A 144,179-nucleotide genomic window follows, 5' to 3' on the forward strand; every position below is an offset into this window, starting at 1 on the left:
TCGACCTATCCATTGCTGTTTTGCAGACAGGCAGGCAAGTTGACCCTATGCCGCCGGCCAGGTAACAAATTTTCAATGTTAATTATATAAAAATGAAACCGATTTCAAAGAACGCGATAAAAATAGCAGATTAATATTTTCCTAAAGCTTCGACTTACACTACCATGTGCCTACTACTTATAGCGAACTTTCAAGTCAATGGAAATCAAAACTACCTAATTTATTTAATGGATGTAAAATTTCTACCAACTTCAAAAGTCAGCTTTATTTAGTAGGCATTAGGTACTATTAGTCAAAGCTTCTAAAACTATTACTTTGCACTACAAAAATATTACTTTTATCACATTTTTAGGTCGGGTTATTTTTTTTATTTTCTGCTTTCAGTTTTCCCGTGGGAGGAAGATTTTAAATTTAACCAAACAGCAAGTTGAAGAACAAGTCATGAAGCCGAGGGTACCAAACGAGACATATTCCAATATAGTTAACTGTTCAAAGAGTGAGATCATGAAAATTGGAGTCTTACTCACAGCAGTGGAAGGAGGCTGAAGAAAGGAAGGGAAACCCAAACAAGCATCAGAAGTGACTAGCAGTGGAAGATATCCTAAGCCCGGATGAGAACAAGACTGAAGAAGGGAAGGAAAGCCCAAACAAGCATCAGGAGAAAGTAGCAGTGGGATATACTAAAGTTGAATGAAAAGAAGGCTGAAGAAGGGAAGAAAAACCCAAACCAGCTTCAGACGAGAGCAGCAGTAGAAAATACCCTAAACCCGGATAAAAAGAAGGGAGAAAGAGAGAAGAAAAACAAACAAGCATTAGAATTGAGAAGGATTAGATGATCTAAACCCGGATGAGAAGAAGGCTGAAGAAGGGAAGAAAAACCCAAGCGAGAATCAGGAGACAGTAGCAGTGGAAGAGACTTTAAACCACAATCAGGGAGAGACTAAAGAAGGGAAGGAAAACCCAAACAAGCTTCAGGGGACAGTAGTAGTGGAAGAGACCCTTAACCAGGATGAGAAGACTGAAGAGGGAAAGAAAAACCCAAACAAGCTTCAGTAGACTGTAGCAGTGGAAAACACTTTAAACCACAATGATAAAAAGGCTGAAGAAGGGAAGGACAAAGCAAAGAAGCATCAGGAGACAGTAGCAGTGGAAGGGATCCTAAACGAAGATGGGGAGAAGACCGAAGAAAGGAGAAAAACCCAAACAAGCATCAGGAGACAGTAGTAGAGAAAGAGACCCTAAACCCGAATGAAGAGGGGACTTTAGAAAGGAATTTCCGAAAATTCAGCTGCAAAGTTGAATTATGGTGATGGTTACAATGAGAAAAGCAGTGCTAGGAAACGGATGAAGATTGTAAATAGAAAGATTACTTTTACACCAGAAAAGAACATCGTAGCGGAAAAGGGATTGAGAATTAAAAAGAAAACTCCTCAAAAAAAAAGAGAGAAAACGATTAAAGCAAAGTGGCCAAGCCTACAACAAAAACAGACAAGAAAGAGTCGAGAAGAAACAAATACAACCAAACAAAGGCAAATCTTGCCCAAATAAATGTTGATATTCCGTAAGAGAGGCGCCAATACTTATTTAGACACTTTTTGGTCTTTAAAACCGAATGATCAAAGGAACTGGATCTTAGGAGCAACCAGACAAGATCCAGTGAAAAGAAGGAGGATTCAGGGAGAGAGCCCACGGGCATAATCTTTTCAGTATATTGTTAACGAAGGTGAAGGCTATAGAAGAGTTTGTCTTCAATTCTTGCTCTCAACATTAGATATATCACAAAGGTTTGCGAATTACACTGTTACACAATCCACTGAAGGCTCAGCAAAACCTGGTGGTCGAGGACGCCACTCAGTTCGCCCCAATGCGGCATCCGAGCGAGATGTGAAGCTCGTTGTTGAATTCATTCAAAGACTTCCTGCAGTGCCTTACCACTACTGTAGAAATAAAACAACACGACTATATCTTCCCGAGGATCTCAAAAACGTCACTTATCTCTATACGATTTACTCACGTGCAATGAACGAAGAAGGAAATATTCTTGTGAGTGAAAGAGTTTTTCGCGGTATATTTAACTCAAAATTCAACCTTGGGTTTCATAGCCCCAGAAAGGACAAGTGCCAGAAATGTATCGCATTTACCAACAAGACAGACATAACCCAAGAAGATTAGGCTGATTACACCCGACATATTGAAGGTAAAGAAGCAACTAAGGCTCCTTTCAAAAAACAGCAGAGTTTGAGTGGTAGCCAGGAAGGAACACTTGTCGCAAGTTTCAGTTTGCAGAAAGTTTTGAGCGTACCTCATGGCGATTCCATGCTTTTATACTACACACGAAAGTATTCCGTATGCAATCTCTCGATATATGAATCAAAAAGCAGAAATGCATACAATCATGTATGGAGTGAGAGCGAAGGTAAACGAGGATCGAATGAAATCGCTTCCATTCTTTCGAGATATATAGATGTAGTGGACGAACGAGGTAATGTTTCAACTTTAATCCTGTATGGCAATAACTGTGCCGGTCAAAACAAAAATAGAAATAGTAAGGCCATGTTGAAATATGAACTTGAAAAATCCAAAAACTTGCAACGAATCCAGATCAATTATTTGGTACCGGGTCACACATATATGACTGTGGACAGTGTGCATAGTCAAATTGAGAAAGCATCTCAATCAAAAATTTGAACGTCCTTCCGAGTGAATTACCGTCATGAGAATGGCGAGAACAAAGCCACATTCATATAACGTTGAATTATTGAAGCATGATTCTTTTAGAAATTGGTCAACTTTGGCAGAGCAAATCTTCAGTGCTAAGAAACATGAGTCAGGGGAACCTTTCTTGCTGTCAAAATTAGAGTTGTCGCTTTTTCAAAAATGGTGAATTTGCCAAAGTTAAGTATTCAGTGACTAAGGACACAGTGTATCTTACACTGAAACTTCGCCCACCAAGACAAAATCAGCCAAGCAGACTTTATGCGGCAGCCATCCCTACCAGTAAGGCTAGGATCTTGTCAAATTGTGTAATCAGAATATTCTACCAAAGCATCTACACGGGTTCTACCAGCAGTTGCCACACACGGGAGAAGCACAAGATACCCTCCCTGAGACAGATGAAGAGGACACCGAAGAAGAAATTGAAGATTGAAACATGTTATCTGATAAAGTTACAGTTTTCTGAAGTTTCGACAATTTGCATTTATTTAGTAAATGTATGATGCAAATTTTCATTGATCAGTAAGCTTAACAAATCAGTAATAATTTGCAATATTCTAAGCTTTAAGAAATTAAAAAAATAACGCTAAAAATAAATGAGAAAACTAAATAATGGTGTCAGTTATTATTAACTTAACAATTCAGAAAATTAGATTAATTTTTACATATAAAGGAGAGGTAATCCAAAGCATTTTTCTTGGCTAATTGATTTTAAGCAGCATTATTTCAAGAAGCGTTCAGTATTTTACCGATCAGTATACATTCTTCAATTAACGAATCAGCAATTTATTACCATTTATTTCTTTCCCTAAATGTCGCTTAACGCAATCTCACCATGACACCGTGTGCCTTAATGCATTAATACATTTGAATGAATGTCGTTTGAAGCATTGATTTGTTAAAAAGTTTGTAAGCAAAAATGAATTAAGCGCCAAAATAAGTGAATATATTGAAGTTATTATATACGTCACTGTTCTATTTGACGGAGCTTGTTTAATTATATTAGCTGTATTTTTCTTACGAAAATAGTTCAGAAAACAAAAAAGTTATACAAGAAAAACCATCAAAATTTTAGTTTTTCGGCTCTCCTGTAAAATTTTCAAATTGTCGTTTACTGCATTAATGCCGGAAAGGGACGATATCTTTTATAATCGAGAGAGCTTAATGCGTATTTTTCTTCTAATAAATATACATTATGCTTATTCCTTCGAGTTGCATTTTGTGTAATTCCTTATTTTCTAAGACACAATCTTCATAATCCTTGAAAGATATTTTTGATTTAACAATACTTGATTTTAACTGTTTGCTTTTCTGTGGTAACAAATATATGTGCACCGCTCATCCAAACTCTTTCAAGTTAGTGCCGTGATAGAATGGAGTCATGGCCACAAGAGAAACTAAAATATAATCCTAGTTGTATTGATTAATATAGACGCCTTTAAATTACCTTAAGGGATCTTAAGTTTCCGCTTGATGGCAAGAAAGTGTTAAACGGGGCCAGAATCATTTTACTTAATGCTAATATCAAATATATATATTTTATAGAGATATCTTCCTCGTGCTGTTTGAATTTTCGTCATTTTTAACCCATTAGAAAAAAAATCTTTTGTTCAGAAATATTGGCAAAAACCGGAAAATATAATTAAAAACTATTTCTTCGCCTGATGCTAATCTCACTTGCTGTAACCTGTCTGCAGCATATATACAATGTATTTCGCTAACAGGAAAAGTACTTAAAGCAACAGGTTTTAATTTTAGTTTTTAGTTTTATGATTTCTGGTAGATGTTGCTCTATATTATTTGTATTTTTTCGAACAACTCAAAAAGGGATATAATCTTTCTCTCTCACACACACATACGGGAGGACGAGTAAGACTGTTCCCATAATTTCTTTAAGCGATATTCAAAATAATTATGAAGTTCAAAAATAATGCTGTGAAGGATCAGGGGTGCAGAGTTGTCTTCAACATTGGGAAGCGGGTTGATTTGAAGCTTATTCTGGGGATACATTAATTTCATCTCACTTTCCTTTGTGGCAATCTGACACAAATCATCAGATTTCACGCCAAGAGACATTTCAAATTCGATTATTGGCGACACAGGCCCCAGTTCCAAGAATGGAGGGGACGTGTCCCCTTCATCCAATCTATATTACAATATTGAATAACAGTATGATATGTTTTAGTGCACGAGTATTAGTGAATTTTACCTGCTGCTCTTTCAAGAAGTATAAAGGTAACCAAGAAAGTTCTGTCAATTTTTGTAGAGATCTGTGTTCAACTAGTCCTCATACCGTGAAGTGAAGCAAATAGGGATAAGGCGAAGGGCTGTTGCTGGTGTGGATATGTCCAATTTACTATCTGGTTGTGGCAGTTCAGTTACACCGTTCATTGGTTAACGTCCAATGTTCCGGTTCCAAAACAGCCGAAACCAGCACTGCACGAGAAGAAGTTCCCGCTGTGTGTTTGGTGGACTGCTCGCGGTACCGTGCATCGAGAACTGCTACCAGCTGGTCAGAGTATCAATACAACTGTGTACTGTCAGCAGTTGAGCCGTGTTCAAGAAAAACTCAAAACTCTGGAGCACTTCTGAATCGCAAAGAGGTCCTCCTGTTACAGCCAATTCTAAGCTTCATGTGGCTAAGATGACCCGGAACATTATTCTAGCCTTTGGATATGAAACACTATTACATTCGCCATACTCTGCGGACATTACACCTTCCGATTATCACCTGTTTCATTCCTTCGACAATCATCTTAGAGAACGCCAATAAAAATCCTTAGTAAAGGTGCAAAATGCTCTTGATACATTCTTTGCTTCACGGCCCATCAAGTTCTACCGCGATGGAATCCATGGCCTTTCAGAACGTTGGCAGATCATCGATGCTGATGGGGACTATTTTTTATCTTCCAGGTACGTCTTTGGACATATCTATGTTCAAAGATGGTGTGTGAAAAAGCTACAGCACGTTTTTGGTTACCTTTATAATTTGGTTAAAATTAACTTCACGAGATCAAAGACCATAGAAGTCAGTTTCATTCAAGAGCCCTATTTGTTGCAACTGTAAAGCTTCATGTTAGTAGACTTGTATGTGACTGTAAAAGTTTTGTAATTAATGCACATCCACGAATAAACTACTAAAAGAACACATAAAGGAAATTTAATTTTCAAGAATAATTGCAACAGTTTTGTTTCGATTTTTTTTTTTTTTTAATATTCGCAGCATTGAAATTTCTCAACTTAGGTTCTCAACTGAACCGCACGCGTTCAAAAAAGAAAAATGATTTCATTACTAGTAAAATTAACCTAATACAAAGATTTTTGTTCTTTTCCCAATTTTTCTGCAAGGAAACTGGAAACCCCCACTTTTTTTTTATCAAAAAGGTTCAAAATTCCCGGAAAGTTTACATTAATCCCACCACAAGGAATTTTCTGGGTCTATTTCTTTTCAACTTCATACTTTTCTTTGAAATTCCGGAATCGGTTTTAATTCTCCATTTTTAAAAGTTTTGAATATCCTAACTTTTTCTTTCCTGGCTACATACCTCATTCTGATCTACTTTTACCTCAGAGGCGTCATTTCAGACTTCGGGGGGGCCAAGAGAACCACCGACATAAGACTTTTACGTGTTGTAGGGTCTATTAGTTATTAGTAGACAATCGATCAAAGTAAATGTATTCCTCAAACTTTTGTTGAGGGGCAATTATTCCCTGCTGTCCCCGTAAATGACGCCCCTGCTTTACAAGCAAAGACAGATTTGAGAAAAAAAAATTTCGAAAGGATTCTTCTCGTTCTTTAAATTGGTTTGAAACGTGCCTTGTATCATTATGATGTTACTACTTAAGTCAAGACTTTCGGATTTACCTTCTACTGTCATGTTCGTTGAACCAGATATTCCCCATGATCAGCGAGTTCAGTGGGCGAAAGTCAAGTTTCATGTCTTCCAGAAATGGGAACATGAAATAAAAGCAAAGATAGGAAAGGGGAAAGAAACCTTTAGGAGAAAGAAAATACTATTTTATGGGACCTTGAATAAAGAGTTTAGAAAAAGACATAAAATGCTACGTGTAAAATGTTGTACTGTATGGGTCAGAAACATGGACATTACGCAAAAATGAAAAACGACTGCAAGCTTTCGAAATGTGGGTGTGGAGAAGAATGAAGAGAATTAGATGGATCAAGCGAAAAATGAAAGACAGAGTGTTAGAAATGGTGGGGGAAAAGAACAATTTTAAATATTATTAAGAAAAGAGAAACTGGTTGGGACATTGGCTCAGAAGGAACTGTATCATGAGGGACGTAGTAGAGGGTATGGTGGCAGGAAAAGACAAGGAAGGGGCGGAGCAGAAATGGACGATATCAAAACAAAAATCGTATGTGAAGACGAAGAGGATAGCTGAAGCCTGTGGAGCATGGAAACTATTCAGTTGCGGCAACCGTGCTGCCAATAATGGCCGATTGCCTATGATGATGATGATGATGATGATGATGATCTAGCTTTCTTTCCCTCAAACCATATTTTCCTACTATACTACTTCTCATCATTTCCCATATAGATCTATAGGGGTACGGTCGCTCATTTCTTGTGAAGGAGTTTTTGGTTCGATCCCAGGTCATTAGGGTTTGTGGTAGACAACATCGTATTTGTAGGTTTACTCGCGGTTAACCATTTTCTTCTTCATTCTCATTCCAGCACAATCTCAAAATCATTAATCATGTTTACATGCTGTACCTGTGGTATATTAAATTAAATATGCTATATTTTCAAAGATACACATGTCTACCTCTTCTAATTGTCTATAGTTTTTACCTTGTTCATTCCCCACATTTAAATACATTAGTAGATTCAAACGAAAGATCAAAGCAAAAAGCGCTTACATAAAACAATTATTTATGTATGAAGCTAATCAACGAATGTTACGTTATTTTTGAAGTTGTAATCTATGTTGAATTGTTAACATGAAAATTGTTGATGCAAATGAAAGGCAAGAACAAAAGAATTAATTCATCTCTCTAAGCAAGAAAGAAAATTGAATACAGTTGGAGATGACGGTGATAACGTAGTTTTGTTGTCTTTAAAACATCAAAAGCAACAGATATAAATGCATTACATCTGTTTCATATTTCTTTACTATGCCTATTTATCGTCAGCTTTGATGTATTTCATCTCCAACAGAAGATATTTAAAGACAAGATCTCTTTACCTGAGATGCCATGTTAATGATAATCAAGTCATTCTATTTAACCCACAAACACCCAAACATTGTTCAAGTAAGAATTTTTGAACAAAACTTTCATGGTTCACTAAATGATGGTCTTAGATAACAGAAATGTCCAAAAAAGTGGAAACCCATGTGAATGCATTGGAAATCCAATGTGACACTTGTGACTCAGCGAGGAACAGATGTAGTTTACAACTTTAATTTAGTACATGAACAACTACTATTTTACCAGAGTAATTATTGACTCTTTTAGATACAGGAAAAATAAATTATTAGAGAGTTAAATACTTAATTATCATAGGAATAAATAAAACATATCCGAAAGCTGAAAGGCACTCGAGAACTCCATGAGCAACATGCACCTACTAGCAAGAAAAGTTGAATAAAATTGCTAAAACCTGAAGAAAAGGAACGAAACAAAGCTTGCTACAAAGGTTTATGTGTGGCTTATAAAGTACAATGGGTATTTGTGTATAACGTTTGAAACTAACTTTATAAGGTCAACAGGAAATCAATGTGACACCTGTGATACACTGGGGATTAGTGGGTTAATATGGTGTCGGCTTCCTTTGCTAATTCTGAGTTGACCTACTGACAGTGCCTTGAAATGAAAATCAAACTTTTCAGTTCAATGTCCCACAATTACGTTCATTAGGTTAAGGAACACGGATGACTGAGGCAAGTGAATGATGATGGAAGAATTCGTGAAATAAGAGTGTGGGACGAAACGGGAGTAGCCCGAGAAAACCCACGGACACGATGTTGTCCACCACAAACTTACTTGATAGGGGATCGAACCAGAGATCCCACGCACCAGAGGTAAGTGCTCTACAGCTGAGCCACCGTGCTCCCCTCCCCCACTATTGCTTTGAAAATAATATGAAATCTTTCAGTTAAACACCCCGCCACCATGATTGTAGGATCCGTCCCACGATCAAAGACTGCAATTTTAAGAAGGACAAACATTTTAAAATATAAATAAAGTGGAAATATACGGAAAGAAAATTTATTTTCCATTTTACTGCAAATTTTATTTAATGTCGATAAATATAATTTTATTTTATCGTTTGTTATTGTTTATATTTTGAATTACATATGTACAGGATAGACCATTTATCTTGAACATCCTACAGAAAGCACACAAATTTCATAGACTTCATACAAAATGTCCCCTGCTTTTACGTAGGCTTTTGAGGTTTTCCCCTCCGATTTTATGTCTCTTAGTGGAGATTCTGCATTTTCTGTATGCTCTTGTTAAAATTTTATATACCTGTTTGTAGTTTTATGCGGATACAGCTTCCATTGTACTAGTTTCCATTGCATTCCGTAAAAGATATGCGTTTTCAATACAATGTAATTTATACTTAGAGTCTCCCAACAAATCTCACTGCATGAAGCTAAAATTAAACAATTTATCTTGTAATGAGAGCTAATTTACTGTCCCCATGATTATGAAAATTAAGTTCAACAACAAATTTCGAGTATTGCGCTATGACGTATTTTTTGGTTTTGAAACTTCTATTTGGGTGAGTGATTGAATTGAACCTTCCGAACTCCGATTTCTTAAATGTTTCACAACTTTCATAAAAAGATATTCTATTTATGTGCAATATATTGTACGTGTTCTACGAGGGTTTCTTACAATTCCTTGCTTGAAGCTGAAATTGACGAATGATGGACTGAAAATTAGCGTTGCATTTTAGTTTGCGGTTATTGGTATCGAAGTTAAAATTGATTTTTGCACGTCTTGCGTTGCGTTACGCTTCTTAAATTTTGCGAAGGCTAGCACGGAATGACATCCTAGTGGCCCCAATATATAAAAGTCTTGACAGAATTGCGGAACGTAATGCGACAAAAAAAATACATAAATCAATTATAACTGCTATGCCTAATATCGCAATCGGAAACACAAATTTTACATTGCATTTGAAGCTAGTCGTTAAGGAATGATTGCCCAGGTTACTTTCAAATGGAAACATGTCAAGCCAGAGGAAAGAGTTAGTACACTACAGATAAGCATTTCGCATGTTGTTTGTTCGATATTGGAGCCATCTATAATAACGCATGCGCGCAACTTTATTGTGTCCGAGGGATTTGGTTTGTTCGTTACATGGGTAAATGGATACATGGTGAACGATGTATTTTGTTTATAAAAGATTATTTGTGTAACCTATATAGGAAGGCGTTGTAGTTTTTATAGTACCTTCATTGGACAGTGGTATTACTGTATATGGACTGTGTTATATGACACAACGATGAATTTCAAGCCACTTTTAAAGTGACGCTTGGTACATTGGCATTTTTAACCCAGTATGAAGGAAATGGTAGGAGGCTGTTGTGTGTGTTCGGATGAAAGGGGATGGGCAGAAAACCCCTTGGTTTATTGTGATGGTCAAGGTTGCACTGTAGCTGTACATCAAGGTGAGTATATTTTATAGCGTGCAGGTAAAAAGTAAGCAAAAAAAATAGCATATGTGGCTAACAACGTATAAGCCTATCATGTCCGCGCAAATCTATTCAAATGAAAGCGCATTTGAAGTACGTATGCATAACACGCATCTATGTTTACCGCTTCATTCTAGTTATTTTAGGTAAGTGCCATAGCGGATTCATCTGAAAATATACAAGTACAGGTGTGAAGTTTGGTTAAAATGCTTAAGTTACACTATTTTATATATGAGACCTACTAACCTTATTGCGATTGTGCTCATTTTAACATTTAATCTTAGTAAATTCTGTTATGATAATGGTGAAAGCTACATGAAATTCAACTCATTTTAAGGTTTTTGATTTATGTTGATTAATAATAACTAGGGAACATTGTGTAAGTCTGAATATGTGCTACCAATAGCTGCATCTTACCACAACATGCATGTGCATATTTTGAAAGCCCCGTGCAGATTTAGAACATGGAGTCCATTATATTAAACTACATATGTACGTTTTCTTGCGAAACTTGGTACCTAATACCCTAAAAGTGTATTCTATCGCTTTACCCACTCACCAGTGTACACCTTGAAAGTGCGCGGGTATACATATGACTATAATTATAATGAATGCTCCGGCAAAGTACAACTACTGTTACAGCGCTTTCTGTAAAGTATGGCTCTTGATGCCGGAAAAGAGCATTTTAAGCAGAACATACATAGGAACTGATTCCTGATAACAGTTTAAGGATCAGTTCCGGAGAACGATTCCATCAGTCGAACCTAGTCAAAAAGCAAATTCTGGACGAGTTCGGGAGGCCACTTAATGAGCAATCGTAATCCAAGTTCATGCCAATATGTACCCACAAAATGTAAAATTAATAAACAGTGACAACTAAGTAACGATTGCTAACCAAAAGATCTCCCGACACTCACCCAGAATTTACTCTTCAATTGTTACGAATAAATTAAACGTCCTTGGGAACTGATACATGAACTATTCCGAGAAATCAATTCAGGTGAAACGGTGAATATTAATTTTCAGATTTAAATGGGGGGATTCCGCCTCCCAAACCCCCCTGCTGATGAAACAATAAAAAATAAACCAACAATAATAAAACAACGGTATTACTTGAGCAGACGGTTCTACCAAATTTTGACACATTGTATTTTCAGGTTAGTTAGGGCTTTGTATTTCTTTTAGCAGAGCATGCACTAAATGACGAACTTCATTACTACTTGCAGATTGTCTTCAGGAGGGCTCAGTATAAATATGGCATAAAAACTGTAGTGTATAAAACACGAACCAAGTTGTGCTAGGTAACCGCTAAAAATCACGTATATTATCTAACCGAGTCAGGACAGGAGCGCAGCAGGGAACCTGAGCGGTAGCGGGAGAGTGCGCCCGTTGGGAGCAGGCGCGTCAGCGACGGCGGTGTACGCAAAAACGAGGATAGTGGAAGAGCACATTTAATCACTCAAAATTCATTTTAATGTACTATGCACTGACAGTATTTACTTACACACACTCATTCCTTCACGAATAGTGTTTCACATAGTATTTTACCTATAAATTTTCTGTTTGGTAGAACCGTCTGCTCGTGTGAATCCGATACGACTGTAAATCTAACGGAAAAAAAAAAAACTACAACAACATAATATAACACTCGCCGCTATTAATGAACGCAGCATGGCGAATAAACATGAAATACATCTGACCAATAGAGCAACCAGCAGCAAAACACCTCTTTCACAAGTAATAACCGAAATGAAGCATTGAACTACCAGAGCGATGAGTCAAACTCGTGAAATGACCACACATTCTCGACAGACCACACATGTGCACCACTCTCCAGTTTTCGATGTCAATCAATCCACAAAATGATAGCAATGAATTTCGCTATCCCACACGCATATTAGGAACGAACCGATATTGAAACCGAACAGCACACGTGACCAATACAACACCAAAGCTACATCACCCATGTTCAACTTGTAACGTACAAACATAAAGCATAATAACCAACCAGCGACATCAACACAATATCAGAGCCACCTACCAATAAAACTACAAAACAACATTATTAACAGCAGAAGCAAAAACACAGATTCCGTACCTATCACATACAAATAAGTGATTCTATTCCTCCAATGCCACATTTTGTGACAAAATCACTTGTTCTGCTCAAAGTGCACTCTTACCCTTAAGGCCTTCCAATCTCGTATTGTTATCGTTCTTGCGTACTTTTCTACCATTTACAATACGTCGGCATACAAATCACGCTTATGAATATTGTATTTTTGCATATTTTAACCCTTAATGCGTTAAACACTCCTATTATACACCCTAATAGTAATTGTACACTTTTACTTAGCATGCTTGCCGAAATGGATTGCTTCGACTGCGAATGGATATAGGCGACTAGCACAGAAAATAATTAGGGCGATAATGGGGCTGGGGTGGGCGCAAATTGAAGTTCAATTGGGTTTGTTCCGTTGCAGGAAATAGTACCAGTTTATAACTTTTTCATGATATATATCAAAAACTAACCTGAATAATGTTCTTTTTTAATAAATTGTTGAGGTTAGTTGTATTTAATGAGCGTTGTTCAGGTTAGATTTTTATTTGTATTATAATTGTTTCACACGCTCAGTTATCAATTTTTCGCGATGGTTGGCATTGCTTTTGAGTTTTACATGCCAGCATGTCCTTCTTGTGAGTGGTTTACGGTATTATTATTCATCATTCGTGATTTAGATTGTGTTTTTTAATCTCCAGACACGTGGTTCGATTCATTGACGAACTAAATATAGAAAATGTGGAGTGAACCTTACAAAGCTCGCTCCAGCTGTAACCTAATGCTCTAGTTGTATTCTTGTGCCTTGGCACTACTTTTGAGTCAAAACACACTGCCATATTTAAAACAAAGGGAGTCCCAATAACACACTAAGAAATGAATAACCAAAACAGAAATTACACACTTGAAGAGAAGTAAGGAAAAGAAAATCTGTGAATAGGTACGAAGATCAACTGAAGCGCGTAATTTAAAGTGTATCCACGGGGATAAAGTTTAGAAAGCCTGCTCTAACTTAAACCTAATAATTGAGCGTATATTGTAATGTTTATTCCCGGGGATAAAGTTTATGGAGCCCGCTCCAGCTACAATCCGATGCCGTATATAATAACCCTCACACTATTTCCAAACAAAAGTAGCATCACCATATTTTAAACTTATTGTTTAACAAAGCATTATGTTACAGTGTGCTGCTCCACCATTAGATAAATGACCACAAGTGTGAGAAGGTGCTTCCTCGCACTGCTCCTCGAACTTGGTAAGTCTGTTTCTTCACTTTCCTGATGTTTTAGTATAATTTCCCTTGTTTTTAACCTCCATGACCAAGGCTCCAGGGGAAAGTCTAAAGCTAGAAAGTCCTAGGTGTTTTCAAGAATTGCAATTACCTGTAAGTAAAATAAAGCGAGGACTCCCCCAACACTACTTTCCTTTCAACTTCTTCCCTATTTGTATTCCATCGTAACAATATCGTCAGATACATCAGGGGATTAATTCCTCACATCTTGAGTCATAAAATCAACGACATTTTTGAAAAATTGAGCTTCAGGCTGAGCCCTCGTGTAATCCAATCCTAACGCATTTGGTGTGTTAATCTCCCAGGATCCAGCTTCTGTATACAAATTCTGGAGTACCCATACGTATTTCTCTGACACTCCTTTCTACCTTAGGTATCCCCACACTTCCAAACATGATACTCTGTTTTAGTCCCTTTCCATGTCAAAGACCATATGCAATTCTTTTTGTTTTCCTGATGCTTTTCCATAGTTCGTCTTAGTATAAAAATTGCGTTCCGTGTACTCGTTCACAGCAGAGATCCGAATTATTCTTGCTTCTATAATTTCCACAGTCCTCTACATCTCCCTTTTCCATAATAGTAGATACAATAACACTGTTTCTTCACTGATGTGTCATTTTTTCCCTTTTCATAGATTTTCTGCATCAAATCCCATATTATGTTTATACCTTCTGTCCTAAGTGATTCGTAAGAGTTGATCTAAGGTTTGCAGATCTTACCTTGGATTTTTTTTTTTTTTTCATTCGTTTTATTTAAAAGCTTGTCGATTTAATCGGCTCATCTCTCTTTGATCCTTCATCTGTAAGCACCAATCCATCGGCATCTTCTATTTGCCTAATATGTGTAAAATCCTTTTGTTTCCTTTCCTCTAGTTTTTGTTAACCTGTATAGCTTCACTCCACCTGGTGTTTTAGGTTCGTCATACATTTCATCCTAGGATTGCGCTTTTACTCTAACCATTACCCTCTTTGCTACCTTATTATCTGTCTTGAAGCTACACTTATCCTGTCCCAGAAGTGATCTGCTTCTTTTTTGCTTCTCTGTTCGCAGAGCTTTTCGACTAAAATCAAATTTAGAGTCACATGTTAAACCAGTCTTTTTCCCGCCTTTTTCTTCCTTTCAGAGTTTCGAAGATATAGACATTTTACTATAGTAAATCCCATCCTATTTCTCGCGTTCCCATCGAAATTCCAATAATTTTTTCTTCTCTGCAGCCAGTAAGTAGTATGATCCTATTACGCTTCACTATTTTTGCGCATCCTCTTCTTGCTTAGTTGCCCAGTTCTTTAATGAGAACTTCGTCTTCATGAGCGCTATCTTTAAACATCTACAGGGCATCCATTGTTGTTGACAGAAAATTTCTCAAATTACTAACAAGTTTCGAATAGGTTAATTTCTTACGTGGGTTCCTGTCACCACGGCATGGCGCGTCCTCAGGTTGCGGATCGAGAAGAAGGCCTCTAGATATAGAGGTTAGCTGCGAATATACTGAATAAGCAGTCACGGACAGCCGACTAGGAGTGGTCCTCCAGCTTGGGGGTTTGGGTAGAACTAACAACCTCATCCTATAAAAAAAAGCACTTGTTTAGATATATTCACAAAAGCCTCGGACAAGGACTGATAACTTGGCACGACCTCAGCAAAAGAAAATGGACATGAGATTTGGAACATGGAATATTAGGAGTCTTTATGGGGCAGGCGCATTAAAATCCGTAACGAGTGAGTTAGAGAAATACAGGATGGACCTAGTAGGAGTTCAGGAAGTTAGGTGGGGAGGAAATGGATCTGTGAATTCCGGAAATTTTACGTTCTTTTACGGGGAAGAAAATAAAAATCACCAGCTAGGAACAGAGTCTTTCGTTTACAAACGAATATTACCAGCAATTAAACAGGTTCACTCGTGATCTTTGCAACATCCAAAAACCTAATCGTGAAGAGTACAAAATTCCCACATCGCGACGTTCATAAATACACTTGTACATCACCAGACGGAGAAACATAATCAAATTGATCACGTTTTAGTAGATAGAAGAAGGCAATCTAGCATAATTGATGTCCGGTCGTTTAGAGGGGCTGATTGTGACACTGATCACTACCTGGTAGCAGCGATAATACGAGAGAGATTATCGTTGAATAAAGGTAATATTCATTGTCCGAAAACGGAGAGATTCAATTTAAAGAAATTAGAAGAGAGCCAGGTAAGAGAGGAATACCAGATTGAAATTTCGAATAGATTTTCGGCTTTAAAAGATTCGGAATGCACTAGTGTTGAGGATACCTGGATTGAAATTAGAGATAGCATTAAAATTTCAGCAAAAGAAAAATTGGGACACGCGGAAATATGTAGGAACAAACCATGGTTCGACCAGGAATGCATTAAACTAACAGAGAGGAGAAAACAGGCAAAATTACGCTGGCTACAAAATCCGAACGAAATAACTACACAAAATTTCGCAGATATCAGGCAGGAAACTTCCAAAACTTTTAGAACAAAGAAACGCGATGTTTTGAAAGCTAAAATTAAGGAATTTGAAGATAATAGTAAAAATAGAAACATCCGGGACATGTATAAGGGGATAAGCGAATTTAAGAATGGCTATCAACATTGTGCTTATATATTAAAGAAATCTGACGGTACAGTTCTCACTGACACGGATAGCATCTTAAATAGATGGAAAGATTTCTTTGACGATTTGCTTAACACGCAACCAAAAACTAGTGTGCGTGGAGAAAAGGAGATACACACCGCAGAACCCAACCGAATAGAAGTAGAAACCGCTATAAAGAAATTAAAGAAACACAAATCTCCGGGTGTAGATGAAATTCCGGCTGAGTTAATTTTAGCTAGGGGCGAAAAATTGTGGAACAAGATACACAAACTCATTCTCCTTATCTGGAACAATGAAGAATTGCCACAAGAGTGGAAAGAATCAATAATTGTTCCAATTCACAAGAAAGGCGACAAAACTCACTGTAATAGTTATCGAGGCATTTCTCCTCTGTCAACATCCTATAAAATCCTTTCAAATATTCTATTAGCAAGATTCACCCTATACGCAGATGAAATTATTGGAGATTATCAGTGCGGATTTAGACGAAATCAATCAACTATCGACCAAATATTTACCATTCGCCAAATACTCGGGGGAAAAGAAAAGTGGGAATACAATACCCCGGTACATCAACTATTTATTGATTTTAGAAAGGCGTACGACTCGGTTAGGAGAGAAACATTATACAACGTTCTTGCAGAACTTGGAATACAGAGAAAGCTAAGTAGATTAATTAAGATATGCTTAAATGAATCCCAAAGTAAAGTCCGGGTAGGAAAATTTTTGTCCACGAGGTTTCACGTCGAAAATGGCCTGAAACAAGGAGATGCGTTGTCGCCATTATTATTTAACTTCGTTCTGGAATACGCTATAAGGAAAATCAAAGATAGCAACCAGGGCCTAGCGTTGAACGGTATTCACCAGGTTATGGCATATGCTGATGATGTAAATTTAATAGGGGATGATAGGAGAACAATAGAAAGAAATGCAGAGATTTTATTAAACGCTTGCAGGGACATGGGTTTAGAAGTAATTGCAGAGAAAACTAAATACATGGAAGTGCGTCGGGACCGGAATACAGCAAATTATGGATGCGTTAAAATCTTAAATAATACTTTCGATAAAGCGCATAGTTTCAAATATCTAGGATCAGTATTAACAGAGGAAAATCATATTCACGAAGAAATTAAATGTCGACTAAAAGCAGGGAATTCGTGTTACTATTCGGTTCAAAATCTCTTGTTGTCGCGAATTCTGTCGAGGAATTCGAAGCTTAAAATATACAAAACAATAATCCTGCCTGTTGTTCTGTATGGTTGCGAAACATGGTCGCTTACTCTGAGGGAAGAACATAGACTGAAAGTATTTGAGAACAGGATCCTGAGACGAATATTCGGACCCAAGAGGAACGGGAATGGGGAATGGCGGAAACTTGATAACGAGGAACTACATAATTTATATGGTTTACCCAACATTGTTAGGGTCGTCAAGCCTAGGAGGCTTAGGTCGGCGGGCCATGTAGCTAGAATGGAAGAAAGTAGAAACGCTTAAAGTCTTGACTGGAAGACCAATCAGAAAGCGACCATTAGAAAGACCTAGGCGCAGATAGGAGGACAATATTAAGATTGATCTCGGAGAGATTGGAATACAAAATAGAAACTGAATGCAGTTAGGTAAGGATAGAAGTCAGTGGAGAACTTTTGTGAATGCGGCATTGAACCTCCGGGTTGCATAGGCCGTAGAGTTAGTTAGTTATTTCTTACGTTCAGGCGAAATTTAGTAATATATAAATTTTTAATGTTGAAGGAATGCATATTTTCGTAATTTCCAATTCGACGATGTGTTTACATGGTCGAAAGTAGTACCATTTTCCGTGAGTGTGTAAGAATATCAACTGGCAATTGTATCACAGGATAGGAACTACTAGGGTACGATATTGAAACACCAAACAAACTTCGTTGCTTTTACTTCTTCCGGAACGGAGCAGAACGTTTGGACGCAGATGTTTAGGCGCGAGATATTTGGGCGCAAAGCCATAAATCCGAATAGGTTAATCTACTTAAATGGGTTATAATGCATTTCATAACTAGAACCCGGATGTCTACGCACTAAAAGCCGTGGAAATAGGGACTAATATCACAAAGATAAACAAATAACTGCACAACTTAAAATTTTTAAAAAATCAGAAAGGTGAAATTTGATCCCGATTTTCTTAAAAAGCTATCTTCAAAAGCTCTTAAATTTTTGTTACGTTATGGTATGTCCTATGGTAAACAGTCACGGAAAGTCTCAGTTGCATTAAATGGTTGGTTTAGTTCTAGTAAATTTTTGTATAACGCAGAAAGAAAGAAAAAAATATACGGGTCTAATTATTTTGTTGGTAGAATGATATATCTTAATTTCAAGAAGATCGGAGACCATGACCCGCAGGTGCTTTTTATGAATCTTTATTGGACTTAAAATTTGCTGTAGGCATCCCCAAAATAAACTTCTGTGAAGTTACTTTTATATCATATCTTAACGTAACGGAATAGGCATTTTGGATATTCATAACTTCCATAGCTATTCATAACATTGTATTACTGTTTATACTATATTTACAGAAATAATTGGAAAGGAAATAACAGTGGAATATAATATAGATATTGAATAATTTATTTTTGTCTTGTGTTACATTTATCATGACATTATCATTCCATGACGGAATTATGGGCCAAACCCCGCAAGTATTCTACAGTGTCAACAGTTTAAAATTCTGTACCAATAGCGAATTCTTTCATCTGCCTGAAAATGTTTTCTTCTTTTCTTGGGTGACTCTTGCCTCGTACACTATGTCCCGCTTTTCTTGTGTCCTCCGAAGTGCATCAAAAAAGCTCCAAATCGATGGATGGATTTGGAGCTCCGATTGCAGTCCACGATAAGCTGCTTCGGCGTGATATTCGTTCTTGACTTTGGTCATTGAGAACTCTATCATACAGATTCCACGTCCTTATTGGGAATAATGCTGTTCTTCTTGTACCATGCGTTTAAATAATTTAACATAGAAAATGAAAATATGTACAGTATTGTACATATTTTAAGATAAATTCTGTCTGACTCAAAGAATCAAGTACAGAGTGCAGTATGAATATATAGTCACATCTTTAAAATAATTAAACATTAGCGAAAAAGTGCACTTTTTACACAAATTACATTTCTTTATTCCATATGTCTTATTTTATTAAAAAGAAATATTCTTTTAAAACTAAGCCACGGAGTACGGATATCGCGACCCGGCTAGTGGAGAGTCTGCTGCAGTTCCTTCCTATGTCTTTTCAACTGGTGGAGACAAGTTGTGCATGGAGCGCAGAAACATTGCTGTGTTTAAGATGTTTTTAATTGTGGAAGTGTTTCGAAATTTGCAGTGCCTAAACATCTGGGATCTAGTTATGAAATACACTATAACATACATGGGCAGGTAAACCTATTTGGATAAAAGGTTTTGCGCCCAAATGTCATGGACCCTTCTGGGAAGCTAGAGATGAAAATGAAATAATATTATCCATTCTCTAGCCTGGTGGGAACACTTAGTTCTTTTATAAAACACTGTACTGGAATTTTCATTTTTTACTTAACAATCTTTTAAAGTGCTTGCACGCTTAGTTCCACCTCTCACACTTATAATTTGTGATGAATCTTGTGCTATATTTCTTCGATTATTTTTATTTCGGATTTTAATTTCCAAAACTATGTAATTTATAAAATTAGTGTCTGTAAAATCAACTAGATTTTTTAATTTTGCTCAGTCTTGTTACTTCGAGATCCAGTTTGAACCTGAGGCCAGAATAATTATTTCTAAATCCTTCCAGATGGTGCATCGGAGTCCAGTAACTTTAGGCATACGATTTACAGCACTTACCAAAAAACTACATTAATTATTGATTTTACATCATTAATATTTCTTCGTATGGTTTACATATTGCACACGCATTGACTCAGGGATCATTCAAACGTAGCGATAAATTTTAATTACATTCATCCTAGCTTACAATTTATTGTTGAACTTGAAACGAATGATAAACTTAACCTATCATATTTAGAACTTATAGACGATATAGTAACATAAGCCCACTGCAGGTACACTGTATATTCATAGATATACACGTTCATCAGTTATTAAATCAGATGATATGGGATTTTTTCCGAACTATAAGCCTTTGTTGGAAAGAAAAGGATTCATTTGATTTATTGAAAATTAAGTCTGAATAGATATTCTGTATCTATCTTATTGTACCTAGGTATTGGTATGATAAGAGGAATTTAGAACTCCACAGAGTGAAGACGAGATTGTAGTTAAGAAGTTAGTTGGATTATGGTACGTTTATTTCCAGTAGACAAATGCACTGTGGTTTACACGTATCATTTTATCCTTCCTCTCCCCGCGTCCCGCCAAAAATATTACACACTTTAGGAGCTATTAACATAGGTTACAATAAAAAGCTAAGAGTCTACCAGATAAAATGAAGTTGCCAGAAAGGTGATGTAGCTATTACTAAATGAAAGCTAAAAATTTTCGCTCGATTTACTTTCGGGGTGATTACTTTAGTTATCTTGCTGTAAGTTCGCTGCTCCTGCTATAGTGCTAGTGAAATCCCAAAATATTCACATTTCTTTAGAAAATAGAAATAACCTGATGAATTCATGGATTCCTACTAGCATCTGAACAGGACTAACGCATGGGTATAGCAAGTTGACCGAAATTGTCTTTCCAAAAGTGAATCGAGTAAATATTTATTATAGAATGGGCTGTACAAACTTTAACTTACACAACAGGGCGCAAAATTTCAAAGTCAGACGCACTCGCCAATCCAAAGATGATAGTCGCCAGTATCTCTTACGTTCAAATTACGAGAGATCACCCTCTCCCCACGACCTTTTGGTTTGACAAATAAAGAGATTACATCAGGGCATAAAATTTCAAAATCAGACAATTAGATTCAGGATAATCAATTTGGAATTAGACAACTCGTATACATGTTAAAAAATCTTACCTTAAGACTTCACGTTTGTGTAACGCTCCCTCTGCACTGAAGTTCCAGTTGTCGATTGCAGTTTTCGGATCAATGTCCTTAAGTGAAGGACGATTGATGGAAATTCTGAGCAAATCGTCCAGTGTGTCAGTCTTCAGTCAATTCCTGCAGGGAGTCTTAACTATTGAGACTGCAGAAGCCTCTCTCACATGAAGCAGTACTCACAGGTAAAACTGCACAAAATGTGACAATTGAAAGCAAATTCGGGAATCTCGTAAATAAGTTTTCTCTGTAAATCTTTTTCAGTGTCTGATTCAGTGTCAATGAAGAAAACGAAAGTTTGTGTTCCGTCCACTCTCCTAAGACAAGATTTCACATTCCTTGTTTTCTCTCACTCAATGACAATTTTCATGCGAAACAGAACTGTGAGTTTAGGCAGAAGCCATTCCTACTGAACACTGGTCGCCAGCTCTAAATTTCTAGTGACCGGAAATTTTGCGCCCTGACTTAGTGTCTAAAGGAAGCTAAAAGTGCATGTCAAAGAACATCTTTAGTGATGCGAAACCAGAACTCCTGGTTTCAAAACATTAAAATAATAATAATTTTATAGATACAATTTTATTTTTCATTCATTAAAAATGAAACTGAAAGATTGTTTTGAAAAGTTGTTTATTCTAACAAACAAATCATCATAGGCATAGATTGATAAAACAATGAGTGGGAGACAGTCTTTAAATTATGTACTGAGTACTGACGGAATAAAAACACTAATTGAGTTGGCAACTTTCATTACTCCAAGAAATGAACACAGACTTTAATTTCCCTATTTAACAGTGAGTCACAATGCTAATTGACTAGTGAATTGCAGCACTATATAAGAAAAAGTATGTTTGCTTTGCTTTTTCCCGATGAGTCTGTTCTGTATTTTCTTGACGATTTTGTTTCTCTTCTATTTTGTTAACCGCCATGAATAAGACTCCAAGGAGGTGTCAAGAGCTTTGAATGTGCAGTAATTATTACCGTATTTACGAAAATCTAAGGCACCCTCAATTTTTGAAGGAAAAATTGAAAAAAAAAAAATCCTCCAATTAAGACGCACCCTTGGCGAAAATAATAATAATAAAAAAAAGAAACCTACCTGCAGCATCGATTTTAAAGAAAGAAAACAAAAGATTAATAAACATGGGGAAAACAAATAATGTTACAGGAAAATAAAGAAACATTGAACTTAACTGTTGGGATTTACGGTATATTCATGTGCATCTGCTGGTACTTTTTTTCCTAATGTAATTACGGTACAACACTTGTTTGCGTCAGTTTTATAGCAATCCATTATCGGTATCATATTATAGCAGTATGTACACACAAACACAAACAAATAATTATTCAGCAATTATTTACACTTTTTTTTTTCCTTCGGTTTTGCACTCTTACTCGCAAAAACAACACTGACATGTTACTACTTATCATCTGTTTCCTCATCGGCATCAATATCTTTTCCACTTTTTATGACCAAATACACATAAAATATACGCATTCTTTACAGAATCGTAACTAACAGGATTAGCAGTTTTGGATAGAACTCCCATCTAATCTGGCCTAAATTTACATAAGTTAAATCTAAGACGCACCTGGATTTTGGAGGTAGAAAATTCGACAAAAACGTTCGTCTTAGAGTCGCGTAAATACGGTATTTTAAGGGTTAAGAAATTGAAATGAAGCTATAAAGCCGAAAATTTTTGGACACGGATAAATTAATTATTTCTAGTAATTGAAATGGTTGTAGTTTAAGCGATACATCAACAGTAAGAGATACATAATAACTTTTTAAAGCTTTTCCTGGAGAACAAGGTGCGTTGATACTACTTTCTTTTGTTAAAGGGCTACTAGTCTAAGTTCGTAGTTCGTCAGTAAACCTTATTTCTGCTTGGACATCGTATTTAGAACTAAATTATTAGCGAGTAGCTGCCTCTTATCAGTCGCATGACTGAAACTTAGGAATTATTGTGGATGCTACCAACTATATAGAGTACAATATATAATATACCACCGTAGCACTTTGTAAAATAATTTAGTTGCTAGTGCTGGCTTACTGTTGGAATCAAAATCACAGTTACGAACAAATTTTGTTCTAAAGTTAGCGTAGAGCAAAACAAACATATAGTAATAATCAATTTGGATTATATTCCCAAGACAATTACTATGTAGTTAAAAAAAAAATAATCAGTTCTCAAATTAATTGTGTACTCGGAACATTTTATATGTTGTACATTGTCTTTATTCATTACTGTAGCATCTGAATTTCATGCAGTGTCGTCACAAATACAATCCCACCCTGTTTTTTCTTTAAAAGCACATATTTTTCTTATATCTGTAGGTTATTCTCCGTCCCCGCGAAATTTCAATAGGCATGTCATCTTAGTATACAAGTAATTAGTATTAATACAATACACAATAATCGCATCAGGTTTCCTGTTATTATTTAAAGATATTAAATACTAGTTTTACTCTGAAGCAGAGCTCCCTCGTGGCAAAGCGGCTAGCGTACGCGCCTTTGGCGTGGAAGACCCGGGTTCGATTCCCGGCCGGAGCTCATGTAGTTTGGATTCCACGTTAATCAGTACGTCCACGTCTCATATAGCCTTGCTGCTGAAAGGGACGCTAAACTAAAATCAACTCAACATTCTGAAGCAAATTCTTTAACGAGTAACATGTAATTCTTGTTTTAGTGTGAACATCCCTGATGAGATAAAGAGTTTTGTTGTTTAGTGTTTCATACCTTTTAATTTCAATACTAAGTAGCATTCGAAAGAATACAGTTTGGTGCTTTAAAAAGCTAAATATTATACCTTTCGGATAATCCCCCCCTCCCCCCTTACGTGACATGATTTGAATGGTGAAGGTGGACAAGGATCGTGCAATCTTATTTTGTAAAACTCCATGCATAAGGGAGAATATTTTGTGTGTATTTTTTTTTTCTTTTCTTCGAAAAATGGTTTTCACAATGTGGGATATTTTTGTCTTATATTATGTGTGTGTTACTATTTCAAAGAATTTGTTTGTTTTTCCAGCTTGTTACGGAATAGTGACTGTACCCACAGGTCCATGGTACTGTAGAAAGTGCGAGTCACAAGAGCGGACAGCGAGAGTGGTGAGTACGACTCCCCCTGGCGGCTGTTTTTCCTTGTCCCACAACAGCTGTCCGTTCAGCTAAATGCTGACTGGCAATATGAGTGTACTAAAGCTCTCAAGTGGTTTGTTATATTTTGCACTGAGTCGTCTATATTAGTCGCGTCACTTACTTTTATTATGCAGTGAAGTGAAAAACTTCTTATCAGTTTCGTGACTTGAATTGGAATGAGAACATACATTCCACACAAAATATAGAAATCATTTAATCAATTTCGTGATGTTTTCTATTTGACCCATCTCTTAAGACTGAACACTACAGAAAATACTTTTTTTTTTGTGATTTTTTTTAAAATAAAGAAATAATATATAATTTTGAAATCGAAAGGGAAATACGCTCTATTAGTTACTTTGTAACATTCCTTAAGATCGTCATTTTCTACAATACAAGACATAAGACCAAAAAAATTGATTGGTTAACTCCTAAACAATAGACTGGAAAAGACGTTCGAACTTTATTTTTAAGAAATATTTCGTTAAATCAGGCAAAAGTTAGAGAAGTGCTCAGTTGAATGTGAAGGCTATTTTACGAACAGTTTATATAGCAGTGGGGTTCTTTGGTTTTTGTGAGGAAACGTAGGACTACAAAAAGAAATATATTGATCAGAATTAAAGAATATACGATGCATGCGAAAGAAAGAAAAAAAATTTCTAAACTGTTATAATATGTACAATGTAATAGTTCACGTAACATTGATAGAAAACTTTTATTCAATCTAATAATAATATTGAGATATTAAGTGCGGAGTAATTTTATTTTATATTTATTTATTTAACAGCCCGAGATTAAATTGGGACAAGGGTCTACTGGAGTGTGCTATCCATTCCAAATCAGTGGCATGGCCATACGAGCTTTATAGAAAAACCAGTAAGACACTCTCCGAGTAGATTGACGTTTTAAAAGTATCTACACGTTTGATGGAATAATGGAGGTTTCCTCTTCCTCTTTTAACCCTTCGAAAACCCCTGCGGATGATACCCGTAAAAGTAAGTCGCACTCTTGATACGTACTTCAATATGTAAAGTTAGATATGGCTTAAAAATGCGACTTTATAGAAATTGGCTCTTACGAATTTTGTTGCATTGTATGCTGCGTAAAATAATAATTTCTCATTTTGAATTCTCACTCCTTACATATATCCCACTTTTCCTCATCACACGGGTCTTGCAGACTCCAGTTGATTAATTGAAAGTTAATTGAAAGTTTTAAAAGCAATACTGGTAGATAGTTTCTCTTTTGTTCATAAACAACTTACGAGACTGTGTTCCAAAATTCTAATCTTCCGACATTTATTCATATGTAAGTAAAGACAGATTAGAGCTGCACACGCAATACCGTTGCAATACCGTTCACAAACACCTGTTGGGGATCATCTAAAGTCGAGGTGGTAGACTTCTGGTTACAATCCGACGTTCAAGGACGTTCCAGATATGTTAATTCGAATTAAGGTCCGGGGAATGTTGTAGTCACTCCAAACGCGTGATATCCTCGTATTCCAGGTATTCATCCAGCACCTGCGCCGTATATAAAGGAAATTATCGTTCATTAGACGAAGCCTAAGGCCATATGAACTATGGAGGAGTCGCACATATTGTTGCAGAATAACATTCCTATAGATCGCACCCCATCACAGTATCATGCGGGAACACATACAGAAGTGTCTGTACTCTTAAAATGATGTTACCCACAGACCATAATCTCAGTACCACCATAATAATCCTGGGTGTGTATCGGTCACGAAAGTCATGAAAAAGTCACGAAATCAGAAAACGGTCATGAAAGTCAAGAAATTTAGCTTTTGGGTCACTTTTTTTTCTGTACAATATGAGTACAGACTGGAAAATATTGTTCTATAAAACGTCAAAATTCACCACCAAAAATTTCTGTGGTCAGCTTTAGACGCTACCAAATCGCAAGCAAAGCAAGCTTCTATTGCATGCATGAAAATCCGACCTAATTCGTACCCAAATTCGCTCGTCAGAATATTATAAAATTACGTGGTATGGTAAAGAAAAGGTCACGAAATTTAATATTGGGATTTCAGTAGACACCCTGTAATCTCGTTCCACAAAATTGGCAGGGTCATAACGTGTCCCCGTCAGATGTACAGACATCGAGGATCGCTCTCCAGACTGAACCGTGATGCTTTATTAAAGAGTATCCAATCCACTGTAGGTTACAAGCCTGGTAATGCGGTCCAGACGGTGTCATGATGTAAGTGGAACCCTTCTAGTAGGTTACTTTGCGTAGAAGGATATTTCGTGTAGCCATTGACATACGGTTTGGCGGGAGACAAGGGTTCCAGAGGCTGCTGCAAGGTTTGAAGCTAATGCAGATGAAGCGCTGATTGCACATCGTCGGACATTTAATGTTTCACGTTGGATTGTGATAGTGGGTTACTTGTCTCATATTGCCTACTTGTCTATATAAAGTTTTAGTTTATGTAAAACAAAACATGTCAGATGTTAAACGTAGACAGGATATTCATTCATACAAAACAACATATGCTAAACAAGTTGATGTACCATACAGCAGGCTAACAAAAATTAAAAATAGCTATGCAATACAGGGTACAAAATTTATGAATAGGGTACCAATAGACATCCAAAAGTTACCGCTCACTCATTTTAAAAGCAAACTGTATGATTGGTTAATTACTGAATCATATTATAATATTAAGGAATTTGAAGAAGATAAGAGTATATTGAAATAGGGATTAAAAAACATAGTTGTAAAACTGCATTTGACGTTGTCTATTGTCTGTATACAGACTTAACGACAATAAAAATATTCTATTCTACGAATGACCCCCTGTGGAATCTTATGTATAATCGGGAAATTACACTGCGAGCGACATTTAACTCTACACCCAAAGCTCGTTGACTCTGTCCCGTGACCCAGCCATGCATGTCATCCAGATGCTTTCGTTGTACCATCCTGTATGCTTTGTATGCATTTGATGTGTTCCCAACCAACGAAACACGCTGCACGTAACACTTCACTGTCAAGTTGGTCTTACATATGTGCCACCCGCTGATTATTAATCACGCTTGTAAAGGGCACCTGTGTAAATCATATGGTTACGCCTATGTCATTTGTGTGACCATGATGTGGTATTTTGTGGCATTCATAAAATCACATTTTGTGCTATCGTGTCAAGTTTTCGAAGAAAAGCCAAATCACTTAACGTCTGAACATGAGTGTATTTCTAAACTTTGTATCTTTTACGGACTATGAGCCATAGTTTTCTAAATATTCAGAAAAGTATCGAAAATAGCCAATAATAATAATAATAATAATAATAATAATAATAAAGTCACACATATATAAAATATTTTAAGTGAGCAACTTACATTGTAGTTTTTATTTCCTCGCTCCTCCTACATAAATTTTAAAAGTGTAGCTTATTTTCGGGCCAATACGATATTGTTTGCATAAAGAAAACATGAGTTCTATAATTGCTAAATTTAGATTGAATAAAAGTTTCGTTATGCTGTTGGGGTGTGGGAGAGAGGGGAAAAAATTAACTTATGTTAGAAGTCCTACGTCAAGATAAAGGGATTAGGGTGCATGGAAACTTTTCAGTTTACGGCAGATGGTTGACAGTGATAACACTGGTAGCAATTAAAACACGAGAGAAATTGAAGTTCCAAAGTGGTCTAGGTGTTGTACAGTCACCTGTAAAATTGTGTAGCTACTCCATACACTTCGAAAAAGCTTGGAGTGAATAGATAATTTCAGTACAATTTTCGATAACATCAAGAAAACTGTGCGGAAATCAATCAGTTTATTCCTATGCTGTGGAGCAGAGGTTCAGAATTACCATTTACCAGAGTCCTTTTTCTAGGCTGAATGATAAGTTCGTTCGTTTCTGAAATCATCTAAATGTATCTTATTTTTCCTGTCACGTGAAAGTCTCAAGTATAATCATGACTTAATTTGGCATGACGCACGTATGTCACCACATAAACATCGACTGTTCACAGGCAGACTGAGACGTTCAAACATGACACTCGGTGATGGGCTAGAGCTCCTTCGTGGCTAAGCGGTTAGCATACGCGCCTTTAGTGTGGGAGACCCGGGTTCGATTCCCAGTAGGCGTTCATGTGGTTCGGATTCCACGTTAATCAGTAGGTCCCGTCTCATATAACCTCGCTGCTGAACGGGACGTTAAACTCGAACTCAACACGGTTACGGGGCTTTTCGTTTATTGCTAAGACATTATTGGAAGAAATGGGTGAAAGGTATGGAAGCTGCTAATAAGTATGTGCTATTAAATTAGAAGATAACTTAATCTTTCGACATCTCAAAAATGGTTTATGCGTTTCAGATCAAGTAATAAGAGCGTTGTCGGGAAACCAGTTACAATGAACAAGGGGTCCTCTGAAATAGATTATAACAACGAATTCACGCACAAGTTAACGTCAGTTGGCAACAGAAAAGACATCCTAGTGCACCGTATGTCAGCGTCTTTGTCTGGCGATGACTTTACACTACAATAAGCCGAAAGACGACTCATTCTTTGTCAGCAATTGCTGCAGAATGCTCGTAATGAGAGGTTTTGGAGTTAGATCGTCACAGATGATGAATATAAATCATTTTACGATATCCTGCCGGTGTTCAGCGGTTATGATTAGACCAAGAGACACTGCTAATTTCTAAGTTGATGTTCATGTGGTGTAGTATCAATTTTATGTTCCGGGAACTCGTTCTAGACTGCTGTAGATAGAAAACTTTACCCTGATCAATTACAGCGAGTCCATGTTATGCGACAGAGCTTTGATCAACAGGAAAGAGTTGTCACAGGTCAGTAACACCTCGTACCGTCGATCACGAGTAGTTAGCCAGAGCCTAAAGAAATTGCAGAGATTTGATTTCGTACATCTTGCAATATAGTCCACTTTCATATCATCATCAGTTTTCGTTTCCTCGCGCGCTTCCTACGAAGGACAATTTGAAACAATTCATGATTTGGAAAATAAATGGCCTTCCAACTCGACCAAACTGTGGCTCTTGTAGAACGCTGCTAGAGGGCCATCCAGCACAATGGACTTACTTGCCGAATAAGGTAAGGCGTTACGTTATGGACACAGTAGCAGCTTCACACCGCAGATTAACGAACTTACCATTCACCCTAGTCAGGTTATAACTTGCCCTGGTTTTGCTTTCTCAATTGGATCATTTGTGCGTTTTATGATTAACAGTTTGTGATTATTTTTTTTTTAAACTAAATTTGCCGCTAAGCGTTTTAAAACTATAGTGAGTACAATTGTGTTTTCAATTAGGTATATGCAACTTCGACGTTAATGTATAGTTTTAAAGATTAAGTAATACATAGTAATATCTGCTAGATTGTTTTTAATTTAAAGTAGTGGATAGTAGCTCGAGAATGTAGGTGCTAGACTGTGATTTCGGCTGTAGGGTTTACATTGTGAGAAAATTTGAACTAATAATTATTATTGATTTTTTTCTTTAATTTTAAGCTCAAAGTTGTTTGTCTGAAAATACTGTTGGCCAGTTGTATTAAAGTTAACTTTCTGCACTGAGGATTCAAAAACAATAAAACGATTTTATCTCACGATGACTGTTGTGAGTAAATGTAATTTCCTCAATATTCCTGCTGGATCACGAAGACAGATTTAGTTGGGAGAGAAGGGTCAATGAAAACATTTGTAAAAATTATTAGAGAAAATAGTTTTTGCCTTGCATCCGGGCTTGAGAATTACAAGAGCATATTGTTTCAGACAACCTTTGGGCCTTTTTTCAATGCCTCTTATACTACTACACCGCATTCTGAAACATAGTTACAGGTGCTGTTCGTCCGTAGAAATCCATGCCTCAGTATAAAACCTTTGTAAAGAGAAAAAAGTTAGTAAATCCACACTTTATGAAGATTATTTTGGTAATGATGTAAACACTGGATCACCTGGAAAGTACTTTTATAAGCCAGAAATGTTTCACACCTGGAAGTAGATATTCCCTTCTGTAGCTGTGGTAATTATGAAATATCAAAAAGTAGTACGTATGGTCATTAACAGTGGCAGTGAGGACTGTTTTTCTATTTTTGAAACCATTCCTGAAATAAGTGGACAGGTTTCAGTGACGCTGAATTCTGCTTCCCGACATTTCAAAGTTACCGCAAAATTGTAACAAATTTCTGGCTTAAAACCACTTTCCAAGTAATCCATTGTTCACTAACGAAAATAATTTTCGTAAAGTGTGCATTTACAATTTTTTTCCTCTTTCCGAAGGTTTTTACTTGGAAGTATGTGCTTTTGAGCATGAATGGAACCTTACCCATGTTCTAGTGAGCGGTGTAGCAGAAGATACATTGAAAAATGGTTCAGAGATGGCCTCAGCATACTGCTATGATTCTCACGTCCGAGATTTAATATAGAAGCTTCCCCTTCCCCCCCTAATAATAAACTAGCTAAACCTGCGCTTTCTACACAACGCATCATTTACATATGAGCATGAATCTCCTCATTCCTCACAACATCTGTATATGTTCCTTTACAGACACAGGTGAAGGACATCTTAATAAAAATCGGCAAACGGGTTATCATGAAGCGGAGATTTTTTCAATTTATCGCATCGTTTGCAAGATTTGAGCCTACTTCCGATTGGAGTTTCTAATTCATGTATGATCAGTGTTTGCTTTCTTCTTGCATGCAGTACGTAATAAGCAATACATTACACACACAATTAATTATAATGTCAGTGATATATGGTGTTCATTGGGGGAAAACACTCCAAACAAGAAATATTCATCTTAGACGGGAGAAATGGTTATCATTCGTTTTTCATTATCATTTGGCCATGAAACAAACGCCTGAGAGATATAGTATACAATTGTATGGTGTTGGAATCTATAACTCGTAGGATATGATGCTTTTTTTAAAAATAAAATTCAGTACTTCCAGTGTACCCCTAAAAAATATAATAAAGAAGTAACGGCCATTAAAAAAACATTCAATTAGAAGTGGACACTCTACACAAAATTTGCAATCGATCAGTGAAAACGACATCTTTCTAGAGCCTATGGTTCCCGAGAACTCACTGTCGAAAGGATTGGCCACAAACATATAAACCTACCATTTTAATATATAGACTAGCCTTTGGCTAGGTTGGGGCTCCGCCCCCAGAACTCCGCGGTTGCTCGGCCCACGGCCTCGCACCTCCTAAACCCACAATTGTAATTAATTTCAAGTTTCTTTTCCTATTTCAGCTATCTAAAAGATAAGATTTTGTATCCCAAGGAAACGCCCATTTTAATAACATGGGAATTTCTTCATCCCCCCTTTAGATCCCTTAAAAACTAAAAATATTAACTTTTGGCAATTTCCTGTAGGTTAGTCCCGGAAGGCTACAATCATGCCAAATTTCATCATTCTAATCCTGCCGAAAGTGCCTAAACATTTTGGAGTATAGATGATGTTCCATATAAATAAAATGGGAAAGATTTTTTTCAGTTCCGCATAAAACCACTCTGCAGTTGGATTTTTTATTTTTAGCGATTTATTTAGTTAACTTTAACGAAAGCGTATAAGCATCTGAATTTCAAGTTTTTATTCCAATTCCATGTACCTGAAATGTGAAATGATAAGTGATCCCATTTAAATAACATGAGTATTTTTTTCATCCCCTCTTTACACCCACTAAAACTTAAAAATATTCGATTTTGGCAATTTTCCTGTGGGTTAATCCCGAAAAGCTACAATCATGTCAAATTTAATCATTGTAGCCCTACAGCAAGTGCCCAATAATTTTGGGATGTAAAAAGTTTTCCCATATAAATAACATGGAGAAGATTTTTCAATTAATCATAAAACCACACTAAAGTTGGAAATTTTTACTTTTATAAATTTACTTAGGTAACGCTAACGAAACTTAAAAGCATGCCGAATTTCAAGTTTTTATTCCAATTCGTAGTACCTAAAACATGAGATTATAGGTCCAAACAAAGGCCCATTTAAATAACGGGGAATTTCTTGCCTTCCTTAGACGCCCCCCCCCCTAAAAATTAAAAATATCCACTTTGGGGAATTTTCCGGTGGGTTTGTCCCAGAAAGCTACAATCATGCCAAATTTCAACTTTCCACGTCGACCGGAAGTACCCTTTTATTTTATGTCAGTTTATGTAGTTTTATACATATATAGTTAGGATACTATCTAGTAGCCCAGACCATAGAATAGCTTCCATAAGTAAATGCACTGTAAATGTTTCTGCATTTTCTAATTTCATTAGTTTTAAAATCTTCATGATCATTTTTTCAACAACTTCCCTACCTTCGTGATGATTGTTGACGATTATCAGCCGAAATATTGAGGAAATAACATTTACTTTCATAGGGAAAGTAAGTGAGGTACGTTCTTAATACATTTTTACTGTAAAAGGAATAAGTATTATTGCTTCTGAATTGGGTGTTGTTCAATTTATGTTATCAGTTAATGGTTATTGTAAGTTTTTATATCTTAGAGTAAGATTTATCTATCTTTTCATTATGGCTGATTATTTAAAACATTACACTAGAGAGCTTCACATTAAAAGAAAAGAAAGAGCAGGAAACGTTATTCTTACTGATGTAACTTTCTGAGTTTAATATTAGGTAAATTATTGATTTTTTAATTGGATATGTTTTGCTGGATTAGGAAAGTATATGTAAGAACTTCAATAAAGGATGGTGCTGATTGTCGCAGAAAACGCATATATTCTGCAGCACAAAAGGTTGTAGAATGCAGGAGCCTGTGGCATAGCTCTATACCTCGGCTTGCCTGGAGGCGTGAGAGTGTGTGTTGCGGAAATGACCTGTTGTGTACAAGGTAATATTGCGTGATTGTCGGTGCATTCGCCAACTGCACATGTTGAAATCTGCATACGTAGTGTATTTCTCTTGATTATATTTTCATAGTGCAATGAGCTAACAGGTGATTTAAGTGAATCTACAGCCTGTGATTTATTTTCTGCCGAAATGCGCAACAAACTGTAAGGCGTTAGAAAAGAGGGTTGTCAGGTTTGTGAAAAAAGATGGCAAGATAGTAAGTTTTTGGTGTATTGGTTATAGCTGGAGAATTTTTAGAAAGGTCCAACCTTTGCTGAAGAATTTTAAAAGTGACGAGAAGTGTAGTTTTAAGCAATTGGAAGGTAGTGAGTAATCCTGATAGATACGCTTTCTATGCAATTTTATCTAAATCATAATAATAAGTATGCTGCCGTTAGTAGCAGGGCACTGGCTACGAAAGCTTCCACGCACTACAGTCTTCAATTAATCCAACGTTTTGACGTAACATATATTTTTATTCCGTCTGTCAATTGTATTATCTCCATCTTCTACTTGTCTATGTCTTCTGTCACGTCTCCTACAATGCAGTTGTCGGGACACGGTGGCTCAGTGGTAGAGCATTCACCTGGTGCGTGAGTTCCCTGGTTCGATCCCAGCTCGCGCCAAGTAGGCTTTGTAGTGGACAAACACCTTGTGCTTGGGTTTTCTCGGGGTTCTTCCGTTTCCTCCCATTTTCTTCATTCTACTATTCCATTCATTTCTCATCCCAGTTTCCTTTAACCAAGCCGGCATAACCGTGGGATGTAAAACTCAAAAAATTTAATTTCATTTTTTTCTCCCCTACTAGCCTATTCGTACCACTTTCTTACTGTTTTTTCTTTGGACTCGCACAGTTCACCCTGATCTTCATCCCAGATCACTTGCAGCTCCTTCGTGGCTAAGCGGTTAGCGTACGCGCCTTCGGTGTGGGAGACCCGAATTCCATTCCTGGCGGGAGCTCATGTGATTCGGATTCACATTAATCAGTAGGTTCTGTCTGATATAGCCTCGCTGCTGAAAGGGACGCTAAACTAAAATTAATTCAACTCCATTACCCTTGCGTAGAGTACATTACTCCACACAAAACTCTCATAATGTTTTTTTTTCTTTGTAAACGCTTCCTTCAACATTCCTATCTTTGCTGTTCTCACTACGTCTCCACTAAAGTTCATTCAACGAACCTTCTGATCCTGATGTAAACATTGCAGAATTGATTGGCTATCGGTCAGTGCTTCTTTCGAGAAGCACGTGCTTGTATCCTGTCGATGTTTTACTTATTCCCCGCATGTGACCATATTGTTAACTGTGATTCGCGCTAAAGTTGGGTCAAAACCACTTTCAATGCATGCATATTCTCTTTTATTGCATTAATTCAATTTAGTTCTTAGATAAAGTGTTGTCTAATTCCAAGGAATTCTGGTAATGAGCCTTATAAGCAAGGACTATTTTCTTCTGCCGCATGGGTGTTCTAAGGCTCTCTAACCAATAAAATCAAACAATCACCACGTGTATTTGTTTACATGAGGTACTGAACATTCCTTGAATGAACTTTAGTAATATATGTGTTTGCTGTGTAACAGGTGTTAAGTCCGAAACGTTCTAAACGTTTGAACGTAATAATCTTTTTATAGTAATTTGCGGGGAACAATTTATGCAGAGATTTAAAACACTCAACACTTAATCAGCAGTGTAAAGCGCTTAATAAACTTTGTCTTTTACAGGGTGTCTATCGGTCACGAAATCAGAAAACGGTCATGAAAGTCACGAAAAAGTCACAAAATTTAGCTTTTGGTCACGGTTTTTTTAAACTGTACAAATGTAATAACAGATTGGAAAATTTCGTTTTATAAAACGTCAGAATTCACAATCAAAAATGTCAGTGGTCGGCTTTAGACGCTACCAAATCGCAAGCAAAGTACGTTTCTATCGCATGGATGAAAATTCGGCCTAATTCGCACCCAAATTTGCTCTTGAAAAAGTTAGGAAATTTTATGATTTGGTGAAGAAAAGGTCACGAAATTTCATTTTGAAATTTTAGTAGACACCCTGTTTTAAGACTTTGCACAAGCAGAAAAGTTTCAATCCCAATCTCTGTCGAATGACTACGATTTATGATTTTTGGACTTACCACCTATCACGCAGCAAACAAAGAATATTAGCTATGGTTCGGGTCTTCTGTACTTAATCTGCTCCTGCTTCTATCTTCAGTATAGACTACATCGTTTCAGTCAACATATTAATTTGCGGGGTTCTCATACCGTATCACCCACGAACCATATACATCTCAAAAATCTTTCTACTGTCGAAACACCGTTTAACCCTCTAGATTTCTTTTTAAACGTTTTTATTCTGTTTTTGAATTTAATTGAAAACAATAGAAACTTTTAATAGACGTGGTTAAGTGCTTGGAAAAAGCTACAGGGAAAAAATGACACTGTCACGAAAAGGAAATCGTGAATCACTAAATAAATTAATACCCTCTGTAGACTTTCTTGTACTGTCTCTTTCTGTTACGCATTAAACTTGATGATCAGTATTAATATTCTGCAGCACGGTCGAACTGCATTGCCTATTACAAATTCGTCTTTTCCAAGAGTCTTCGATCTTATTGCTACAGAATTCAATATTTGCTGGTTTTTCACATTCCCACTTCATTCAGTTTTACTCAGTTCATTTAGTCAAAAACAGTGCCCGATATAAATTAAGAAAACTTTCGTAATGTTTGTAACATGGGACGTCCATACGTAAGGAATCGCTTGAGATGATGTGAGTGTTTCTGTCCCGTAAAGTGCAATACTCCACATAGAATATTCTATACGTCTTATCTCTTTATTCAAAAACTCACTTTATTTTCTTCTAGATGCAAGTAATCTGTGAGAATACTGGCTTCCAATTGCCTTAATTTCTAAGAATACTACGTACAACCATTAGTAAAGCGTGGAATATATATATATATATATATATATATATATATATATATATATATATATATATATATATATATATATATAAGAATATGTACAGGGTGTTTCAAAACAACACCCGACAACGTTTCGGAGGTGATTTCTGACACCAAGATAAGACAAAACGTATAGACCAACCTGGGTGCACAAATGCTTCCTTTCGGAGTTACAGGCTGCCGAAAAAATGAATTTTATAGGTCCATGGCTCCAAAACCATGAGACCGACCGAACTCGGGTCAAGACTTCACTTAGGAACTAATATGTGCGCTATCCAAAAATACATGTTTCAGAATCCCAAGGTACTCACGCAACAATTTTTATAGAGGAAGTTTTGCTACGGGCATATAATTTGAAGTGCTCACTCACTACCTCTATAAAAATTGTTGCAGAAGTACCGCATGATTCTGAAACTTGAGTGTTTGGATGGGGCACATACTAGTTCCTAAGTGAAGTCTTGACCGGACTACGGTAGGTTCCATAGTTTTGGAGCAATCGATCTTTAAAGTTTATTTTTTCATGTTTTCGGCAGGCTATAACTCCAAAAGGAAGCATTTGTGTACCCTGGTTGGTCTATATTTTTTGTCTTATCTTGGTATCAGGAATCACCTCCCAAACGCTGTCGGTGTTGTTCTGAAACACCCTGTATATAAGTCCCATTAAGGGAACTCATCAAGCGTTGAACGAAGAATCAATATGTATTTAAAGAAAAGATTACGAATCTCTAAAATAGACAAACTCGAAAAAGGTCGAAGAAAAAGATGAATGTTTTTAACTACTTTGTTGGTATCAGGAAGGAAGAATTGTTTAAGGTAAATATGAATAAAAACACAACTAAACCAAACAAGGAAGAAAAGTACAAAGTACTTTGTTTACCTGCGCGACGGTCCTATCTTAAAAACGTAATGTATTTCCAGCCTTAGAACAAAGTAGACGTAAACAAAGCGAAATTATTACTCCGCGGCTCACACGTGCTTCGACAGCGAGAGACATGAACAACAAGATCGTCTGCTGGCTTACTGTCGTAGCATAATTCCCGAAGTGTAAGACTACGGTTGGTTGGTAAATAACTTAATTAATGCACTCACATTAACTACTGCTATGTGGGAAATATGTATTTTCTTAAATCGTTATATAAACGAGATTGCCTCTGTTCCTGTTCTTCTCTTTTGTGTTTTATAACACGAGACGAACGTAAATTGTTGTCACTCATCGTCGCCATGAAACTGCACTCTACGATTTCAAATGAGCGGCATTGGCGCGCGAACTGTACACATGCGCAGTAAATACTATATGTCCAAGTACTGGTAAGGTTGAAATTAAAACTACACCTGTTGTTAAATATTGTACAATTGCGTTTCTTATCAGAAAATGCAGGATAAATTCAGATATATTTATCTGAAATTACTGTTTTAGTAGGGATTATATTGCGCTAATGCAGTGAGACCAACAGCCAATCACTGTTCATTGACCCACTGGTAGTCAGGTGGGTTTGCTTACATCTACTTTTTTCTAAGGCTGGAAAGAGATTAATCCCATTAGATTAATTTCAAAATTAACTTTCGTTTTTAGAAAGGAACCCTCGAATAAGGTACAAAATTGTAAATTACTTTTAAGTTTTTCTTCCTCTGTTTAATGTAGTTCCTTTCCTATTTACCTAAAGCAATCATTTCACTTCCAACAATGCCAACAAAGTCGTTGATGAAATGTTCATAGTCTTTGTTTCGAGGATTGTTCGCCACCTGCATTATGTTTAAAATTGTTAGTGGGAAGTTCATACAGTGTATTGTATAATGAGTATCTTCACAGAGCAACAATTCTGATATTGTTTGTTCACTTAAAACTAATCACTGCTTCAGCAAAGTGAAGGATATTTCATGGGCATAAGAGGATTACATTCGCTGAACTACTCTGAATGTGGTTCCTAAAAAATTTAAGAATGACATCATTCATTTGGCTTACCGGTTTTTCTTAGCTATAATCAATACACTAATTTTTGTTCTTTTATTTATTTTCATATTTGTATGTCTTTAGAGGCACACGATTATGCAGTATCAATGAAGAAGATATGAGTCTTCGTCAAGAATAGAGCCCGGTACTAGCAGAGATAAGTTACAATGTTTACTTCTACATTATCTTGGAAAAGGTACGAAATAAATTAAGATAGAAGGTAACTTGGTTGAGCCTGTTCTTTTGAAATACAGTTTGTCAGTTCATTTCCTTAATCTGATTTTCTGAACTCGGTAAGCATGAATGTCTACAGTTTTCTGTTTGTTTTTCCTGTAGCGTTGTGAACTTTGCCCCACAAAGGACGGAGCTTTGAAAAGGACCGACAACAGTGGATGGGCGCATGTTGTGTGTGCTTTGTACATCCCTGAAGTTCGGTTTGGGAATGTGACTTCGATGGAGCCTATCATTCTTCAACTGGTGCCACCGGAACGTTTTAATAAGGTAAAAAAATGTTAGTTAAACTCCTAGGCGTAATCTACCGAGCATAGACCTGTTTAGTTTAATTTCGCACATTATACTGTAGGCTAGGAAAGATGATACAAAGGGATAATCAGAGAAGAATTGGCAGAGTGAAGAGAGTGGGAAAATTCATGAGTACAATATAATGTCCACTAAAATTTCACGAAGCTTGTAGTCAAACGGGGATTCTTAATACCACAGATGTGTGCTCTACCGTTGAGATGCCATGCGCCAGCTATGAAGTTAATTTTTTACATTTTAAATTCAAAATGTGTGTCTCCGTCAATAATTATGAAGACAAGTGTAAATATTACTTATGTAAATGCTGTGTAGGCGCTGTGGTGGACAGAATAATGGTGGGACAGATGACTGATCCATCCTACAAGAGGTGTGTGGGTTCTCCAGCAGATGGCAGTACTGTGACGTCGCACCGAGGCAAGAGCTGCAAGCGTATCCAGTGTGCAATCGTGGGTTGTATCAATGAGCAGTCGTGAGGCCGTGTGCGGCCGATGAACCTGCAACATGACGGAGCTCCGACCATTGTACCAGGCAAGTATCCCAGTGTCTGAATAACTCATTTCCTCAACAGTGGATTGGCCATGGCGGATCCATTAACTGGCCTCCCAGATCACCCTACCTAACCCCATTAGACTTTGGGGCTGGTTAAAGGAGGATGTGTATGTTACGAAGGTCGATATACGTGAAGAACTTGTCGCTCGCATCACCGACGCCGTTGCCCTCATTAAAGTCCGCCAAGATGATGTTCGATGTGCTACACAGCACACCCTCCAGCGCCTTGACAACTGCATTGAGATGGGTGGGGAACTTTCCGAACACCTCTTGTCGGATGGATCAGTCATCTGTCCACCACAGCGCCTACACAGCATTTCGGTGAGTAATATTCACACTTGTCTTCATAATCATTTATGGATATGAGAGTCTTCAACCCCTTCCAGTTCCGTAACGATCGAAAATCGGACACATATTTGCAACGACATCTTGTATTTTCAGTGTAATTTTAAATATCGGGCAATGTATGATTTTAAAATAAGCAATAAACAGTTTGAAGAAGAAGAAGAAAATACGAAAATATGAAAAGGAAAGAAAATCAAATTTAGATGATTTTTGATGAGTTTTGTCTTTACGTTGTCATAACAACGTTTTTGTAAATAATCGTTATAATTCAGGAACCATCATAAAAGGAGATGTATGCATAATCATGAGACGTGTATTTAATTTAATAAGTGTGTGCCACAATAAAAGCTAGCAAATCTAAACGCAACATAAACTGTTTTAAGTGATTTTTAGTAACGTAATCTAGATGTAATTGGACTGAGGACCTGTATATAACGAGTTAAGTTATATATTCATAGAACTTTTTCAGTTTATTTTCACATGTAGAATCACCTCACAAATTATGTGACATTTCTTCTGAATCACTCTGTATTTTTCGAGCATGTGAAAGAAAATGTAAATTATGTATTTCGTAGAGAAGTTTCGGAGCGGGTATTTGGAAAACAATATATTTCAGGAAATAGTAAAACACCTAACACACACACACACACACACCATCAAATATGTAAAATGTAGGCACGTGGCACTTCCATGAACACTTCATTGGATATAAGGTAGAAGTAGAATAGTAACTGTGAAGCTTGTCGTTGACCACGATATTCGAGAGTAGACTCACATGATGTTGTCAAGTTGGAAATAAGGAAAGTTAACTGGACTAGATAATTAAAAAATAAATAAATAAAATAAGATAAAATAATGGTATAGACTTTTCGCTAAAGAGTAAAGGATGAGAAAGGAATAAAAACAAAGCTCGTGTATATCACCCGCTGTCCAGCGTTAAAAGACAAAACTCCTAAGCCATCTCTAGATTCGCGTCAGCGATCACTGATACTCCTACAGCCAAACACAATCCGTAACAGCAAATAGATATGGACACGTAAATATATTCAGAAACCATACCCCTGTGCATTCTTTCCTTTATCGTCCTCAAAAGATTTAGGTCTTACTTACTTATGCTATACGTCAACACAATTATCAGGCTGTTGAAGATATTCTACAAGCAGCTGAAAAGAGTGATATTCTGAATCAAGTTCTTGAGTTGAAAGCTGATGATGATCAACTAACCTATTCGTTAAAGCGTAGTACTGGTTTACCTTTTTATTACGCCATATCCGAAAAAAATGCTATGCTATTAAAAATATCTTTGAAAAACTTCAGCGAAGTAGCATCAAGGAGTCGATGTTAAGTGGTACAGCAGAAGATCTTTATAACAATATTGAGTATGCCAAAACTGATGATAGTAAAGGGATATATCTTTTCGATAAGCATCGTGATATTGCTAGCTCAATTCTTAGAGCAAAGATGTTCTACACACTTCGTATAAATCATGGTTTTGTTGAAAATTTTTTATAAATGAGATTCTACCGTGTCCTTCAGAAAGACATTAAAAACATATTGCCATATAATGGGAATCGCTTTTGTGTTCTTAATCGTCTACAATACCATGCCTCACTTCATTCCCTTATGCCCTTCGTTATTTTTATGGTTAACTTTTTTTTATTTTAACTGTTTTTCATTATGCATTATATCCCATTATTTTTATTATTTCTAGTTAATTTCTTAAAATTTGTATATATACAGGGTGTTTCAAACGAACACCGACAATGTGTGAAGGGTGATTCCTGACACCAAGGTAAGGCTAAAGTATAGATCGACTTAGAAGCACAAATGCTTCGTTTCAGAGTTGTAGGCTGCCGAAAACATGAAAAAATGAACCTTAAAGGTTCATAGCTCCAAAACTATGGGACCTACCGTAGTCGGGTCAAGACTTTACTAGGAACTAGTATGTGCCCTATCCAAAAATCCATGTTTCAGAATCCTAATGTACTCACGCAACAATTTTCATAGAGGCCGTTTGTCTACGGGCGTATAATTTGATGTACTCACCAACTACTTTTATAAAAATTGTTGCGGAAGTACCACAGGTCTCTGAAATATGTATTTTTGAATAGGGCACGTACTAGTTCCTAAGTAAAGTCTTGACCCGACTACGGTAGGTCCCATAGTTTTGGAGCTATGGACCTTTAAGGTTCATTTTTTCTTGTTTTCAGCAGCCTATAACTCTGAAAGGAAGTATTTGTGCACCCAGGTTGGTCTATACTTTTCGTCTTATCTTGGTGACAGTAATCACTTCCCAAACGTTGTCGGTGTTGTTTTGAAACACCCTGTGTATATATACTATATAATAATTTTTTTGTGTATGTTATTCGTATATAAATATTTCTTCTCACTTATTACTGTATTTCTCTCCAACACTATGCCAACCTACCCATTTCATTTGTTTTATTTACTTCAGTAGACTCTCTCTACTCTTAGTTTGGCAATATTATTTCCTTTTCTTACCCACCTTATGAAGCGTTCAGCAAAGGTGCTTATATATATATATATATATATATATATATATATATATATATATATATATTTCTTCAAATATGTGTAATTGTTCGAATTATTTTCTTCTAAGTAATTCATTTTCTGTTCCCGCTTCGAAATTGCTTTGTTCCTGCCGTTGTATACATTTGACCACAGTATTGTAAAATCAAAATCACAGCATTAAAGAAATTTTATTTCCGTCATTTTAGCTAAAAATCCTTCATCAGATAAGGAAGGTAGAAATAGGGAAAAAAGAACAGTGAAATGTCTTTAGAGAGGCCGCGGTGGCTCAGTGGTAGGACACACTTTTTTTCTGGTGCATGGGCTTCCTGCTTCGATCCTAGCTTGTGCCAGTTGGGCTTTGTGGTGGACAAAGACAGTCTGCGTGAGTTTTCTCGAGGTTCGCACGTTTTACCCTTAGCCTTGGACCATTATCGTGAAACTTAAGGTTAAAAAAAGCCCAGGTAGGAGCCATGTTAGAATGTAGGGTAGGTCATAGTGTCCCGGACTGTAAGTAGATGGAGTTTAGGGAAGGGAGATAAAACTAACGAGGTGGGTAATTAGGAGTGGTGCAGAGCGAAAAAATATTAAATGAACAATGAAAAGAAAAAAAAAATACATGATACAAGGGAAAAGGTTGACAAGTGAAAATTAATGAAGAAATTAAGAACATGATCCTTAGTGTTTTTCACTATTGGTAGTAATTCACTTTTTAACAAAGAATTCGTTACTTACCAATAAATCCTCCCGTGGGGAAACTAGAATAACTGAAAGCCAATAGGTAGACTCAGCCACATAGCAATACTTAATACGCCCTCTACTTAAGTAATACATATCTTAAGTTCCACTAGATAGACAATACTAAGATTAGTTAAACTCCACAATCACTGCTTTTTTAAGCTCATAGCTACAACTACAACCACTTCATACTCAAATTAATTTGAGCCTCTTCGTTACGAATTAGCCTATTAATACACCGAAATTAACTTCTCTATAGTAATCTCAACAATACCTACATTTCTCATTTATCAAACAAGTGACAGTTATGTTCTTGGTCAGACCAGCGCAATTAATGTATCATGCATTTAAACATTACTGGCCCACGCCAAAATCACAGTATTGATTATATTACTGCAGTAAATACATTTAAAACCGTATTCCCGCTTAAAATATCACTTAAGCATTCATGTTGCATTACACGTGAAACGCACAAAGGGAATCCATAAAGCCAGATCCGCGTTTCGTGGGACAAACTTTGCACTATTTGGCACACAATTATATTTCGTAGAGTAACAAAGAAGTGGAAAATTCTATATAATATAATAGGAATAAAATCTCCTATTACACTCATGATTCAAACCTCTGGGTCAGCCGTTCTGACTGAAGATTCCTTTAGTTTCCCTTAACCCTTTACTGTTCACTATGACTTACAGTTGACCAAAAAATCTCAAACTTCTACAGGATGATATATAGGCACTCTATATCATCTCTACGGATTTTGAAAATTTTCCCGCCAAAACTCTTCGAGTTATGAATTGTTACCATATGGTTACATTGTACAATATGCCTGTATTCATAGTTGTAACCATATGGTAACATTGGTCAATATGGTGTGCTTGTTATGTAAAAACCATTTTTACTAGGGCAGCTTGATAGTAAATTGATATAAGAGTCCAGTTGCAAAATACTGAATATATTTTAAACCGTGTTCAATTACAAACAATACTTTTGTGTTACAGCTCCTAAATAGTCATGTTATCAAATATCTGGGGCATATAATTACAACTTACAGCCACTTGTCAAGAAATGATGGTGACTTTTTTGCGTGCAAGTTAGTATAAAAATGACAGTGTATTTATTTGGACTAAATAAATTACAAATAATGGTTATGGTATTGGATGTTTTCTTGCACTGTAATGTAGTGCTTATGGACATATTTCTTTACCATATAATAAAATTTTTAGAGCAGTATAGTTAGTTTCTACGAATGGAATACCAGAAAGCAGTTTTTGATTTTATTTCAGTAAAAGACAACCTTGCATCACATTTATGCACGTAATTCGACTAGTACCATATTTCTAAACCGGCACCTTCCTTTAGACGTATGGATAGGCCAGTGGGGTATATTATCTGTTGTAGTATCATCACTCGGGCGAAGTTTTCAGTGGTTGACCTGTCTTTCCTTGCGGTTCTATTGTCGATTCTACAGAGGACCATCCTCTCTTTGGTTTCCCACACGTAGCAAGTGCGTAGGTAATATCAGAACGATATACCTTCAACCGTATATGTAATTCTCTAACCATTTTACGGTCTCTCCTGCATATCAGTCAGCTGTTTACTACAGCCAAGTCTAGGATGTAGCCGAAGGTTTTGAAGTACCAATGTTTGGCTTTCATTGTACGATAAATTATAGTTAGCATATTTGATTTATCCACTGCCCCTATATGTTTGGTTTATCGTTTGATAATGGCTAGGCACTAAACATGCATTTTTTCTTTGAAACTTCAGAGTCAGCATCAGAATAGGTTATGTCATCCGGTAGAGATGTAAGACCTTTTGGAATGCTATTATTCTGAAAAAAGAAACAAAGGAAAAATTATTCTAAATCAGATATTTTTCGATGTTTTTTTTTTATGAAGTAAAACCTTCAAACATGAAATAGACTTTGGTGAATATCTGGATTCAAAGAACGTGATTTAAAATTGTATTATGTCACATAGAATTTACTGAAAATACCAGTAGCAAGTTATAGATATTACGCCAAAGGACGAGAATAGTGAAAATGTAGGAAACAAAAAGGTTAGGGTTTTTATCCACTTTCTTTCTACTAGTAGTTTTGAAATGTATATTCCATATCAAGCATATAATATGCTAGAATTTAGCAGCAACACAAAGAAAATTTGCAACAGCAGAATACTTCTACGAGATGCATAAACATATATAGGTGCTAAATGATTCAACATACCTCACCGTCAGGTACATAATCTTGATCTTGAGGAACTTAGGTCTTCATCGGATTCGGACGAATCAATGTCAGGCAACTGCGATGAATCGGATATGACAGCTGTTGCTCCTTAAGACTTTTTCGTAAAACACATTGACCGAGATACCATCCCCATCCATTTTGAGAAACGACGAACTGAACTCTGAAATGAACAAACTAAAAAATATAATAAGTCAGTAAGCTATAAATTTATTTCTCATAGATCAGCGTTCAGGATAGATCTGGGTAAAAGAAAAAGGGGTACACAAATTGTACCTAAAACACATTTACATTTAACAATATCCTATATCAAAGTATTATTAGAAATGGTGTAATACCAACAAAACCTTTACTGACAACGCCCCTGATCACAGTTCACTAGATTTACGAAAGCCGAAAATGAAAATGGACACGCCTTAATGAAACAAATTGATGAACCAAACTGTAATATGGAAAATTTCACAGAGTAAAGACACATAAAGCATTTCTTTCATGTATGAATATAAACAATTCAGTAAATACACTTGTACATAAAATCGCGAAGAATACAGTTCAATAAATAATATAATTTTATTTCCTCATTGAACAATGTAACCATATGGTTACGCGAGGTTTAACAACCCTAAACGTACTCATAAATTGATATAATTGATAAAATTAAATTTAAAATCTTTCAATTAGGCTTTATAAACAACTAGAAGTCAACAAAACAAAATTACTGTTACTTACCTAACAACCAGGAATATTTCCTCTTCACCCTCTGTGAATTCTGGCTTTTACTAACAAACACAATACATCTTTCGCACATAAAGTCACCCGAACCCACGACAAGGTGTCAGAACGAGTCAGCGTACGAAGCGGAAAGGTGCAGCCATATGGTAACAATGACCAACAACGGAATATTGAATTAGCGTTCACGTTAGACAAGTTCGATTATTTTGTAACCATATGGTAACAAAAAACAGTAAAGGGTTAAAACATACCATACAAATACTGTAATAGTACCTCAAGGTCAGGAACCATAGATAGAGGGGAAAAGACCGGGATTATTAAGTGGACGGTATTTTTAAAGTAAAAGATTTACACTTTTTGAAGAACTGAAATGTTGGAAACCATTTTTAAAAAAAATTAATTTCCAGTTGCTAATTTGCTTTCTTATAATAGATTTTAGGATTAAAGGATCTTTGTAACGTACGATTATCATACTGTACATCACACACACTCAATTAGATACACAAGTTGCTCCAGTTGCATTGTGGACAATACGAACTCATAAAATGAAAGTTTCCAAATTAGATTTTGTTACATCTTCATGTTTGTGGCTGTCATGTATCACATGGAACGGAACACTACACAACCTTTCAACCTGCAGACTGCCACTCTCTATTGCAAAATGATTTGATAGAATGCATAGTAAACACCAAACTGAACCTGTACTCACCAGCAAACACCCAGATTGCGAATTCACCGTAACTGTTTCAGCAAACAGTTCAAGGAATACGATATTGAATTGAAGGAGCAAAGTTTCAGCAGTAGCTTAAACTGAAATTTTAGTTCTTGAGGAAATTTCTTGTGATAGTGTAAATAATGTTTTTTTGTTTTTGAGCGTCTATATAACACATTTTTTCAGGAATGCATTAAACTAGCAGAGAAGAGAAAACAGGCAAAATTACGCTGGCTACAAAATCCTAATGAAATAACTACACAAAATTTCGCAGATATCAGGCGGGAAACTTCCAAAACTTTTAGAACAAAGAAACGCGATTTTCTGAAAGCTAAAATTAAAGAACTTGAAGATAATAGTAAAAATAAAAACATACGAGACATGTATAAGGGAATCAACGAATTTGGAAAAGGCTATCAACCTCGTGCTTATATATTAAAGAAATCTGACGGTACAGTTCTCACTAACACGGATAGCATCTTAAATAAATGGAAAGATTTCTTTGACGATTTGCTTAACATGCAACCAAAAACTAGTATGCGTGGAGAAAAGGAGATACACACCGCAGAACCGAATATTCCAGAACCCAACCGAATAGAAGTAGAAACCGCTATAAAGAAATTAAAGAAACACAAATCTCCGGGTGTAGATGAAATTCCGGCTGAGTTAATTTTAGCTGGAGGCGAGAAATTGTGGAACAAGATACACAAACTCATTCTCCTTATCTGGAACAAGGAATAATTGCCACAGGAGTGGAAAGAATCAATCATTGTTCCAATTCACAAGAAAGGCGACAAAACTGACTGTAATAACTATCGAGGCATTTCTCTTCTGTCAACATCCTATAAAATCCTTTCAAATATTCTGTTAGCAAGACTTACCCCATACGCAGATGAAATTATTGGAGATTATCAGTGCGGATTTAGACGAAATCGATCAACTATCGATCAAATATTTACCATTCGCCAAATACTCGAAAAAAAAGTGAGAATACAATACCCCAGTACATCAACTATTTATTGATTTTAGAAAGGCGTACGACTCGGTTAGGAGAGAAACATTATACAACGTTCTTACAGAACTTGGAATACCGAGAAAGCTAATTACATTAATTAAAATATGTTTAAATGAATCCCAAAGTAAAGTCCGGGTAGGAAAATTTTTGTCCACGAGGTTTCACGTCGAAAATGGCCTGAAACAAGGAGATGCGTTGTCGCCATTATTATTTAACTTCGTTCTGGAATACGCTATAAGGAAAATCAAAGATAGCAACCAGGGCCTAGCGTTGAACGGTATTCACCAGGTTATGGCATATGCTGATGATGTAAATTTAATAGGGGATGATAGGAGAACAATAGAAAGAAATGCAGAGATTTTATTAAACGCTTGCAGGGACATGGGTTTAGAAGTAATTGCAGAGAAAACTAAATACATGGAAGTGCGTCGGGACCGGAATACAGCAAATTATGGATGCGTTAAAATCTTAAATAATACTTTCGATAAAGCGCATAGTTTCAAATATCTAGGATCAGTATTAACAGAGGAAAATCATATTCACGAAGAAATTAAATGTCGACTAAAAGCAGGGAATTCGTGTTACTATTCGGTTCAAAATCTCTTGTCGTCGCGAATTCTGTCGAGGAATTTGAAGCTTAAAATATACAAAACGATAATTATGCCTGTTGTTCTGTATGGCTGCGAAACATAGTCACTTACTCTGAGGGAAGAACATAGACTGAAAGTATTTGAGAACAAGATCCTGAGACGAATATTCGGACCCAAGAGGAACGGGAATGGGGAATGGCGGGAACTTCATAATGAGGAACTACATAAGTTATATGGTTTACCCAACATTGTTAGGGTCGTCAAGTCTAGAAGGCTTAGATGGGCGGGTCATGTAGCTAGAATGGAAGAAAGTAGAAACGCTTTCAAAGTCTTGACTGGAAGACCAATCGGAAAACGACCATTAGGAAGACCTAGGCGTAGATGGGAGGACAATATTAAGATGGATCTCGCAGAGATTGGAATACAAAGTAGAAACTGGATCCAATTGGCTAAGGATAGAAGTCAGTGGAGAGCTTTTGTGAACGCGGCATTGAACCTCCGGGTTCCATAGGCCATAGAGTTAGTTTTTATACAACACATTTTCTCTTTATTTAATTAAGGTATAGAATTCAAACAATCGTTTCCAGCGGACTTAAAGTAATGGTAAATCCTGAGCTTTTATAGGCGCAGATTTGAAATGTGTCCTTTTCCTTAACATAAGTATGATTATCAGTGAAGTGAAAGTGGAACACAGATGAAAGTAGGGAGACTTAAAAGTCATTTTTTTATTATTTATTAATCATCTGATTTACAGAATATAAGTCCGTTCACAGGATGTCTGTTTTGTTACACAGAAAATTTTCTAAAAACACTATTTCTGAGAGTGCACAAGTTATTGTATAAGTAAGTAATGTAATTCGTCTAACAACGTTAATTTTGTGAAATGTTCCGTGCTATGGGTGACAAGAACTCTGCTAGAATAGTCACAATGCATTTGCAGTCTGGGTGTTTTTGATGAGTACAGTTTTAGTTTAGTGCTTCTCTCTATATCTATGCCAGCGAGCACCTTGGACGGCTTGAGTTACTTTGGTCACGTGGCATACACTCCACAGACAGACAGTATTGGAGAACTTACGACACATTTTATTTGTATACAGAGTCCGCCAGAAAAATGTATACTTGTTTAAGGGAAAAAAAAAAAAAAAAACTGGATATCATACAGGGTGTCTATCGGTCACGAAAGTCATGAAAAAGTCACGAAATCAGAAAACGGTCATGAAAGTCACGAACAAGTCACGAAATTTAGTTTGGGTCACGATTTTTTAAAATGTGGACAAATATAAGTACAGACTAGAAAATTTTGTTGTATAAAACGTCAAAATTCACCACCAAACATGTTGATGGTCGGCTTTAAACGCTACCAAATCACAAGCAAAAGCATGCTTCTATCGCATGCATGAAAATTCAGCCTAATTCGCACCCAAATTCGCTCTTGAGAATGTTACTAAATTTTATGGTTTGGTAAAGAAAAGATCACGAAAATTCATTTTGGAATTTTAGTAGACACCCTGTCATATTTCTTAATTACATTTAATTATTGTTCAAAACATGTTACAAAAGTTCAGGTAAGCATATGTTTATATTGGATGTTCAAAATGTTGGCTGTTGCTTCGGATGCTTGAAAACCTTCGCCAGAAGATTAGAGAGGCATGTGCATCGGTCTCCATTGATACATTGACTCCTGTAGCTCCAGTACCGCTCGTCGTTCCATGCGCCTCAAACTTGTCAACAATGCGTTTGATTGTTATGCGGGTTGGTGTTTCAGTACCAGACTCCCCTCTCCACTGACCCTGCACTTCGATGGCATTCCCAAACCTGATAAAACATTTCAAAACGTACTTACGTTGCTCGAACGTCAAGCGTACACCTGTCATTTTCTTATCTCATTAACCGTGCTGACAGTACCGACATCTGTTGAGCGAAAAACCGTACTACAACATACTTAAATTTCAGAACAACTGTCAATGCCAGTATCCTGACACAGGATGACAAACAGTATACATCTTTTTGGCGTATTTGTATGTGGAATGCGAACAAAGGAATTCCAAAGTAGGCATGACTAACGAATTACGTAACAGGAAATGGGACGTCATTTTATACAATAAGCCCTTTGTCTACACGCTTTATCAGATAGGAAGGAGAGAAGAGAAGAGAAACAGCTATACTGGGTTTGGTCTTCATTTATCTTTCCTTCCCATTACTTGTATGGTGAGACTTGTAGACAAACTGCTTATTATAGTATTGAGTAATAATATTTTCAGTACTTTTATTAAGTAATTCGTTGTATATAATATATAATGAATAAATATACTTTGTTTTTCTTTTTTCCAGGTTTGCTATATTTGTGAGGAGCAAGGCAAGGGAAGTCGCTCTACTATTGGAGCTTGTATGCAGTGTAATAAGTCTGGTTGCAAGCAACAGTTTCACGTAACTTGTGCACAGGCATTAGGATTACTTTGTGAAGAAGCAGGAAATTACTTGGATAACGTCAAGTACTGTGGCTATTGTCAGCATCATTATTCAAAACTGGTAAGTGGATTTTTACGCACCTTCCTCTTTCTTTGAAAATTCTGTAATGTAGGTATTGTTGTATTTATAGAAGTAGTGTTGCTTTTAGAGTGAATTACCAACAGCGCGTACCATGTGGTTGCAAAATTGTTAGTGCTACAGTATACAAGAATTATAATTTTAAATCAACATACCGTATTTACGCGATTCTAAGACTTTACTTTTTTCACTTTTTTTTCCCCCTTCAAAATCAAGGTGCGTCTTGGATTTGAGTTACGGAAATTTAGGCCAGATTAGATGGAGTTTTGCCAAAAATTGCTAATCCCGTTAGTCACGATTCTTAAATAAGTGTATTTTGTGTGTTCGAACAGGATGCAGAACTAAATCCGTCGCATTTTACGCGAAATAAAAACCCCTTAAAATTAGCCCGCAAATCAGTGGCAAATGAAAGAGATGAATCATTCTCGTGAATTTACGACAGCGGAAATGTTCCTTCCCCTCTCACATACCGTGGCTGGGGGAAAAGAAACAAGTTTGAATAATTGCTGAAAAATTATTTATTTGATTGTGTGTACATACTGGTATAATATATTGATACCGATAATGGATTGCTATAAAAGTGACGCGAGCAAGTGTTGTACCTTAATTACAGTAGGAAAAACAGTACCAGCAGATGCGCATGAATGTACCATAAATTCAAACGGTAAGTTTCCGCGTAGCGTAGTCGCTAACGCACTCGCCTTCTGTGTGAGCGGTCCTGGGTTCGATTCCCGGTGGGGATACTCGGTCGAAAAAGTAACAGCTTTTTCAGGCCAGCCGTTCTGAGTGAGTTTTTTTTTCTGGGTTTCCCTCACTTTTACCAGGCAAATGCGGCGATGGTACCTAACATATAGGTCTCAGGCCGCTTCCTTCTTTCCCTTTCATCGGCTAGTGTGATCTCCGAGGGACGTCATCCCTCATATGTAACGAACTAATATGACCATAGGTGCCGAAAGCCCAGAAATCTAATTCCTAATCCTAATCCCAACAGTAAGTTTAACGTTTCTTTATTTTCTCATAATATTATTTGTTTTCCCATGTTTATTAATATTTTTTTATTAAAATCAATGCAGAGCAGGTTTTTTCATTTTTACCAAGCGTGAGTCTTACATTCGAGGATTTTTTTTCTATTTTTTTCTTTAAAAAAATGGGGGTGCATTTTGCATTTGAGGGCGCCTTTATTCGCGTAAATACGGTAACTTTAAACAACCACAATTTGTGTGTAGGTGGTAAATGAATATGCAAACCACATAAACATTAAAAAGTTCTTACCCGTCTATATTCTGTTGGTCATTCCTTTAGACTAACCTTTCTCAAATTCTTTTTTTAGCGGGACTATTTCTAACAGAAGAATATAATACTGTATGATATATATATACAGGGCCGGATCCAGGATTTTCTGACGGGGGTGCATCAATAACTACCACTGCATTTGAATTAAATTTTAATTTTTTTAATGCCTGTAGGCATCTGTGGTGTGAATGAGGAATATTATTTCGCTTGGTGAATACTTTTCCTTTTTCCTTCAGAAAGTGGACTTAAACTATTGCTTTTGCAAAGCTCCGCTTTCTCCCAAACGGAAACATGATGGCAGAAAGTTTCAGAAAGTGTTGGCTAGTTTCTCATTTTAGATGTTGTATATTTACAACAAAGGGAGGGTGCAACCCCTAAATCCGACCATATATAATTCACAGGGTGGACCATCGTATTGATACGTCATTATAACTTTTAAACTAATAGATACGGAAAATGCTGAAATTTCGGAAGTGAGAGGGACATTGTTTGATATACTCTGCAATACAACCAAACTAACCGTGTTGTCAACTCAACTTGATGTATTTTTTTCAAATGACACTACGTCAGGTTATTACGTATTCAAGGTGTCCACATTTTAGAAAGTCAGGGAAGTAAAAATGTATCAGGGGAAGTCAGGTAAAAAATTGATTTAGGTCCATTGTTCAGTTAGTGAATTGAGTTATTTATGAAATAGTGAGTGTAATATCGGCCTAATGCGTATGTTTGTAAACTTACATTCTTTTGGATCAAAGAAAATTGTAAAAAGAAACAGAAATGGAGAGAGAACAAGGCCAGCTATGGGGAAGCTGGAGACTAGGGTTTCTTTCTTTTTTTCTTATTTTTAAATTATTCAGTGGTCAGGAAAATCTAGAACTTTGGTCATGGAAAGTCAGGGATTTTTTTTCTTCGCCAAATTGTGTGGACACTGGTATTTGAAGTCTACATGTAAAACTAAAACTTATAATACCATACTTATGGAATGTTGCAAACTGAAGACGCTACACTATCATAAAGATGGAAAAACAACCGAATCTGGGAGAGGTCGGTAATAGTAATTAACATGAACGTTGTAATGCACATCTAAAGTACTTGTGTCGAATACTACGGTCATGGTATGACGTATTTCGAACAAGTTGGAAGAAAGTGACAAGGAATTGAAAATTTGACTATATTGAAGGAACTTGATTTCGAACCACATCCAATTCCTTATATGGTTTTCATTAGACATAAAGGTCATAATGCCGTTTACAGCAATTTGGTGTATCTAACCATTCATTCCATATATATAACTGTTATTATTTCAAATGGTAGGAACTTTTTAAAAAAACATTTTCGATTACTTTGCTTCTATAACGTTACATCAATCCTTTTTGGTAAGTCTAATTACAACAGGTTCTCGGAATTACTTAATTTTAAGCAGTGTTACAAACTTGAATATCTGCCATATCTCCAGAACTGTTTGAAGTATCGAATTGGTGTAGGATCTTAACACCCATTAAGAACTACCTATGTAATTGGATGAGTACTTACGTAAGTAGTTTTTTTGAAATAAAAAAGTTTGAAAAAAGTCGAATTTGTAATCCCTTGCATCTTCATTTCTATTTACTCGAGTTGATTGAGTTGATTGAGTTGATTGAGTTGATTTTGAGTTTAACGTCCCGTTCAGCAGCGAGGCTATATAAGACGTGGACCTACTGATTAAAGTGGAATCCGAATCACATGAGCTCCTGCCGGAAATCGAACCCAGGTCTCCCACGCCAAAGGCGTGTACGCTTATCGCTTAGCCATGAGGGAACTCTCCAGTTTATTCGATACCTATGATATCACGAATATATAGAGAGTATTAGACACTAAAGGACTTTGGATATGCATTGCTCCGTCAGTCTCACTTGCATTACTAGAGCCCTTTTCACGTAATATCAACCCCTAAAATATATTTATAAATATATTTAAAAAAAAGTCTGAAATATGTAAGATTATTATAAATTCATAATGAAATATGTACTATAAATATGTATTTTTAACATTAATTCTTATTTTGTTTTAAATTTCCTCACAAAGAGATAGGTTTATTCTAAAAGGACGTACCAAAACTAAAATTACAATATTAAAATGCTTACATTAACAGGGTGTCTATCGGTCACGAATGTCACGAAATTTAGCTTTTGGGTCACGATTTTTTTTAACTGTGCAAATGTAAGTACAGATTGGAAAATTTTGTACTATAAAACGTCAAAATTCACCATCAAAAATGTCTATGGCCGGCTTTAGACGCTACCAAATCGCAAGAAAAGTGCGTTTCTATCGCATGGATGAAAATTCGACCTAATTCGCACCCAAATTCGCTCTTGAAAATGTTAGGAAATCTTATGATTTGGTAAAGAAAAAGTCACGAAATTTAATTTTGGAATTTTAGTAGACACCCTGAAAGTGTTCGTGACTTTCTGCAATGTACATTCAGGTATTAACCACAGTTTGAATATATGTAATTTACAATATGTCACCACCAGTACATTTGAAAATATTCAGAAGTAAATATTTATCGCCGATCAGACAATATGTTATTGTACGCAGAGAAACTTCTCTGTACGTTGTAAGAAGTAACCTGAACATTTGTCAGTGACCCCGCGTAGCGTAGTCGCTAACGCTCTCACCTTCGGTGCGAACGGGCCCGGATTCGGTTCCCGGTGGGTGCACTCGGTTGAAAAGTGTAAAAAGCATTTTAGGCCAACCATCCTGAATGAGGTTTTCCTGAAGTTCCCTCATTCACACCAGGCAGATGCCGGTGTGGTACCTAATTTACAGGTCCAGGCTGCTTCCTTCCTTCCCTTTCCCCGGATAGTGTGGTCGCCGAGGAACGTCATCCCTCAAACGTGACGGGCGAAATGGCCTTCGATGCCAAACGCCCAGAAATCTACATTCTAACCCTAAATCCTGAACATACATCAGGAGGTGAATGTGAATTGGAGAAACCTTGTTAGGAGGGTTATCTGTTTCACCATTGAGAATGCTGCGCACTGTCATGCTGTAGCCTGACTTCCTTTTAGTTACTGCGTCAAATTTTCTTTGAATTCTCTCTTCCACATCTCTGACAGCAGCCAGTTTTTTTTTTTCTGTATATATAATATGCACGTGGCTTTCAGGAAAGAAAGCCCAACAATTTCAGGTGTGTTGATGCGTGTAGCAGTCCAACGAAAATTGCTATTTGTGTGTGCCATATCGGAAGCAAACTTGGGGTCCTTGAAGAAATTGAGCATTGCATACCGACACAGCTGAGTCCACCAAAAATGAGTGAAGCCCAGATATGACTTCTTCAAAATGTTTATTGTAAAACTGACCTGCCTGTATCCAAGTGCCCCATCTAGTAATAATAGTTTCCGCAAGAAGTGCTACGCCTGCTTGTAAACTATTACACGTTGTGGTATCTTCAAAAACATCTTTTTTGTGGAAGAAATAAGTTGGTTCCCTTCAGAAACTTGATTCTCACTTCCTCAGGAACGCGTTGGAGAGCGTGTGCCATGCAAGTGAAGTAGATCTAGTTAGAATAAAACATTTTTAAGTGCCGTAGCAGCTTTTTAACATGTATGACGCAGTGTCTGTGTATATAAGAACTCTTGTACGCCATCTGGATACAACACTTACGACTTATTATTCACAATTCGTGCTATGGTGGAGTGATTTGTAAGCTCCAGAACTAACTATACAATGAGATGTGGTGTAGATGAAGAATCAATAGTTAGCTTTCCAACTATGAAATTAGCAGCATACTGTTCCAAAACATTAGTTGTTTCGTCGACGGAAATCAGTCCGCCCTAATTGATTCTAAAGCTTCTTTGTAGAAAACTGGAAGAATCCTTTCTGGAGGATTGAGTCGTCAGGAACTTCACGGCCACAGTATTTTTCAAGGAAATCCCGGAACTTCGGTACTTGAATTTTGTTCCAAGGGATGTTCTCTGCAATAATTGCTTCGCACATTTCCTTGTAAAACACACTGAATGAAGAATCCTGTTGCATCTGGTTCTGTAGAACTAGCTTCATTTCATTTCGTAATTGTTTTTCACACGAAGTGCGAATATTCTGTTCTAAGAGTTCATAGTGCACCTAGTTGGTTTTTGTTTGTTTGTTTGTTTATCGCACATCGACTGTTATCCAAGACCGCAGTTTCTGAGATAACGAGGAGGCAGGCGGAACCATTCCGGTTTTGTACACTGAAACACGGATTAAATACTGAGGCATGCTTTTCTTGAAACTCCAATGATCAAAATAAAAAGCTGACAAATTTTATATATATATATATATATATGCTTCAATCAGGATTTGTTGTTGCAGGCTGCGAGAAAATAAAAATTTCACAACAAAGTAGGGATGAAAGGTAAGTACCGCTCAGCTTTGTGTTTCTCACCTTACATTGTTGGTTCTCTTCGTTCGCTGTGTTGATTCTTGCTCCCTGTTGCGATCTGGAAACCAAAGCACTGTCGACTTTTGATGTAATTGTAACGATGCGGCAAATTGTATAAGGGGCGATCAACTGAAACCCGTTCAGTTGTCATAATTAATGAAATAAATTTTATTTCGAGCGGAAACTTGTACACTGTCTAGAGCCGTCTATGGTTGGCGTGCAGTAAAAATATTGTCCAGAAGAAGTCACCATGAGCGTTGAGACATTTGTTCCACTGTGTAACTAACAAATGCCGTCCATGTAAAATTTGGACGGCTATTAAACCAATCACGCACAGCGTCCTGAACCTCAGCGTCAGACTGAAATCTCTGACCTTTCAATGCCTTCTTTAGAGGGCCAAAGATGAGAAAGTCACAAGCTATGGATTGAATACTAATGCTTCTATCCGTAGTTATAGCCACATTCACCTTTCCACGCGTGTCTTCTGTGCCAACAACATGGACTTGACCAGGACGGGGATAATCAGTGGATTGTTCACGCCCCTTCCGAAACATTCTGGCCCAGTCCACCACTTTTGTTTTGGAGACGCATGCATCACCATACACGTCTTTCATACGCCGGAACACTTCAGCTGGATAGCCTTCGGTACTCAGAAACGGATGACGGCACGCTGGTCCTCTTTGGACGGATTGGGGATCTTGAACGCCTTCTTTCACTCGTTATAAATGCAAAACGGAAACACGTATCGACAATATTTCTACACCCAACACACAGGGACATTAGCCATTACACACTATTAAACAAACAATATCCTTCTACACAATATACCAATAATACATGGAACGAACGGGTTTCAGTTGATCGCTCCTTATACTTCCAAGTTAGTGTATTATCGGGAGCTAAAAATGGGGAGGGGGAGAAGAAACAGTTTAAATTTAATTATCTATCACACTAACATGTAAGCCAAAAGACCAGTGGATTTTCCTCTTAAGGACTGTTTAATGTAAAGAATATGTAACATTGAGTAAAATATGTAAAAATGTCATATAAAACTTACGTTATTAACATTTTTCAAGTCTACGCAAAGGTAAAAATAATTTAAAAATCCGGGCTCTAGTTATTACTTTTATAAAGGAGACCAAAATTTGGATGTTCGTGAAACGGTAGCGTCCTCAGTTTGCCACACTGAATAATAAATGTCATACTGTAAGTTTTCGTTTGATATGTGGATTTAAAATGTGTAATAACTGAACGTAATGCCATTAAAAAGAAAATAATAAACTCATGTTAGGTTGGAGCACTGTTAACAGGTGATATCGCAGAATATGTCAATATTCCCCTGTTGATATTTGCATGGTACAAAATTTCAGTCATTTTTGTCTATTAGTTTAAAAGTTTATACCGTCTATTAGTTTATCTCGTTTACCAAACATCGTTAGGGTCATCAAGTCTAGGAGGCTCAGGCGGGTACGTCATGTGGCCATTATGGAAGAAAGTAAGAACGCGTTGAAAGTTTTAACTGGAAATCCAGAGGACAATATTAAGATGGATCTCGCAGAAATGCAAATACAAAGTAGAAACTGGATCCAACTGGCTAAGGGCAAAAGTCAATGGAGAGCTTTTGTGAACGCGGCATTGAACCTCCGGGTTCCATAGGCCATAGAGTGAGTGAGTGAGTTAAAATTATAAGGGCAGGTCAAAATAAATGTCCCACCCTATATATATACAGGGGTAGACAAAAAAAAATCTAAAAACTCGTCATACAGGACACGTAAGTTTGACCCTTCACTGTACAAAACGTGTTGCGTTTGCCAATCGTTTTTTGATTTCAATGTGTTATGTGGACCTTTCTCTTCCGTCAGCAGTAACCAGTTCACCTGTGAGTGTCATGGTGTGAAAGTGGGGCGGTAGAATGGGCGACCTGACAGACTTCCAAAGAGGCATGATCGTTGGTGCCTGTCTGGTTGGAGCTTCAGTAGCAACAGTGGCAAACATTGTGGGGGTGTCGAAAGGCATTGTGTCCAATGTCACGAGGGCATACACAATTCACGGGCAAACGACGTCTGCAAAGCACAACAGTGGTCGAAAGACAATCCTGTCAGATAGGTACCGGAGGGCATTAAAACGAATTTTATTCTAAAAAGAAGACCACTGCAATGAAAATTACGATTGAACTCAATTCCGGCCTACAGAACCCTGTTTCATCGAAAACAGTGCGACGAGAACTTCATAAAATGAAAATTCATAACAGGGCGGCTATCGCCAAACCCCTGGTCTCAGTAGTAAATTTGAAGAGGCGTATCCAGTGGTGCAAGAACCACAAGACGTTGACTCATGAGCAATGAAAACACGTAATGTGGTCTGATGAATCGACCTTCATCTTGTTTCCAACAACCAGTCGTGTTTACGTATGGAGAACACTGTCACAGGCCTATGATACAGACTGTCTGCTCCCAAGTGTAAAGCATGGGGGTGGTTCTGTTACAGTATGGGCAGTGATATCGTGGTTTTCTGCAGATCCCATCATAGCCCTACATGGAATGATGAATGCTAAGGCGTATGAGGTCATTTTGGGGGACCAGGTTCTACCCATGGCCCAAATATTGTTCCCTGATGGTAATGGCATCTACCAAGATGATTTGGCACCCTGTCACGCTGCAAAAACGGTGAAATCATGGCTTGAGGAGCATGACCAGGAGCTATCACATCTCCCCTGAGTCCCACAATCACCAGATCTGAACATCATTGAGCCATTGTGGTCTGAGTTAGAAAGGCATGTTCGGTCTCATTACCCTCCATCAGCGTCCCTTAACGAACTGGAACATGTTTTGGAGGAACAATGCTACAAAATTCAACACACCACAATTCAGGAGCTGTATACGTCCATTTCACGTCTGATCCAAACTGAATATAATAATTGAACATCTGTATAAGAATTAAAAACAGTATGATTTTTACTTTATTTAATTGTATACTCTATACCTGTTCGAGATTCTCAATTATGTGATACTCAATCTACTTGAGATTTATTTTTTCTTTTTTTTTGTTCGTTTTTTCACACTAATTGCTCATCTAGAAGGACCTTGAGTACCACTTGTGGTCTACATACCATAGTTTGCAAAACTGCTCTAAACTGTTGCATTCGTTTTCGTGAAGAGCGCTTAATGGAATTTTGTTCCTTTTGTTCCAGAAAAAAGGAGGCAACGTAAAGACAATTCCACCGTACAAACCTATCCCAGCGGACAACGCATCATCTGATTCGAGTCCAGAGAAGGACAGTCCTCCTCATATAGCTGAAGCGGTGAAGGAGTCGAAGGCTCCTGTGATGCGAAAGAAAGGAAGCAAGTCGGGCGGGGGTTCTGTCACCGGCAGCAACAAAAGTGGTGGCAAGGGCGGCTCAAGTGGCAACCACAGCCCGAACGCAGGAACGGAAGCCGCGCCTGGATCCAACAACGACGGGGATTCCGTGAAAGGATCCAGTGGCAGTGGGACACCGTCATCAAGAGATTCCACCAACAGTAAGTTTACGACGTCTAACTTCACTGAGTCTGTGGTCACTCAGAGTGAAAGTGTGTTTGGAGGAACTGGAGGAGATCGTGAAAGGGGTCGCAAGCGGAAAGCGGGGAGTCGAACTCCAACAGGATCCATTCCTTCTGATTCTGAACCCGGGAACAACCCGAGTAACCATAACGGGGAGGGAGACCAAGAGGCGGAACACGAAAGGAAGTTAATTAAACTAGAGGTGGCTGCGACGGTGGAAGTATCGACAAGTAACCCAGTACAAACCTCTGGTACCACTGTTACTTCAAACGTCATGACAACGACCCAGCCCACGGTGGTAGTTTCTTCGATATCTGCAGTGTCTGGCGCTGCTGCTGCCATGTTGGCGGACGTCAAACTGAAAGAGGAGGAGCAGAATGGACTGACGATTGCAGAACCAGGGAAGCGATCCAGGTAACTTTTTCTCCTTTTTATTATCCGTATCACTTCGTTAACTTTATCAAATATGTAAAGGGTGTTCTGCGAGATATTTAACAAACGTCTCGCATTTGTTCTTCATTTGTAAGGCAAAATTTACTAAGACGCGTAGATGTGTGGGTAAACCGTAGTATCTAGGAAATATCTTAATTGTATATATGTTGGATTAGTTCTTGACAGAGATAAACTTTACTGAATGAAACTTAGGAAGGTATGAAAGATTGATATCCAGGAATCTGGAAATGTCTTACTTGAATTGGGACATAATCGGTAGCAGAAACGGGCGTATTTTCTTTGTGAATTAGAAAATCTCAATGTATACATGTTAGGGGAAGGAGGTTAAAAGAAGTTAAAAGAATGTATCGGAGTTAGCAATTGACTTCCTATTGGAATCCTAATGGAATGTTTATTTCGTATAAATTTTAAAATAATAGAAGAAGAAGGCAAAGGTCAATACAAGAAACGTCGGAATATCTCGGTCCGTCTTTATTTTTCTGTTGTGATAGACGTATTGTGCAATATCTGTGTATCCTTTGTATCACATTCAGGTAGCTAACAATTCAAAGTGATAGTTCATCACACCCATTCTAAGTATACTCGTTTTTTATTTATTTATTATTTAACAAATTTCGTGATAGAGCCTATGAGTCAGTTTTAGTGCTAGAGGCTTCTGTGTCTCAACTCTGGTTTGATTACATCTCATGCCAAGTGAGCTTCGTGGTTAACAAACAATATGCGCGTGGGTTTTACCGTTGCGTCCCATTTCCTTCATTCCACTGTTTCATTCATCTGAGCCTAGGCTTGGTGCATACAGAGGTTAATGCATTTATATTGAGCTGAAATTAATGTGCAGCTGTACCGCGCATACGCCAACCCATCGCCATGAGTTTGCCTCGAGGCAGTCAACATTATCTCGTTGGTCACGCAGTATAGTCAAGCGTAGTCTGATGCCTCCAAAACTGAACAGATTCTGGGTCATTTCGACGACGCTAAATTCACGGCATCGCGGTCCCGGATTCGATTGCCAGTGGGAACACTCGGTCGAAAAAGTGTAAAAGCTTTTTCAGGCGAGTTTTCCTGGACTTTCCTCATTCCCACAAGGCAAATGCCGGATGGTACCTAACACTGGTCCCAGTCCGCTTTCTTCCTTCCCTTTCCTCGGATAGTGTGATCGCCCAGGAACGTTATCCCTTAGATGCTGAAAGCCCAGAAATCTAAAATATCCTAAAATCGTTCATTGCATCGCGCATCGTACAAAAGTATCAAGTGCGTAATTTTTATGTATGCACTATGAATCATATTGTACGTAAATATGCGGCACAGAGTTCTGGGCTCCACTACACCGACCCGAAGAGCTAAAAACCTACCTCCGTGAAGATGATTCTGCCGCTATTTCGTATGATGCGGCGCATGGCGACCTCCGAAAATCCATGGCCAGCAAATGCCGCAGTCAACTTCACAATTTACAGGGATTACGCCTCATAGTCGTTCGCAAGAGCAGTGTGCACGCCCTGAAACCGTGTCAAGTGACTGAGTGAAAAAGAAACTGCAGAAGTTTGTTGTTACTCTTGAGACGTGAATTTACTTCACAGACTGTGGTAAATACCATTACACACAGATCTGTTGACACCAAGGACCGAAGCACGTTCTTCCACCGGTGCACAGAATTTCCCAAAAAGATTCATGATTGTGGCCGATTTCTCGTACAGGGGCAAACTGCGTGTCCGAAAAGCGGAGCAAAACGTGAAAAATCAATGCTGCGTACTACCAGACTCATGTTCTGACTCAAATGTATCAGTATGAAATCCCAGCATTGTACAAACAAAACGTGAACCAAGTTGAACTGCACCAAGACGACACAAGACCAAGTTGAACTGCACCAAGACATGGCAAAACATCGCTAGAATTCCAGCGCCGTGTGGAACAGAAAACTGGAATTGCGGCAATTCCCTTCTCTGACATCCCTGTCAAGAGTCCAGATGCCAACGCAATGGAGTATTGTGCTTTCGAAAGTCTTCAAGCGTCGCTTGCCCCATCGTCGAGTCCGCACAGTCTCGGGCCTGTAGGAAGCCGGTAAAGAGAAGTGGGATGTAATACCCATGGTCCACGTGCAACACATTCTCATGCAATGGAAATTTCGATGCCAACCAGTAGAGGTGCCCTGTGTAGATCGAACACACCCGGTGATGAAAACATGCCATTTTCTAGGTAAGTGGCATATTCAAGTTGGGCTCAATATAAATGAATCGACCTCTGTAAACGTGGGACGCTAAACTAAAAAGTTCTTTTCGTTTCTTTTTCAATTTTAGTGCAGTGTAATAGTCAACAACAAAACTCCATTTGGAATGACTAGCGCGGATTCAAACACTAGGCCTCCAAATTCTTAATGCAGAAATAGCCTTCGCCTATTTCATAAGCATACACACCAAATACAAGCCTAAAGTATTCAGATTTTAAAATTACAATAATATGATTACCTGCTTTAAAAAATAATTACTAGGTATACTAATATCACACGTAATCGAACAACATTAGAATTTGTGTAGGTATGTGTTATACATTATACATAATGAATACTGTGTTTAAGGATGAGAGATCTTGTAATTTTGGGAAATGACAAGTGGGAGAATAAAACCAACCTTCTTCCAAATAGATTTGCTGTGTCAAAACAGAGTAAATGAATTGAAAACGAGAATTCTCCACTGTACACTTGTAGGTATTTACGACACTAGTATCTAGAGTTGTTTGGAATTCTTAAGATCAGTAAGGAACAGAACGGATTGTAAAATGTGCAGACCATTTTTCGTTGATCAGGATGGCGTTCGGTTTCCGCATTGCACAGGTATCACTTGATACAAGTTGATTTGCAGGGAAAATTACGTGGAAAATCATGGAACTGGATTATGGAACTTTTCCGTTCATGACAGGTTTCCGCTTAAGGCTGGTACCGTTATGTACGAGTTTACTCTATTTGAGAATCATAGCAACTTAAAGCTAGTGCCATGAACGAAGTTGCATTACATTCACCACAAGGGAGAAGTGTTACATGGCTGTATTAGTTGCAAAGTACATATGAAGAAAATTGTTCTTTTGCTCATCAGTATTACAGGAACGTTATATTTATGATTTTTTAAGCCTCCCTATGGAAAAAAAAAATGTTTCAATGTTTATCGCCATAGAACGAAAACTGTAACATAGCGAGAAACTTTTCTGCAAACGATTCAGCGTTCCAAGTCATATGACAGTACACAACACACTACCGAAAAGTAAATTGGATCAGAATTACTATTGCTTCCGATTTCAATCTGATTTCCTTATAGCAAAAACTGTAAATATTACCAAGGTATTATTTTTCGTAATCGATTCAACGTCCCAAGGTTTCATCTGCTCCGTTAACCGTCCGTTCAGACCGAAAGTGGTTAAAATTAGCCATTTCCGCTTTCAACATTTGTTACCATAGAACAAAACCAGCAAGGGGTAGCGAGTAATGGCTCTCTTTTTATGTGAATTCAACGTCCCAGGAACAGGTTCTGTCTTGATCGTATTACTCTAGTGCAACAGTTCTTACAGATGCACTGCTTCAAGTTTGATTATCAGAGCATATCCATTCACGTAGTTTGGAAGACTTAGCTTCACGTTATGAAACAGTACGCACTTGTTTTTATTAATTGTGCAAAGTGTTAAAAAATTTTACACCTAAGTACTATAACTGACCAAGTTTTAGTGCTAAAAATAGAATACAGTAACTTACCGAGTCTCAATATGAGCCCTTTTTGTTATTCTGCGTGCATCAAATGAATAATCTATTTTCACGCAGACCCATTTCAGTATGTTTTCATCAACAATTTGCACAGCAGCAGTAATGTACTCTTGCATTTCACGGAATCTTGGAGTAGAGCTGGTTTGTATACATTGCCTTTGAGATGCCTCCACAGAAAAAAAAAATCGTAGGATGTTAAGTCCGGTGATCTTGATGGCCAACATAAAAGCTGTTGGGTATTGTGAATAGCTCGTTCAATCCAGTAGTGTGATAGTTTTGAATTGAGAGAATTCCTAACATTACAGTGTAAGTGGCTCCATTCAGTTGATAGATAAAGTTGGCACTGTCATATTTAAACTGTGGCATAAGCCACGTTATAAACATCGTCCAGTCATAGTTTCTTCTGGAAGGAAGTACGAATTTGTACATTTTGGAAGATGAAATGTCGCAAAAAATGTTTGTTTTTGGTTAATCACGCACAATTTCAGCGATTTTATGAAGCTTCTCTGTCCCCAAGGTACGAACATTTTGTTTGTTGACTCTTTTTGTCACATGGAACATAGCCTCATCACTAAAACACACTACTGTCTCTGCTCAGCTTTTGAAATTACAAAATTCTTTGTGAGATGTGATCATTAGATGTTTAATGTTGTAGAAACTACATTCGATAGGGATAATGTGTAAAACGCTTATACACTAAGTGCCATACAATTGTTCTCGACTAGCTCTTGCTGTAGATTTTTGAAGACTGCCTTGGGGGAAAAAAAAGCTCGAATATTCTCGACGTCTGCCTCAGACTTGGAAGGCTTCCAGACAATTTTTCCTTGCAAGTGCATCTTGTTATCTTGAATTATTAATGTCACTTGCGAGTGGAGATCTTTGATGGTCATTTTTTTACGAAATTCTTGAATGGAATTCAAGGAAAACACTTTAACAACAATCCGACTAACGTGAAATTACAGGACACATAATGGTTTATCTGCACCATAACCAGCATCTTGCATCTTCTCACTCTGCCACTTGTCGGGAGAATTTTGAACTACTACAACCGTTCCGTTCAAATCATTTTGAAGCACGCTGTGTACATATAACATTTGCTGTTATCCTCAGTCGTCTCAGCCCCGAATCTCATCTATGTTGAAAATATAATTGAGTTGTGTCAGGTGGTTCAAGAGTTAAGTTTTTTATATCTCCCCTCCCTGAAGTTCTACCGTCAAAGTGAATAGACAAAAATCATCCCAGGGCCGAACCTCATCGGTCAGGTAGTTCAGGAATGATTAAGTTACAAACATAGTCAGTCTCTGTTTTATAATATGGAAGTGTATTGTGTGGTAATTTAAATTGAGTCTCAGCTTTCCTGTAATTGTGTTCCTGGAGACACTTTTGATCCAATTATTTGTTTTGGTCGTGATGTTTGTAAACTTCTCAGTATAGTGTAAGATAATTTTCATTATTTTAAAATCTAATAATACGTTTGTTGAATACGCCGTAGGACACCTTTGTATGCTTGCATGTGAACTATTGTGAATATTGTAAACACTTTGCATCGAAATGGTCCTGTGCTTTGGGGACGGGTGTGTGATGTTAAATTTATTATTATGGCTGTACGAAAACTGGGAGAGGCAAGGGGGTGGCATGGCCTATCTCGCTTTCAACTAACAAAAATAGGTGCTTCGGTTTCAAAGAGCAATTTTGAAAGAACTTCCAGACAATATTTTATGATCACTAAAGTCAACGGAAAGTTAGTTTGTGTGATCAATTCAATAGCAAAAGCAATTATCTTTTGCTCGCAATCATATGTTTACTCTAAAATTCGTACTGAGTGTGAAGTTTTGTAAAATCGAATGTGAATCGTTTAGTCCATATGGTTCCTTCAGGGCTTCCTCTCATTTTGTGCGGGAAAACTCGGTTGCGATTCCTGATAGTAGTAGTTCGATGCCTTACCAGGAAGAATTAGAGAAATGGAATGAAACGTTGTAGGTGTCATGCGATAGAACTAGCTCTTCATAGCCTAATGAGAATTCAATTCTACCCCTGAGCTCCTTCATGGCTAAGCGATTAGCGTACGCGCCTTTGGCGTGGGAGACCCGGGTTCGATTCGATTCCCGGCGGGAGCTCATGTTCGGATTCCACGTTAATCAGTAGGTCCCGTCTCATGTAGCCTTGCTGCTGAAAGGGACGTTAAACTCAAAATCAGCTCAATTCTACGTCATTCAATCGCATTCCAAAGTTATATCGAATCTTGTAGTTTACCTTATTTCTCATATTGTACATAAATTAAGGCAAATTTAGCAACGTCATGTAGTGCACATAATGTCGCGAAGAATGCGCCAGCCATTGTTTGATGTGGAATGTAAATCAAAAGTGTTTCGAAAGAAATTGATATTTTGCACTTCAGATCAGTCCGTAAAGGTACACAGGTTATTACATTCAATAACGTTATTCACGAATGTTAAAATTGATGAGTTAATGATTTTTACTTTTGATATACTAATGATAAATTTAGTCAGTTGTGAAAATTGTATTAATCAACAAAAATCATTACAAAATTGGAACCCTAACCCATAGGAGGGGTTTTCTAAGACATGATATTTAATATCGTAGTACATCATTTGTGATTAAAGTTGGTTAACTTAAGCTACTGATATATTGCTAGAAATAATAATGTCTATGAGCAGCTAAATTCTAATTTATTTCGAAGTGCTTTGCATTCAGTGGCGTACGTGAGGAACGGGTTCAGGGTTTTAACTCTCCCCTTTTCTTCTTAAGCAAGATATGCAAAATTAAATATTTATCATATTAAGATATATTATCAAACCTTCGGTTGGCAAAAATCCATTTATTGATTTGGAAATCCGAAAAGCTAATCCTTTCAAAGTAGTCTCCTTGGTAATATACACACTTCTCCCAGCGCTGCCGCTATTGTTGGAAACACTTCTGGAACGAAGATTTTGGAATGGTGAGCAACCGTGTCGTCGCATTGTTTAATTTAGAATATTTGTCTATATATTATTGATTATGAAATTTAGATGCGTATAGTGGTTAGTATCTTATTACTCAAGTTAACAGCTAAATAATAATTTGGTAGTATATTAAAGAAAGGAATTCAATGTATATGTTTATTACAAAGGATATCTAAATCACTATTACAAATGTGCAGACGTAATCTTATCAAACATTAAGTAAAAAGGTCTGCAAGACATTACATTAGTATTCATTAATAAATGATAAATTCTTAGCTTTAGGAGCTGTTATACTTGAGGCCATGGCAGGAGACTGCCTGAAGAAATTACTTCTTCAAAGAGACATGAATTATTCAAAAGGTAAAGAACTTACTCTTAACGTTAGGAGGTCTCTCTCTCAGCTCGATGTTGACCATCATCGTCGAAGCTTCAAAGTCCAAATTGTAAGTCGCAAGATGACGGAGTAGCGAAGACAAAATATAATGAAGATTGAGAATAAAAGAGATAAATGGTTCTAAAATTTTAAGCTTTTATACTAGTCTGAGAGAGTGAGTATGTGACAAACAACTTGTACGTAAGCAGTCCTTGTAACTTATTTTCGTTGTGGGTTTTTCTTTAAAAGTTGTTTGTCTTATGACGTCTAACGTTATTTTTTTTTCGTATAACACTGATGAAATGTTCTTAATTGTACACTCATATACAAAAGTTTCGTTTTTAACATTTCAATAATTAATTAAACATAACATAGCCTCTTCTGCTAAAATTGTTCTCTTATTTGAATGCAGAGTCATCAAATTTTTAAAAGAGAGCAATAACATTTTTTAACATTTCAAGAAATAGTACGAAGTAGCGAGTGTTCACTGTATATAGTTATTGTAACTTGAAACAGAGACACTGATATTGGGTGGAGTTTGTATCACTTTCACTTTTGTGAATCACTACACAAGTGTTTGTAAACATAGTATCGTGGTGGTTTAATGTGTCATGAAACCAAGTTCATTGTCATAGAGAAAGTTAACCTTGACAGTGTAGATACAGCAAGTGGGTCAAAGGAGAAGGAACGTCTTCCTTGGATGATGAACTGCGATGAGCGATGACTTGAGAAGATGGAGCATCTGGTGAGACGAAAACCATGGGCAGGCGTGTACTGATTCTCATGGTCCGGACTCCATAGAATCACACTGATCTGGATCAGGCAGGGGCGACGTAACAGGGAGCATCCTTGTTGAGAGGCCAGCTCTTCGTGGGATGACTGCACTGAACATCATGTCGGATGACGGAAACCCTGGCTGCGAACTGATGTCGGAAGATGTCAACACTGCCGCTGGTCATCTGGAAGTCTGTGTTGGGCACTAGTAACCAAACAGTGATGCTGGAGAGCGAAGATGAATACAAGATGTAACACAAACGATAGTCAAAGACGATAGTTTGTGGCTTCTTGTAGTGAATGTAATGACTAAAACACATGGGGTGGGGTGGGAATTGTACTGGGGTCCATCAAGTGGGACTGGATCACTGGAGGTGACTGGTTCGTGTCCATGCTGAGTCCACTTCGATGAGGCATCTGCTGGAGAACCACTGGAAACACCTGTTGGAGGCTGGAACGTTGACTGCATGGGATGCTGCTGATGACAATTAAAGAATCAGGAATGCTGTGTTGACTGCTGTCTGCGGTTAAACTTGACTGAATGTCCATGTGATGAAGACATCTGTGATCTCTGGAGACGAGATCATCCAGGAGGCTGAAGTCAGCTGAATGCCGCTGGTGACGACATGATGGCGTGGTGCCGTGTAGGATGAGGAGAGATGAGAGAGAGATTAATATCTAATATCAAATTATATACTTAAATGGGAAGGAAATGGTATATAGGGTGGGAAGAAACGCGAATTTAATGGGATAATGGGTTTGTGTTTTTTATTACACATATACATATATTCAACATATCCCATAGTGGCTGGCTTGAAAATAATAAATTACATACACTTCTTAAAGAGATTTTGATATAAGTATGTAAAGAATGGGAAATGCTTTTTTTTTTTTTTTTAAGTCGAAATATAGAAGTAACAGAATTGAAGTGACTTATGACTGATTTGAAACTTTTTTTTTTTTTTTTATATAAAGAAAGAAAGGAAGAAGAAAATTATGGATAAATGAAATTCTGAAATTCTGAATTATGGGCTGTTGAAAATTTCAAAATTTAAGTGAATTTTGGGAATTCGTAGTGGATTTGGATTATGCCAAGAACATAATTGAACACGATTAGTAATGTGTTCCGAAGTGAGCACTGATATATTGTAAGAAAAGAAAGTAATACCTTTCAAAATTCCTTGTGTTTGTAAATCCTTGAGCGAAATTCGTTTTCAACTTAACACCCATAAACTTGTGAGTCAAACTCTGTTGCCTGAGTCGTAGCTAGTGAGAATCAGACGCAGAGGGAATGAGTACTATCTCTATATTCGGGTGGTATTTTTGACAGAATATATAGGGGAAGGAAAATATTGGTGGGTGGGTGACATATATTAACTTAATCCAAAGTAAATAATATTAAAATTTAGGCATATATATTATCTATATACAAATATAATACATATTCTAATAAGTATACTCTAAATATAAAAGAAATTATGCTAAATATGAAAGCAAATACTATATATTTATTTATTTATTTATTTTAATTCTCTCATCTCTACCTGAAGGAAATGTAAAACATTTCTAAGATAAAGAAAGCAATTACTTTGTATATATATATATAATAACTATTCGTAGTAAATGAGAAATATTTCTAATATATAGATATGATATTATTTTGGAGCATTGTTAGCCATATATTTACGATATTTGGCCTGAAAGGCAGGATCTGGTGATGTGTCTGGGATGTATATCTTTAAACGATCTATTGCTATGGGCTGTAATGTGCCATTGATGTCTATGATATATTCATTATTGTGATATGATTTGGCTTTAACTGTATGTGGGCCAGTGTATAACTCAGACATTGATGGCGATTCACCCTTTTTCGTGTATAGTTTCTTTACCATCACCTGACTACCTAACGGATAATCTCTGGGCTTAGTTTGCGCTTTAGATTTCAACTGTTGAAATACTCTATTCCTATGAAATTGGACCAAGGATCTAAGTTCATCTATTTGCAACAATCTATTATCTTGATCCATTTTCTGGGAAGGAATTTGTAAGATATTGTCTATTGGAAACCTAAATTGTTGTCCATAAAGTAACGTAAATGGAGCTGTACCTGATTGTGTCAGTGGCGTATTATTACAGACGCTTACTGCTTGTGTTACGTATTGGGACCAGGATGAATGATTTAATTTTGAAAGAAAGCGAATAGCCGATTGAATTTTTGAAATGGTTGCTTCAACAGAGCCTATTGAGCGATGTGACGCTGGTAATGCATATTTGGCTTGAATATTGAGGGATTTGAAAAATTCTTGTACTTTGATAGCAGTGTGGTTGGGAGCCTTATCCATATGTATAACTTTTGGTGTGCCATAACGCAAAATGATATTTTCATAAATAAATTGTAGGAATGTATCCGTGGTCATGTCTTTGACAGGTTGTGCTACCACAAAGGAGGTTACTGCTTCTGTTGCTACGTAAATATAATTATAACCATTAGAAGTTGGTAGCTTGCCTATGGCGTCTACAAACCAAGTATCAAAAAGTGCCGACGGGGGATGGGTTTGTATATGAATTTCATTTGAGCGATAATTACGTTTAAACTTATTGCATTCTATGCGTCCATTTATCTTTGTTCTTAGCCAATTTTGAAGGTTAGGAATATAATATCTATCTTTAATGAGAAATTTGATTTTATGAAAGCCAGGATGGGTGTCTGAGTGAAACTCTTGAAAGACTGTGTCCTTCAATGAATCGGGAATGCATAAGCGTAATTTGTTTCCTGCTGGTGTATAAATTATCCTATATAACTTATGATTTTGTATGACATATTGTTTGGACCAAAATGCATACTTAGGATGAGTAGTGTCTTGATTTTGTAACACCCTGTATATTTTAGAAAATTTGGGATCTAAACGTTGTAATTCCGCTATGTCGGTGTTGCTATCTAAAACCAAAAAAGCATACGGGTGTTCTTCCGGTTCTATCTTTTCATATTCTTCCGAAGATAATTCCAAAGAATGTCTAGAGAGATAATCACAAAGAGAATTTTGTTTTGATTTGATGTGCCTAATAGTAAAATCAAAGATTTGAATATAGCTTAACCATCGGACCATTTGTGCAGTAAGATTAGTGGTTTTCTTAACAGCTACTAATGCTAAATTGTCTGTTAAGATGGTGAAATGTCCTCCTATTAAGTATCTGTAGAATTTACGGAGCGCAAAGAAAACACCAAACAATTCTGCATAATATATAGGATATGCTTTGACTCTAGGTGGGAGAGTAGCACTAGCAAATTGAACTATAGACCAGTGTTTTTCATTCGGTAATTTTTGGAGGAGCGCAGCCGCACAGCCGACAGAACTAGCATCTGTGACTAACATGTGTTCAGCTGTAGGTCTCTTTGAAGAAGTAATTTCTTCAGGCAGTCTCCTGCCATGGCCTCAAGTATAACAGCTCCTAAAGCTAAGAATTTATCATTTATTAATGAATACTAATGTAATGTCTTGCAGACCTTTTTACTTAATGTTTGATAAGATTACGTCTGCACATTTGTAATAGTGATTTAGATATCCTTTGTAATAAACATATACATTGAATTCCTTTCTTTAATATACTACCAAATTATTATTTAGCTGTTAACTTGAGTAATAAGATACTAACCACTATACGCATCTAAATTTCATAATCAATAATATATAGACAAATATTCTAAATTAAACATGGCTCCCCGGCGGGGAATCGAACCCCGGTCTCCCGCGTGACAGGCGGGGATACTAACCACTTGTTTGTCTTATGACGTCTAACGTTATTTTTTTTTCGTATAACACTGATGAAATGTTCTTAATTGTACACTCATATACAAAAGTTTCGTTTTTAACATTTCAATAATTAATTAAACATAACATAGCCTCTTCTGCTAAAATTGTTCTCTTATTTGAATGCAGAGTCATCAAATTTTTAAAAGAGAGCAATAACATTTTTCAACATTTCAATAATTAATTAAACATAACAGCATTCCACATGTCTTCTTGACTCAAATCTGGTCCCTTCCAGTGGAACTTGCAGCTTGGGAAAAAACCAAAAGTCACACAGAGCCATGTTGGGTGAGTAGGGAGTCTGGTGATGCACAGGAATGTTGTGTTTGGCGATGAAAGCCTTAATCAATTTTCGCGGACATTCATTATGCCCAATTCATTATGCCCAAATTTTCGTTCAAAATTGAATGTACCGAATAGAATCGAACTTCTGAGTGGGCCATGAAGAGCTCCTCACCCTTTGGATGAGCCTAAAATGTTTCATTCCGTTGTAGTAATTCTCTCTTCCCCTTCTGGTTGGTATGTATAGTTTCGGTGCTTAGAAGAAATTTACTTCGAAGCAGGAAAACAAACGGGCTCATGAACCGAAATGACTGCATTGATGTTATATTGAGTACTGACTAAAGTGGTTTCGACTGTATGCATTTCACTCCATGGATTGTTGTTTCACCTGACCTTTTGATTCGATGGAGATTTTGTGTATATTTTCATCGTTTAGCCATTCAAGTTATTAGATCGTGTTACTTTTAATTTCTGATATGAGCGCATTCCATGCGCATTTCTTCTAGAAGTACATGTAATAGTCGTATCCTAATTGTAACTTAGTCTCATACAGCAAAGTTGTATTATGTATGTAAAATTAAATACATCATGATATATCGGAAAAAAATCTTTTCTTGCCCTCAGAAAAAAAAATAAAGAAAAAAGAAAAAGAAGTAACAAAATAACGTTTATAAATTAGGAAACACAGCAGTTGTTAAAATCTTGTGGAGATCATAAACTACGGGAGGATCTTATACTGGCTCCCGTGACGTGAAATGTTACAGTTTTCAAAGCCACTCTTATCATGTCAACGAAGACACTATAGTATGCTTTTGTGTTTATGAAGCCCGTTATACGAGGTTTGTTCAAAAAGTAACAAACCTTATTTTTTCCCGCGTAAACCAATGAAGCGCGGGAAACTTTCTTCAGTGTAGATGTTGAGGGAACACTCATGTGCAGTCGTGAATTTTTTCCTGCCTGGACAAAGCATCAATTGCTGGAGTTTTTTGTAAAATGAAAGCTAAATTTGACCAGCGATATTGCATCAAATTTTACCAAAAGCTTGGCGGTATCCAAGCGGAAACCATTCAGTCGGATTGGTACATTCAATTTTGAACGAGAATTTGGGCATGAGGAGTGTGTCCGCGAAATTTGATTCAGGCTTTCATCACCAAACACAATATTTCTGTGTGTTGTCAGGATCCCTATTCACCCGACATGTCTCCGTGTGACTTCTGATTATGTCCCAAGCTGAAAATGCCACTAGGAGGGACCCGATTTGAGTGAAGAGAAGACATCATGCGGAATGCGACGGCATGGTTGCTCACCATTCCATAAACTGCGTTCCAGAAGTGTTTCCAATAATGGCGGGAGTGCTGGGAGAAGTGTATGCATTACTAAAGAGACTACTTTGAAGGGAATTAGTGTTTCGAATTTCCAAATCAGTAAATGTATTTTTGCCAAACAGAAATTCGATACTTTTTGAAGATATCTCGTATATTCTTATCCTGAGGGTAGGCAAAGATGTTAATTCCGAAATATTCTGACCTTATTAATCCTATTTATCATGGGAAGCTGTTAGGAGGCGTACACTTAATTTCAGTTATAGATGTTCGGAATATTGATTGGTTAGGTATCAGCATTCTTTGGCTCACAGTAGTACTAAAACAATGCACTTTTAACCCATGCATAAACTATTAAACATTTTTTTAAGGGGAAAGCTGTATTTTTCTTTTAATCAAAAGCTGTTGAGACAAAATAGCAAAATTTTTATTGTAGAACTAAATCCTTGCCCACAGCCACAGGAGTCCTTATATTGCACAGAATTTTTAATAAATGTACTGTATTAGATTTGTTGTTTACACTTAGTATTTTTGCTTCCATAGAAAAAGTGCAGAAAAGATAGCTTGACACTTTGTGCGTAGTTACCGTTGAACTTATCCCATAGCTCAAGTTCTGGGTCTCTACCTAAAATATTCAGAAAAGAATAGATACGTAATGTCAAGCAAGAAAAATATTAGCAGTGTAACATTCTTACGTCAGTATGTCCTCTAGATGCAAATAAATCGACTGAAAATCGTCGGCCTTCAACACGAAGATAGGGTGAGATTGTTTTCAAGTTGATGTGGGAGAGAGTGGGTGGTGAAGATATGACGTTTACTCCCTAGGATGGTAATCCAAAGAGAGCAAACATCACATTAGATAGTCGTAAATAGAATGTTTTGCCCGAGCGTTGACGATGAAACAAGTTATTACTAGTAATAGCTCCTTTCACCGCCAACTACACATAGGCAAAGATTCCAAATACAACCTTTAAATATGCTTACACGCTAAAGATTCAGCATCATATTTTTCGAAAGATAATAAACACCACAAACAATAAGTAAAAATTATTTTCGGTACCACGCACATAAATTGATTACCACGAGGCATGAGGAGATAACATGTAAATCACAACCAATACGCACAAATGGACTTAAAATTTTAATAATTAACTATACTTACATCACTTGATATTAGATAATTAAGATTACAATAGCAATACGTATCGATGCTTTTTATCTAGTGGAATATAAACTGATAGACGAATGTTAAAATTATATGATGATGTGATTGAGTTCTGCAGCAATATACGTGAGCTGTTACATCTCCTTCGTTTCGGCGCCAAGTAGTCCTGCCTATCGTCAATTCTCTCTAGTTCTCGCTGTTCGCGTGAGTTTCTCGTGCTGGATGACGTAAGAGCGGACAGAGGTGTAATTGGCTAGAGAAGCACTGGCTAAGGTCAAGCCAGTTATCTGCATCCTCTGAGCGAGAAAACGCACACAGAGAAACATAGTCTGCTTGCAAGTGACAATCCTTTTAAAATAAAAGAGAATTAAACTGCTTGAGCTGCATACAGCCAAAATTATCTACAAATGAGTTTATTACAAAGATTTTGTAACTGCATGTAAAAATAATTGTAATTCAGCAAAAGTTGTTCAGTGAAGTTGGCGCATAGATTATGTAAATCTATCGGTATTGGTAGTAAAAATGTAGACTTTTTAAAGTTTATTTTTCAAGTTTACGGCATCCTATAGGCTACAGGCTACAGATCCATATGTTCTCTTTTTCTTATTTCGATGTAAGGAATCTATTACCAAAACATTGTGAGAAATTTTTGTAACACCCTGTACATACTATATGTTGCAGAACTATGCCGTGGCCAGTGAACGATGATTTCTGACAGCTGTGCACAAGGCCACGGCGAGCGAGCAGAAAACAGCAGGTCAACCAACCTAAGGCTCAGAACCTATTGTGTCTCCATGGTAACCACCGCACATTGCCAAACTTTCACTCACCCCGTTATACCCTCAAGGAAGAAGCAGACGGTTCTCCCCTTTCGCGAGAAGCGCATGGCAACACCGCACTCCTCAGTCGAACTCGCGAGCTGAGCTGTCAGAATCATCGTTCGCCGGCCAGAGTATACTTCGCACACTTCTGATGACAGGGACCGTTGGTGTAATAGTCGTGTAATATATTTTTTTTAAAGGGGGGGGGGGTTAGAATGTAATTTTGGTATTATAGCAGTTAAATATAGATTTAATTTCGTAGTTATTTTCGTGGCACTAATTTAGCATAGCATATTGAAGAAAGTAATTTCCTCACGTACAGACGATATATTAATGTAAGATTTTTTATTTTTGCGACCTCAGTGCGTGTAACGAAGGCATAGTAGAAAAATATTCTCAACTTTAGAGGCATTTGTTGAGCATAGTGTATTTTGAATTAATATAAGAACTCGCTAGGAAAAAAAACTGTAGGTAGATAATTTATATGAAGTCTTACCTCGTATCCTGAAGGAGTAGAACCACAATTATACACTTCCGGTGTTGGTAACACGTGGATTATTTCTGAATGCAGCTAAGCTGGAGTCATATGGGAAGGTTCCTGTGGAACCATTCTGAGAAAAACCTCACTTCATAAATACTGTAACGAACTCAGCTTCTCGGGAATAGTAAGATGTACACTTCATAAGTTTTTCACTGTTTAGTAAAACAGGGTGTCTATAGATCACGAAAATGTCACGAAATCAGAAAATGGTCGTGAATTATTTTTTTTTTTTTTTTTTTTTTTTTTTTTTTTTAATTGCAAAAGTAAGTACAGACACCACCAAAATTGTCTATGGTCGGCTTTAGACGCTACCAAATCGGAAGCAAAGTACGTTTCTATCGCATGAATGACGATTCGGCCTAATTCGCTCTTAAAAATGTTAGGAAATTTTATGATTTGGTAAAGAAAAAGTCACGAAATTTCATTGTGGAATTTTAGTAGACACCCTGTAAAACTTGAAATGAATTTTCTGATAACTATAAGTCACTTTTTTAGCTAGCTCTAAAAATCAAACACAAAAATCTGTGGAAGGTGCAAAGTTAAACATGAAGCAGATAGATGGCAGCTGAAAGTTTCAAGTTTTATGCTTACCTTTGCACACCGTAGATTTTTGTGTTTATTTTCTGCAACAAGCTGAAAAGTGAATTACAGCCAGCTGGAAATTCACCCTAATTGTTATTTACAGAAAGGAAAACAAACAACAATCATAAGCCTTACTTTTCTCAAGAACTCGAGTTTATTAATTTTTTAGAAGTGAGTTTTTATTGTTATTATTATTATTGTTATTATTAAAGAAAGATTTCACTGGAACTTTGACGTATGAGTCCAGTTTAGCAGTACTCAGAAGTCCTCGAGAAAGGTGTAAGCGCACACGGAAACTGTATGATTGTGATTTTACTACTTTGGAATAAAAGATAAGTGTGTTCGTATTTAGGTTATTCATTATGTATCATATAGAATCGATCACCAACTATACTGTAGCTAAATAATTTAGATTTTGACCGTTAGTAGGTGAACTTGGGGGCTTTAGGGAATGTTACAGTTTTTTTGCGGTCTTTTGTGAATGTTTTGTTCTATTTAAGAGGTGTTGGGAGCATGCTAAGGCTTATAGCTCACGCATATGCACATGGGTTGATAGGATTTCTTTTGTCGTTGTCCTCCCTTTAAAATAAACAAATAAAGAGAGACCGAATCGCTACTGTAGAATGTGTTGCTTCATTCTCTTGCTAGATTCGATCCCAGTTCAGGTGAGTTGTGCTAGCGAACATTGTTATCGTGTCCGTGGCTTTCCTTGGAGTTTTCCTCTTCTCTCGCCATCTTTTATTCATCCGCCGTCTTATGCTACACGGCATGACTTAAGATATAAGACAAACTTGCTTGAATTTTGACTTGATTGTATGGTAAACAAACTTAAAAGAATAATAAAAAACTGACGGGAAAAAAAGTGAATAGTTAGTTAAAAATTAGTGGTCACGGAATTAAATAGTATTGGTTCTTCAAACAGTTTCAGCATATTATTAAGAACAGTCATGCTTATATCCTATGCATTCTTCAGATTTTTAAATAAAAAATTGAAAAACAGATTACATTAAGTTTCATAAGCTGACATTGAAGTATGCGTAATTTTATAGAAAAAAGAAAAAAAACTAGTATCTTAAAGCAGCGTTTTTTCTCTTTGTGTGAGTTTAATAAAGGTACTAAAATGGCAGGTGACAAAATTTCATATTGAATGATGGTAACTTCCTCCTGAAGATGGATTATTTGATACGACAACCGACAACTCAGAAATTCTAGATTTGTTCTAAGTTAAATCGTATAAATCCGAAATCACTTGTACCATTGAATACAATGCCTGTCGTCGTTACTTCCAATACATTATTACCGTTTCGTTGCTTGCATCTAGCAGTCTGATAATACGGTACTAGGACAAGTATTCATATTCAGGTAACTTGCTAGAATCTTAGAGAAGAAACTCACCGATGATTAATTCTCATGAGATGCTTCTTCTCGTGTGTTTATAGAAAGGATATAGTTTCAGATATATTAGCAGATGTATCAAATAAGAATTAATAAATCTAAAATAAATTTTTAACCACTTTTTCAACGTTTATTTTGGCAATACTAGCAAAATTTTTTTCGGACCAGTGCCAAACGCTTTGATAAGTTCATGATTTTGGCCACTGGTTTAAAAGCTGAAATTTACTTTATTTATGATACCAAATACAAGAATTGTACGAAGACTTCTAGTTATTATAGTTGCGTTCCTATCGTATACAAGAGTAAAAATATGCGGCTGAGCCATTCACCGACTTGCCGTGCTCGTGGGTTAATCACTAAACTATCCAGTCCTTCTCCGTGGAACAACAGATGGTTAGTCAACCTAGATCACTTGGAACTGTACCCCGAATACTCCTATTGTGCTTGGATAACTCAGTCTGTGTTTATAGTAATGAATACTTGTAGCGATTGAAAAATATGTAGAGAAGTAGGGGGAAATTGATTTGTTTTAATACTTATATATCTATAGTAAAGGTAGAATGAAAGGGCATCTGCAGTGACTCGCTACTTTCTTGACTGGTAAGTACCAGGGTTGATATGGGTATGTAGAGAACCAGTAGTCTCTGTAAGTTACGAATACGTGGGTCTCGATGTCGCAAAGTGAGGTGTGTTCGAACAGGAGTCGGAAAACCGATCGACATTCTCTGCAGTGTTGTGGTCACTTCTCGCTCATCGTGCGCCACTGGAGCTTGGCTTGTGTGTGTGTGTCAGAGAAGAAATTGAAATGTACCTCCCCCATAACACACTCCTAGCTACGGGCCTGCTGGATATCACAGCCAAGCCCAAGAAGTGGTTCCAATTAGAACCAAACCAAGCTCAGCTCACTCATGAGTCGAAATAGCCGAGAGCGATCAGCAGTGGCTGGCCGTTTTGAGCTTTGACTCTGAAACAACTTCAAATGTGATGACATTCGGAAATTAGCATGTCTGTCCGTTCTCCCCATACCCACATTGCCCGATGGGCCCGTCGGTCACTGGAGATACGCACCCCCACAAGTAAACAATTCGTACTTCTGTGCCGGTTCTTGTGATGATACTGCTGGATCTCTGTGGTTTCATGGGTAGTGTGCGGCATAGAATTACGCAGCAGAGTCAGAAGATGACGATAGACCTAAAGATCTCCACCGGAAGTCTCTCCAATGGTATACGGTGACCCGAGAAGTGCCCACAACACTGTCGGGACCGTCGATCGGTATTTCGACGCCTGTTCAAATACACCTCACTTCGCGACATCGAAACCAACGTATTCGTGACCTACAGAGACTGCCGGTTTTCTACATACTCATATCAACCTTGGTACTCACCGGTCAAGAAAGTATGAGGTTAACAATGCATTGGGTGGAGATGCTCTTTAAGTTAGAAATTAGATAGAATGAAAAATTAGTTAACACATTGACATGGTAAACCAAAGTTCCATGTTCTATTCTCGGTCCAGTCGCACATTTTCACTCTTTGAATTTTATTGTATCTGCAGAATATGGATAATAAAATAAATCGATTGTCTCTCCTTTCTCACCTTATGCACTTCCTATAGACACAAGGACAAATCACTGTACGAACTCAATAATTTGATAAAACTCGGTGAGTTTCTTCACTAATTCATGCTTGGCAAGGTCAGTGCAATATTTCGTATTTTGCGTGCAGAACACTTTGAGAATTAAAAGAGCCTACCAATTACTTTTCCGCTGCAAACAAAAACCAATTTCCGAATACTTGTATTCGTTGTGCTCATTTTCTGGGGTTTTATTTTATTTATTTTATTATGAATCAGTCTGCCTACACACATACAAAGAAATAAACGCTTACCCATAAGTAACAATATTTAAGAGGTGTATTAAGTACGCATGAAAGACGTCTGCTGTTTTGTATTGTTGCCAGACCCAACTAAAGCTAATACACACACCGAAACCAGGGAAAGTGTCAAAATACTACATTTATATGTTTGTAGCCAGTTCCTTTTTATAGTGAGATCTCTGAAATCTCAAGCTCAAGAAATGTGCCGTTTTCGCTGATTAATTTCAAATTTTGTGCACGGCTACCGGCTCTCATTGATACTTAAAATAAATAAATAAATAAAAAGAGCCTATTAAAATTGTCAAGATGTTTCAAAAGTTCATACCCTTGTGTTAGACAACCGGTAAAACAACTACGTATCATGGGCTGGCAGACATTGCAGGCGCTTTGCTTTAATCCGAATGTCAAAACCTATTATATGCTGGCAGCTTGAAAGCCCTGTAGAGCCGCAATGAGACATACTCGGGATATAAATTTAAAAAAAAATAAAATAAAATAAAATAAATAATAAAAAAAAACTTTTGACTTCATCTATGACTAGTCCAAGTTTCCCACAAAGTCACCCCTCTATATATTAAAATGCTGCGATTTTATGTTTGTGGCAATTCACTCCCTTTGTGAGTGCTGCCATCCACCATCTATGTCTATAAAGGGACATGTAGAGATATAGAAAAAAAGTGGGAAAGAGATTCGGTGCTCATGTTAGAATGATGCGTTGTGTATATCACAGGCTCAGCTATTAATAATAATTAAAAAATCTTGATCTCCCTAGTGGCTATATGGATTGCGTACGCATCTTTGACGCGGGAGACCCAGGTTCGATTTCCGGCGGGAGCTCATGTGGATCAGATCCCATATTAAGCTGTAGGCCCACTTCTCATATAGCCCTACTACTGAAAGGAACTGTAAACTCAAATCAAACCAGATCCAAATCAGTTTAAAAAGTTCTTGCGCCTTGTATCATATTATGCTCTTCGCGCACTTACCAGAGCAGAAAACATAGCATCTTACAAATGAAAAAGTTCTGTGTACAAACTATGAACTTTCACTTATGTAAATCAGAATATTAAATCTTTGTACTTTGTAATATTTTTACAATATATAATGTGTCGAATAAATACGGTATATTCGGTGAGCTCTTTTATCCTTCTAAGTCAGTAATTCGAAATTTGAGAACGATTTTTTCTTTCAGTGTTCATATACGATAATAAGGACAAACAGTTATGAAGCAAAGATAGACGAGAGCATTGTTCTGACTGAAAAAAGAAACCATTGTTAACTTTTAAATTACCGACATAGAAGAATTGAAGACCTGACCGATTATACCGTATTTGTTCGATTGTAAGTGCCCTCCGAAATTCAAAGGAACAAATTTCCTTGTACGTAGGTAAATGCTACAAATTTTGCTAAATGCTAGTGGATTCTGCTAATTTAGTCTGCTTTTTACGTAAAGAAATGTATTTTTCTTGCTGTGAATACTTAAAATATCTGCTAAGTCCAAACATGACCAATATAATATTTGCATTTGTTTCGTGATTATAAGTCCACAGAAGAAAATTCGCTGACTCTACACGATGACAAAAACTTACTTGCAGTGATTTCTGGAGATATTTTTCGCAACTTGTTTCTATTGCATTGATGAATTGTCGTTTGCTTTAGTGGCCGTGTTACAGATTCTAAGTCAAGGGACAATTTTTGAACCAAGATAAAAGACAGAAAAGTCACCTTACTGTCTTGTAAACACAGTAATCGGAAATTGGTATTCTTTTATAGCGGAGAGATGAATGGTAGTCTTTTATTGGCGTATGTTACCTTAGCTCGAACTGCAAACTGATAGTTTATTAGCTATTAAGTGATCTGTCTGATTAAGTACCCTGTGGTGTTCTAGGTCCCAATCATCCGATAAACAAGACAAAGGCCGTAAACAAAAGCGAGCTACGTCTGGAGGAAAGCGTGGACGAAGCAATAATTCAAACAATCCAACACCACCGCCTGTTAACAACAATACTAACGGCAACAACAGTAACGTCAGTAATAGTAATAATAATACTAATGGCAACAATGGTGCCACCTCCAATAATAATAATAATAATAATAACAACGGAAACCCTGGCGTGACCAAAGAGTCTCCGCCGAGTAGCCCGGCCTCGGAAACAATGTCTGTCACTTCAGGGACCAACAAAAAGAACAGCAAAAAGAAAAAGGATGAGAAGGACATGAAACTGTAAGTATCGCCCGCCCAGATGGCGCTTTTGCTTCCCTTTCGATTGCACCATTCACTAGCAGCCTGTGCAGGTGTTTAATATCGTCCGTATTGTTGAGTATCGAAATCACTTTAAAAGGAATGAGTCCAAATTAGATGTGCATGCTTTTATTCCTAATGCCTATGATTAAAACTTGCATGTTAGTTTTATAGAAATATATGTATATATGTACCTTTTCTAATGCATGTGGATAACACTTGTTACTTGGTCTGTTACTTGTATCCTTTAAAGTGTTTTCTATATTCCAAAATGCGGAAGATATATGGCATGTTTAGAGTTTTTGATCCAGAGTAGATATTGGAAGATAATTATCTCACTGCGATTTTTTTCTTATTCCTGAATAATCTTCACACTTCCCAGGTTTTGTCTTTATATTAGAGCCTTATTCACAGAGGATAAAATAAGACATCAAGGAATAAAGACCTCCTGTCGTGGGTATTGCTGTGCGTTCTTTGTTTGGCAAATGCTGGTTGTCAACGCATAGTGTTTTTTTAATTATGCCACTATTTGATGTATTTTTTAATCACTGTCTCCCGTTTGTTATTTAAGCAACTTACCTAACAATAGCAGTCGTTATCAGTACAGTTGGAAAGGAATAAAGAAGACTCCAAAATTAATCGTTGAGTGCACTTCATTTTTGTGATGTGTCTAATTTCTTTTGGATTCTTTTCTTATCCTCCGTAAATAAGGCTCATGGGTAGAGCCGAAAGCTTAGAAGTACCAGTGCCGTTCGGAAAGTAAACTCCGATTGGTTAAGGAAGAAACATCAAAGTAAATAACAATTTATTATATACATCTAAAAACGACTACTTTGCTCAATTTTTTTAACATAGTTTTCATACACTTTTAAGCATTTATCATATCTCTGCACTAGCTTAGAAATTCCATCAGCATAAAAATCTCCCGCCTGTGTCTTGAGCCAGCCCGTGACCGCTTCTTTCAGCTCCTCACTGCGGAAATTCATTGGAAAGCTCCGAGATTGTAAAACGTCGATTTTAACGAACTTTTGCATCAATTTTCTGAAACGAGTTCATCAATGGCCACTAATGGCCTGCCTCCTCTCTTCGTCGTGATACGAACAACTCATCCACTCATCACACTTGGTCCATACACGGCTCAAAGTTTCCGGTGAATAGCTGCTGCCGTATATTGTTTTGCCGTAAGAAAACGTATAACAACTTGCACCTCGCACTTGGCGACGTTTTCTGTTGCAGCACACATTTTGAGACGCTACAAAAGAAACTAGTGGTCAGACAACCTTCACTCTACCACGGCTGGATGCAGACTGATCTACAGCGCACGTCTGTGCAAAGATGGTAGCGTTCCCCCACTACTTCACGCACTGCGACCAGTTGAAGGTTACTTTCCGAGTGCGCCTCGTACAAGGATTTTCCAGGAATTAAAATTTGAAGTATGTGAGGTGCTTAGTAATATTCGTGTACTCGTTCTGACATTTCCTGAAATTGCGAAGTAGTGGATTATCAGAAATTATGGCTATTAAACTGAATTCTGCTGTTTCAGTGCCTACATTAGTGATAGGGAATAAAATTTAGGGAGAACACTTTTCGACTGTAATCACAGACACTCTCCCAAGTGTCTAAATTTGTTAGTTGCAAATGCAAAATGTTTCTTTTATATATCAGCCAAACTTTTCTTCATTGTGGTGAGGCAAGATTATTATTGAAAATCGAGCTCTGATCTCTTCATATTGTTCAGTTAAAACCATACGATGATTCCTTTATTGTCACTGTTTCTTTCATCTTACGACACACACACACACACACGTATATATATATTATTTATTTACCAGAAATAAGACAGAATACTGACACAAACAAACAAATGAATCTATGAATAAAAGTTCAGGTAAATACTTTCCAGACAAGAAGAAGAATCTGGAACAAAGAAATGTTGATGTGTACTGTATTTGACAGCGTACTGAGCTGCCATGGTGGATAATTAGGTCGAAAGTGAATCTGGCAGCCTCTTTACATGACTGAATGCCATCATGGCGACACTCTGTGGCCGGTCCTAATATTTCATTTCCTATTTCCTGTGTAGTAAAATACAACAAAAACAACGAAAATTTGCGTACATTTTCTTGTTTGTTTGGTTGAAAGGTTATATATATATATATATAATATTACTTTGATTAAGGCGTTTGCTTTCACCACTCTATGGAATCAATGTCCAAAACCTTGTAAGAGATTTCATGAAATACAGTATAATTATACTTTGAGGTTCAAAATTCCTATTACAATGTTTGGAGAAGAATCTCACTCACAGAAGCAATCTAGAAACTTAGCATGCTACAGTCTTTTTTTTTTTTTTTTTTTTCAAACAGACAACAGTAGTTTTTGCAGTGGAGTCAACTGCTGTGACGCCATTTTAAATAACAGCAGGAGAAATAAGCTGATGTTTGCAACTTTCAATACCAGTTGTCAGACGTGTACTACCTCGCACTGTGAAGTAATTTTTAAGTTCAATTACTTTTGTGTTCCGATTATCTGGATATTTACTGGACATCCCTCGTAAATGCCATTCAAAACTTCGAAATGTTGTGCGTTTATTATTCAGTCTTCTGTGTTCTTTGATGTTCGTGGTTTTCACGCGTCTTTGTTCCGCTATTTTTTAAAGCGTCACGTACGTCTTGGTTTCTCTTTTCTTAAACCACGTATTCGTTACTGCCATATGAAGTTGCGTACAGATTTATTCTCCTGAGTCCAAATGGCCCCACCACCTAACTCATAGCTCCTTCTCCCACTACACTGCTGAAGTCTCTCATTACTGTGAGGTACCCCACCTCTTCCCTCTTGATGCAATATGTCACTAATTTCGTCATATATTACTCTACTTCATTGCCATCATGGTCGGTTGTTGGCATATACACTTGTGTTATCACAGTATCCACTGGCTTTATATTTAACTTTACAAACATCAAGCGGTCACTACAGCATCATTTTTGCTGTTTCCTTCCTCATTGCGGTCGGACCTTAACGCCGACCGAATAGGATATTGTGCAATTTCCCGATACTATTTCTTCTTTTTCTAACCGTCGCACTTCATTCAAATCCATTGTATTTATTTTTCATCATTTATCAATTTCCACTTTTAAATTTGCAAGTGTACCCGAACGTCGCGAAGTTCATACGTTCCAGGTTCCTATGCAGAAATGAAAATTATAATACTTCCTTCTTGATAATTCTTCCTTGAGTACTGAACGGAAGACTTTTACCTCAGGAAGAACCATCGTACCTCTTAGGAAAAAGATAATGTGGTAGTATTCCGATTTCCTTTCCACATTTCCATGCCGTTGGCCACCTTGTGGTTTATCGGTCTTTTAGAACAATTTTCTTCTCTAAGGCCAAGGAGGTGCCCTGACCTCGATCCACTCATTAGCCCTTCGAGGGGGGCGTTGGAACCTGGTAGAGGTTGACTCCTTATCCCGGGAGTGAGTCAGTCCTTACCTACGTTTTCCACTTGAGACGTTGCTGAGTTTCTCTCGTGAGAAGTTATAGATTGGGATTTCCCCTTCATTTAGGATGAGACCCGAAGGCATTCCTCAAATTCCTTTCAAAATATAAGTTGTGTTTCAGCAAAACATATATCAAAAGCGCTTCTTCTCAAGTATCAATAATATATTAATATATAAAATAACCACAAAACTAATACAAACTGTACCATATACATTCCTCAGAAAAAAAAAAACTAGCCTGTCAAATTTATAAAAAAAAAAAAACTATAGAACTTCTGACTACCCTTTCAGTTATTAGCACATTCAGTTCAGATGTTTCATGCCAATCCACGAAACCACTGTTTTATCATCCAACATCCACCTCCGGTCTTTCAAATCAGAGAACTTTCCCTCTTGGGATTCTCCTCGCCGACGGTCAGTCTCCCATTATAACTATCAACCAAATAGCTGTGATACAAAAACATTATCATCGTCATACCACAAGGGTAAATCACCCACCACGCAGCCATGATTACGGGATCTAACCCACCACATACCTGCTATACAGGAATATCTACCACACAACCGTAATACAGGAACTAATCTACCGCACAGCCATGATACAGGAACTTACCTCGAATCTTCCTCACTGATAGGACTTTCCTTCTAATACCTTCCTTTGGAACACTCCACATTGACTGGACATTCGCTAAATACTATTCCCATTCACTCCATGGCCTCATTTTTGAAGTGCACCGTGCATATTCATCCTTCCCAACTGTTGGAGCGTCGATCCTCAGCCATAACTGTACCATTCTTGAACAATTTAAAAGCCAGTCATTAACCAAATATATAAGTTATTTTATTAAACTTCCTTTGAAAATATGTTTGTTCTAGCAAAACATATATAAAAAACGCAGCGTCTCAACTGTCAACAAAATATATTGATATATAAAATAAGCACAAAACTAGCCTCTCAGACATCTTTAAAAACTACGAAACTTTTTTTTTTTTTTTTTTACTACTACTATTTTAATTATTGGCACATTCACCAAATTTGCGTTTTGCCATCCAACACCCACAAGTCTAAATTAGTATAGCCAGCCCAAGTAAATTTAATCTAAAATTATCTACAGCGCTTCCTCTGAGGATAGTAATAGTGCTTTGTGATCTCAAAAATGACTTCCTACCATTTGCAAGGCTCGTAATTCAGAAACAAATCGAATTTGTGCATGTCTTATCTTGGTTTTTACTGCTCTTTTTCGTCAATAGGTTCACCGTCTAAATACTGTAATAAATTTTGAACTGCCTTGAAAAAAATAAAAACACTAAAGTATAGAAGCTTCACAAAAATTACTTTAAAATAATAGTACCGTAATGGAATTGAATCATAATCCAAGTTTACAAACACAGTGTTCTTGTTCTTGTAATGTTCAGTAATTTCTTCACATCCTTCCTTGATGTTCTTAAATGTAATATACGTACAGGGTGTTTCAAAACAACACCGACAACGTTTGGGAGGTGATTCCTGACACCAAGATAAGACAAAAAGTATAGACCAACCTGGGTGCACAAATTCTTCCTTTCGGAGTTGTAGACTGCCGAAAACATGAAAAAATGAACTTAAAAGTCCATAGCTCCAAAACTAATGGAACTACCATAGTCGGGTCAAGACTTCACTTAGGAACTAAACTAATATGTGCCCTATTCAAGTATCCAAGTTTCAGAAACCTGCGGTACTTCAGCAACAATTTTTATAGCGATAGTTGGTGAGTACTTCAAATTATGTGTCCGTAGCTAAATTTCCTCTATAAAAACTGTTGCGTAAGTACCTTAGGATTCTGAGAAATGTATTTTTGGATAGCGCACATATTAGATCCTAAATGAAGTCCTAACCCGACCCACGGTAGGTCTCATAGTTTTGGAGCTATGGTTCATTTTTTCATGTTTTCGGCGGCATATAACTCCGAGAGAAAGCATTTGTACACCCAGATTGGTCTATACTTTTTGTCTATCTTGGTGTCAGGAATAATCTCCCAAACGTTGTCGGTGTTGTGTAGAAATATCATATATATATATAATTAGCTCATTTCCGTAACTTCAAACAGTTGGGTTTCGTAACACTTTCAAGAACGTTGCCAGTTATATTTGCTATTTAGACTTTGATTTTTGGCCGGTTTGACATTTTGATTTGTACTGTTCAGATTGATGTTAAATTTCAGATATGTTGTGGTTTCCATTGTTTAAGTTTGATCTTTAGTAGCTCATAATGTTGCTCAGGTTTTAGTGTGTTTTTCTTTCTAAGTAGGAACTTCTGAAACGAAATTGATACTAATAACGTGTTTATAAACATTAACGAGAAACAAAAACGAAGACAGTTTTTAATAGATGGAAAAATGTGGCATAAATTATAATAAATAGAAGAAAGAGAATAAATCGGAAATTAAATTTGCTAAACGAAATTCGAAAATCCTATTGTTTTCTTTTTTGTAATTCCTTAAAGATGCTGAAGATCTGAAGGCTCTAGCTTAAACTGTGTTTTTTAACTGATTATTAATATGATGATACATTTAATTAACTTTTTATGTTACATTTTTCAATAATTAGAATTTTGTTTTCTTGTTTTTATGGAAGCATGAAGCTCATAGTGAGTTAGAAACCAAATTGAAAAATAGTTCGATAGTTTAGTCCAGTAATAATAATAATTTCTTTGTTTTTTTGACGCCAGTTTCCAGAATGGCGTAAGCGCACCTCATATGCTGGGAAATCAGCTGAACCCTTCGTCCACCATGGCACAGAAGATGTCAGATACGTTATCGGAAGAGCTACAAGCCCACAGTGTGTTCACGGAAGCCAGTTCCACTCAGCAGCCATTGGTTGGCCCTCAGTTGCATAGCAGAGTCATTGCTTCCGTAAGTTGAATTACTTTTTAATTAATATTGTCTTCTATTGAGGTGTGGCTGTTTTATAAGATTGCAAAATCTAGGTTACTGTAACTTACAGTGTTTTTCTAAGGATATAAACATGTATCTTTAGCACTTTCCGAGTGCCAGCTGCAACCGCGTATCCAGCAAGACCTGAACAGAAACTTGACCGTTAATGGAAGTGTTACGTTCCAAACAAGGTGTTGTACTATGACTTAATACACTTAATATATACTTAATATATACCTATTGTTTATAATTTCCATTAATTAAGTCGTAATGATTTGTGTGAAACACCGTATACGCTCGCGTAACGTCCACACCATTTTATTAAAATTACGACGACAAAATACTAGTGCGAAGTTTACGCGATTCGTTCAAAACGCATCGATTCGTCACTGATTTTTGTTATAAATTACACGTGGAATCTCGTAGTACAGGTAATTAAGTGAATGAAAATCAAATAATTAGTATAAACTCGAGGTGATTTAAAATCAATAAACAATTTTTAATATATATGTATATATAATAAGACTATCAATGGCTTTGGATTGATTATAAACCGTTATTATAATTTAAAATAAAGTGTGTTTTAAGCTTTGGTCAGTGTTTCTTTTGTTAAAATAATATATATAGGTAAAATGACTCTTCATCATGACTAAAGAGAAATAAAAGTGATATTATGTCACAAGTATAAAAGTACAAATACCGAAACTTATATTTTCAAATAGGGGAAACCTGTGTGATCTAGGGTCCGGACATTATATTGTTAATTTTTTCAATGTTTTTTTTTTCCTCCAAAGTTCGGGTGCGGACATTACCCAAGCGTATACGATATTTAAATTAATTTTTATTCCAGATCTGTAGTGCAGTTTTTTTTTTTAAATATATATATATAACATGTGGATACGTTTATTTTGTAATATGTCTGGTGTCTCATTTACTAAAAGTTTGTAGGGAATACTCTGTCTGGATTTAGAATTAGGCTAGCAGGCACAAGAATGAGGCAAGAGTTGATCAGAATATTCATTATATTATTATTATTATTTAAAAATAAGACTTGTTTTGGGGTGGTTGTGTGCAGTCAAAACCCGTCGCTTGTGAAAGGATGGTTCTTCGCGCCCTAATGCATAGCTCCGGAATATTATTTCTATAAATATGGACCGACTTTCTGTAGTTGTCTAAGGAGACAATTTGGTCGACGGTGATGAAGGAAATTTGTGAAGAACCAACCATCGATTGTAGGTGAGTAGATCGACAAAAAGCACTCGTTTAAATTGATGACTGGAATACACAAGGAGCAAACAGAGAATTTTGGAGAAGGGACCATTTCTTTCCATTAGTGGTTCAAGTTAGTTGTATTTTTCAGAAGATACCTGGGGAATGTATCACTGATAGGTCACGTGACAGAAACTGAGATTGTGAGTGGCTTTTAAGACAAACTTTAGCGGCACTACCTGAATAAATTAGTTTAGATGTACTGCTTAACAAGAGACCTGTATTCAGAAATGGTTAATCGTATTTGTGATCTAGTATCAGTAGTCATGTTTCTCAAACGTTACTTACTGAGTCAACTGATATGTGAAGACTCTCTCGCTTTCAATCGCCCCTGTGGTAGCCAAAGATACGGTACTTTCCAGGTCATACAAGTTAGTTTGAAAATAATTTTTAATTTATTAAGCAGCTATTTTTTCTCTATTGTGTACCTGTATTATCGAAAAACAGTATGGCTTCTTGACGAATATGACAATCCCACAAATTTCTCGCTCACCTTTGTGCTGTTGATGTTCGTTTAAATGTGTATCATGTAAACAGTTTTGCGAGTATTTACGAAGAATAACATGAATATGTTGATTTGACAGGCTCGTTCAAGCATAGGATCTGGTGGTGGGGGAGGAGGAGGAGGAGCTAGTACCCCTGGGGCGACGGGGGTGAGTGGAACGACCGGGACACCAGCAGGAACAGCTCCAGGCAACAGTGTACCCCAGAACCTTGAACAGCTGCTGGAGAGACAGTGGGAGCAGGGAAGCCAGTTTCTAATGGAGCAGGCACAACATTTTGATAGTACGTATACTTATTACTAGTTTTACAAGATTTGTTAACATAGAAAGAGACTTTGGATACATTTTTCGATTTAAGTTACCCATATTAATTTGGTATAAATGAATGATATATTTGTATTATCTGATCTAAAGAAGTTCCATGTACCAAATCCCATATCTTTAACTCGTTATGGTTAATGATTAAAAAAAAAATATTGCCCTCTTTTGGGGTGGAATTTTTCTAAATTTAATACAATAAAATCAGCAGGAAGTGGTTGTGATAAGAAAGAAACAAAGAAAAAAAAACGCGATGCAAAAACTAGATCTTGCGCATTGATGTGACTTACAATATTGTGTTTTCCAAAAAAGTTCATTTTGTATAGTAGATATAATATTAGCATATAAAACGTAATACACATTTGGCCTTTTGATACCATATGGTCCTACAATCACCAGCAATTAGTGTAAAGCATTCAGTGACTTAATTTCGATTTCTTTTAGAAAAGCAGTGAAATGACTGGAAATAGAGAAACAGCATTAAGCAAAATCAAAAATCGAAATTAAGTCACTGAATACTTCACACTAACTCTTCTTTAACAGGGTGTCTATCGGTCACGAAAGTCATGAAAAAGTCACGAATTTAGCAAACGGTCATGAAAGTCAAGAAAAAGTTACGAAATGTAGCTTTTGGGTCACGATTTTTTTTATCTGTACAAATAAAAGTACAGACTTGAGAATTTTGTTGTATGAAACGTCAAAATTCACTACCAAAAATGTCTATGGTCGGCTTTAGATGTTATCAAATCGCAAGCAAAGCATGCCTCTATCGCATGCATGAAAATTCGGTCAAAATCGCACCCAAGTTTGCTCTTGAAAATGTTACTAAATTTTATGTTTTGGGAAAGAAAAGGTCAAGAAATTTCATTTTGGAATTTTAGTAGACACCCTGTTTAACGTTAAAGAAAACAAACTTAACAACAGGACATATAAAAGTAAGGATTCGGAGATAGAGTAATAAAAAATAGTGCTGATCATGTTCCCAGAGACAAAGGGAGTATTAAATCAAAGTAATAAACACAGAGGCCTAAGGTGCCCTTCTTGGCTTCAATCGTGTGTTAGCCGGTACACGTTTCAATGTCGCCAACTTCCCAAGACAATACAGGCAAACTGGCTTTGGAACAAAACACATAGTATTAGGGTTGGCTGGTTTAAACCAAGGTGGTTTAAATCTTGGTTTAAACCAAAAAACGAAAAATGTTCGTAAAATCTTGAACACACATTTGTGGGTTATCACGTTTCACTCCCGTATATTATTCGTATTGTATTCAAACCTAAATTTCACATTCATTACTCAGAGATAATACTACAAAAGCAACTTATATATATGAATGGTTCTTATTGGAACTTAGGTGGAACTTATATATATGAGTTTATGAATGGTTCTTTTATGCAATTGCAATCAAAGAAAAATTGTAAATATTGTTTCATTTTAATAACCTTTACTGTTGATAAAATACATCGAAATGCCATACTTTTTTTTGGGGGGGGGAGGGTGGTCATACAAACCCCACGAGAGGTATTTATTGAAATCAAAAGTATCTTTGGTTTCTATTTATGTATAAATGGGTCAGAGCTAAAGTGGACTCAAATAATTCGTACCTTGATTCACTTTTCTTACTGGTATGCAAATTAAGTCGTTGTATTTCTTTAACTTGGACTAATAAAAGTCGTAGTGAACTAACTTGAACTAAATTAGTTCTTCTGTAGTCTGCAGTATTTTGAAATTGTCCATGTGTAATTCTGTATAAAAGTTTCCTTGTGCAACTATTCATCTTTTTGTCCTTCTGAAATGACTCTTAACAGTTAATATTAACAAGTATGTAAAGATCAGTACAATTTATTTTTTTATCAGAAGTCCTTGTTGAGTGGGTCAGCAGACGTATCGCATTTGTGGCCAATTAATCCAGATTTTGAAATGAAATGTAAAAGTGAAAGATTTCATTTCGTCCCACGATTATGCCGGTTAGGCTAAAGGAGACGGTGATTATGAGAAATGAATGAAATGATGGAATGAAGAAAGTGGGAGGAAACGGGAGAACCCAGAGAAAACCCACGAGCACGGTGTTTGTCCACCACAAAGTCCACACGGCGCGAGCTGGGATCGAACTCAAGCATCGGAGGTGAACGCTCTACCACTGAGCCACCGCGCCCCCTAGTCCCGATTTTGAGTTCAAATGGAGGACAATTTCTCTCGGATGTAAGCCTAGAAGCAGTTTGGATTTCGCTTTAAGCTTATATGACCCCTTCCAGCATAACCCGTTTGTTGCATAATAACACCAAGGCGAAACAAACATTTGTGTCTATATGTCATATAAATACATAGAGCAAATTATTTAGACCAAAAAACCGGTTTAAAGGAAAAAAACAGTTTTTTTTTTTTTTTTTTTGTTTTTTCAATAAAAATCATGGTTTGCGATTGTTACGGGCGCTTGTAATCTTTTTTCCATTTTCTTATAAGGATAATAAGTAAAAAAATGTTGAGAGTTTCGCTTTAATCATTTTCTCTTTTCAGTCGCATCATTACTGTCATGTCTCCATCAGTTGCGTGCAGAGAATCTTCGTTTGGAAGAACATGTGAATAGCCTTATTCAACGCAGAGATCATCTCCTCGCTGTAAATGCTCGTCTTGGCATTCCATTAGCGCATAATTCACCCGCAGGAAACGTTACAAATCCACCAACACAAGGTAACTATTTTTTCAGTGTCTAGTCGGTTACCTGTATTATATTTTCCAAGTTTTGGATCTAATGAAAGAAATTATTTTATTTAAATCTTTTCTGTTGCTGTACATTAAAAAGACAACACGAGATTTTCAATATTTAACCTTTTTTAGGATTGCAACTTTTTGAGGTAAATTTTAGATTTTCAGTCAGCTACTGCTTCCTTACTATTTATCGTAGTATCATGGTTTGTACTTTTTTTTTTTTTTCGGATAGAGCATACTTTCCAACGGTACCACTCACTTGTCTGTATTATACACCAGAAACGGGAAAACCGGGAGATTTTTCGAAAAAAAAAAATCGAAATTTTTGCGCCCCTCTGACTCAGGCCTGAGTTGACGTAGGGATCTGAATTTAAAAAATAATACATTGTTATGTACATAATTCGTGTGCAAAATTTCATTCTTGTATCTTGAAAACAAAGTACGGAAAAAATTGTTGAAAGTGTGAATTTAGGCATGTATAGAATTTACTGCGTCATTACTATTTGGCCTAGAGCCATGGTTCAGACTCCATTTTCTTCAGTATAACGAGCCCTTTCCAACGGTACCACTCACATATCCGTATCATACACCTAAACCAGAAAAATTGGGAAAAACCGGATTTTTTTCTGAAAAAATCACTCCCTCGGAACAGTTGCGCCCTCAGGCTCGGCCCCGGGTTCACGTAGAGATATAAAAAAAATTGAGAAATACCCAAAGGTGCACACAATCCGTATGCAAAGTTTCAATCTGATGTCTTGAAAACTAAAAGCATGAAGAATTTTTTGAAATTTGCCTTAAGAAGAAAGAAAGAAAAAAAAATCACGCTCCTCCGCCCTCACTTAGCACCGTCAAGTTGACTATCCGGTTCCAAAATGCATCTCGGGTGTTTTTGGTCCATCCTTGACTTGACCAATAAAAAAATAATAAAATAAAAAACTGCGTAAATACCTGTTCTAGAACCTAAATAAGCGGTCAATGACGATACTACGTCATGGTAATAAAAGTTACCATAAATCCTAAAAGGCTTAATATTATTTAGAATATCTTAAACGAACAAATCTATTTATAACTTCTACTTTCTCAGTGTTCAGAAGCATTAATTTTTCTGATAGTAATTTACTTAAATACTGATTAGAAAAACGTAGTACTATACTTATTAGAAAAAAGTAGTACTAGTAGATAGGCCTTCATTTTATTCTAACAAAGATTTTTTTTTTCGTTTCATTTATAGTATTAGATAAATAGATTCAAGCCCTGCATACGTGCTATTGTAGAATTAAAGGGATTTAAAAGGTAGAAGATTAAATGGTTCTATCTTATATTGTGCTCTATCTTCGAAAGTTGTTACTCTGCGTACCAAATCAGCTATCTATAAGTCCATAGGGAACTTCTAAAATTATTATTAAACATTCACCATAAACTATATAATTATGTAACCTAAATTAAAGAGTCGGTTCTTTGTTTCATTATAGTGAATAACATGCATCCTGCCGCATCTGTAGTGTCGCCGCCACAGGAAAGAAGTCCTCGCATCAATAGTTACATGCCGATGGAGAATGGCCTTCCGGAACCAGCCGTTTATTCTCATAGAAGCCCTGGAGCTCAGGATCGGGTGGTTCCACCAAGCATCGTCGTTGGAGGTGCCCAGCCAAGTCCACAGACCATAACGCCATCTCCAACGATCAGGTATTCTTATTTCTTTTTATTTATTTAAGAAAAGTCCTTTCACTTTTTTTACCCTGAAAATATCAACAATGGAAGGTAAAAAGGAAGTCAAAGGGGGGACCTTTATTTAAAAAGTATCGCCCCCAGTATTCGCATGGTGAAACTGGAGAATAACTTGAAGTCAGAGAGGTTGGCAAGTCCGGAAATTCGAACACGAGACCTACGGTTGCGAAGCAGGAACACTATAGTTTTATCTACGCGCTTGTTTTCTGTTTCGTATAAGGTTACCAGCCATCCTTGATTTTCTTAAGAATTTTCTGTGTTCTGCCATGGCTTGTTTTTCCCCTGGACTTCTAACCGGGGATATTCTCATGAAATTTTCATGTGAAATGATGAATTTTAACAATGAATAAAAACCATCCAATTATTATTAGTATTATTACTAATTAGCATATATTCTTACTGACACACAATCATAATTATACGTCTTGCGAATAAAATCAAGTATTCAGTAGTACATGAGTGTACGTCTGATGAGGATCTTGGCTAGAAGATCAAAACGTCACGTGTAAATGTGTTTTTATATTAAATAAGTGCAGTCTTGTTCAGCAGTGTGTTTATTTTTAATATATTCGTAAAGTTAGTATTTTGGAGCTTTCATTGCTTTGTAAAACGAAGTTTTTCGTTAAATTAAGTACTAAAATTCAGGCTGAGAACAACGCTCAATTTCAGAAGGAATTCTTACTGGCAGAGAAATGATTCATTCTACAAAACATATTTTGGAAATTGGGAAATGTCGTCGTGAGAGAAGTTAACGCTCATCTAACACGACATTTGTGGATGGCGTCAACTGTATGTATTGTGGAAGACTGTATCGTGTCGCTAAGTGTTCATTACATTATTCTACTGTCCTGAATACTCAACCGTCAGAGAACGTAGGCTTTTCTTTCTATGTTTATCTGGTTTGACTTGATTATTATTATTATTATTATTATTATTATTATTATTATTATTATTATTATTATTATTATTAAAGTCTTTATTTTAATGACGGGAACAAATACCCTTGCTGCTGATGTTCCATTAAACTATAATCATCCATTCATTCATTTAAAGTTTTTAATAAATATCGAAATGTTTGTTCCGTATGATTGCGATGGCAAATTGTAATCCTCTTCTATATCTCAACTTGGTCACGAGGAATCTTTTCCTAGAATTTTCTGAAGTACTATTTCGTCTTTTGTTTCTATTTGGTTTGCGGGGAAAAATGAACTCTTGAAGGTGTAACACCCCCGTCCGCAGCTAAATAAATAAAAAAATAAAAATAAAATAAAATAAAAATAAAATAAATAAAAATCCAGACGCAGAAGGAGCTTTTTGAGGGAATAGCTGCCGGAAGAAGAAATCTCTCTTAAATAATTAATCATCCAGTCGCTGATATACAGTTGATATATAGCATATAATAATAATAGCAGTAATATCAATAATAAATAGTAAAACCAATTTTTCAACAAGAAGCATTATTACAAAAATTTACAAACAATATTTCTTCAGTTGAAACAGCAAATTCTCTGATAATATTATAGTTTAGTTGAGTTGAGTTGATTTTGAGTTTAACGTCGCTTTTCAGCAGTGAGACTATATGAGACGTGAACCTACAGATTAACGTGGATTCCGAACCACATGAGCTCCCGCCGGGAATGGAACCCGGGTGTCCCGCGCCAAAGGCGCGTACGTTAACCACTTAGCCACGGAGGAGCTTATATCATAGTTCAGTCAATCGATGCAGTTCTCTAATATTTAAGGACTTCCTTAACAAAATATTCATCAAATACTTGACAAAACTGAAGTTCGTTATTTACAAAGTTAAAAAAAAATAATGCTCGTCTGATCCAACTCTGTAAGCAAATACATACGATACAGCAAAAATTCCCTTCTGGATGGGAGAAACCATACAGAAGTATTAATTATTTATGTTGTCGCTCGCCTCCCTCCAAATCATAGGCACTGCAAAAGGCATTTAACATCTCTTCCCATTTATCCAGTTTCCTAGATTGCTGATACAAGTGTTGCAGACAATGTGGGGTGCGCAATCTTTATCTTGATCTCCAGTTTTACACATCAATATAAAAATGTGATAGGCTTTCATTGTTTGCACTGTTTACAGAATGATGCTGCATTTTTGTCTATTTAAACATCTTTCGAGGAACTTGAGGAACTGGTCACAAATATACATACAAACACGTGTATTTTTTGTGCAGCACTTCACAAAAACACATCGAGAACTCTGATAAATGCTGTAAAGTTGTTGTTTCGCATATTAGAAGAAACAACTAAAATGAGGAACGGAAGAAACTGAGTGTTGATATAGCTCTTCCAGTGTTCCCACATCAGTGTGACAACCAATCTCAAACGTGGCTAATATGTTCACTACTATAACGTTATTATTAGATACGGTGTAAAACAAAAACGAGAGCTACTTTCGATTTTGAAATTAGTTTTCAGCACTATAAAATCAATAGGAATTAGGTGATTTTGTTCAACGAATATTTTCATTGTTTAACAGTGATGGTCACTAGCTTTAAGAAATATGCATCATCATTACTGAGTTTAATAACTGATCACTTGACCTGATAGGGCTGTCATTTTGTACGGGTATTAACAGACCTGGCACAAGCATAGTCGTATCTGCTGTTCGAAAAACTGGGCTAGTTTATGTCCAAGACGCTGCTGCTGTCAGTTCCTTTCTTATATTTGTATAGGAACTTTACAGTAAAGCTTAGGTTTCGTGTAGAATTTTATCGTAAATCAGTCGCAATGACGACAGACCGGTTCTTTTCGCTAATAGTGGGAATTGAAGCCATTAATTTACTCTGTAGTTCGCTAACTTTTTTTGGGGGGGGGGAGGTGGCTCAGTGGTAGAGCGTTCACCTCTGGTGCATGGGGTCCCGGGTTCAAACCCTGCTCCCGCCAAGTGAACTTTGTAGTGGACAAACACCGTGTGCGTGGGTTTTCTCGGGGTTCTCCCGTTTCCTCCCACTTTCTTCATTCCACCATTTCATTCATTATTCATAATCACCGTCTCCTTTAGCCTAACCAGCATAACCGTGGGACGTAAAACTCAAAGATTTCATTTCATTTCATTTTAATTTTTTTGGTCAAATATACAAACTTTAGCTTTTGTATAAGAAGATAAAGAGCTATAGTGACATAACTATATTTTTGGAACCGTGTTGAACCAGTGTAACGTGAGTGTATTGATTACTTTGTTCACTTTACAGGCACAGCCCTGCAGGTAGCGGCTACTTGCCTAGTCAGTCTCCGCTGAATCTTCCAACGAGTCTTCCTGCCAGTACAACTATTGTTTCTCCTGCGGCGTCCACTCCAGGAGTCGTTCGAAGTACATCCGCTACTCCAGATGCCAGAAGGTAAGTTATTTTTTTAAAAGAAAACTGTTTGATGTTGATTAATAATCGTTTTGAAGTCTTAATTTTTCCTCTAGTAATTGTTATACCACGGTGTCTATCGGTCACGAAAGTCATGAAATCAGAAAACGGTCATGAAAGTCACGAAATTTAGCTTTTATTTCACGATTTTTTTTTTTTTTTTTTTTTTTTAACCTGGAGAAATATGGTATAGGCTGGAAAATTATTTTTCTATAAAACGTCAAAATTCACCACCAAAAATGTCTATTTTCGACTTTAGACTGTACCAAATCGCAAGCAAAGCATGTTTTTATCGCATGCATGAAAATTTGGCCCAATTCGCTTTTCAAAATGTTACTAAATTTTATGGTTTAGGAAAGAAAAAGTCACGAAATTTTATTTTGCAATTTGAGTAGACACTCTATATACGATATATGTTTCTTTAAATAACTGAGTAACGAAAGGAAAACTTGATATAATTTTGACATTTTAGTGGTGCAGCTTATAAATTGATTAAAAATCCATTAGAGCCTTTCTATTTCAAGTGTGTCCCTGCTGGTGGTGCTGCTGTCGATCGCAAGAGGAGGAACAAGTTGCTTTGCTATAGTCGAGATCCTTCCAATAGTTGAATGTAGACAGGTTTGCCACATTGACGGGCTTAGCTGTGCACTGTCTTGTTAGTCATTCTAAGTAGCCTGCGACTGAATGACAAATTGGCAACACAGCCAGGTCATTCACTTCTTTCCCCAGCACAAAGGGAAAGTTTCATCCGTAAGAGGTTAGCGGGGGGTGGGGACGAAGTATGTTTCACATATTTTCCGAGGGCACACTTGAAATAGGTCTCTAACATTCAGGTTTCCTGTAGTTATCATTTATAATTTGGATGATTTACTTTTCTTCCCTTTTTTTCTCTCATTTTCTCATTTGATAGATCATTCTGTGGGTAATAGCAAGCTTTCCAATGCTCCTATATTTCCTGTTTTTCCTATTTTTCTTATTTGCGCCTCTTCCTATAAACTCATATATTTCCTACATTTTAACGAAACCTCCTATATTTTTGTGCCATTGCTACTTCCACTTTTAAAAATAACATTAGGAAATACGGTGTGGGTGGTTGGAGGGCCCTTTGTCCCCACAGTAGGGTGGCTGAATGGAGAACCTTCTGTGTTTCGTCCTTTCCTGCTTATTGTTGAGCTGAGCGAAGCGAAGCTCTTATACTCGGGTTAGCCGTTTGGTTGTCCGCGAACTCCTCCTAGACCGTTTGGCCGATCTCAAGAAAACTTAGCACGCTGATAGAGTATGTCGTGCTGAGTGACAACATAGGTCGAAATCAAAAATCCGATGTACCATCGAGGAATAATCACCGAAAAACGCTTGCATAGACTTAACATGGGGAAAAAGTTTTCACGCGATTTTTTTGTCAATAATTAAAAATGGCATTTATTATTGCATAATGGCCAGGAATGATTACGTAGTTTAAGCTCGCTCAGCTCATTTCATTGCAATCGGGTACATCCATTGCATTCCTAGTCTAAAGATAATTACACCAAACAATATATACTTAGCGCAAAAAGTATTCATATACCTACAAAATGGAACAAAAAATAAACCACTTTTGTCATATTCATTAAAAAGTTCTATGGAGTCGTGATTGTAAAGACTTATAAATAATTTATTTAGGTGTATCAATTCTTTTTGCACTGACTGTAGGCAAATAATTGTAGAATATGTTACACATAGTCAAATCTTACCTACTAGTGAGCTACGTACGAAAACACTGAGAAACTCGTATAAAATTTTGCAACGAGATAATTATCCATTTAGTTAAATTTAGAATAGAAATGTATGTTCATATAACAATTAGTGTAATTTCCATGTGATTTTTTTTTTTTTTTTTTTTTTTTTAATTTCTACCTATTGGATAATTGAAATGTTCCTTCCAATAGGTAGAAATATTGTTATATGAGTTTGTTTGTTCCTTGTTCTTTAAAAATGTCCCAGGAAATAATTGAAATCTTCCTTTTTTACAGCTTCACGTAACCTCCTATATTTTTTCGTCGTGATTTCCTATATTTTATTTCATTAGCATTTGAGATCCTATAATAGTATATGTACGCTTGCTATGACGGAAGAATGGAGAACGCGAAAGAAAACTCTTGTAAAGTATACATAATATAAGAAAGTCTTAGGATCAATACAAGAATAAGTGTTTACAAACCTGAGTAATCTTAAAGTTAGCGCAAAAACTTAGCCTTTCAAATTTTCACTAAGCATTCGTCAGGTATCTTCAGCAATAGTAAATACTAAAGAAAGCTTCACAGGAGGAATGACTTAAAGAAATAAAGTTCTTGCAGTAATTGTGTTAAAGTATGTGTTCAATAGTCTTTGTTGATAACCTGTAGGTGGAGACATATTTGGTGTTGAACTTGTAAATTATCGTCAAAAATAATATAAAAGAATTCAATAATATAGGAATTAAAGTAAATTCAATTCCCGGTGGGGATAGTAAATCGGAAAGGCATAAAAACCCTTTTTAGGCCAGCCATACTGAGTGAGTTTTTTCCTGGATTTTCCTGGTTCTACCTAACATAAAGGTCCCAACCCGCTTCCTTCCTTCCCCACTTCCCCGGGGAGTGTGATCGCAGAGGAGCATCATCCCTCATACATGACGGGATAAAATGGCCGTAGATCCAGAAACCCAGAAATATAATTCCTAATATTGATCGTAAAAAAAACTGAATTGGAGTGTCCTGGCTATTTTTGTTTTCGTAATCGATGTCAGCGAAGGGTAGGTGTATTTACGTATATTTTTTGTTTTGGCAGGCCAGGGAGCAGCGGCCAACAACAGTACCCTGTATATCAAGTCGTCTCACCTCCTGCCATTTCCACTCATCAAGGTTCACTTCCATTGGCATCGCAAGTGCCAGTTGTCACTACGCAGCAGGTGAGTGCGTCCAGAAACTTCAGTTTGTTAATTATTTGCTTAGGAATACGTTAGTGTGAACCATTCCAATTTTGTACTTGAAACTTTCAGTTAATTGTATACTTGTATTAGTTCAGAGACCTTTTATAATAATTAAAATATGAATAAAACATCCGAGTTTGAATACCAATAATAGTAATTAAGGATAATTTGACGATTATTTATATAATTATGAAATAATAATAATTATAACAACTTACTGCGTCCAAATGCACTTGAATTGACTGAGCAAACGGCAGTGACTTCAAGTTTCCTCGACGGATAATACTAGTGCAGATAAAATGCTATTGGAATATTCATGGTGTGAACTTAAAAACAAGAAAATATACAGGGTGAGCATAAAGTTTTCCCTGATTACAAAAAATTATTACAGAAGAACCGTTTGACATAATAATGTAAATACCGGTCAGTTACATAGGTTAGTGTTAACAAGTTTTTTTAAAGACCACTTATGTTACTTATGGGCGATTGGCTTTCGTGATACCGCAGCACGCATTGCGCTTTCTCCTGCTCCGATGCCATTTCGCCAACTAACCCGCGCGCCAAGTAACGTACTGCGTTACTCTTGGGTAGCACTAGTGCCATCTATTGATCTTTAAAAAACTTGTAATACTAACCCATGTAACGGACCAGAATTTACATTATTATGTCAAATGGTTCTTCTGTAATAAATTTTTGTAATCAGGGCAGGACTTTATGCTCACGGTGTATGTTGGTATATAGCCATTAGTTAATAGGAATTTCAAGCGAGTGGTAAGTTGAAGCATGTAATGTTATAAGTTTATAATGACAACAATAACTTTACAAACGTTCTTCAATGGTGAACACAATTCTACAAAACTAATTATGCACTACATATGTAGATGCAAAAGAAGTTCTTAGTAAAATATTTGGATTAGTAGATCGTTCAAAAGTAGTGTTGTTCAGGTAAAAATTAATGACCATCATTTTTCAGTTGACAACACGAAAAAAGTACAAAATAAAATTCTGAGAAGTGAAAACGAAACAATCGTTTCTCAGAGTTATTGACGAAGGCAGCAGAGATTGCTGAAACATTTTAGTGCAATTAAAGTGCCTTTGGACACATTATTTTTGAGTAATTATACTAATAAGATTAATTATCTCGGATAAAAGCCCGAGTAGTATTTAGACTCTCACCTTACCAAGATTTTCGGTCTCCGGTAGACCTTTTAGATATATCCTGAAGATGGCAAGAACCTGCCACTGACACGTTTTTGTCCCGGATGCCTGTTTGGGTACTGATAGAGGTGACACTCAATTTTTATTATACTTTGATAAGCGTTCTATTGTTCCTTTTAAAAAAAAAATATAGTAGAAATAGTTTCTTAATACGCCTTTAGGAAGCTGTAAAAGCTATAGATTTGATATTATCTTCATTTTTTAACACACTTGCTCCAGAGGTGCTGAAGAGCCTTATCCAAATAGAGAAAAATCTTCGGTTTGTGACCATAATATCTTCTCCACAGCTGTAATGACGTCAGTGTGGTATCGCTTGCAAAACATCGTTCAGATATAGCTTTCTTTTAAGATTCGGGAACGAATGGAAATGTGAACGGCCAAATTTGGTGAGTACGGTGGATGAAGAACGAGTTTAAATCCGCATTCATAAACCGTTACCTTCGTAACTGCTGATGTGTGGCCAGGAGCATTGTCGTGGTGGTAGAGAACTCTTCTGATCACAATTTCTTTCCTTTTTTCTTCGATTGAACTCTTGAGTTTTTCTTCGCAAAGTCAGTTGAGCTGATTTGCGGTTCAACGTCCCTTTCAGCAGCGATACTATATGAGATAGAACCTACTGATTAACGTGGAATCCGAATCACATGAACTCCCGCTGGGAATCAAACCTGGGTCTCCCACACCAAAGGCGCGTACGCTAACCGCTTGGCCACGAAGGAGCTACTTCGCAATGTCAGCATAAAGTGTCATGTGATAGTGTGGCCTCCTTTTAAGGTAATCAATGAATAGCATACCTTGGGACCAGCCCCCGCTCCCCGCCAAAAAAAATAATAATAATAATCTTGTCACATTCCAAGCTGAAAGAATGACTTTTGCTTTCATTGGGGTGGAGATGACGGATGCTTCTATGATTTAGACCATTATTTGGTTTCCAGCTGATAGTGATAAACTTAGGGTGCGTCTATAATGGTGAATCGCAGCAGAAAATTGTCCACGTGATGCTCAAACCGTTTTGAATTGTTCAGTGACGTGGTGTAGTGAGCACGCTATGGTTTAAAAGTCAGAAGATGCGGAATGCATCGAGTTGGAATCCTATAAACTAAGTTCAATTTTTAAAATGTGATCTGTTTGCTTCTGTGATATTTGCCAGCCTGTTTACTGTTTGACGAGTTGACAATTGCTTGTATAGTTATATGAAGTGTGAGGTCAGTGTTTTTGTTGGTGGTGGCACTTGGCTTTCCTGATCTCGGTTTCATTTCAACATTCTTAAATTCTTGAAATGATCTTTTGATGGTGCCACATGAAAGGGTAGATTCACCTAAAATATTGACCATATTCTGGTGGATATCGGGCACTGCCATTCGTTTCAGCTGCAGATTCTGCGACAGTGTTTTACTCGATTTTTCTGTTGCCACGTTGGCTCAGTGGTAGAGCGTATCCCAGCCCCCGCCAAGTGAACTTTGTGGTGAACAAACACCGTGTGCGTGGGTTTTCTCGGGGTTCTCCCGTTTCCTCTCACTTTCTTCATTCCACAGGGTGTCTATCGGTCACGAAAGTCACGAATAAGTCACGAAATCAGAAAACGGTCATGAAAGTCACGAAATTTAGCTTTTACGGTCACGATTTTTTTAAACTGTACAGATGTAAGTACAGATTGAAAAATTTTGTTCTATAAAACGTCAAAGTTCATTACCAAAAATGTTGATCGTCGGCTTTAGACGCTACCAAATAGCGAGCAAAGTACGTTTCTATCGCATGGATGAAAATTCGGCCTAATTCGCACTCAAATTCGCTCTTGAAAATATTAGGAAATTTTATGATTTGGTAAAGAAAAGTCACGAAATTTCATTTTGGAATTTTAGTAGACACCGTGTTCCACCATTTCATTCATTTCTCATAATCACCGTCTCCTTTAGCCTAACCGGCATAACTGTGGGACGTAAAACTCAAAGATTTCATTCCATTTTTCGATTTTTCTGTTTTCCAACTATTAACATCTGACTCACTTCGAGAACCTATCAGCGACAAAATACGAGGGAGCATCATAAACTAAGATCACAAGGCCGATATTTCTGGAGTTTCGTCTGTTAGAGAGAAATGAGGAGTGTGCGGTAATTTTAATACATAAAGTTGACAACTGCGCAGTTTTCCTAACCGGCATAACTATGGGACGTAAAATTCAAAGATTTCATTTCATTTCAACCTATGGCGCTAATAGTATGTAAACACAAATGGCGACTTGTTCGGAAAACTGGTCTCGCGAAGAAGAAGTCCGCTCAGTTATTCGATTTCTGTGGGCGAAACACGTAACCGCGACTGAAATTTACCGGCAGCTGGTAGAGGTTTACGGGGAGACTGTAATGTCTTGTCAGTAAGTCGCAGAATGGTGTCGCAAGTTTGTGGCTGGTGGAGAAAACGTCACCGACAACGAGCACAATGACCGACCCAGCACGGCATCAACAGATTTGAACACAGCTGGGACATCCTCGACCACTCTCCCCACAGCTTGGATCTTGCTCCAAGCGATTTTCATCTGTTCTCGCACTTGAAGGAGCACCTAGGAGGCCGTCGCTTCGCCTCAGACGAGGAAATAAAACACTTTGTGACACGTAAGGACAGGATTTTTACCAGAAAGGAATCCTCAAACTCATCCCACGATGCGACAAATGCTTCAACCGATATGGAGACCATGTCGAAAAATAACCTAATTGGTTGCATGAAATAATATATACATGTTTCACTGCAGGCTCTGTAATCTTACTTTCTGATCATCGTTCGTAAATTCCTTAGAACCATTGTACATGTTACTAAAAAGGTTGTACTGTTATGAAATATATATTATTTCTGTTCCAGCTGTGTTTAGCTGAAATATTTTCAGTCATTTTTTGTACAATGCATAATATATGTTTTTGTTTTATTTTGTTTTAGATGGTTACACGAAGAGATGGCATTGACGTCCATCACCAGCTACCTTCGTCAAAACCTAGTTGAGCCTTGAAACATAGATTAGGCAATTTTACCCAGTGAAGACTGCAGGTTGGGACTCTGTCCCCGTAGAGGACTTTTAAAGCATTGTTTAAGATCAGGGGTAAAGTATGAGACAAGAGCAGTTAGGGTGGAATCATCTTCCTCTTCCCTTCGTGCTCAATAGTACAAACAGTCATTGACATTTTCCCTTTTACCTTGTGTTCATCATTGCATCAGAATGTGTTGTGTACATATATTGCATAGAACTACACTTGTACATAAACATAAACAAAGCATCCGTTCTGTAAGAGAGTATTGGATGAGGACAAACTATGAAATTGTTTTATTTTAAAGCACCTTCAGTTTTGAGAACTGATCTCGAAGTGAGCTGCTCTCCTAGCAATGTCGTAATCGTGTGTGTGTGTGTGTGTAGATCTTTCACAGAAACCGTCCGTTTCTCAACCTGTAGCCACTTCTTCCTTGAGTGTACTGAAGAATTCTTGATGGACATTTTTTTTTTCTTTCTTTTTGTAGAGAACATTTGATACCAAAAGTCAAATGTAAGGACTATTTCCAGCTTCAATGAGGAGAGGTTTTACTCTATATTTCCTCGTGTGTGTATTTGCAATGAGGACATGGTTTCTGTGAGAATCTACAAAATTCATTGTTGCACGCTTATTCCTTGTCCTCACAACAATAGAAGCTAATGTGTATGCAGATGGTTTGTACACGCGCGTATGTTGGGTGTGGTTGATTAACATTTTTGCGAATGAGAGTGTTTGTGTTTTCAATGTTATTGTGTGTGTGTGTGTGTGTGTGTGTGTGTGTTGAGGTGAGTTGAAGTGGAATTTTTTTTTCGTCTCATATATTTTTCGTTACTATTTATGTTTGTTAACATGAAAAAAAAATGTTGATACCTATGTTTAGTATATATATATATCTAATGGACATTAAATGTGTAATGGGTAGCAACTTTCTTAGATAAACTCGAAAAAAAAAAATGAACTTTCTATTTCTAACATGATTTTTAAAAATCAAAATTGAAACTTGTTCGTATGTTTATATTTTAACACAGAACCAAACACAATTCAGCTATTGGGGTCTTATTCATATCAACTTTGACAGTTCAACACATATCCATATGCGGACCAGCGAATAAAATATACTTTATTTTTGTAGTTACTGTTCATTAATACATGTAGTGCTCGCTGATGGAAAAAAAAAATAGTGTGGTATTTGTTATATGTGTATTTTTCTTTCTTTTTTTGTCCAAAAACTTTTAAATTTAATTTTTCATACCTTTTGAGCTATCCATTTCTAATTGCAAAGAATGCTTTTGACCTGTTGAACTTCTTTGGCAAAGTAGTAGCTGCTAATTTCCATAAATTATGAATTTATTGCTTAACAGGGTTTGTAGATAGTGATATAGATTATGGAAAAATTATAGATAAACCCAGATACCTTCAAATGCATGTAATTTTGATTCATAATAATAATAATAATAATCAGGGCGTTTTTCTTGTACATAGTACGGCTCCTTTCTTCTGAAGAAGCTATTTCTCTGGATTTTTTACGTTAGTATTTATGAAATGAATATTAAATTTACAAGATTGGAACAAGAATATATCAATTAAAACGGTAATAAAGAGAAATAGATAACAGCATTTGCTAATTTATTCCATTTCTTAATTTTGCATTAACTACAATGCTGTCAATCTGAGTACCTAGAATAACATATTTATCATGAGTACCACCACCGACGCAAACAGTTATATTAGTAATCTGTTACGGGTTAGGCAATATGTCATTGCCTCTATCAAACACATGATAAAGGTTCAGTGTAAAGCTGCAGCTTATAAGTCTCTGAAAAATGAGAGAAATCGCTTTGAACCACCAATAAGATTCTTTCTTCCATTTTTGCAGTTGAAAATATTTAGCTGTAGTTAGTCACGAACCTGAATTTTCAATTAGATTCAAACTTTCACTTTTCGAAAGCTTAACTGTCTTTTTGTCCTCTTTCTTTGCTGTCGCTTCCAATACTTAATTCCACAAATCATTTATAATTTTTCCAATAGCCCAGTTCATTAATCTCTTTCCGTTTGTCTCTTTTTATTCATTGTGCTTCTTTCCACTTTCTTTTCTAGTCTTTTACATCTTTGTGGACTATTTCGTGCCGTCTCTCTTTTATCTAATGTTGTCTTACTTCTTTTGCGGCTATTATCACAATTTTGTAAGATGTCACATCTTCAAGAGCTGTGTGAAAACCATTTTTCAAAATTTCTCACATTTTACAGTCAGGATCTCTCTCTCTCTCTCGTTAGTAGCCCCTTTACTTTCATGTTCATCGGAATAAGGTTTACGCATCCTGAAATTAATACTGTACATAAGTTAGAAAGACATGAATAGTGGTATTTATGATAGACATATATAGTGTGTATATATATGCATTTCTACACTTGTCCAGAAACAAAGGAATTGTCACTCGTGAAATTTCGTATTTGCTTTAAAATTTTCAGAATACTTTTATGCAAAGTATTTAAAATCAGAAATTTTTGTCTTTCGAAATACTCCCATTGTGTTAATAAATGAATATGTTATGGATTGATGGTATGTATGCGTATCTAGGCATTTAAAAAAAATTCAGTTTACTACTAGTATACTGTAATCATTATATCCCACATTTTGCTTTTATTTCGTAGTTAATATTCGACATTTCATTTATTAGTACTCGAAAGTGCAATGTTTAATAAAAGTTGTTTGAAACTCTTTAGGATGGGGAAACAAGAAACTTCAAGTAAATTAGTGCTAAAGATTGTAATCCTTGAATACTGTATTCTGTGAATAAAAATTCTTGTTCCCATTTTTCCCGATTCAATTCGTCTATTTGGTCAAAAGAGTAGAACGACAGAAAAATAATACAATTTTTGAAAGTAAAAAAAAAAATGATGAATTGCATTATGTACGAACTTTTCTGATTATAAATTGACAAACTGCCTGATTATCTTCATCCATGCGGTGCAGTAGTTATTGCTGAATGGCTATCATTATCTCCGTCATCAGTTCATAAATTTGTGTGTGTGCATTGGATATTGAGAGATTTTTGTTCGTTAAAAGATACCTAGTATTTCCCTTTCGTCTCTAAGATTAGACATTATCCTTTATTTTTTACTATCCATTATGGAAGAAAGCTGAATCATTTGGCTGTTAAGTACAGAGTCATTTTAGAGTACAGTAGACTCCCGAGTATCGGGCCTAATGCGGCGAAAGGGCAAGACGGAGTTCTATGAACTCATTTCTTTGCCCCTCTAATACCAGAAGGCAAAGTTTTTATGTCAAAATTCACTGTTATAATACAGTACGTATTTTCTCATTTCTTATTTGGCTCTCTGCTGGTACTTTATAAATGTTTATGTACTGCAGTGCACATTTCAAGAATTTATTAGAGAAAAAGTAAATTAAGGAATACGTACAATATATATGTAAATTGTTCACATTTTAACATAAATTCTGTAAACACCTAATTTAAATTCAGAAAACATAAACAAACAAAACATTAACGTAAATCTGAAGGCCTCATTCTTAAGAAAATTGACTCAAACTGACTTTACAGTATACAGATATGAAAAGGTAACCCAAGATAAGAGTCAAAACTTAGTTTTTAGTTTTTGGAAATGTTCTTAATAGATGACTGCTTCCATCGCGATAGTACGGAGAAAACTGGGCCGGATTATCGCGAGCCGGATACTCGGAAGCTTAGTGTATGTAGTTTTCACTAGAAAGTAGTCGGTACTTTTGTAGGCTTAGGGTAAAATACTAACTTATGATTACTAAACTCATAATTGTATTTCTTTATTATTACTAAAGCCGAGTGCAGCACTTGTTTGGCTAAAAGCGTAAATTGATTAGTTATGATATGTTAAAGATGTATTTTTAAATTACGTAATCATGTTCAAATTTTCATTCTGCTAACTAATTACTGATGTAAAATAACTTAATAAAGAAATTGTTTTCATTTATTACGTACACATATGAATGTTTTTTTTGAATGTAAGTAGCCATATGTATTGTCATCGTTGGAGTTAACAATGACTTGACTGTTTATTCTTTGTTTTATAAATTGCAATTCAAAGCTGGTCATTTCTTAATATAACACAGCACGTGGATATGTGTTTGTAAGTTCCAAATGAACTGTCAGTTCCTAAAAATTGTAGAAGTTTTATCCACTTCCTAAAACAGAAAATCGGGGTTGAGTGATGTAACAACACTTCCTTTCATTGTTTAGAGATATACCAATGCTGATTTAACTTAATTGCGTAGCATTCATTTTATCACTGTTAAAATTGACTACTGTGTACGTTTTATACATCTTGCAGCAACTACTGAAGATAGCAATAGTTTTGCCTTGAAATTTTTAACAGTAGTCTTATGTATATTTATATACAGACATGTATGTATTTGAACCACACTTTTATACTCTGCTTTATGTGTAATTAGAACTTTCTAATCATGGTTAAAGACAAAAGAAGGCTCTAGATATAAAATTCTCGTTCCATAACAAGCCGTAATCACTTTTGGTATGATCATCTACCTCTTTAGTCCTTCCTCGTCAGGAACACTGCAGATTACCGGTAATATGGACCGGATAATGACTTTCAAATGAAATATTGTTTCAGAATTAAATATATTTTCCAGATGCTTTTATTATCATGTTCCATTGATTGTGAAAGCTAAGTTAATGTACGGTGAACGTGAAAATAATTTACCTACTATCCTGTAGTGCTTAGTATCAATGGCGAATAGCGAGGCTTTACCCTTGTTTGAAAAACAATTGATATTGTGTGTTATGGATACAGACTGCACGAATTATGTAGTTCTTTGAAAGAAAAGCCCTGTTGAATTTTATGAATGAATTGGTCTACTACAATATTAAAAGAACAACAGTGTCTGTTTTAAGTTTGGCAAAATTGAATTGACATTAATATATAAGTTTGTCCCTTGTGTTCGACTAATGTGCTTAATGAGATAGTGTACATTTGTAATTGGAAATGAGCACATGGCAAGTTGCATATCTATACTTATTTGATTTTTCAGTTGAAAATTTATAATTGGCGTTATATTGTGTAGTTTTGCAGAAACACAAGTAATGAAGAATGTGACACTTTATCTGTATACAGTTTATACGATTAATAATGGTTGTATGATACAGTAACCAGACTTTTGAAAACCTGAACGGATTTTTTTTTTTTTTTTTTTTTTTTTTTTAAGTATTTCTGTGAATTTTGTCGTTCCTTTTTTTTTTTAAATATATATACATTTAACTTTAGACCAGGAAAAACCTGTTCCGTTGATGAAGTTACTAGAATTTAGTGATCACGAAAAGATGAATTCTAAACTAAAAATGTAAAATTTGTAGTGTCGCATTATACCCTGGAATAAGCGTTTCTGATTTCTGTTAATTGAGATGCATTTAAGTGACAATTTTTCTTCTTCTTTTATCTGGATTGGACCTCTTCACTTGCGTAAGGTAGAATTTACTTGATTTATTACTGAGAGGTTGTCCAACATTTGAATTAAAACAAAAATATATATGTTCATTACCCCTTGAATTGTAAAACACCAGAGACTGTTTGAGTTTAAAAAAAAAAAATATCGATTTAAATTCGTTTCATTTCGTACATATGAGGGGTGTTCAAAAAGTATTGAACCTTTGGTTGGCAAAAATCCATTTATTGATCTGGAAATCCGAAACACTAATCCCCTTCAAAGTAGTCTCCTTGGTAATGCAGACACTTCTCCCAGCGCTCCTGCCATTGTTGGCAAAACTTCTGGAACGCAGTTTTTGGAGTGGTGAGCAACCATGCCGTCTCATTCCGCATGATCTGTCTTCTCTTGATTCAAATTTAGCCCCTTCTAGTGGCATTTTCAGCTTGGGGAAATAATCAAAAAAGTCACACGGAGCCATGTTGGGTGAGTACGGAGCCTGACGACACACAAAAAGAATGTTGTGTTTGATGATGAAAAGTCTGAATTAAATTTCGCAAACACACTCCTCATGCTCAAATTCTCGTTCAGAATTGAATGTATAGATCTGATTGAATGGTGTCCGCTTGGATACCGCCAAGCTTTTGACAAAATTTGATGCAGTATTTCTGGTCAAGTTTTTCTGTCATTTGAAAAAAAAAAAAAAAAAAAAAAAATCCGACGACCGCTCACTACACGTCTTCACTTGTTGGCCGACTCCCAGCGACTGACACTTTGTGTGGGCGGGAAAAAAATCACAACTGCGCATGAGTGTCCCCCTCTACATCAGCATTAAAGAAAGTCTCCCGCGCTTTCAATGATTTACGCGGGAAAATATAAGGTTCGGTACTTTTTGAACACACCTCATGTGATTGTGTTCATCTTTAATAGTGGTAGTTGAAAAGAAACATGTTTGAATCAATTTGTCTGTTCTCATCATCGTGAGATTTTCTCGTAACTTACGAGATTTTGATCTTTTATTTTTATAACCAACGATTATGCTATTACTAGAAATTAGGTGTCTATTATACACTATTTTGATTGTAATTAAAGTTCCAATTTCAAATATCACCAATAGTAGCATTACGAAATCATCATCATAATGAATACTTTCTTTCGTAACATTCTGCTTGTACAGTTAATAGAAAAAAAAAATGTATGCCTTTTGTTATATATGTTCTTTCGATACCAACTTTGAAACGAGGAATCCAATTAGTTTATGAAAACATTTTTTTGTTTGTTTGTTTTGCAAACTACGTTATCAGAGTAAATATATTCATGAGGTACACTCATGTCCAAAATTGTCGCATATCTATAAATATGTTGTTGTAGGAATATAATTTGATAACGAATCGCCAGGTATGTATGTGGCAAATTTCATGTCAAAAGAGCAGTAAATAAGAACAATAAAACGAAAATAAAACTTTCTTGTCCATTTACCAACATTTTGTTTTACTCGTTCTAATACAGTTTTCGTATTTATAATTTTTTCCTATGAAATGTGCCACAAAAATACAGTTCCCGATTATACACATAGTATCAATATTAAAAGTATCCTGCAAAATCATTATCAAATTGTATTCTTACAAGAAGACAGCTATAGATATGCGACAATCATTTTGAACATAAGTGTACTTATGATCTTTCTTTTTAATAGGTAGAAAGGTTAGGGAAAGGGGTTGGAAATGGAGGTTTGAAAAATTGAAGAAACTTTTGATTTTGGAACAAACTTCTGGAAAAAAACCGGGATAAATACAATGAAAAATCGTAGAACGTTTTTATATCCTGTGCATTGACGTTGTATTATGACTTCATAGTCACACAGTGATATTTTGTGTGTTTGGAGAAATTCAACAAATTACTTTATTCATATAGCATGGATTAGTACTCCTTTAAACGGGTAGCCACTGACCTCGTAGAAAGCTTTTGGTGCTCGATTCCCGGCAGGAGAGCATTGAAATTGGAACGCATACCGGTAGTTTGGATTTTACCTCCAACTGTTGTTGCGCGTTTTATATAGCCTAGAGGCTGAAAAAGGACACTACACTTCAGTAAACAAACCAATTAACTATTTATTTAAGAATTAAATTCAGTAGAAAAACATTTTTACTTTTAAACATTTTAACGAGGTGATGGTACGTTACATTTATGTAAAAATTTAGTGCAATATTATGTTCATTTCAGTGCCTTAATATAAAGTCATTTTAACTCTTTTTGCCTTCTCCCCTTGTGACTATATGGTTAGCGTACGGGCTTTCCGCATGGGAGATCAGGGTTCGATTCCCAGTGGAAGCTGATGTGGTTCCGATCTCATGTTAAACTCATGTCCAAGTTTCACCTAACCTCGGTGCTGAACTGCACGCTAAACCCCAAATTAGTCAACCAACCAATTGGGCTTGTCTTCCCAGTGAATGTTTAGATAATCCTGAAATACCTGCAAAACAAAAATAGACATATTGTAATCAGGTTTTTATAAAAATACAACACCTTCTCCGTAAATAAGTTTAAAAGAATAATTTCATTCTTATCTGAATACTGATCAACTCATACAGGGTGTCCTACATAAAACTCGTATGCCTCGCGCAGGAGATTCAAGCAACACTTTAACAACAACAATGAATAGATAATAGTAAAGTTAAATAGTCACCTGTTTATGACATCCAGGCATCGCTGACCTCGTTTGATGACGTTACCAGCAACACGCTCTTAAACGGAGCATTACTAGAGAAATTAACATCTACAGGCGTGATGTTAATTTCTCTAGTAATGCTCCGTTTAAGAGCGTCTATTATGTGAGGATTGTCAGCATAAACTTTGCTTTTCAGTGTGCCCCATAAATAAAACAAATCTCACGATGTTGTCTAGGAACCTTGGAGACCAAAGGCCTCAACTGACAAGTCTATCTTCAGGGAACACGTTGCTGATGTAGGCCATACTTTGGTTGAATGTGTGGGTGGTTGCTCCATCTTGTTCGAATACTGCATACAGCTTCTCTTGTTAATTGGGCATAGAAACCAGTCAAAGATCTCTAGATATTCCACTGTTTAAGGTATCACTGAAAAATATGGGGTCAATAATGCGAATGCGGACAGCGCACACCAAACACCGATCTTCTCTGAGGGAAATGGTTTGTCATGCAGAATATGTGGGTCGTGCTGCGACCAGTATCTGCAATTCTGGAAGTTTATATAACCTGAAAAGTGAAACCAGATCTCACCTGACGTAAAGTAAAGCACGGGATCCAAGTAACGGTTAGCAATTTCTGTTAACAGTCAGTTACAATAATGAACTTTTCTTTTTCTTTCTGATCCGATCCTCATGTTTCAACTCTTGCACCGCACTCACACGAATCTCATATCTGGAATATACCAACCTGCTGCGATAATCTTGCCGACTTGCGGGGGCTCCTCGTAAGGTTCGTGAGACGTACCGGTTTTATATTGGACACCAGTATAACGTATAAACTTCTAAAATTCTTTCGAAACATGATCTAACAACAGTGATTATGAAATCGGAATGCAACAAGATTACTACACAGAAGGTGATTAGCACTTTCGTGATTTTTCATTGTTTTTCGGATTTCTTCAAGAATTTCGTTCCAATATTAATAGCTCTGTCAGTTATTTGATATGCCTTGTGTAACCTGTTCAGCGGATTTTTCAGCTGAATAAGTCAGTAATATTTGACAGATGAACGTACCTTAATAGTAAGTTAGAAAAACAACAGAAAGTAAAGTGAAAAAAAAAAAAAATTCAACTATTCTTTTCTTGCCGAAACCATTTTCGCATCTCCATTTTGATTTTTGGTACCATATTTGTTCGATTATAAGGTGATATTGGTTGTAAGCCGAGCCCGCAGAAATCAAAAACAAAAATAAATAAATAATTTTAAAAAATGAAATTATTAATGAAGCATACAGAACACAAGAAATAATTTTTTCGTCATTTAATTGTTTCGTCAATTATCATCATCAGATGATTCAAATTCGTCGTCACGTATTTCTTACTCATTAACTTCGTACAGAGCACGAATCGTCTTGTGTGCCGTCAAACGGATTTGAAACCGAATACTTCTTAAACGCACGACTGAGAATTTTACTCGAGTTTACAAGTCCAGTACAATTAGAAGAAAATTCACTAATTTAGTTACACTGAGTCTACAACGGTAGTGAAAACCCTTATTTGTGGCCGTTCTGGCGATATTTTTCGAAATTGTTTCCTATTGGGTTGATAATCGGATTAAAAAAAAAAAAAAAAAATCTTTTCACAGATTCTAAAATTAAAAACGAAAATATATGCATTTGGTTTGAGCCGTTGGCTCTTGTTGATGATGTATTAAGGCGCATGAATGTATTACAAAGGGAAGGAAAAATGAAGTAATCCTAAAGCAGAGTAGTACCCAGATGTCAGAATGATTAATGACTGTTTTTAAAGGTTACTGTTTGAGCATAAATCAAGACGAAAAGTGGATTTTCAAATCGCAGTAGTGTGTGTGTGTATATATATATGTTCTTATAAGCACATGAAAATTAAATCTGTTAACGTATTAATTATTAGAACTTATGGCAAGTGTGGTCTTTTAAAGTTGTCACATTTTGTGAAGGGAAAAAGTATTGTACATGTAAAGGCACTATTATGCTTCCAATATTTTTTTTTTTTAATGTTTATTTATTTATTTTTTTAAGGTATTTAATTAGGAACACTAGCTTGTATGTGGCCTGGACATGTATATGTAAGATTCTACTTTTTATCAAATGGAAAAAAGTTTTATACAAAAGACGAAAAAAGAATTGATCAGTGTTGGTGCATCTTTTCCATTTTTTTTCTAAGCCATTAGGAAGAAAGAGAAACCTGTTTGGTTGTTAAAAATATAAAATAGTAAGTTAGTATTAGTATTTAACGGAGACGTTCGTATTGTAATATTTTAAAGCAAGCATGAAATATTTTAAAAGTATGTACCAAAGGTAAAATGTAAACAGGAAACCATAGTGTTTAGTATAGATTTGCTATTGAAAGTGGTGTAAGATTTTTTGAAAGATTTTGACCCTCGAATACTTGCGTGCTAAGAAAGGAAGAAAGAAAACATTGTAGTGCTGCTGTTGTGTGACTTATTTGTGACCCGTTCTTCCCAGTTTCATTATCATTGTGTGCTTTTCATAACTGTGTATGTGTATATAGTCTGCTCTTAAATAGGTTCTACGTTAAATTTTAGTAATGTATAATATTTTACGATTTTTCTTTTTGTCGTGTACATATCTTTTATATTACTCCCATTCAGTGCCGTGCCGTGGAAAATCAGCGCCCGGGGCGAGAGTATACGACGGCGCCCCCGTACATATGAGTAAGGTCGACAGATCACCCGCGAAGCGCTACCATGGTTAGCACGAAGCGTAAGAAAAATTTCAAAAATAAACCCTGCTTTTCCTTGATTTTGAGCACTTTTTATTACTTTTTTCCCTTTCATTTTATATGTGCACATGCATTTTCCTGACATGAGTAACATTGAAATTTTTTTTTTTTTTTTTTTTTTTTTTTTTTTTTATGCCTCCACTTCCCCCTGCCTTGGCCGATTACTTTCGGACTTATTTTGGCAGACGCAACTGCCTCTTGCCTTTATTCTCTCTCTTATACTTGATGTTTCTTTATTATCTCCCTGTCTTTTCGGCTGTCAAACCTCAGCAGATTGAGGTGAGGCACACTTCTTTTCAGCATGGCACCTAATATTTAAAAACCATGCCCTTATATTCTCTCTCTTTTTTTGTTTGTTTATTTTATTTTGCTTTATTTAACCTTTTACATGCAGAAAATAACCTGAAAGAAGAAAGAAAATAATTGATTAATACATAATATAAATGATTGGGAAGCAGCGCATTAACCACCCTGAAAAGTAAAAATTTAAAAAGAAAAAGATAAACAAAACACAGTGTAAAAAAACATCCTCTCATTTGGTGTTAACTGTCTTGTAGTTTCTTCTTTCTTCTATGATTCTCTAAGCTTTTATCACACTGTTTCTCATATGTGTTTATTACACTAACACGCACAACACTGACACACACACAATGTTATTAGGGGTTATAGAAATAAAAACGACATAAATAAATAAATAAATAAAAAGAAACGTAAGTTTGTACTATAGTTCTGGATGTTTGCCAGAACTTTAAGATTGTTTCTATTAGAATTTGATTTGTTTTTTTATTTAATTGTATCTTTTCAAAGTGCTATTTGTTCAATTACCTTCTTCGTTGGGTTCGTTCATTCCATAGGTTTCTCACTATATGCTCTGTTATTTTTTGAAAGTTATCGAATTTTGTTTTATCCTGCCGTAAGCTAGTCCAATCTTCATCACTAAGTTCATCTCTGAGATTCCTTATTTCTTCACTAGTTACGTAATTTTCACAATTCCATATTACGTGTTCAGGTGTTTGGATTTCTCCACATGTACACATTTCGTCATTTTCAATATTTAATCTTTTCAAATGTGTTTTGAAGGGTCCATGTCCCGACAGCGCTTCCATAGTTTCCTTCTTTATTTCACCAATTTCTTTCCTTACTTTGATAGTTGGTATGTATTCTTTGAGCTTTTCTCCTTTTGTTGTTGTGTACCATTCCTCCTGCCATTTTCTTTCTATCAACATATTTAGTTCATCTTCGTTGTTCGGATTTGTACCTAGAATCTCTATTATTTTTATAGTTTCATTATTTGTCTTCCATCGTTTTACAGCTTCTCTTAGTATTTGGTAGTGGATTGGTTCTTCTAGTGCAAGCACCTGTAAAGATTCTATCGGTAGTGTTTTGATTATTCCTATTGTTCTAATTAAAACTCCTCTCTGAACTCTGTTTATTTGTTCCCTTAATTTTTTATTTGCAAATATTCTGTGAGCCCAGATGCTGGCACAGTATTTTACTGTTGGCATTATTACAGCATTGTTGTACGTTTGTAGGGTCTTTTTGGGTATCTTATAGTCTTTTCTTGCAATTGTGAGTATTTTATGTGCAACTTTCTTTCCTTTGTCAGTTACGTTTTCGACATGTTTAGCATAGTTCAGTTTATCGTCAATCCATACTCCCAAATACTTGAATTCTTTCACTCGTTCAATTTTTTGGTTGTTAATCTTTAATATTGGATCTCTTTGTATAGATTGCCCGAATATCGTATATTTAGTTTTATTTCCTGATAGTTTCAGTTTATTTATTTCGCACCATTTTTGAAGCGTGTGTAAGACTTGGTTCCCTTTCCTCTCAATTTCGTCTCTTGATCGTGCTGATACGACTATTGCAATATCGTCTGCATAGCCGACTACTCCTTCCGTGTCTTCCGTAATTTCCAGTGTTTTTAGGCATGGTTCGATAACGATGTCCCACATCGTTGGACCGCATATGGATCCCTGTGGACATCCCTTTGTTGTATATGTGGTAATGTTATTATTTGGTGCCTTATAAGTGACCTGTCTTTCGTTGCAGTATTCTAACATTAGTTGGTATAGTGATTTAGGTAATGAAAAAATATTGCTGTTGATCTAAAATATTCCAAGTAATTTTTCTTCTCTTTTTTCTTTTCATTCTTCCGAATTTTGCTTCCCCTTACTTCGGCGCCCGAGGTCGTCGCCCCGCTTTCCCCCACCGCGGCACGGCACTGCTCCCATTCTTGTTAACGAATGAAGGGGCGATAATTTTGAAAGTACAAATACAATTTTTACTTTTATCATGTGTCAGCAAGATAGCATATTATTTTTCACTGTTTTATTTTAATTCTGGTGCTATCATACGTCAACTCACTATTGCAGTTTTGTGCTTGAGTTTCTAATAAGCTCTGTGTTGTTGACATCTGAGAGAATTAAGTTCCTATTTTGGTGTCTTGTGTGTGAAAGTTACTAAATTAACAAAAGCACTATTGCCAGAGCTTTGAATATACATGGAAGGCAAAGTCGATTTCCCCAAATCAAGTATTCTTCACATATTGGAGAAAGCGACTTTGTGCTCTCCCTGTATAGCTTCAGAGTTTATTTGCATAAATATTCCTGGCTTCTCATCGGATTTTTTTTCTTTCTTCAGGGATAACCGAAATCGAAATGAAATAGCAATATCCCTTAAACTAACGTAATATACCAGCACTTTCTAAGTGATGGGAAATAAACAATAACTTGTTATATTGGACATTAACTCCCGGAAATTGAATATCTGATCTTGTGATTTTCGTGAAATGAAACTACTTTCATCTGTGACAGTGCGAGCTTACGATATTCAAAACCTTAGATGTCAGTGCTTTAATTTTTAAAATGTTTTTGTAACTCGTCCTACTACAAGTAATGCAAGGCGCTCAGAAGTTTCTGGTCAGAAATCTGAACAACAGAAGCTGAAATTAATACTGACAGATTTTTGTTCCAAGTGTCCAAAAGCCAACCGTTGTGTTCATATTTTCATTTATAAAATGTAACCTTTACGGATTTGGGGCGTCAGCAGCGAAGATATCTGCTCCAGTCGGGAACGTAACAAAGTCTCTCGTAATATGTTCTTTCGAGGGGGGTGATCAGAAAGTAAGGGTACACATCCTACAGTGAAACGGGTATATATTGTTTGATACAATCATTAACGGATAGTACATACATTAGGTTATTTTTCGACACAGTCTCCGTATCGGTTGAGGAACTTGTCGCATTGTGGGATGAGTTTAAAGATTCTCTCCTGGTAAAAATTCTGTCCTTGTGTTCATCCACGTTATCACGAAGTGTTTCACCTCCTCGTCTGAAGGGAAGGACGGCCTTCTAGGTGCTCGTTCAAGTGCGGAAACAGGTGAAAATCGCTTGGAGTGAGGTCCGGACTGTAGGGAGGGTGGTCGATGATGTCTCAGCGAAACTTCTTCAGCAGCATGGTGGTCTTTCGGTGACGTTTTCTTTACCAGCCGCAAACTTTCGTCACCATTCCGTGACACACTGATGAGACATTACAGTCTCTCCGTAAACATGTACCACCTGCTGGTGAATTTCAGCCACGATTACATGTTTCGCTCATAGAAATCGAATAACTGAGCGGACTTCCTCGCGAGACCAGTTTTCCGAACAAGTCGCCATTTGTGTTTACTTACAACTAGCGCCATAGGTGTCGGGTTGCTGAAACTTTGCACAGTTGCCAACTCCATGTATTACAATTACCACATACTTATTCCTCTATAAGAGACGTAACTCCAGAAGTCTATAAGAGGCGTGGTAACCTTAGTTTCTGATCTTCCGTCGTGTTTTCAAAAATTAGCTGATCATTTGCGTGATTTTTATTGAATGTTATCATCCCTTCCGAATATTTGTTTCCTTGCAAGTTCTACTGGACAAACACTTAGCAAAGGACAGTTCTTGAAGATATTCGAACAAGTTCATATTACTGTTGTTTTATGTTCCGTGAAAGTTAATGAGAAACAAGCAAGAAACGAAATGCATATAGGGCATTCTTCCTCATGAAATAGAATTTCTCTCAGAATGTCTTCGGCACGCAGAAAATTAAGTTCATATTCTTCTGTTTTATAGTTTGGAGATAAACTTTTTAAAATTCTCTCTCTCTCTCTGTGTGTGTGTTATTTTTCTTTTATAGTAAATAAAACTGCTTTTATGTGTTGTAATTTGTTCTTGAGTAGATTCTGTAGTAGTGTGTTCTGTTTTTAGGGGAAATCCCATTCCAACGTGTAATGTATGTTGAGTGTGTCTTTGATTATGAGTGTACAGGAAAGTATGGAAGATTGTGTAATGTAAATATAATTTAAGTTTTGTGTTCTTTTTATGTTAAATATAAATAGGCCGATTAGTTATAGTTTCTATTTTTGTCGTTCTCTAGTTTGTGTTTGTTTAAGAGTGCAATGATATTTTTAAATACAAAATATGCAACCTGAAATGAGGTGGGCCGCAGTAGATAATGAAATGGGAAGAATTTATCGATAGTTTTGGTACTGTGTTAATGCTCAATTTTCCTTTTTTTTAAAAAAAAAAAAAAGTTTTTAAAAATAAAAGCCATTTGTAGCGATATACCTCAGAGTACACGTGACAAGGACAACTAGCGAAAGAGATTAGTAGGCAGACGTGGACTGTCTCTTCGTAGTGAACCTACAAATTGTTTTTTGTGAGATATTCGTAAGTGTACATTACTGTTCGTTTTTAAAAGTCTAAGAGAGAATAAGCTAGTGTACTGTGAAATTGGCTATGTTGTGGAAATACAACTTTTTATATTACGTCTTGTGTTTGATTTTCATTTCATATTAATAAGACATGTGCCGTCGTAGGACGATCCAGTTACGATGCACATCAGTTTGTAAAGTTTCCGTAATAACTGCGCATTACATTTATCAAAATTATTGTTAAGTAATACAGTGTCCAACAGAGTGTAAGATCGTGTACAAGTGCTGTAAATGTCCACTTCTAATGTTAATACAGTAGACTTCCGTGTATCCGGCTTTGGACTATGCAGCCTAATCTTCATTTATCGTAATTAGATGAGGAAGGCAAGGTCTTGCATTGGCAACATTGCCAAGGCATTGGAAGCGGGCGTCTGCTACGATCCTTCTACGTGTTGTGTGCAAAATACAAGTTGTGACAGGAAAAGAACAGCGTTCTGCTCATTGTTCATGGTTTCGCCACTGTGTAATGGACCTCAATACAGCACGCTTGCCGCTGTTCCTGGTTATAACTATAGTACGTACAGTAAGTACTGTATTCGTAAATTGTTCTTGGGGTTTGCTTAATATTCATAAAGAAATGAGTTCATAGAACTCCAGCCTATCTGGTCTGCCTTTCCGCTACATCAGGCCGGATACTTGGGAGTCTACTGTATTTTCTTCAACCATGTTGAACAGCACCTTGAGTATTGATAAAGGCATACTTTCTTCTTTTGAGCTCGTAGTACAAATGCATTGTTGATTGACTACGCCTTTTAAATATTTATGTGAATATAATATACAGACATAGGTTATCCGTTGTTCTTGAAGGTCAGAAACTTCGAAAAAATGTGATGTTTGCCCATCAATTCTTTCAAGAACATTAGACATGTGATATATATCTTTGTTGTTATGGTCACGGCTACCAGTCTATTTCTGTTTTGCGTAAACGTTTCTTTTGAAACCCAGTATCACCTTCGACTTAAGATTGAAATGCCGTTGTCGTCTTTTATCCTCATATCCGACAAGTCATGTTTCATGAAAGCTGTTAATCATTCTGATATAGAGAAGACTAAGGACAGATATGTCCATATCCATGTATTTACATATACAGATTATCATCAAAATGATAATACCTCAACAAAATGTAACTTGAATAATGCGGCGTTGAACAAACTTTAGCCCGTAGTAATCTTTCTTGCGAAATTAAGGTATGTAACTTGTAAAACGCTTGCAGAAAAACTGCATCATTTTTCAGGCAATGCAGCACTAAGGTGTGTTAGTGATGATGGACAAACAAATCTGCGCTGGACTACTCGAAAACAGGATCACAGATGTTCAGTTATATTCAAGTCGAGGGATCAAGCGAGCCACGGTCCACAAATCATGTGTGGCCACAGTGTCATGTTAGAAGATGATATTGTAGTTAAAGAACATCAGTACCATGGGATGCACCTGAACATTTAAGATGTCGATATAATCATTGAGTATAACCGCCCTTTGAGAGTAGTCGGAAATGTCATGAAAATGAGTCCACCAGTTGTGTTCGGATGATACTCCTGTTCCAACATATATGAACCCGTCCTATTCTTCGAATCAAGGAATTTTTTTTTTTTTTTTTAACGAACCGTATTATGCAATCATCGACACTCTCGTTTTATATTGTTCGTATAATGTTTTTCGTGCGTTAGCAGTGGAAATAATAAGAGGTTTAAAAATGGCAAGCCAATCGTTGAAGTCGGTTATGCAGCTCTCATCTGAATGTAATAATAATAATAATAATAAAAAGGTTCTGCGGTCATTTAAGGCTTCTTATCTCCGCGGTTCTTTGTAAAAGGCCTCTTCAATATTCGTCGGTTCCTCTGATATCCGTCCACTATTCTTTTTCTGGTACGTATTCTCTATGACACCGTCACCTTGAATACTACGAGGGTGATTCGGAAAGTTTTGAGATACAGTCCAACGGAACATTGCAGCAATGAAATTGTGCTTCCATGAGAAGCTCCCCTCCTTTGTAAGTGAACTCACTCAGTCTCGCGATGATCATGCCAATATGACGTGGTGAACGGTGTTGCCAGGTAGCCGGAGCTGCCACCATTTGCATCGCAGGCATGGAGTTGGAAAGAAGGGATTTGTGAGCCATGGTTCTGTACGACTTTAAATGTGGTTTAAATGAATCAAAGTCGCTGAAAAGGTTGACATGAGCCTTTGGGCACAATGCACCATTGTGTACAACAGTGTTTCATTGTGTTTCAGAATTTAAACGGGGCTGGACTTCATTAGGAAATGACGGGTGCAGTGGAAGGCCATCGATAGCAGTGACAGAGGTAAACATTGATGCCATACAACAGATGATTAGAGATGATCCGTGAGTAACATACTGTAACATGAATGTGCTCTTGTGGTTAGTGCGCCAAGTGTTACAACCTTCCTATCCTTGGATGTGAGAAAGATTTCATATCGGTGGGTGCTGCACAACTTGACTGAAAATCAGAGCAGACAAGAGTGGAATGGTGCCAAGACGTGCGTCAGAAATTTCAAAGTGAGGACTCTAGGAGGTTTTCAGATATTATGACGGTGATGAAACCTGGCTTTGCCAATTTGATCTACAAAGTGCCAGAGGGGCTTTACCCGCATTTGTTGTTAGGTAGTACCCCTTGACTTTTGCTTCACTGAAGACCATTCACTCCACCTTTTTGGTATTAGGATTTCAAAGTGAACGTTTACAGTAATACTGGTAGAGGGGATATACCCCATAAATGAAGTGGGTAGGGTCCCTACAACTAAATATTCAATGCGTTACTGAAAGACTGAGCTTTATGTCCCGTTATTCAACCCAATAGTTTAACTTAATGTTAAGTTTACTCATACTGGTACTAATACATATTAATTCATATAAATTAAATAAAAAGAACTCGCGAGCAAAATTAACTACTTGGTCTTTCTAGGATTGATTGTAGTACATATTTAATTATCACTGTCATTCACATCAAGAACAGTCATACAATTTCATTTATTCACTATACAGGATTGCTTCATGGGCACTGCATCTATAGTGCCCGAAAGTATGTTTATTACGCGCACAATTGTAAACGTGGAAACCCAATGAAGTATACTTTGGACACTTTCTTTTGCAACATTTCTTTGAAGAACTTCCTAAAGAAGACACCTTCTAGTTAATCCATAGGTGTAGATGGTGCTAGTATTTGAACAGTATGTTGGAAGTATTTACTTAAGATGGAAATATTCTACGTCGCCCTTGTGCCAGGTAATGACGTATATCTATATTGTCGCGGGAAAGTCATTCTTTACTATAGCTAATTCCTTTACAATAAAATCCTAATCATTATCATGAAATTCGGAGAAGTGCAGAACAACCCTTATCGTACTAACTGACTAAACTAGAATGTGTTGTTAGTATAAATATTTCTTTGTCTAATTGTGCTAAGGGATTAAATTGTGCGTACACAATACATGTAACAGGTTAAAGTTTCTGAAAATCATACTTTTAAAGTTACAGGGGAATCACGTACAACATCTCAATTATTATTATCTACAATACCTGTAGGGGACACAATGAAAGCATACAGAGCACAACCATGCGGATATTCAAGACTAACAGTATGTGAATAATTTTGATAATATATTCCAGCACCTAAAATCAAAGTATAATAAGTTTAAAGGTATAAATCGTATTTAAAATCGAGGATGAGGGTTGGAGGATTGATACAACTTGTAATTGCAGTTTGCTGACAAAGGCCGTGTCCAAAAGTACATAGTGCACACTTCGAGGATACACACTCGAAGACTACAAATGGAGTGCACACTAAATAGTGTACACTTTGTCAAATTAGCTTTTTATCCGCACTTGATTCCAACGCCTCATAGTGGTGGAACATGGAACATTGATAACAAAAGAAGGGAGAATTTTGCGTATTTGAAAAAATAAAAATGCTTTTTTTTTTCCAGGTGAATGATTTTCCAGTAATATTAAATATAAATATGTAGTACAGATTGACAATATGGGGTAACCATAAAATGACTTGAGTTTCTTTCATGTATGCTTCAGCTTTGCCGTACCTGCAAATATTTGTCATTTCGGATCTTTCACCCGCAGATTAAGAAGAGCGGAGTGTAAATGCAATACATACATACATATATAATATATATATATATATATATATATATATATATATATATATATATATATATATATATATATATATATATATATATGTATGTATGTATGTATGTGTGTGTGTGTGATCTGCACAATAAATTCGTAACAACATAAATACTACTAAATTATTGGCGATGTTCTATTTATTAATTCCCCGGAAGAACAATAGCACTGCTGGTTAGGGCGCTGACACTGTTGCGAAGTAGCTTAGGAATTTTATTGCAGGTGAAAGTAGGCAATTTGCAAGAGCGTTAGTACACCGAAGAGGTTGAGGGGAACGCTATTTACAATTTTGGGAAAGAGTTCGTATTGGATATAAATACTTCCTGTACGATAGATTAAACATAAATGACACTATAGTTGTCGTAGTTCTACTTTATTGCCTCAGCTACAGGCATACTGATTGGACTATTTCTACAATCTTGCGCTAGTAATGAAGTTCCTTACATGTTATTCTTTCTTTGTAAATCTATAGCTTTTACCCGTAAATCTTCGAACTAGTGTCTCCATATTCTTAATCTACACCCTAAGTTAACACATGCAAGGATGGCAAGGAAAGAAGTGGTGGAGTTGAACAACATGAGGTCAAAAATTTACAGGAAATAGCTATTATGTCACTACGAAATACAAATTTATATGGATCACATATAGGGGAGAGGGGGGTACATTTGAACATGGGGTACCTTTGAACATTTAAGATAACAGGCTAGAAATAATAGCATATCTGGTGGTTTCAAAATTTTTAGTTTGGCAAAACTGCGTTGCGTGACGGTCCACTGTTATCTGCCATTTTAGTGTAACTGTTGATGAACAGCAGTACTTTGTTACATTTGTGGGGGGTAAAGTTGGAATTTTTGTGAAGTTTTGTAAGATTTTTGACAGAAGCCTGTGTTTTGATATTATCTGCCATTCATTGCAGAAGCAAGTACATTAATTTACGTATCTAATGTTGCCCTTTGTATTTCACAATAGTTTGTACTATCTGGGTATTACCAAATTCTGTTTGGTCATGCCGGTTGGGGCAGTTTTGAACAAAAATTAGGGGGCACATTTGAACATTGTTCTACCTCTACTTTTCTGAAACTTATAAGTACCAGCAACAGGTTTGTGTTCTCAGACAAGGAAGACAAATGTTCAGTGCCAACTTCTGATATTCTGTATAGACTTTCTAATCCCACAACTTCTGGAGAGACAAATCGTACTGCAAAAATTCTGACATTTTTCATGTTGATTTGCAGAATTTTAGGGTAGAATAAATTTCGTGTCCAGTACCCGGTTAGTGGTGAAAAAATGTAATTTCTTAGATCTCTTAGTTTGCTAGTAGTAATAGGTTTTCCATTAGGCTTATCAGGTAAGACGAGCAAAATTAAAAAGTGAATCATAATAATATTTTCAGACATGCTACGATGATCATATTCTTTTAAAGTTTTCTTCAGATCACACCTACACCTATGGATATGTTGTCCACATATCCTTTTGTGTGTGTGTGTGTGTGTAACGTATAACGTACAGCATATATACAGGCCTATATGTAGGTAATTACTATTCTGTGCTCGAACACAGAACGTCACAATTTAGAGGGCGGCAAAATTTTGGATTAAAAAAAAAGATTCACAATAAAGTTATATTTAACACACTACCATACTCAAGAGTCCCGCGCAAGAGCAAGAAAATGTTTAATTCGCTCTAATTACAGTAGTTATTAATTAGCTAGCTTATCTGATTACTTTTTAAAAAGTCATCCTCTCCTACTCCCACCCCAAGGTGTGAGGATGAACTTGAACATCATGAAAACTGATACCGTTAAACTCAGCGACCTCGTAAACAATGAATTCAACACTAATATCTGTCGTTTTCGATTAAACTCTCGCCCGCCTCACTCGGGAGTTGAGTATGACCTTGAAGTTGAATTGGATTAAAACTGTCACTATTCATCTCAGTGATCCCAAAAACTATGAATTCAACTCAATTCAGATGTTTCCGAAGGGGAGGCAAATTATTTAGAGCACAGAGGCGCACAATATACAAATACGAGCCTGCATATATGTTTCAGCAATTATTACTATTATTATTATTTCCTTCCCATACGCGATTGGTTAATTCTTGTGCCTTAAATCGTTAATGCTGCTTTGTTACATTAGCCTTGTTGTTCGTAAACGAATTCATCCTGAAAATAACGATTATTGTAGTAAAATAATGGTTTGTTCAAAACTGCCCCACGTATGTTCAAATCTACCCCATGCGTGTTCCAATCTACCCCCCAAGGGGGTACATTTGAACGACACCCCCTGCGCCCTTGCACAGAATGACAAGATCAAACGAAGTACTCTATTTTATGGCAAATATAATGTATATTATATTTAGCTTTTGCTACAGTTCTATAAGGAAATTTACTGAGTGTTTGGAAGCAAAAACGAATATTCGAAAACAGATGTTCAAATGTACCCCCCTCTCCCCTACTCAAGGTGGATAACCCTAATTAAAGTAATATGGTGGGGGGCCGCGGTGGCTCAGTGGTAGAGCGTTCAACTCTGGTGCTTGGGGTCCCGGGTTCGATCCCAGCCCCCGCCAAGTGAACCTTGTGGTGGACAAACCGTGTGCGTAGGTTTTCTCGGGATTCTCCCGTTTCCTCGCACTTTCTTCATTCCATCATTTCATTTATTACTCATCATCACCGTCTCCTTTAGCCTAGCCGGCATAACTGCGGGACGTAAAACAAAGATTTTTTTAAAAGTAATATGGTAAAAAAAAGCAAAAAATGGAAGTTTACTATCTTATAAGCCCACTTAAATGGAGTCCTGTACATTGTATGCACTCACTACGCTTTCAGTACCCTAAATCTCTCCCTTGTTATACACCCGCTGGCTCTCCTACATGCTTCCCACTGAGAAAATGGTTACTCAGTTACGAAACAAATCCCCTCGTCCAAGTATAACCATAAAAAACACTACTAATATAATAAAAAATTTATGAAAATTAAGAGATGGTTTTATGAAAAAAAATACAGTATGTCTTATGTAATCACTCTCATTGTTCAACTATACGGAAGTAATTATTTACTCATAATCGTTCTATAGTGGGTACAATAATGGGCTTATATGAATTAAGAGGAAGGCAAGTCTTTACTTTGGCTATTTCATTCAATTAATCGTTCAATGAACCGATTCGTAACGAAGACAGAAAACAACGTGCCCTGCGGGGCTGTAACCCGCCTTCACTCGCTGACGCTCGCTCAGCAATACTACGTGAATTAAATATTAAACTTTGGTACAGAAAGGAACCAACCTAGTTACTAACCTATATGTATGGGCTAACAGGCAATTTATCAAAACCGGTACCTAAAGATCAAATCACTGAATCGAAAAAATTAATGGCCAAAGTAAAAACTTACCAAGAGGAATTTGTGTAATCATTGATAAACATATGGAAAGAAATTTTTGATTTGTATTTCACTTTTGGGCAGCTGTCAAAAATGCAAAATGTACGATAATTGGCATATTAGTCTCTCATAAGTGCAAGGAAATATGGTAGCTTTGAATGGAATTTGTTTAGAATCAGAACTATAAAATTAAGCCTATCTACCTACGAATTAACATTTGCAGCTGCAGCTGTAACTGTAGCAACAGAGAAATGAAGAATATAGTATTCATTATTCTATACTAGATCATAATATTTTAATTCATACGGCATTAATATTTGAAGGGTAAGGGGAAAAAGAAGGAATGTCACAAAATTACATATTTGAGAAAACGGCATTTTAATATTGAAAATCACGTACAAAGAATAGGGTTATTAAATCTTTCGTCCCTTTTTACATGGATATTTCTACATCTACGCGTGCATGGCATATACAATCAAATAGTATCAAGTGTCACGAACAGATAGGACAAAGCACCCTGTAAAGCACATGCATGGACATTCCTTGTTTTTTCCCCTTACCCTTCATTTGTCATTTACGTGCAAATAACCTTATTATCGATAATCTAATTATCTCAAGCTACATAAATCATGTAATTATAAACACAAATGTCTTTATGGCATTATTAAAGAAACTATTTGGTTGCTTTCCCTTTGCATGCTGAGAACAACGTCAATAGATTTGTGTAACACTTTTATATTTCACTTGTAATATCACTAAATTGTATATTTATCAAGTAAATTAGATCAGCTCACAAATAAATTCACCTCAACAAAAATATTAAAAATATGGATTTTAAAATTTTATTCGGTTATTTTATCAGAAATTGCCATCTTAAGCACACAAGTATACTAACATAGTGTACATCCTCGCACACTACGCACTATGCACTCGCAGACTTGTGAACTTGGACCTTTTGACGCGCAATAGGTGACGTCAGTTCCGAAATAAGCGTACTTCAAATGTGCACTTGTATCTTTTGGACACGGCCAAAGTTTTGAAATTCATAGCGATTAAAATGTATTTCCTATTGAAGGCTGTGTTGGAGGTGAAACCAATAACCAAATCTTTAAGAACATTCTCAAAAACAGATTATCAGGGTTGTAAGAATTTACTTGTGCGGGTATGGTATAAAATTTTGTCTCTACTCTTGTCAAAGGTAACGTGGCCATTTCCGAAACCATTTGCGTATGTAATTGCATAGCTACACCTACAGATACATCTATACGGCGTACATGAAGAATTACTTCCTCAATTGCAAATTCATAGGCTGTATTTTTAGCAAACATTAAGCAAATAGTATCTTTAATGTGGTGTAATTTTACGTGCAAATCTACTTTATTGGGAAGCATACAATTTACACTTACAATATCAGTATGAAGGCGTCTGTGCACTCCATTGATTTTATATTCGATTGAATATGGTGCACAGCATTTTCAGTAACTAAAATAATTTTACATAATTTTGACATATTTAACGATTAAAAATACTACTTGCAACTGCTCCAAGAAATGATCCTAAGGTTGATGGTAGAAGCGCACCATCTTTTTGTAATAAGAACTCAGTGCTGTAGGTTGTTAAGACAGAGCAATAAGATCTTTTTATGTCTACGTGAACCTTGCTTCTGACGTGAATTTAAAAGAATGTTTCATTTTATTGTATTTTTAGCCACTTGAGGTATAGTTTTTATTAAATCCTTGAAGGCATTTTGTAAAATTTTCATTTTGCACATTTGCATTTGCACAGAGCGTGTTGTAGTGTTGTTTTACCTTCAACATGTTGACGCAGACTAAAGTTCTGTATGCTTGTCTTTTAAGTTAGCGTACACATACATCGTTTCATCGGGGAAAATATTCGGACGTATCCATAATGCATCATTTGTTTTTTAGGTTGTCATACAATCAATAACTGTCAGGCTCACGTGTTATTTCTTCGAACACATCCACGACATGTTTACTATGTCCAGGTACAATGTGTCTAAATGTTCTATTTGCAATTTATCATAATTTTAAATACTATAATAAAATGTGCATTTAGACTAATATCACGTGCAATTTTTCTTTCGGAAATAAATTTTGAATAATAAACATTACAATTTTTTTATGATGTGCATATTTTGTTAATAAATGAGCAATGTCACTGTTTCTAACATTAAATCATCAAGTATTAATAAATTTTCTTTAATTTAAAAATTATTCATATAAGATATTTCTGCACTTCTATCTAATTTTGGAATTACTTCACCATAACACCATACATTATCATAAAATGTTATATTAAGCTTTTGATCACGTTCATTAAGTAAACCAAAAGCGAGTATTAGAATTTGAGGATAGGCAGATACCAGGTAATTACGTTGCTCAACAACGAATTCTATTTTTGTAATAAGAATTACAAGTATTAATTGTTATTGTAATTGTTGTTACAACTAGAGTTCGTTGTTAAGCAACGTAATTACCTATAACCTGGCTTTTCTCAAATTCTAATACTCGCAGTTTTAAGAGTGACATATTTAGGGTAACATCCTTCTATTTGTGGCGGTTCTCAACCGAATTTGAACAGTGGATCACATTAACATTAACACCTGTTGAACTTACTACCATGTGAGTGGAAACCTTCTGGATACCCTCTTCCAAATGGGCGAGCAATGCCCTTGAGTCCGGAACGTGGAGATTGGCAGGATGCACAGTATCTATCCTCGCTTTATGGACGACCAGACACCCGTTTCTGAATGAGGCTTTTGAATTGCTTTTATACCATGGGATTCAGTACTCCAAGGAGGAAGTAAATTTCCCTTATGCGTGTAGAGTCCTACTCGCTAGGAGGCTCACTTAACCAGTAGCCCTAATTGGTAGACATAATGGTTCTGGTGGTTCGAACTCTATAGTTGTAGAGCCTGATGTGCTTAACTCACCTGTGCCTAGCCCACCACCTCATCCAGATATTTCTATTTTTTCGGACATAGGATCTGATGAGGATTTTCCTCATATTTGCCCCGAGCTGAAGTTAGGAAAATTCTTCCATTGGAAAACTCGAATCGGTTTGTGGAAGAGTACTCTATTGTACCACAAGTATATGGTTGACATGATAGATGTAAAGTACACTATGTAATCGCTTATCCAACTGGTGTGGTACTAGATTGGTATTCGTTAGAGATAGAACTTTTAGTATCCATCAGTTAAAACAAGTTTCAAAGACGTCTCAGGGAAGCATACCCGTCTTGGGAGTACAAAGTGTTTACAAAAGCTGTTGTTAGGCCAGAATTTTCTAGTGTATTGACAAAAGCAAATGCGTCTACTAAGTTATGACGAATTGGGGTGATCTGCAGTTTCTGTTATTTTGATATCTATAGTTTTATCTTTGTCTGAGAAAAACACTGGTTTCCAAGAAACTGGTGGCCTCTTTTAATATAAAATTGTATTCTCCGTTAACGACTGTGTTTGACTGTCGAGACATATCGTGTTCGACTGCGATTGCTCTTTTGGTAATTTGTGGGGGCTCAGATGAGAGGTTGAAAAATAGGGCGAAATGTACCCATTACTGAGTCATTACTGACTGAGTCATTACTCAGTCAAACACGAGAATTGTACAAGTATTTATGGGCTGAATGAGAAATTAGATGTAAATAATAGGTTGAATACATTTAACTACTTAACGACTTCTAATGATGATCTCTCGTCGTTTTGACGCATTTTTCAGTTATATAGTCTGGCAGAAAAGAGCATGGAAACACCCCTTGAGTCTTTGAGGGAGAACTGTCGAGACATGTGTTCGACTGAGCACGATTGTTATATTGGTAATTTTTGGGCTCAATCGCACACGATAATTCTACTTGCATATTTTCGGGATTGAACTATTAGTTGTCAAGAATAGGTTTTATACTTTAACTACGTAACGACTTCTGATAAATTTCATCGTAGAAATTGCAACTGGTGAGATTGCAATAGTAGTCTGATAGAGCTTTCTAAAAGTACTGGAGAGGTCTGAGGAATGACTTCGAAAGGAAAATCCCAACCTACACCTCCTCGCGGGAGAAAGTGGGCAACGTCTTAGGCGGCTAACGTAGGTGGGGACCGATGATTCTCGGAATAAGGAGTCAACTTCTAGAAGGTGTCAATGGTCTTCTCGGAGGACAGATGGGCGGGTGGAGGTCAGGACACCTAATTCTTTCACTAACATATGATTAATTCACTAACAATCACCCGCCTCCACCCACTCAAGGCACTCAATTGACCGAATTTTGCGCCCCCTGGAGTGTGGCGCCCACCTTAGCTCTGTTCCTGGGATCACGTGGTGTTAGGCCACGCCTGTTTGGTCACGTGGTCTTTCGTCCAGCTTCTCTGGTTCATGTGATTTTAAGCTCCACCACTAAGTTACGCTCTGCCTTTTGGGTACTCTGTTACCGTTTTTTGATGACCAAGTGGGCTTATTTCATTTCCTTTTATGGTACTCTCTTTCTAACATTATATTATTATATGATGGCGTATAGAGTATATGTATAGCCCACCTTAATTTTTCTTGTTCCTTTTTACGATAGAAAATTTTGACAGTTTTGACCTCTTTGTTAGTATTTTATTTGTTATGGGTGGGCACGTGGTATTACGTCATGAGGTTAACGTTTTTAAAAATTTCGGAAACGGAAGTTTTCTTTGAAAACAGAAATTTGATTTTTACATAAACTTTTGTAAAAAAAATTCTGAAACAATTTTTCTTTGAAAAGAGAATTTTGTTTCTTATACAAAACGTTTTTAAAAAATTCTGAAAAAAATTACATCTTGATCTAATTCATAGCTAATGGGCTTCATAACTTCACATCTTACAAAGCAATGCTTCATAGCTTTCTCATGAACGAACCGTTCATTGTATATTTTCATCATGTGAGTGTGCCCTGTGAATACGGACCACGAGTTCGACGAGATCTTTTATCGACTACTAAGTTACTCAAGTGCAAGAAAGGCATTTTACGTGAAAAAAACACAGACAAGAAGTGTTTGGCTTATGCTATCGTGACTTTATTGGTCTCAAGAGATATAAGGATACAAGTAAGAAAATGTAGACAATGTCAGGATCAGAGCAAGTGTGTTGTTACACCTGACATACATGAACTTTTTTTTCTAAGTTCTCAGTGAATTTAGACCATGGTGGATCCGTGGAAGAGTCGCGACAATTGTAACGCTACTTGAGCGATTACCAAATTACAGTATACGCCAGCGTTTCCAGAGAAGACATTTTGTATGAAGGGCCAGGTGGCGAAGATAAAATTCCAATCAATTTAATGTGAATCAATTCTCATTCTATTCATGATATTATTAACACCCGTTTTCTCTACTAATTACTACTGTGTAGCATGCCATAAAAATATAATAACAGGAATAGACACATCAAGAACTATTCGGCCATGTGTGAGAAATGTTTCCAGAAACCGCCACATAATAAGACAAATATGGAGAAACAGTGTCCAGGATGTAATCGTGAATTTTATAGTGAAAATGTTATACAAATCACCTTACTGTACCACATCGTAAGGGCTAACCAATACGCAAGATGTTAAAACAGTGTTCCAAATGTCTAAGCATTTATTCGTTTGTACGAACAGGCGAAAGACATAGTTGTAAAGAATATTTTTGTAATGTGTGTCGTAAACACCTTTCGTCGTTCCACTAATGCTACATGATGCATCATACGATTCAATTTAAACCTGGAGGTCCATCACTGTTACACGCAAAGAAGGATATGATTGTTTTTATGATATCGAGGCCACACACGATACTTTATATCATGATGACACTGTCATTCATAAGCCCAATCTACTGGTGGCCCAACAAGTATGTTACAACTGTATTGAAGATTAAGATATGCATCATCCATATGAAGTTTCAGGATCACGGCAACATTTTTGATGATCCGATCAATATGTTTCTTGCGTATATACGTCAACAAAAACCCAACGTCAAAAACGTATGATTAGCACATAATTCTAAAGGGTATGATAGTCATTTTATCCTTAAATCCTTAGTGGAAGAACATGAATTGAAACCGAGTTTGAAACAAATATTTTATGAAAGTGAATCAGTTATCATTTATTTACTCCTTAAATTTCATGAAAATGACATGAAGTAAACTATCCAAGGCATTTCATTTACCGGCCACCAAAGGATATTTTCCACACTTTTTTACTACTGCTGCATATGCAGCCTATGAGAGAAAATTACCGGACACGCATTATTATGGTGCAGATGAAATGAATGTAGATGAACGTGAGGAACTTATAACATGGTACAATGAACACCAGAATGATAGTTCATTTTCCAAAAAGAATTGGCGAAATACTGTGTCTAGGAGGTCAATGTACTTCGACTAGCGTGTACATCTTATATGACCACTTTTGAAGCCGAAACACACGTGAAATTTTTCTGGAGGCTGTCACTTTGGTGAGTGCGTGTAACTTAGTATTTTGTCGAAATTTCTAAAAAGCAACACCATTAGCATTCTTCCTGTAAGACGATACCACCACAGAAATAATCTCGCATTGCATTGCAGTGGCTTGCCTACATTGAAGAAAGAGAAGAACATCGAATTATACATGCTGCAAGAGGAAAATAAATTTTTGTAGCTCCTTTTCATCTGGACAGCTACTATAAACATCTCGACACTGAGGAAGAACATGTGTATGAGTTCCAATGATGTAAATTCCACGAGTGCTCAGATTGTATCCTTACAGGCCGTAATCAGTCCACTTATGAAAATTTCGAAGAGACTATGAATTATCGCTACGAGAGAACACAACGTAAAATGAAATTATGATAGTCCATGGGGTATAAAGTGTACGAAATGTGAGAATGTGAATTCCGTTGTGTTAAAATCCAATCCAACGTTGGCTTCTTATTTAAGCATACATCCTCACATTAATAAAGCACCATTAAATAAATGAGTTTCTATGGCGGTCGTGTTAATACCGTTAAATTGTGCCGCGTAGCAAATGAAGATGAAAATCGATACTTGGACATTGTTTCTTTGTATCCGTATAGCAACAAATGTGGATGGTATTCAATAGGGCACCCACGAATTTATCTACAGGGAGATCCAGAAGTGCCTGCCATTCAAGATCTAAGCAATCGATAAATGATAAATAATGATAAATGGAACAATTTTTTATGAAAGTGTCATATCAGTTATCATAAATGATAGGTGATAACTGATATGACACTTTCATAAAATATTTGTTCCATTCAAGATCAAAGTCGGTTTCAATTCATATCCTTTCTCTAAAGACAGCTCACCAACTAAATGGACAAACAAGCAAAATCGTGTCGCGCTTCAAATGCCCTACAGTTAGTTGCTCACTAGTACGAGAGTATTTGGGTCATAATGATTGTATATGGGAAGTATCACGACTTGTCCATATCATTGGAACGGCGTCAGCTGGTAAGTTTGTAGATACTTCTACCAATTTGAGTTCAAAATTTCAGCCATTTTGTAAAGAAAATAGAATTTACTGAACAAATACTTGCGACGGGTTGGTAATATAACTCGCTATTTGCAATGATTAAAAGACGTGATGTTCATTGCCGCAGCTCAAACCCACCACTAGCATCTCTTCAATACCAAATCAATCACTGTACTTCCAAAACCACCGTATGATTTTCTATTTCCACATATATTTTCTTGAGGAGCTTCCTGGTGGCTATATAACTTCGGACCGGGAGATCCGGGATACATTTCCAGTAGGACCTCATATGTGGTTTGATTTCCAGTTAAGCTGTAGGTTCATGTCTCTCTCACTTTGGGTGCTGAAAGAGTAATAAACTTCATTAGAGTTGAGTATTGGATCCAGAAACGAGAGGAAGTGCGTTTCTTTTGCTCCTGAAAAGGAGATTGAGGGATCAGGAAAAATGTGCTTCGTGTGCAGTGTGCGGTACTGAAGTGTGTTTGAACGTTTGGTGTGTTATGAAAACAAAAGAAAACGGTGTAAATTGGACAAGTGGTTCATGAGTTATAAAAATGAAAATAACATTAATTCGTGATACAAAATATTGAAAGACAATTACACGTATCATTTAAAACACGAAGAAGTGTAAAATTAAAAACCTCAGCGTAATCATTTCCGGACTTGACATTCATTCATAACATGTGACTGTATGGACAATGTATAGGTGAGTAACTATGTTATTTCATGTTAGACTATGCCTGAAACTTTTAGATGCTCTTGAGTACTTGAAACGTTTTAATGCGATACTTACGTATCTCGTAACTTAAAAACTTTGCTGGCGCCCAACGGAATCGAAATCAGAGGTTGACTGACTTCTTCTCCTCTCCGATTTATATGTGTCTCGTTTTTGGAAGTTAAAATTCTGTTGACTTTAAAAGAGCTTCTTAGGCATATTTGCTGACATTAATTAAAACACAGATGAATTACCCCACTGAAAGAATGAATGTGAGAGTGGTATTAAATATCTAAATACGATTTCATATTATTTATTTATTGAATCATGTTTCATTATAGTCTATGCTGTTAGTTTTATGTTTCTTAGTTTATTTTTCTTAGAAATAAGTTACTCTTTACATATACAAATATAATTGTATTTCTTTATTTGAAAAAATACGACAAGTGTGGATTTTTTAGGTATAGTATAGAATAATCACTTGTTTGGTTTGTCACTACAGAACTACAAGTGCATCATAGAAATAGGAAACATTTACGTGCATCAAATGGCGCGTTAATATGGATAAATTTCGTTTTTGTCACTGATGCGCAGCATTTTCAACCCGAGAGAACTATCGAAAATAAAAACCGGTTATTTGAGACATGTAAATGCATTGTGGTTTAAGATTACTCGATTGATGCAGATTTTTGCATCTGTACTGATGCCTTTCTTCTTAATGAGAGCATCACCTGTCGTGATTTGTTTGGAGCTAGTCTCCAGCACTTGCTGCTCATGCTCGACTGGTTTTCGTGTTGTTATGGAGCGAATTCTGACTTGTTATTGTGTGTGTCCATTTGTTTAGTGCTAACTGCTAAGAAAAACGGAGGTAAGTATATATTAAAATATATTACTGTGTTAGGTAACAAAAGTATGTAGTTATTAAAAAGAGTACCTTTAGCAAAACAAAAAGAGACAAAGCCATAAGGGATCCTCAGAAGGAACTCGTTTCCTGCACAAATCCACAAACGAGTGAACAAATATTTAGATTAACTACAGTATATACTGTATGTTCAAAGGAAACTCGCTTGCTTGTGATTGCTTTCCAAGGAGTGAAAAAAATCACTTGACAAAAATCATCGTATAAACACACCAGTAATTCGTGACGAGTGCATGCAAGTGACTCATGCTAACATTTTTGGAAGCATGTCATGCTGGCGGCCGCTATCTTGTTCCGCTATCCCGAGTTCAAAATTGTTATCATTAACAATAGGCAGATAATGTGATACATAACCATGGGTTAGAATTGTCTGTGGAGTGTCAAGTATGCAATCAAATTAAATTCACATGCATAGTAAACATGAATTAAGTAAAGTTGACTGATAACTCCCTCCTCATTACATTTGGTGCCTTAACCCCCTTTGCTACTCGCCTGTCTTCACTAATTGATTCCTTCCCTTCACAGTGTTTCACGAAACAGATCTTGAACCCGGTAGAGCTCACATCTGACGCGTTGGGTCCATGGGTCGATCCCAGCTACTGTCAAGTGGCTTTTGGGTGGACAAACACCGTGTGCGTGGTTACTCTCAATGTTCTCCCGTTCCATCCCACTTTCTTTATTCAACCATTATCACCTATCTCATCATCACCTCGGTGAAAAAACGCAGGACGTTAAACAAACTGCTTTTCATGAAAATATCCTAGCAAAAATGACTAACAGTCTTTTAGACTACACGGAGACGATATTCGTGCTGAAAACGTTTCTAAACAAACATGTTATGAAGTTATGAGATTTACTATGCTATGTTATAGTAAATATCCTGCGAGGAATGGAACGTCTAAAAAGAAATAAATAAACACTCAACGTTTACTTTGCGTACCTTGAATGTAGAAAAAGTTTATAAGCGCCAATGTTCAAAGAGTTTTCAATATTCAGATTCGCCTGTTCCTTTCTTCTTAACTAACGGGTTACAATAGGAAGAGTTGCAAGTATAAGTCACGTTGCGATGTTAGTAATTTATTAAACTTAAAGCAAGTTATACTAAAGTAAGCAGTACTTAAAGGAATATTTAATTAAAGTTATAGTTAACTATTGTACTTACCCAGGCTTTTGATTTCCTTCCATTGTTCTTTTTAGTTGTAAACAAACCTCGTTCAGAAAATGATTCTTTTTCTTCTTCTTCTTCACCAATGTAATGCCCGAGGCTACATATACCGTTGGTTAGTAAGTTATATCATGGAAAATATAGGATGAGAGGCGTTACGACCTCCCACGCCGTGACAGGATACGCATAAACAGACTCGCAAGCAAACGACAGTTGTTCTTTGCTCGATGACGTCACTCATGATGAATGAAAGAAGTGTTCATAGGCGGTCAGGATCTCACATGCAGATGGACGTATTAAACATATAGCTGATGTATATGTATGTAAAATACGGAAGACTGTTAGGTGTTAGATATCCTGCAGCGACATGACGTAATGTCTAAGTGTGTAAAAGGAAAGAATTATGTAGTATATGTATAATGTATGCTCCGTACAGATTTCCGTACTAAACGTAAGGATTCCATATATTTGTACAACATATCGCTGTCCGGATAACGCATTTTTCTCAGTGTAATAACTAAGGATATATGAAAGTAGAAACAAAATGTGCAAATGCGGTGGGGATTAAAAGACTTGCTAGGAAGTTCCAAAGCTGAAGCCTCAAAATACTAATACGAACTAGTATTGCTAACGAAACGAGAAACTTCTCGGCCCGAAAAGAGACAAGACTGGAATCGACAAGTACATTTTCGAATTCGAGAAGATAAGAAACAATCGAGCCTCGTGGGCAACATCAGTTCACCCAAGTCATATCTCGAACACTGTTTTATTGTTACATTAGTCATGTATAAAAATTATAAATTGATAAAGAAATTGTACGAACACGATGAATAGCATTTATCAATATTTAAAGATACATTAATCACTACGCGATGCACTTCAATAATAAATACAGCACCGTCTATATATTCTCATAACTTTTATGGACCTCGAGTAAAGCGAAAGGACACTGATAACTTCTACATGAAATTGAAATTAAAATCAATGCATATATTTGTACATAAAGTTTCAAAACGAGACGAGACGATAAAAGATTCTTGAGAATGTATACGAGACAGAATACTTCGAGAATCAAGACCAGACGAGACTTCTACAAAATTTATGAGGAGGTTCAATGTCGGACTGAACCCCACGGTAGGAGTCGTAGAAAAGGGGCTCCATTCTGTTTGTTCTTTTGTAAATTAAGGCTATAAAAAATCGGATGGTACCCGCTAAATCGAAGTACTAGAGTGCTCGCCTTTGGTATTAGAGATCTGTAAATGTATTCTACTAAAAGGGTTGAGAAACGTTAAACTAAAAACAATCATTCATTTATTTCAAGTTAATTCATTACACTGTTAGACCGTTTATCTTTGATGTGAGAGGTTCCTAGTTCGACTGCGGGCCTTGTGAGGCTATGGTGATTAATGTTGTGTTTGTAATTTTCTTTTATTTCTTTCATTAATTATTCTATAATAAAATTCTGTCTCAGTTAACCTTCAACACATAACATGGGACATTAAGTTAAAACTTAATGAAACTTACTTAAAATCATATATTTAGTTTTACGTTCCACGCTTATACCCTTTTACGTTAAAGTAGACGCATGACTACTTAAAAGATAAATGATTATGAAAGACTTGGTGCACATAACAAATGTGGAAGGAAACAGGAAAACCTGAAAAAAAACTCATGAAGAGGAACTGTCTACATCAATAATCTTACTTCGAGTTTCGATTGGTATTGAACCAGGGACCTCACGTACCCCTAACACATTGTGCTTATTTAAGTTATTAGAGGAAATTGTTCTTTATTATGGATGCTCTTCAAAATTGCCCAGACCCACAAAAAATGAAGAATGTTTGTAATATAAAAATTATTTTTTTTAAATGAACAATGCAAATACGTTAAAATAATAATTTATAATGAAATTAATTATTCACTGTGACACTCTGAAGACAAACAATGATACAGGAAGCGAAACATGCCATTCTCAAGCGCACGTAACGATAAGCAAAAGGAACATTGACCTATTCTATGCACAAAAAATAATATCCAAGTTTTTTCTCGAGATGTTAAAGTTATGTCACAGAAATCTTCATCCCCTTTGTTTTGTTTCCTAGAAGTAAAGTTGGATTATTTTGAAGTCAGTCTTCCTTATGAGCATCTGGGATAGTAATATGTGGACCTACAACTTAATGTACGACTTGAACTAGATGAGAAGATACACAATGTCTTAATGATAGAGCGCTTACCTCAGATGCTTAGGGTTCCTGGTTCGATCTCCAAGCGAATGGATAACATCATGTCCGTGAGTTTTCTTGGATCAGTTTTACACAAATCCTGAGGGGGACACTTCGCGAACGTGCCTTGTAAGTCAAATCCTTTTACTTGCTTTCTAAGAATTGTATTGAATTCGTCAGAGACATCCCCATGACACTTCACTAACCTATGTGTTAATTAGTTTCGTATATAGTTCTTGCGATTTATTCAATTAGCTTTATTATCATTCGTTGTGATGGTCTCTCTTTGAGAACTTTATAACAAGTTGGACCATAATTCATGAAAGTTTCGCAACATAAAATCTCAACCATTTGAATGAAGTTAATGTAAATGTTCGCTGCAACGTTTAAAGTCATTTGTTTTGGCAATTCAAGATTAACTTGCGAAAAATGTAAGACTATATAAAAATTGTTAACAGTGTCAATGATGAGTTGGAACTTCGCGACCAAAGAGTCATCACGTGAATGATAAAATATTCATAATATTCTGAGTGATGAAAAATCAAGAAATATAAAATGTAAGTAATTTAGAATTAAGAAAAACATTCTAATTTCTTTTTTTCGTAAAAATGACAAACGCGTAGCAAAATTAACAAAAAGAAAGGAAGTTGTAGGTGTTTAAGAAATAAACAATAATTTGGTACATTTAATTTTATGCTATTGATTTCCAAAATGGCAAGCTTAAGATTTAGAAGGTTTTGACAGGAGGACGTTAGTTCAACATTTTATTTCTTGTGACAGTTTCGATATTTTTATTCTAGTATGTATTTAAAATAATAGTACTGTTATAATACATTTTGAGCAGAATAACGTTTTGGTGTGTCGTATTGAGTCATGGATAATCTATGCGGAACACTGCTCTACTGCACTAAGTCGTTGGTAACACGGAGGTAAAGTTTTACGTTCCACGATTATACAGGTTAGACCTGACTATGGGTTTGACCTGACTATGGGCTCGCGACGTCTAAAAATTGAAATGTCTTGTGATAAAATGGAACTCACAGCTGTTATGCAAAAAGTATTTTTTCAGTTACTAAAAAGAAAGCAATTAGAAATTATACTTACGTTTGTAAATTTGAATATTTTCTTTACTAAATTTCTGCCCTGAAGCCGGTCAACCGTTATATAGGACTACTTCAGGTGAGAGGAATTCCTTCTTTGTTAGGGCATTTTTCTCAAAAGGAGTTGTACATTAACTATACGACGCCACGAAATTTCCTGGATTTCATCTTCCAGTGGCGAAAAGCTCCCACCACTACCTACCGCCAATTTCAGATTTCTTTTAAATTATCTTGAAAGATAGATCGCAACAGAGAAACAAGAACGTTGCTTTGATTCAATCAATTTGTGAAAAAATAAAAAAAAATGACATATACACACAACATTGGTTTATAACCGCTCCCTTTGCAGCAAAGATAAGAACAACTCTGAAACAATAATATAGAACTGTGGTCTTATTGTTGAAGCAAGTTTTTTCCTCCTTTAATTTTCCATGAGTGATCAATTAAAAAAAAATAAATAAATAAACTTGGGACTTGCTGTATTGTTAAGCAACAACGAGAAACTACACTCGATGTTCTTTTTCTTCAATAGCAAGATAAAAGCACGGTTTAACTGCCCGTCACCACCCCTCAATAAAGCAGTGATATTTGAAGAAATATAAAGTTTCATATCTAAGGAAATGTAAATAATAATACAGGTAAGATGTAATTTCATTTTTCCAATATGCATATATCTGTTTAGGCCACATGTATTTCAAAATATTGATTTAAGATTTTGGGACCCTTCTTTGTAGAATCTATTTGAAGATTGTATTAAATACGTAAATAAATACGTAAATAAATAAATACATAAATAAATACCTAAATAAATAAATTTCGATTCGAAACCGAAGCCAATCGTTTGTTTTTCGTTTGTTATTGATTGTTTTGAAGAAGAAATCGTTTGTTTCGAAAAACGTACAGAAATATTAAAAAAATTAAGTTTGGGGGCCAACTTCACGCTAGCCCCCACTTTCAAATTTCGATTCGAAACCGAAGCCAATCGTTTGTTTTTCGTTTGTTATTGATTGTTTTGAAGAGGAAATCGTTTGTTTCGAAAAACGTACAGAAATATTAAAAAAATAAAGTTTGGGGGCCAACTTCACGCTAGCCCCCACTTTCAAATTACGAATCGAAACCGAAGCCAATCGTTTGTTTTTCGTTTGTTATTGATTGTTTTGGAGAAAAAAATCGTTTGTTTCGAAAATCGTACAGAAATATTCAAAAAATAAAGTTGAGGGCCAACTTCACACTTGCCCCCACTTTTAAATTTCAATTCGAAACCGAAGCCAATCGTTTGTTTTTTGTTTTTAATTGTTTTGAAGAAAAAATGGTTTGATTCGAAAAAAAAACTACGGAGATTTTCACTAAATAAAATTTGATGGTGGGCAAATTCCTACTGGGCTCTCTAGTATGAAATTTCGACTCGAAACCGAAGCCAATCGTCTGTTATTGATTGTTTTGAAGAGAAAATCGTTTGTTTCGGAAACGTAGGACATATTCAGAATATAAAGGTGATGAGGCCAACTTCACACTGGCCTTCCACTTTCATATTTGGACTCAAAATCGACGCCAATCGTTCGTTTTTCGCTTGTTATTGATT

At 36.4% G+C, this 144,179-nt stretch overlaps 1 protein-coding gene across 3 annotated transcripts; it reads left to right on the forward strand.

Moving 5' to 3' along the window:
• Positions 1 to 10,006: 10,006 nt before the first annotated feature.
• On the forward strand, positions 10,007 to 107,343 carry LOC145669032 (uncharacterized). 3 transcript variants are annotated; one of them, XM_081737379.1, is made up of 13 exons: positions 10,007 to 10,359; positions 24,366 to 24,445; positions 38,553 to 38,717; positions 50,546 to 50,743; positions 59,647 to 60,410; positions 81,984 to 82,319; positions 88,542 to 88,725; positions 90,600 to 90,801; positions 93,352 to 93,525; positions 95,016 to 95,229; positions 98,490 to 98,636; positions 101,457 to 101,577; positions 105,742 to 107,343. In XM_081737379.1, exons 1-13 carry the CDS (start codon positions 10,251 to 10,253, stop codon positions 105,802 to 105,804), a joined length of 2,757 nt encoding a protein of 918 aa, XP_081593505.1. In that variant the 5' UTR covers positions 10,007 to 10,250; the 3' UTR covers positions 105,805 to 107,343. The 3 variants fall into 3 exon arrangements, with proteins under 3 accessions (XP_081593505.1, XP_081593507.1, XP_081593506.1); XM_081737381.1 differs by lacking the exon at positions 81,984 to 82,319 and having other exon boundaries at positions 10,008 to 10,359; XM_081737380.1 differs by lacking the exon at positions 24,366 to 24,445 and having other exon boundaries at positions 10,008 to 10,359.
• The last annotated feature ends 36,836 nt before the right edge of the window (positions 107,344 to 144,179 follow it).

This window comes from Thermobia domestica, chromosome 13, assembly GCF_964235325.1.
Source record: "Thermobia domestica chromosome 13, izTheDome1.hap1.1, whole genome shotgun sequence".
Taxonomy (NCBI): Eukaryota; Metazoa; Arthropoda; class Insecta; order Zygentoma; family Lepismatidae; genus Thermobia; species Thermobia domestica.

What these genes read in the sequence shown, in the direction of transcription:
- LOC145669032 (XM_081737379.1), top strand. Translation starts at nt 10,251, where the DNA reads ATGAAGGAAATGGTAGGAGGCTGTTGTGTGTGTTCGGATGAAAGGGGA. An exon ending in CACTGTAGCTGTACATCAAG is followed by an intron (nt 10,360 to 24,365) that starts GTGAGTATATTT and finishes TTGTTTTTCCAG; the next exon opens with CTTGTTACGGAATAGTGACT. An exon ending in CACCGGAACGTTTTAATAAG is followed by an intron (nt 38,718 to 50,545) that starts GTAAAAAAATGT and finishes TCTTTTTTCCAG; the next exon opens with GTTTGCTATATTTGTGAGGA.